At 37.1% G+C, this 112,248-nt stretch overlaps 2 protein-coding genes and 1 long non-coding RNA gene across 7 annotated transcripts; 2 read left to right on the top strand and 1 right to left on the bottom strand.

The window, feature by feature from the left end:
* Positions 1-10,490: 10,490 nt before the first annotated feature.
* On the top strand, positions 10,491-15,667 carry ptges (prostaglandin E synthase). The gene is made up of 3 exons (XM_055199581.2): positions 10,491-10,700; positions 10,985-11,067; positions 14,358-15,667. Exons 1-3 carry the CDS (start codon positions 10,593-10,595, stop codon positions 14,605-14,607), a joined length of 441 nt encoding a protein of 146 aa, XP_055055556.1. The 5' UTR covers positions 10,491-10,592; the 3' UTR covers positions 14,608-15,667.
* Positions 15,668-19,545: 3,878 nt separating this feature from the next.
* garnl3 (GTPase activating Rap/RanGAP domain like 3) lies at positions 19,546-103,543 on the bottom strand. Of its 5 annotated transcripts, none has more exons than XM_055199582.2 (31): positions 102,955-103,541; positions 81,174-81,243; positions 59,815-59,889; positions 56,758-56,857; positions 50,373-50,491; positions 49,992-50,056; positions 49,811-49,874; positions 48,793-48,819; positions 47,039-47,114; positions 46,829-46,927; positions 46,271-46,374; positions 42,922-43,030; positions 42,699-42,744; positions 42,515-42,621; positions 40,822-40,937; positions 39,262-39,384; positions 38,983-39,057; positions 38,790-38,904; positions 38,582-38,608; positions 36,829-36,933; positions 36,027-36,143; positions 33,925-34,100; positions 33,596-33,754; positions 32,083-32,149; positions 31,884-31,991; positions 31,615-31,733; positions 30,705-30,840; positions 30,341-30,400; positions 24,210-24,428; positions 21,623-21,740; positions 19,546-21,538 (listed from the first exon to the last, which is right to left on the bottom strand). In XM_055199582.2, the coding sequence occupies exons 1-31, from the start codon at positions 103,053-103,055 to the stop codon at positions 21,388-21,390; spliced, it is 3,153 nt and encodes a 1,050-aa protein (XP_055055557.2). In that variant the 5' UTR covers positions 103,056-103,541; the 3' UTR covers positions 19,546-21,387. The 5 variants fall into 5 exon arrangements, with proteins under 5 accessions (XP_055055557.2, XP_055055561.2, XP_055055558.2 ...); XM_055199586.2 differs by lacking the exon at positions 102,955-103,541 and adding an exon at positions 89,754-90,139; XM_055199583.2 differs by lacking the exon at positions 102,955-103,541 and adding an exon at positions 87,369-87,682.
* On the top strand, positions 97,988-111,416 carry LOC129440308 (uncharacterized). Its single transcript, XR_008643072.2, has 4 exons — positions 97,988-98,363; positions 98,456-98,530; positions 98,953-99,041; positions 108,943-111,416. It is a non-coding gene; the product is annotated as an uncharacterized lncRNA (long non-coding RNA).
* The last annotated feature ends 832 nt before the right edge of the window (positions 111,417-112,248 follow it).

Genomic DNA, 112,248 nt, shown 5'->3' with positions numbered 1-112,248 from the left:
TGTGAATGTGTTAGCATTTAGCCTAGCCCCATTCATTCCTATGGTACCAAACAGGGAAGCCACCAAACACTTCCGTGTTTTCCTTATTTAAAGACTGTTACATGAGGAGTTATACCAGTAAGTATGGTGCCACAAAATAAAACTTTTTTTTGGTACCATAGGAATGAATGGGGCTAGGCTAAATGCTAACACATTCACAACACGCTGTACAGTCCACGCATTGAAGAAAGATAGGTATGTATTAATTCGTCTAGGTTGAGGTAATACCATAGTTTAATATGGCAAAAGAGTAGACTATTCCTTTAAGATTGTTGTGTAACAAGAAGAATACTGACTTTCACGTGTTATTGCGCAAGTTCAAATTCATGCATAAAAATGATTCCACTTTAAAGTAACAGGACAGGATGTGATGTCATAGATGGCTTTGCCTTTCAATGCTGCTAGGAAAGGGTTTTTTAAACCTTCTTTTTTTGTTTACCCCATTCAACTGACATTCAAATGATTTTTTACCATAACCATGTTATTAGAACCCATTTATTTGATTTGGATGTTTAAAGTTCAAGAAATGTTTTGTCGTCATTAAGATTATGTTCTGTTTCAAAATATTATGAAATCCTCTGTTTTAAAATGTATAACTCCAGGCTGTGTCACAACCAAAGGAAGTGAATCTTCCCTGAATATCCCGTGCTTGGTGCAACAGCTGGTTGCGTAAGCTATTTGAGATCATCAGTATTAAAAGGTCTTTAAATCATTTCCTCAGAATGGTACAAACATGTACCAGCTTCTTCAAATGTTTGGTGTGACTCCAAACTAAAGTCTGCATCATATTAAATGTTGCAGTGTTTGAATAATGTCGCATTTAATAATTACACACACTGTAAAAATTATTTGTTGGTTTTAACTTAAAAAAGTAAGTATTTTAATTTAACTTAAAATATTAGTTGACTCAAAAAATTGTGTTAAATTTTGTGTCAACTAATATTTTTAAGTTGAATTAATTTTTATTTTAAGGCAACCAGGTAACTTACTTTTTTAAGTTAAACCAACTTTTTTACAGTTATACAATTCCACAACCGATAGTACTAAAATTTGGAAGGGAACGTGCAATGAGGTAGATCAGATGTGTTTGAAATGCTAATAGGATAGCGTTAAAATGTGTCTGTTTTTGAACAATGTTTGTATATAAATTGTGTACATTTTTATTTATGAATGTTTTTCTTTAATGTAAGTTAATTCTGCTGAATTGTGTATATGATAACATGGCTACGTTTGAACACGAAGAAACTTGTTACATTTTTGGTTGCAGGAACTTTCCAAGGTAACTTGTGATGTCTTTTAAACTTAAGTGATTTCAATGAGATGTGTATGAATTGACAAATAGAAATAAAGTCTGTTCTTTATCACTGTCAGCTTCCTTTCACTTATTAAAATTCATATAAAATTTGTGAAAACAACTGTATGCCTACGATACGAAATGTTTGTCATTTTTACAGAAACAAAATGTAAAAATGCTACAGGAAAAAATGTTAATTGGCTAACTCTAAAAAAATCTTTATATGTGTTTATATGTTAAAAATTGTAATCGATTTAACAAAACATTACATTTAATTTTACGAAATAAAGTAAAATGTACAGTTTTTGAAAGTAAAAGGTATATAAAATTATAGGGAAAAACAATATTTTTGTGTCACAGAAAATTCCTGTAATTTATTGTGCCCTTTATTTTACTGTATTTTTCCCCCAAAAAATGTTTTTTTTTTTAGTTTTTTACGGATTTTTTCTTTAAAAGTATGAATTACAGTGTATGAATTACCATATATTTTATGGTGAAAATCTCTATAATATATTTTACTGGATTATACATGTACTTTTACGGTAAAATATTGCTAAAATTATGTTTTTTTAAGTAAAAAATTATTTACAGTAAAAACCAGTGAAATGACGGTCATATAATTAGAATACTATCAAAAAGTTGATTTATTTCACTACGTCCATTAAAAAAGTGAAACTTGTATATTATATTCATTCATAACACACAGACTGATATATTTCAAATGTTTATTTCTTTTAATTTTGAACTAAGGAAAATCCCAAATTTAGTATCTCAGAAAATTATAATATTACTTAAATGGGACATTCCATGAAAATCAGACTTTTTCCATGTTTAAGTGCTTCTACCAACCCAGAAAACATGAAAAATAGCAACCCTGTAACTTTGTTTTGGTAAGGCTCTCTCTGAAAGCATGTGAATATATAGGTCATTCGGATTTCGCTCCCCCCATGAAGTAGTAAGGGGATCTTCTTATAATGATACCACCCCTTCAACTGCGCTATCCTACCATGACACGGCCTCACGAGTGCGAGAGACAGAGAGAAAGAATGACTGACAGCACGACGCGTTTGTATTCCCTCAAACACAAACAGGAGCCTACAATCTTATAACTTGTAATTTTAATGGTCTTTCTAAAGGTTGAAGATGAGGATTACCGTTACCTTAGTGCAAGAGAGAGAGCGAGTGAGGGAATGAACGAACGAGAGAGAGAGAGAGATCAACGCGACGGTTCACTTTCATCAATACAAGTATGTTGTTTAATATGTTTTTTTGAGGTTTATATGAATGAACACGAGGATTAATGCACTGTCTGCACGAGACAAAGTGAGAGAACAACGCGTATTCACTATCATACACAATAAGCATAAATATGTTGTTTAATGTTTCTCTGAAGTTTCAAATGAATCCGAGGAGTCACAAGACAAAGAGTGAGAGACTGACAGAAACGCAAATGTGTTCAATCATTCCACATGTCATTTGATCTGTTTCTCTAAAGTTTAAGCATTAAACATGTTTTATTACAGATCATTTAAATGTGCTTGTGTGGTTTGGTCAAAAAGTAAACTTCTGAGTGTTTGTGGACGTGTATTTTACTGTAACATGCTGAAAATCATTGTGTCTGTTTAAAACACTGGCAGCATGAGACCTAAAAGTCTTTATTTTTATTCCACAATGTTCCCCATCTGCTGATAAACATGTATTTAGTATGCATAAAACAGATGATTGACTTTTTAAACTTGTTCAAATATATAATGCTGAACATTGCTTACTAACTTCTTTCATAAGAGAATCTACCTTTTGATGCTCTGTCTGTCTTGTCTACAGCAGGAGCGCTTGAGACTCCGCCCACCTGAGCAGCTCATTTGGATTTAAAGGGATACACACAAAAACGGTGCATTTTTGCTCAGACCCATAATGTGCCTATTTTAACATGCCACAATAAATTACTTATATGGTATTTTGAGCTAAAACTTCACATGTGTACTCTGGGGACATCAAAGATTTATTTAAAATGTCTTGTGGAATGTCCCCTTTAAGACCAATACAAAGAAATCTGGGCTGAAAAGTATGAACATGAAAGTATGCACTCAATACTTAGTTGGGCCTCCTTTTGCTTGAATTACTGCAGCAATGCGGCGTGGCATGGAGTCGATCAGTCTGTGGCACTGCTCAGGTGTTATGAGAACCCAGGTTGCTCTGATAGTAGCCTTCACCTCTTCTGTATTGTTGGGTCTGGCATATCGCATCTTCCTCTTCTTAGATTTTTCCCATAGATTTTCTAATCTAAACACAGTGGACCAACATCAGCAGATTAAATGGCACCCCAAACCATCACTGACTGTGGAAACTTTACACCGGACCTTAAGCAACGTGGATTGTGTGCCTCTCCTCTCTTCCTCCAGACTCTGGACTCTGATTTCCAAAGAAAATGCAACATTTACTTTAATCAGAGAACATAACTTTGGACCACTCAGCAGCAGTCCAGTCCTTTTTGTCTTTAAGATGCTTCTGGCGCTGTCTGTTGTTCAAGAGTGGCTTGACACAAGGAATGTGACAGCTGAAACCCAGATCTTGTATATGTCTGTGCATAGAGGTTTTTGGAGCACTGACAATTACTGTGATGGGAATTACACTCTAGCTTAATCCTGTCATGAACTTCAGATTTTTTTGCGTAATGTCCCTGCATGTTAACACTTCAAAGAAATTTATTTTGGAAATAGTTTTAATACTTTTTGACCATCACTCAGTTAGACTTTATAAAATTGTAGAATTGAAAATCTACCACTTAATTTACTTAATTTTTTTTTAATATTTTACATTTTTTTAAACACACCAGTACCTTAAATTAATTTGCTATTCTTGTTTAAAATAAGAAAAAACAAGCTTTGTGTTTACTGTATAACAAACATCACTGTTTTTGTAGCTCAGTTGTTGGTGCAGTGCCAAGGTTATGGGTTTCATTCCCAGGAAGCACCAACTAACCAAACATATACCAAATGCATAAATGTAATTATATATATATACTACAAAAAATATTTTTAGTCATTAACAGATGATACAAACTATATCTTTAAAATTGCATAGATCCATATAGTTCTCCAAACCCTGAGTCCTGTTTTGGGTTTGGCTTAGAAACAGTTCCTCAACATCAGCATCATGCTCCCAGCGCCCCTTTATCTCATTGATTTTAATCACCACTCCCCACATACCCCAGCCCCCCACCTCTTCATCCTCTCTTTGTCCTCAGGCAGCCCCTAGACTTTTGCGTTAACCAACTGTGCAGTATAAAGGAAATCATCTGAGAGGGCAGGTGATGTCATTTGAAGTCTTTACTCCAGGCTGATGAACAGTGAGCGCAGGAGGAGGACATGAGGACGCAGAGAAAGCAGCACTGCGGGGAGCCCAGCTGAGCATCTTGTTTCGTATTCCTGCGCAGAAAGGATTGTAATTTTCCATAGTACCCTTCCAGAGTGAGTCGTCATTCCTCTTTTTCTTCAATTGCTGCATCTGGTTTTCATTATATGATCTTTTTTTTTCACATAGACAATAACATCTTTTTGGCTTGGTCCACTGTATCTAAACATTAGCATGAGCATGTGCGGTACTAGCTAGAAAACAGAAACATCTGTCAGCTGTTGTGTTAAATAGAATAGATTAACTTTACGTCTAAATGATGGGTTTATTGTGATCCAAGATCATGTGCTCTGTTTAGAGCACAATGCAATTGGTTTATAAAACATATGTACCTTTTAAATGTAATAAAATAAAATGCCATATTTATGGCAGAAAAGAGGATTAACATAACACTTCTTTACAAAAACAGTGTTTCACTGAATGTTGACATATACCTTTAAAGACAAATGGTCAAAAAATGTCTCTTGCTGTTAATGGGATGTTACCTTTTAAAATGGATATGTATAGTTACAGTATACATTTGGTAACAATAAGTACCTTTAAGGTACTAATATGCACTCTTTGGTACCAATATGTGCCTCTGAGATACTAATATATGCACTGTTTATGTCCAAAAGTGTACTTTATGAAAGGGTACCGCCCCAGTGAAAGCTAGGGACCATTTTTCTGTGTATATTATGGAATTTGATTACCAATTATTTATAGTCTCAGAGGTACTCAAAATAAAATATGTTATTGGTAGCAAAACGCAGGTGAAACTTGCTCATATTTGGTGTTTGCGACCACAGCTTTTTTCAGAATTGATAGAAATATGCAAAATTGAATTTGCTTGTATTGGTACTTTTTGCTCTGTCCTATGGGACATCTGTCTAGGGACTGCAGGTGGAAATTAGCATTTCTTTGCTATAACCTGGCACATGACATCTCTTCTTTTTTTAGATTAATGTTCCCTGTGCATCGTCCCTGATTAAGTATGTAAAAAATAAATGCATTCATCTATAGCCTTGTTTTATTATCAATTGCTAATTTGAAGATTTAATGGTGACGTTAACCTTCAAACATGAGAAACATTTTTCTAACTTTAGAGGTAATTTTGAGTATCACCATGTACTATTTGCCTTTATAAGAATGACTGCTGTCAGTAATTTACGATACAGTGACAGCTAGCCAGAGGCAATATTAATAAAACATTTGTTGTTTACCAGGGTCACATCATGTCTGACAGTAATGACCTCATGCCTATGAAATGAATTTTTAATGGGGCTTGTTATTAACACCTCAGTGCGTTTAGAGAGCTTATTTGTTGCAATCAACCCATCAGAGCTTGAAGCTTCTCAAACTACTACTTTACAGTGAATGCTACTGTTAAAATATTTATTTAGGTGTGTAAATAATATAGAAAACATAATGCATCAATCACACTGTGTAATTTAATAATAACAGAATATGTCATAAAGATAACTCATAATACAGGTATAACGTGAAATTAACGATTGTACAATCGAAATCATGTGCCACCACAGGAATTAGCTTTAAGGCTTCTTGCTTTCATCTTGAAAGTGTATTGCCAAAATTTTAAGACTAAAAGATGTCGCCTAAATTGTAGTTTTTGCTTTACACTCAAAAATAAAGGTGCTTAAAAGGTTCTTGCACAACGATGTCATAGAAGAACCATTTTTGGTTTCTTAAAGAACTCAGTCAAAGAGCCAATTTTTTTCTAATATTTTTATAATCTAAACTTTCTTTTTTTCATTTCAAAGACCCTTTTTAAGCAGAAAGGTTCTTTAGATGTTAAAGTTTTTTTTAGAAGCATTCAGACAAAAAATCTTCTTGGTATACCACCAACAATACATTAAAGCAATAGTGCTTTAAATCCTTTAAACTTCAAACTTAACTTGCCAGCATTGCTAACGATAATCTTTAATATCGATGATAATCTGTGAAAGGACACAAAGGTGAGTGTTTTGGATATGAATCTTTCAACATACAATTTTAGTTTAGTAAATAGTAAGGTGCAAATTATATTTAAGGATTTGAGGTTTATAAGAATGAATACAGTGCACTGTAAAAAAATGCAGCTTCACTTTTTTTTTGACTTGATTAGTTGACATAACTTATAAAAGCTTTTGAAATTTAGTTAAAATAAATTATCCTAATTTGTTAAGTTAACCTATATAACTGTCACTGTCTCGTTTGGCATTACATATTTAAAACAATCATAGTCTAAACCTACGCCAATCATGACGCACTATATATTGTTGGAAAGGTCTGTGAATGCAATTTTGTTAAATGTCAGTCACCGCAAAGGAATACATATGAATGATTATATATTATAACACTAATACCGTATAAACTTGAAATAATTTTGACAAACTATTGTTGGAAAGCTCTGGGAATGTAGTTTTCATATTTTAATGCCATTTGATGATAGAAATTTAGTAGTAACAGTAATTTTGTTAATTGTCACTGACCCTGTCGGAGTACATATGAATTTGTATATATTTATAATTCTAATATTCTTCAAATAAATCGACGAATCTTCAAAATTCTTGACAAACTATGAACTGTTGGAAAGCTCTAGGAATGTAGTTTTCATATTTTAAAACCTTTTTGCATTAAAAACAATGCAGAGACAGTAATTTATTAATTTGTTACAAGATAATGCAGTTAAACGTTGACACCTAGTGGTCTTCGTTGGTAAAACCACTAAAAGTGTGACAGAAACCCCATTTTTTGTGATTTTAACTTGAAATTGTGTTTTGGGAGTAAAACATTTACATTTTTATATACATTTGATTAAAGAGTATATACTTTATTGCATTATTTATTTTATTTCAAATACATTTTAACTGGTATAACTATTTTTATTTAATATTCACAACTTCAAACACTTCAGTGAAAACCGTTAAAGTGTCTTCTTTAAAACAAGACCAAGAATTTTCTTAATCAAAGAATGCCAGAGTTATAGTAATTTGAAGGTGCATATCACATTTTCACCCCCCACACACTTAAAAGGATTAAAGTAACACACAAATTTATGTTGATTTAATATCATTTTTAAAGTGTGTTTATGTTTCTTTCCCCAGTGAGGACAAGCGATTTCATCGAGTGATGCTTATGGACCATTGACACCTTTAATGACTTAGATCGAAGCCACGCCCAGGATGACATCTCTTCCGATATATTTGTGTGTGGCATGAAGGGACCTGAGGGCTTTGTTAGTTTCAGTATGTGTGGCCAAAAACTAAGTAAAAACGGGGGTGTGGTAGATCATTTTTAGAAACGTCCTTCTCTGGTTACTTTTTTGAATGGTGTTGTGTTTCTAACTAACTCTGTGAGACTCTATGTTATCTTCAAGACCAATCTGCAAGAGGATACTCAATCCTCTTCTTCAGAGAGCACTAAAAACCGAGTAAATATTTACGCTACGCTCCAGTCAGCTATGAATTGTGACCTCGTAACCTTTGAACTTTCAGTAATTCTGTGGCTACCCTCATTCTAAAGCTGAGCTGTTTGCGGTGTGCGACGCACGCTACAACTCTTTGACTAGGTCTTATCGTCTTTTGGTGTCAATGCACCGCTCTTCCATATTGCAGCTTTCTTTCCTTTCAGTTTTCCTCTCTGCTCCACCTTGTAATTGTCACTACCTCCAGGCGAGGGTTTGAACAAAACATTCCAAGAAAAGACAGACTTGAGACAGTTGCTTTCTCACGCTCGCTTCTCTGTATTTTCCATATAGCTCCTCTCACAGACACGCACATCCTTTTGCATTAGGCTTAATAATTTTTTGTTACTGTAAATGGAAAATCTCCAATTTGTGCAATTAAGTGGTGAATGTTTCAAATGGAAAAACCTGTTTGAATGAGTTAACGGATGCCTTTTATGATCTTTTGTCTAGTTTTCATGAGTTATGTCTAGTTTGTCTTTGATTCAAGTGTGATCTGAATGAAACGTGTTATGTTTGTTTAGTCATTTCTGTGGTGGCCATTTAGAGCATGCCTGTCTGAATAAGAACAATTATTCCACATTATAATACACAGCAATGGGTTGTGCCATTTGTACACAGTTAATTGATATGTGGAGTTTGTCGGGGACACACAGAGGCCAGACATCAATGGACATGTCTAGTTTGCCTGAGGTGTCTCAGCAGGACTACCATAGACTTTCAGGCCTGCATTATACTTCGTCATTCTCTGATGCTGAAGACTGCTGCGATGACATCACAAGCACAAGTTCTTCATCTTCAGACTATCTAGGAATGGACTGCTGATACCTGATTGCTATGAGCATTTTGGAGGTTACTGACACATTTGTGCCAAATATTTCCATTATTTGGTCCAAATTGGATGAAAGGTGCTTACTAACAATTTGTGCAGTATGCCCAATTTAAAGGTGCAGTGTGTAAATTTGAGCAGCATCTAGTGGTGAGGTTGCAAATTGCAACCAATGGCTCAGTCCACTGATCACCCCTCGCTTTTGAAACCCATAGAGAAGCTACAACGTAGTAAAAAAAGTTTGTCCGTTAAGGGATCTGTAGAAACATGGCGCAAAAATGGCGACTTCCAATAGATCAATAGATTCTTCTAAAAATTACACACTGCACCTTTAAACTATAAATATTTTACACACAATGCATATTATTACATTATACTATATTACGTTAAAACATCAGTGTAACTGAGGTTTCCTGAAAGGAACAAAAAATTTCATAATGAACTAAAAATGATGAATGATAAAATGATGTGTCAAAGTGCTCTGATAGCATTCTGCTAATAAATTAACTATTCAATGGTTTTCACACTTGATGAAATAGTGTTACTGAAGCCATGGAGTCAAATCTCACGGGTTAATATAACTAATGTATGTTAATTTTGCATTAATAAGGTCATTACAGGTGGAGTACATAAATGTTTGTGTGTGTTTGCTGTGAATTGAGTTCTGCTCCGTATTTTATACATTTCAGATAATTAGTTTGAATATTATTAACATTCGTACATCCTATTTGCCAAAAAGAATTTCTGTCATAAAAGCACTAATTTATTTGAATGATCACTGTTACACAGCTAAGTTATTCAGAGAGATAAACCAAACAAATAAATCAAACATTGTGACAATGTAAATAACTCTGTTTGTGTTGAGTTTTGTGTGTAGACAAAAAGGTGCCAGAAGTCAATGTTGTTTAGAGTACAACAGCCAACAGAAACCTTATTGGGCCTCTCAACTTTATAAAGTGGATTCATAACTGTTCTGCACAGATGTATGAAAAGTCGTTGAGGTTTATTGTTTTTTTTTTGATGTCCCGTACATAATCAAACATCTATTTTGTAAAAAGAATACTATTTTAGAAACTATTTGACTATTTTGTCATCTGTCCCGCCTTGCATTCTTCAAATTCCATGCCTGCAGGCGAAGACATTCTCAACTGCATACATAAAGATAATATAGACAGCAATGTAATGCAAATTGATTCAATTTTCTGTAGAAATGTACACTGGACAAAAAATATAAAAAGATTTTATTTCATTTTCCAAACTTTCCACTATTTAGCCTACACAGTTTATTGTATTTGCATTTAAACGGTTTGCAATGGAAATTCTGTCATAGATGTTTTGGTCTTAAAATGAATGTTTTGAAGAACGTGCGCTGTATCCTCAGATGGTTTTCATCATCACATGGGAAGAGAACGGAAGTGAAAATCAGTGAAAGTTGCTTGCCAGGTATGCTTCACAATAGGCTGGGCTTAACAGGCTGGGGTTTTGCATATAGGCTATCATATAAACTGAACCTCCAGTTGAGGGAGACCATCTCGAAAATACACTCGCGGAGTCCGTTACAGTGAGACGAGATGCTCGAAAGCGAAGTGTCCATGTGCTTTATCTTCTACAGCACGCTTTTAATCTTAAAAATGTTTATAATTGCCATCATCACTGGACAAGTAAGACTTCGGAAAAAAGTAAGTAATGGAAGTTTTTATCGGGGTTTCCTACTATTGCACGACGCGGGAAGTCACATAACGATAAGTCGCTCACATTACAATTCAAGATAATCTCGTTGATTATTATCGAAACGGTCTAGTCTGGTCTTGTTTAGTTTAGTCTAAATCTAAAGTGATGTTTCTGTTTAACAGTGTCATCTTCATATCACTGTCATGGTAATGCATGTCTGTAATAGTTTATAGTCTTCTAAAGAGCTGTAAGAGCTGTTAAACATATATATGTATGTTATGTATGTGTACAGGCATTCGCTAATCCTGAGGACGCTGTTAGACACGGGGGTGTGCAGTATTGCCGCACTGATCCATACGTGGAGCGCTGTTTGAGGTAAATTAAGTTTTATGTAGTCTTGACCTGTATTCATTTTTATGTATTTTTACGCTAATGGTACGCTACTAATTCCAGTTAATGGGTCAGGTTTGGGTGCTTTATTTGCTCAACAAAGTAACACGAATCAATTTCAATTTGTAATAAAATCACAGCAGCATTGTCCATGTTATTTATATAATGGTAAAATTAATTAATCTCTAATATTGCGTTTTATTTAAATGAAAAAGTTTTTATTGTTTTATTCTGTTCATACTCGTTTACTCAGTTAAGATTGTTTTTCTTGTGAAACATATCATGTGTCTGTTTGGGGTGTTTAGTTTGGCTCTCCCTGGCCCCATTTTGATGGAAAAAACTGTTCAGGATGTCTAGCGGATTGAAAGCTTTTAGTCACAGACACTGAGACTGTGTAAAATGTTCACATGTCGAAGAGGAAGCATTGTGTTTAAACTATGATAAACGGTTTGTTTTTAAAAGATGGCAAACAGCTTTATTCTCTGTGTTGCCCATTTTTATTACTTACAGTCAGAGGTTATGTTTAAACTATTTGACCCTGTGTTCACCATGCCTGTACTGTTTCCACAATAGACTCTTTTCAGTGCCTTATTTGTGCGTATAATTTGTTATATACTAAAACAATCTGGTTATATTTGGCTGCCTGTTAGGAAACAATAATCATTTAAAGCTGTGCAAGTATTGTTTCTGGCAAAAATCTTATTTTCTGGAAGTGGAGCATGGAAGATATTCACTGATGTGCATCTTGAGGACTTGTTATGGGTGGTGCAGCCTGATCTCACGAGAATTCGTACATATTTTATGAGTTGGCTAATCCGTATGAATTCATACAAAGATAAACGTAACAAACAATAACTAGCTAATAATTCAAAAAAGAAACCCAGTCCCTAACCCCGCCCCTAACGCCAACATCAGAGGGGTCAATCGTAAAAAAATCTACTAATGTGGTAGTATGAATTAATATGAATTAGTCACCTCGTAAAATACGTACGAGTTGCGTGTTGGATATAATTTCATACTGGATATTGTTATGAGAAGACCATTTTTTGTCCTCTTATTGCAAAGCATGTATAAAGTTGCCTAATTCCAGCAATCCCTTAACTTACAACCAATTTGTAAATTGGTAATAGTATATGCCATTGCACAAACATAATTCTTTGAGAAAACATGTAGACTGTTACTGTAAAAAGTTGGATCAACCTAAAAAAATTACTTCAGTTCACTGTAAAAAGATTCAGTAGAAATTACAGTATTACTGGCAGCTGGTTGCCAGTAACTTACTGTAAATTTAAATTTATGTTATTTACTGGCATCAGTGTGCTCAAAGTTAAATGAACATTAAACTCTAACAAGTCTTTATCTTTACAGAATAAAACAAAAATAACAACCTCAAGCAACGCATTCTGGAAAACAAAATCTGAAGGAAAAAAGCTGAAAAAGGTTGATGAGGATTTTTGGTTCCCAGAATGCTTTGCATGAGGCTGTTTTTTGTGGTTTTATTCTGTAAAGATAAAGACTTGCTAATTTTTAATTTTTTATGTTCTTTGAACAAAGTTTTGCAGGTAATTAACATAAATTTGGATCTGCAGTGAGTTGCTGGCCGCCAGCTGCCAGTGATACTGTAATTTCTACGGAATCTTTTTACAGTGTTGGTTACAATAAATCAATTAAAGTATTTGACCCAACAATTTACAGTGTATAAAGATTTTTTTTTAAATTCTAAGACTTGCTAAGACAAGCAGTAGATAAAAAAGCCACGTGTAGTTGTGATTTTATAAAGAATGCCAAAGGAAAAATGAATGCCTGGAAAAAGTAAGAAGGTGAAAGTTGTTCCCACTATTGAAAGTGAATTCCAACAGGGAATGTCTCACATCAAAAAAATCCTTGGTGTGGCAAAGAGACAAAGAAGAAGTGTAATGCAGGATTTCACAACAACGACTGAGCGTTGATACGTAACTGCTATAATACAGGAAGATGATCAATAATGCGATATGAATGTCAGCATATTTTTTTAGGAAGTACTTCTTACAACATACTTCATTTTTTTAAAAGGGACATTTCACAAGACTTTTTTAAGATGTCAAATAAATCTTTGGTGTGCCCAAAGTATGTACTGTATGTAAAGTTTTAGCTCAAAATATTGCCCCTTTGTAGGTGTGGCATTTTTGGGTGTGTCCTTTTAAATGCGAATGAGTTGATCTCTGTACTAAATGGCAGTGCTGTGGTTGGATAGTGCAGATTAAGGGGCGATATTATCCCCTTCTGACTTCACAAGGAGAGATACATTTCAATGACCTATTTTTTACATGCTTGCAGAGAATAATTTACCAAAACTAAGGTACTTGGTTGTTCTTTATTACCTTTTCTAGGTTTATAGGAGCACTGGGGACACAATTATAGCATTTAAACATGGAAAAATCTGATTTTCATGATATGTCTCCTTTCAAATGTATTGTAGCCTACTAAAGGACTTTGACACCACGTGTGTTCTTTGCATTTGCGTGTGTGAGTCAGAGTAAAGCTATGCGCAAGAGATTTTGCGATGTTGGCACTGTTCACTGTCCAGGCATGCTGCCATTATACTGAGCCAGACAGTTTACAGCTGAAGTCCTGATCAAAGCCAGATGTTGTATGTACATTCCTTGGGGTCATCTGACAAGTAGTTTTCAATGCAGTATGAATTTCTCCCATTTTGGAACATTGATAATCTCTGAAAATCAACTCAATGCAGTTTTTGCCGAATAAGATCATGTAGAAATAGTTTAAGTAGAGACTCAGAGAATGTGTGAATGTGGAGGGATGTGGTTAAAACTTGAGAAAGCTTACTTATCAAGCTATAATTAAACAAGCATAGTCATGCTAAGCTCTATTACATCATTTTATGTCTTCGTATTACAAATGCTGTTAACATTATGCCCCCAAATTCATAAATTCCCTTTCATATACATTTCAAACATTGTGGAAGTTCATCTACATGCGTTTTTTTACACTGTAAAAAGTTGAATCAGCTTAAAAATGACTTCCCCTAAAAATGGGTAACACTTATACATTTAACTTTTTCAACATCATTTTTTTTTCATTTTCACAAGTTGAAATTTTTTTATGTGTTACCAAAAAAGTTTTTTTTTTAAGTTGACCAAACCCTTCAGTTTCTACAGTGTAGAAAAATAGCTTTTATCTGCTGTCATCTACTTACAAAATTATTGCTTTTGTAAAATGAGGTCTCTTCCAGTTCTTCTAACTTTGCATTATTTTGTTTGTTTGTTTGTTTTCAGGGCACATCGCAATGACATGGAGAACATTTTCCCCTTTTTGTTTCTAGGGGCTGTCTATTCCCTGACCGGCCCCTCGTATACAGTGGCACGAATTCACTTCTTGGTTTTCTTCCTGGGTCGAGTTGTTCACACTGTGGCGTACCTGTTGGCACTTAAAGCGCCGACACGTTCATTCGCCTATGTCATCGCTCAGGTGCCTTGCGTTTCCATGGCGATACAGACACTTATGGCTGTAGCCTCATTTGCATAACATTGTCCAATATGAAGTTCTGTGATTGGTCAAGACTTCTCATCCTTTACAACTGTGATGCAGGATGCTGCTTTGGTGATTTGCATCCCTTTCTACAACAGTTTTAGGAACTTACAGTCTATTTTAAGGTGACTTATGCCAATTAATGACTTCAAGAATTCATTGTTCAGATTAGAAATGGACACCATTTCAAGGATCTTCTCTAAATGGAAAATGTTGCCATCCAAATGAAGGTTATTTAATGTCATCTTACTACAGTATGTTTAAACAATGAGGTTTGCATGTACTCTATATATGTATATATATTTTATATAACAGGCATCATTGTCCTTTTTCGGACATACCCACAGTCAACAGAGTAGCAAGTGATCATCTTTTTTCGATTTTCTACTGCAAAGTTTACATAAGCAATAACTGTTTAGATTAGCTCATAATCAACATGAGGGTTTTACAATGACTTTCTAAACTTTTTGGTATCACGTGAGCCAGTGGCATATCTAGTCTTTCTAGTATGTAGATGCAAGTGAGTGTTAATCTTCAGAGTTAATTATAGCCTATATCACATTAAACAGAAACATTTCTTGACAAATCTATTTATTTTATCCTGGAAATAATATCACACAGTATCCCAATGCTTTTTGGGCTGTGGGTGTGCAGCAGTAACAAACCTAATTTGAACTTCATTATAGATGAGAAAATCTGCAAAGCCCAGGCTTTTCAAAGTTATTGTAGCGTTAAAATAATGCTGCTGAATAGACAGTGCTCTTCCGCTTTGTCTGCCAGGCTCTGGGTTTATGGCATTTCAAATGCACCCTCCGATTTGCAGTGGGGTGCATACAGAACAGAACATTGAGCCTGTGCCATAGACATGAACTAGTGTTTCTTATTATAGATTTTTTAGATTGAGCAAAGCTATGGAATTTTTTTTACACATTTTTATAATTGTATGTTATTAGTAAGATATAACTTATTTTTCTTTTATAGTATTGTATTTTTTGTGTAGTGATGTTAAAGGAGATGGTCAAATCATGTTTTTTATATTAAATGAATATTAAACTTTTTTGGTTACGTGCTGGTCTAAAAACAAGATGTGGTAAAGAAAGAGAAAGAGGGAGAGAAAGTAAATAGGATAGGATGGATGTGTGTTGCTGCCGAATAGGCAATTATAACATGACAGATTCATTGTCACCTCCCTGTGCAAAAAGGAAATTGAAGAGAATGGCAGGAACGAATTAAAGACAGGTGAAATAACAGTGTGTGTACGAGAGAGAGAGGGAGAGAGAGAGAGAGATAGAATGTTATCAAAAGTTGATATAAACCAGACCTCCAATACTCACAGATACCACAAACTACAGTTATTTGCTTTTGCTTTTGAGTTCATTTTTAAGTTAAATATGTGAAATGGTGTAGAAATGATTTCATAAGAAACTGAATGGAAGTGTGGAGGTTTAAGTATGCAATTGACATTCTCATCTGAAACATGTCCTTGCATGTCAGTTTCCCTTACAGTAAGCGTAAATGTGTGTTAAGTCAACACACTAAGAATGTGAAGCTATAAAAACCTTCAACAAAAACTGGTGAAACAGAGAATGGCAAAAAAGGACAAAAATAAAGCTCTGAGCTTTATTGAAAGAGTGACCTGTGCAGTAAACAAATTTTTCAGGCTTTCATATTGTGACAAAACATTTCCATTGTTATTGCTTCTTCAAGTTAACAATCTTGAGCTTTAATAAGAAAGCACTTTAATAAAGTGCTTTGACTCTACTCACATGTGAGTAAAAGTTTTTGCATGTTACTACAGGCTGACTAAACAAGATTACATTTTGGGAGTTTAAGATGAGGTTTGTTTAACCTGGTCATCGCTACAAAGAACTTACCACAGATTGACAAACACTACCACCTATAGGTCATTGTAACGCAAAACGTGATTGTCGATTTAGAAGTCTAAACATTTATAAGGGTCATAGCATATTTACATTGTCAGTTCCTTTAGACCCATTTGAAACCCCAATAAAAAGCTGTGCTTTCTGTCACGCCCATCATACCAAAACTTTAAAATCAGATCTCTTGTTCAAAAACAATTTCATGTGTGGTGTCATATTGGGGAAACTTTGTTAACAATATTGATTGGATAAAGGTATGGACGCTGCCCCTTAAATATTCAATAACTAACAAGGTGAGGGAAGTATTATTTAAATTGTTACATAGGTTTTATCCAGCCAAAATATACTTAAAAATATTTAAAATCTCTTTTTGTGGTGCCCCCAAATGAAACAGCTTTTCATATTTTTTGTGAATGTGATTATAAGCAATTATTTTGGATTAATTTCTGTAAATATATTAACAATAACCTACTGGTGAATTTGTTATTTAAAGATGTATTGTTGGGTTTTTATATCACAAACAAAACAAGGAAAAAATGAATATTATATAATTAATCTTTTGTTGTTACTTGCTAAGTCTCACATTCATTGCAAAAAATTCTCACATCAAAAACTCTTGTTTATTATTTTTGAAAAGGAAATTTGACTATACATCAAAGATCATTCATCTTCCAAAAATACTAAAGCTATTCAGACATTAAATCTGTGCTCCATCCATCCTGTTTTTGTTAAAAATCCCTGTGTACTCTTTACTTTATTTTCCTTTTCTCTATTTTTTCTCATTCTTGTAATAGTTGTAATTACAAATTGTGTAGCTTTGTACATTTCCATGTAACAGACTGTATTTTGAAACCCTGGCAATACAAAAACGGTCATAGCATATTTAAAGAGATATTTAGAGTAAACGTAAACTACATGCATATCTTCAACCAAGCGGAAAAACTAAATTATAATGAATACAGATGAAATGACAGAATGAAAGATTTAATATGGGATCACACAAAAAATCTATTCTCTCATCATTTATTCACCCTCATGTTGTTCTAAACCTTTATGAGTTTCTTTATTCTGTTGAATTAAAAAAAGATATTACAATAAATGAAGGTAACCACACAGTTGATGACATCCTTTGACTTCCATAGTAGGACCAAAAATAAAATACTATGGAAGTCAAAGAGGCCGTCGATTACCTTGAATTATCAAAATATCTTCTTTTCAACAAAATAAAAAACTCATGCAGTGTAGAACAACATGAGGGTGAGTAAATGATGACACTATTTTCATTTTGGGGTGATCTATCCCTTAAAGCAAACCCAGAAAATAATAGAAATAATAAAATTAGAGGTATATAGGCCATTAGTGCCATTGTTAATGTCTGATAAAAATGTCTTATACTTTTCTTGCACCATTTATATAAAATGTAGGCCTAAGGTATTTAAAGGGACACTTCACCTATTTGCATTAAGCTTTGTATAGTTAGAACCCCATGTTTTTGAATGGTCATGCATCATTTTCTCAGTTGCCGCTAAGACAGGAGAAATACGGATTTTAGTGTTGCACTTCCTTCTTTCAATGATGTAAAATCATCATTTTGCATCATTGAAAGAAGGAAGTCCAATATCTATGTTGAGGGAGTGAGACTACAAACACCCCTTTTCTCGGTCAAATAGGCCCCAAATTCTAAATGTATGTTAAATTTCGACTACAAATATGACGCACTTTCAGTAAAGATTAATGTTTCTACGGGTGAAAGATTAAAGATTCATGTTTCTATAGATGTGATCTACATTGTAAAAAATGACTATGTGCCTAAGTAAATTTAACAGAAATAAATTCTATTTTAAAAAACCTCAAAATTTGAATAAAAATATCACAAAAATGTGAATAATTTAAGTAATTCTAAATGAGCATTATTGAGTAAATTTAACTTAATTTTATCATTTAAAATCCACTTAAATTTGTAAGAAGGTAATTAACTTAATAATTTTGTGTTGAAACTACTTCAATGGTTTAGTAAATATAACTAACTAGGCAGTGGACGTGTACTTCACAGCATGCTTTCCATGGGACTGCATTTGGAGAATTTTTTTTTAATTAAACGCTATTTTATGTGTTTTTACAGTGAAAAAAATTATTCATTGAATTTAATAATTTTTTTTAAGGCAAGTGGTTGCAATCAATTTATTTAAGCTTCATTTAAACAAAAAAGTAAAGTAAAGTAAAATAAAATATAAAACTTTTTTAAATGTAGCAGCTTAAAACGTTTAAATGTAGCTTAAATAAATTGCAACCACTTACCTTAAAAAATTTTATTAAATTCAATGAATCCTTTTTTTCAGTGTAACTAAAAAGAAAAACTTGTTAGTGTTTAATGTTCATTTATCTTTGAGATTTAGAAGAGTTTCTGTTTTGAGTTTTGTGGATACATCATTCAGAAGAGTGGTACTTGTAGACAATAGGTGACACGATGAAAACCATGATGTGTGCTAATTCACTCAATGAGCAATAACTGTGCTAATGCCAGTACTGAGACCAGTCTCTTCTTACTTGCTCAACATAATGTGGTATGTAATAATAAATAAAGAAAATAATAAAAGTTACATGATTAAATCAAGAAGATTCCACTAAAGAAGTAACCCTTTAAAATACTTTAAAAAGTTTTGATAATAATATTATACATAATATTTTTAATTAAACATCACATATTTTACAGTGTAACTTAATTTTACTTAGTAATCTTAAGTAATTCTACTGGTTTTTTATTGTTAATGAAAATGAGCTTTTCTAAGTGCATTTTACTTAATATCACAAGTGTAAAATTTACTTGGAAAAACCTGAGTGCAAAAACTTACAAAAGAAATTTTGCAAAAAAATTGTTCTTATTATTTTTATCAGTGTAGACGTCATGGCAGGTAAAGTGGAAACAGATCAACACCGGGAGACCACACATAACAAGTAAATATACTAATTTATAAAAATGATTCAAAAAGTCCAAATCTATCATGATCTTAATAACTAAGCATTCTTGAAATCCTGTAAAGCACAGACTACAGGGTGAAATTTCATAAATATTTATTTCATATCAATGAACAATATTAACTACAGCAGAGATCTACAGCACTCGTTCAAATATCATAGCAATAATAATAATTTCTGAGGCCACATCTGAAACACAAACATTTACAAGTAGTACTTGGCATTAAAAACAATGGCAATACAGTATTTTAAGACACTTGGTGTTTTTTTATTCGTTTTTCTTTAATTCTGATATCACAGAGATTCTGCAACAGTCTAAACAGTTAATATTGATATAGATACAAAACCAAGGTGAAAACAGTAAGGAGAGTAAACAGAGGAAAGGGCAAGACGTCAGCAAAACAAACAAAAACTAAAATCCGTCAGTCTAGCCAACTCACCCTTTTCCTTTAAGCAAATAAATAATATTTAAAATTTTCATTTACAAAAATATTTCCACGTTTTCTATTTGTACTCCAGACTGCTACTAGTGTTGAGTGGTTCACTTTAAGATGGAGGTTAAAGGTTAAAGTAAAAGAAGGTACAAGTGGGCAGGGCATGCATTCAGCTAAGCGGTTTATTCACATCTAATACTTATCCTCACACTCCTTCGCTGTTCCTGAGGCTCTTGCGTATGTCCTGGTGTCATGCTTTTGCTGACATCCTTTAAACGTCTCTTAGTTTGAACTGTAAACAGTAGAATCGATTTTCTCGTTCCCTTATTAACCCAGAATCAAAGACTAAGTAATCTAAGTGACCCTGGCTTGAATTCCTGTATGTTGCTTTCAATTTGTACCAAATCCATGAGAAGAGTAAAGGTAATACATCCTAATTCTAAAATATTCCTACATAAAATCCCTTTCAACTTGTTTTGGGATTGACTGGAGGCATGCAGGTGATCCAGAGCCCTTTTCAAGAAGCAACAGCACTTTAAAAATACATTTAACTGTACGGTTGGTTGTTAATACTATGAACCTAAATATGGGTGTTGTTCATACCATCAGCATAGTGATCCGCAGTAAACCACTATGTAAAAAATGTAGTAATCCCAAACTGTAATCCGGAATGGTTTGTTCTCTGCCTCGTGAGAAACACAATTCAAAGTCTGATAAAAAGTGTTAGCGGTTGAAGGGTGCAATAAAGAATGGCACTTGTGGGAGACTCCTGTCCTTTCTGCTAAAAAAATTTGCATGTCAGGGTTTAAAAGCATGAGGTGAGGGTGGAGACGGGTTTGACTGTAATATTGATATATACAAGTATGTTTTATTTGTCTTGTCCATAATACAATAGCTAGAAAGGTATATATATATATATATATATCCGTGTTTACATCTGTATGTTCATGTGTGCATCTGATCTGAGATGCACATAGAGGTTTTTTACAACTTTAAAATAATCACACAATGTACAAATCACAAACATTTAAAAACACAAAAATAACTAAAATATGCTTATACGTTTTGTAGGTGTGTCAACCTTACATTCCGGTCTTCGTTATCATTAAAAATTCATTATCGTATTTTATGTTCTTATGGCTTTAAGTTTGCTTCCATATTCTGTGAAACTAAATCAATTATCCACTAATTCGGATTTTGGGGTATTCTTCTGAAATTTTCATTTTGTTTTCTAGCTGTATTTCTGTCTCACTTGTAGAGTAAACACAAAGTCACACACATTCACATACTGTATGCATACATCCGCTATAAGGAGTATATTCTGACCTCACACTGTAAACTCCAAGTATAAAGCACACTGCATACTGCAGATGAGCGGGCAGACTGAGGAAAAACGCAAACTTTAACGTGACAATGATAAAACGGGGATAAGAACGGAGGATGTGTAAGGTGGGAGGTGCACTGTGATCCACAGACTGTGATTGTCATTACTTGAGGTCCAAAATATCCTCCTCAAAAGAAGTGGAGAGGGTAAAAGGGCTGGCCGTGGGTGGGCTGTCATCTCGTGGCTCCATCTCAGAGCCAGATAAGCACAGTCGGTGGATATCAGCTTCTCCATCTACAGACTCCATTCCCACTCTAATGAAAATATCTTACAGTCAGTAAAAACGACGGGTTTGCTCGAGTCTAACATGCAGAAAGAACCTGCATTCACACACTTACTGCTCAGTAATAATGGCTCCCGCCATTCTCGGTTGATCTTCCTCCTTGGTTTTCTTGCTTATTCTTCTCTGTTTCACAGAGTTACTGTCTGACTTGTTGCTTGGTTCCTCAGTCAAACCTACAACAGGTACAAGGTACAAAACATTGCACATCACCACACATCAGAATTCTTAAAGGTCCACTGTGTAGATTTAAGTGGCATCTAGTGGTAAGATGGTGAATCGCAAACAACGGTTCAGTCCACAGCTTACCTCTCCATTTCAAAATGCATAGCGAAGCTACAGTAGTCGCCATAGGACAAACATCATTTGTTTAGTTTAAGATGATGTAGTGCCAAAATACACCACTTTATACACCACTGATAATATAAATATGTACAGCGGGGAAAATAAGTATTTGACACATCAGCACTCCCATCAGCAAGGGGATTCCCAAGTGGGCCACCGACACAAAACCTCCAACAGATGCAGCCACCAAGCCAAATATCGAATCCATACAAAGAAACCAGAACACCCAAGCACACAAGCCGAGTCAGAACAAATAAAGTGAAATGACACAGGGAATAAGCACTAAACACATGCAAAATGGCATAGAAAGCCAGAAGATCACCTGAAATCGGTCAGTATTGAGAGAGAAACCCTGCCCCCTATCAGTACTAATTGATATCAGCTGCTTTAACCCCAATTGATGACCTATAAAGGCTTCTCATTACCCAGAAGGCACACAGGAAAGACTTCATGATGGGTAAAAGCAAAGAACTCTCATCAGATCTTCGTAATCTTATCGTTGAAGAACATTTTGATGGGAATGGTTATAGGTGCATTTCCAGAATGCTGAATGTTCCTGTGAGCACTGTGGGGGCCATTATCTGGAAATGGAAAGAACATCACTTCACAATAAACCAGCCACGATCTGCTGCTTCACGTAAGATCCCTGTCGAAGGAGTCCAAAGAATAATCAGGAGATACAAGGACCACTCCGGCAGAACTTCAGGAAGACCTTGCATCAGCAGGTACTGTTTTTTCAAAGAAAGCTATAAGCAGTGCACTGAACCGCAATAGCATCCATGCACGCTCACCACGCAAGACTCAATTGCTGAACAAAAAGCATGTTGAGGCTCGGTTAAAGTTTGCGAAAGAGCATTTGGAGAAGCCTGTGGATTATTGGGAGACAATAGTATGGTCAGATGAAAGCAAAATTGAACTTTTTGGCAGTCATTCTACACACCATGTTTGGAGAAGAAATGGCACTGCCCACCACCCCAAGAACACCATACCAACAGTTAAGTTTGGGGGTGGAAGCATCATGGTTTGGGGCTGCTTTTCAGCAAGGGGTACTGGCAGACTTCATATTATTGAAGGCAGGATGAATGGAGAAATGTACTGGGACATTCTGGATAAAAATCTGCTGCCATCTACTAGAAAGTTGAAAAAAGGATGAACACTTCAACAGGACAATGATCCCAAACACAAGGCCAAGGAAACAATAAAGTGGTCAGTCAATCACCTGAGGTAAATCCCATAGAAAATGGAGAGAACTGAAGATCAAAGTTCATAAAAGAGACCCAAGGAACCTTCAAGATTTAAAGACCATTTGTGTGGAAGAATGGGCCAAATTCACTCCTGAGCAATACAGACGACTGGTCTCTCTATACAAGAGGCGTCTAAAAGCTGTAATCACCAACAAAGGTTTTTCTACAAAGTATTAAATGAAGTGTGTTCAATACTTATTCCCTGTGTCACTTCAATATATTTATTATGACTCAACTTGTACACCTAAATGCCCTGATTTCCCTGTATGAATTCAACACCTGGCCCGATGGCCGAATCTGGTGGAAATTTTGTGTCAATAGCCCACTTAAAAATCCCATTACTGATAAAGATGCTGATGTGTCAAATAGCCTACTTATTTCCCCCGCTGTATATTATATTACATTTCTGTCAAGAGATCCTTATAAAAGTTACACAATGCACCTTTAAAATCACTGGTAAACAGGAAAAGTATGATATTTGAAGTAATTTACCCAAATTTGGTCATTTTTATCATTTGTATGTTTTTTGTGTCAAGTATTCTTTGAAGATGACATTAAAGGCACAAGCAAGTGAAATCTGAGGATAACACAGACGTGGCACCATTGAAATGCGACTTCATAAAGAAAGACATTGGACACTATTAAAATTGCTAATTTCTCTTGATTCACACATTGTTGGAAACATTTGTGATAGTGTAGGTACACAAGTAACCAAAATATATAACTATTGTGCCCTTAAAGAAGCACCTGCAGGTGGTGCCATACAGCTTCTTTTAGTCTGTCAGGAGGACAGTCTAGTGTATATGTGTGAGCATGACGTGAAGCAGTCTCTGGATCTAGAAGCAAGATTAACTACATATTACAGTACAAATACATTTTAACTGGCTAGTCCATAGGATTTAGTTTAACTTATTTGTAACAAACAGACGTGTTTCTTCACTAAACTTTACTGTAAGATCTGAAAGGTTATTGACAACAGGAAATATATGCATCACTCGCATGCACATGTACATAATAATGCACTAGCTTTCAGTGTGGGTACAAAAACAGACTCACCCAGCAGTTCTTTCCGTGTGCGGCTGGCGATTTCTTTGATCTCCATGCGTGACAGTGAGAGGGAAGGTGTGGTTGAGATGGTTGAGGCAGGGGCTATCACGCTGGGGGCCGGTGCCGTGACTACTTTATTCACCAAAGGAGACTTGAGTGGTCTCTCTATGCTCCTCCCGACCAGGTTACTTAATGGGATCTTATAGATGTGTTTAGAGGGAGCTTCACCTTGAAGAGAGAAAGGGATGATTGGAAAAGATGTAGAAAAGACTAAAAAATGAGATATTAGATCAAGCTATGTAAATGCAAAAGCACACCTCAACTTAGATGAATCAATACATACCCATTCCCTTTCAATTCGTGCACTTAATCTTTGTACAGTGTATCATGAATGTGTTAGCATTTAGCCTAGCCTTATTAATTCCTTAGGATCCAAACAGGGATGAATTTACAAGCTACAAAACACTTCCATGTTTTCCCTATTTAAAGACTGTTACATGAGTAGTTACACGAATAGTATGGTGGCACTAAAACATGGTTATTTTTTATGCGGATACTATATTGTATGGCGGAAGAGCACTTAGTTTGCAGCACTTCGACCTCTGGCGCGATAACATCATCACTCCCCCTCTTACTGAGATTGAGGGAGAGGTGTGAATTCACATGAGTGATGATGTTACCACCGTTTATTTTGTGCCACCATACTTAGTCAAGTAACTACTCATGTAAAAGTCCCCAAATAGGAAAACATTGAAGTGTCTGGTGGCTTCCAAATTCATCCCTGTTTGGATCCCAAGGAATGAATGGGGCTAGGCTAAATGCTAACGCATTCACAACGCGCTGCGCAAAAATGAAGTGCACGAACCGAGAAAAGATAGGTATGTATTAATTTGTCTAAGCTGAGGTAAGAACATAGTAAAATATTGAAAAACGGTGGTGTTTTCCTTTAAAGTGAGGGCTCGATACTCAATCTCGAATCAGGCTGGAATCACTGTTTTTAAACTTTTGAATTTATTTGTGACCAAACTCAGATCTAATGACTCCAGTCTTGATCCCAAACTCTTGTCATTGGTTGAGCCAGTGTTGGGGCGTTGTGCCAGTAAGGACGCTCTGACAAACACAGAGCCACAATACTTGAACAAAACTCATGGCTGAGAGCAGTGGCGGCTCGTGACTGCTCATCTGAGGGGCGCTAATTCAAAATAAGTGTCATGTGTGTTGCTTGCGTTTTCAAAATATGTGTTTGTGGCATCATGTAAACCATGTGCAAACCACATGTTTTGTCAAAATAAGTGCCTGCTGCACACGCGTCAAAACAGTTTATGATGAAAAGAGCGTCTCTTTTATAATAAACCCTTTAGATGCATCTGCAGCAGGCACTTATTTTGATAAGACACGTGATGCACACAGGATCTCTCGATGACTACATACATGTTGTGACGAACTTCGTATTGAGTGCCCTCGAAAATAGAAGTCACTGGCCGCCACTGGCTGAGAGTGTGCTAGCAAATTTATCATAAGCGCTATATATTCAGCTTCAAAGCAATTTTGACTGAAGAGACAAAAATTTGACTCTTGAGAAAACAATGATATAGACAACTAGAATGATCAGTATCTAATATATCCATGTTTCTCAGATTCTAAGGTAACCACATGAAAAAGACAGGTGACACTGCTGGCTGTAAATGTTAAAGAATAAGCCACCCATTATGTGAAAATCCCTTAATGTTTGGACTTAATATTGCGTACTATCAGAATTTTTTTTATCTCTTACATGAGCGCACCTCTGTCTCAATAAAACAAAACAAACAAACAAACAAACAACAACATCAACAACAATAAACCCTACAAAAAGGACTTCATAATCAGGTTATTTTCTTGACTTCAACAAGAAAGAAATGTTAATAATGTGCAAGCCATGTTAGTGCTTATAGACATGCAGTGTATTATAGTGATAGCGTGCAAAGACGAGGACTGGGTATTTACATTTTGACTTTAAGGTTTATAACTTATATCTTTGTTTGACTTCAAGACACAACAATTCCCAATGTGTGTGCATGCTGAAGAAAGAATGTATCACTTTAAAAAAAAGATTTGTTTCAACTTTAAAAAGTAAGTGTTCATAATGCCTTAAAATTTTGAGTTAATTCCATAAACTGTTAAAAAAATATGGACGTAGTACCCGTGACGTCACCCATAGGTTTGTGATTATCTTTTTTGAAGCCAATTGTAGGCGGTGCCTGCCGTCACCATCTTGGCCGCGCATCACCGTGCATCACTCGCAGATATCCGAAAATGAGTAAAGACGCGGGACGTAAGTGAAGCTGAGGTGGCTGATTGCTGAAACCACGCCCGCCTAGCTCGACTCTAGTGACAGCAGTGGCTCTTCAACCATCGCTCAAGTGGCCACGCCCTTAATTATGCAGAAATTTAAGCCTTAATATAATTAAAACGGATGAGTTACAATAAAATTCACCCCACTCACAGTTGTCATGAAGGGCAAAATTAGCTATATAGACCAAGGCTGCATTCCCCGAAACTACCTTAACGCTACTTCGTTCTTAAGTTGTACCTTAAGCTGTACCTTATCGCTAATACGTGTTTTCCGAAACGTTCTTAGTTACGTATCACTTCTGTAAGTCATACGTTCGTAAGGTTGGTCTGGAGCACTCTTAGCTATACCTTATCCCACATGACTCCACTAGGGGCCATCACTTTCATAAAAGCTTACATTGCAGTCTATATAACTAAATGTTTGTAAAAAAAAACACTCCGTGTTTAATTAGGCAAATATTTTTATATTTAAAGAATAAAACATCCACATAATTAGACATCATAACATTGATGGTTGTTAGATTTTTTATTATGTTTTCCAATGGGACATCAACTGCGAACTTTTAAATGCTACAGGATTAAGAAACTGTTTAAAAAATATATTTTGGGTGATGGAGTTGGTGAAACTGGCAGCTATACAACGAATCCTACGATTTCATTTGTGCATTTCATATCCGTTAAATCTTAGTCTACCGGCAAGTATTTTAGCTGCATAAATAAATCGGGTAAAATAAAAAATAAAAAACTAATTAGGATTGTTAATGTTAATTCGACTTTGCATCAAAGTTTTTTAATGTTTTATAACTTTGAGGCAACTGCATGCCATATTCTTTATAAACATTCAAAACAAACTGCACACTTGCTTATAGTCTCCTAAGGTCAACACAATTTCCACATTTCAGCAATTCAAAGCTAAAATCTAAAGTAATCATAATATATATTTATTTATTATATAATATACTGTATATATGAAGAGTTTGGTTCCAAAACGCAATAAATCCATTTTGACAAATTTTGGTAAAAACGTGTTTTCTATACCAAGAAAGTGACAAGATGAAAACAACTATTTTCTGTTACAAACTTTCACACAGCATCTTTAGGTTATAAAAACATAAAAAATTAAAATCCATAAGTTGATTTTCAAAGATTTATTATAAAAACTGATTATTTTTTCCACAAAATGCAATAAATCCATGACAAGTTTTTATTCAAAATGCTATAAATCTATTGAATCAATAGCCTATATAAATGTGCATTCATCTTTGCCATGTTATATTCATTTAGTTGACTAGTTGTACACACTAATTAAAAATATAAACATTAATGTTATTCATCAAAACACTTACTTTGTCATATTAAGAACCCTGTCATTGCGGTTACTTGACGTCTTCGCTTAACGTCTTTCACAGCGATCAGCTGTAAAATGTTTTTGGTCCTGCTCGATTTTCGTTGACTTCGAGTAAAATTATGGAAAGTTTTTCATAAGATCCTCTGGGGTCAATGTGTTAGCATGAGAAGCTTGATGCTGTCGGGAGAACAATCACCCGTCTCCCGAGTGCCTCTCAGGGAAATTATTAGATGTTGATGGCTTACGTTTCTTTCCCATCACAGAAAACCATCACAGGTTTATCAATGCAATTAAAGTATTATTTTGTTTTGTTTGTTGATCACGAAGTACAAAGTAGATGAGGAAAACTAGGACTCCATGTACTCAGCGCGCCGCCATGTTTGTTTACATTGCGTGAATGGTGCGCTGTGGGATTTATTGCGTTCTGTAAAAAAGGGGGAGTGGCGTTTATCGCATTTTGGGAAAAAAGGGAGAAAAGATGACAGAATAACACGGCGGATATTGGATTTTGCGTAAAATTAAGAATTTACTTTTAACTACTGACCTGATATAATGCTGATTTTGGCAGTAACTCATTTTTTTCAAAAATGGCGTTTATCGTGTTTTTGAACCAAACTCTTCATATATATATATATATATATATATATATATATATATATATATATATATATATATATATATATATATATATATATATATATATATTATATGTTATATTTGATGTAGACAGACAGGCTCCAGAAATGCGTCCATTAAGCTTTATCCGCATTGTAACGACGCTGCTTGCGCATCCACTGTCCAAGCACAATAAACGCGTGAACTAATGAACAACAACAGTTTGTTTTTATATATTTTAAGTGTAATGCACAACCAATTACTTCCACGACCCACTTTATTCCCCTGTGCAACGCACTTATTGGGAACTCCTAATATAAATTATCCTTTCAAGTGAAGGCATAGCGGATGAATTGGAGCAGTTTAAACATGATACGTTTGGAAATAAAGTTGCGGGTTTTGCACGGGTTTGATATAAAATATAGAAGGTTGAATTTAGTTGTGTGCAATTTGAAATATTTTTTACCAGATATTCCTAATAAATTTTACTTGAACTATTTCTAAAATGTTTCTTTAATAAAGAACACCGCTATCTCATAACGCAGCGAAACCTATTACATGAAGTGAATAATTGATTGTCGAGAAATCGATATGAACCTATTCAGCACCTCCACCATGGACAGCACCCGCTAAGGTTGAACTTAAGAAGGTTTACCTTAAGCAACATCCTAAGGTATAGTTCGGAGAACACACGTAGGAAAGGTATACCTGTAGTTAAGGTGTACCTTTTGAGTCTTCGTAGCGCGCTAAGAGAGAACGTTATCGGAGAACGCACCCCAAAACACTTTTTGTACCCGACTGTAAACATATTTTTTTTCTGCTCTAAAGATGGGCATTTTAACATAAGGGTCTATGGGAATTGACTCCCTTTTGGAGCCAGCCTCTAGTGGCTAGTCCATGAATTGCAGTTTAAGTCACTTCCGTATTGGCTTCATCAGAAAGGTAAGAAGGTTGCCCCTCGGTAATTCAATTTAAAAATATTAGTTAACTAAAAAATATTTATTGTTAATTCAAGTAATATTTATAAGTTGAATTAAATCAAAAATTTTAGGCAGCACAAACACTTAAATAAAAATTGTAAAAATATTATTTTAGAAAAAGGAGCAATGAACTGCATACAGAGATTTCCAGGCCATGAAGGATGCTTCCATTTTAAGACAATTAAAAAAATATATATTTATTATAAAACCATGCGTGTGTCTGCAATATACTAAAAGTATTCCACAGACATACTTGCACCATGTGACAGAACGACACAACGTAGCAAATTTGTTATATGCAAGAGCTCAAAAAAGAAATATAAAGCACAATATTCTAGCAAAGTGAACAAGATGTTGAGATGTAACACAGGTTGACATATTATAGGAATATGTTGTTCTACTTCCCATGGTGCAAAAATGCCAGAGGACTTGCTGGTTGTTTAAAATCGCCACGATGGGGATTTTGTCACAGCCCCTTATCCTGAGGGCCTGTTTAGAAATAAGTGCTAAGCTCTGGATGGCTGTCCAAAGTGTGTATGTATGTTAGTAAAGAGGGGCACTGACAAAAGTATCCATGGTGACACGGCGATCCATAGCTCATGCTGCAGAAAATGTGTCCCGTTTCCCTAAAGCATCACTTCAGGTTCTGTTTTTCATCTTATTTACTGCCAATGGCACCATTTCTCATTTTTATCATTGCTTCTGCTGCAAAAAGGAAGGGACACATTACGTTCTCAGCACATTTTACTCAACGCTGTCTGCATGCGTCTGTTAATTAAATAAAAGACAGGTCGAGTCTCCGTGGCAACGTGCATTAGCGAGGCAGCATGGGAAATGTAGGCAATTAGAAATCCCCGCAGTACCTTCAGAGTCTTTAGACATGTAGAGGGATAGCTTGGAGCCGTAGGGGATCCGAATACAATCTGGACCAGGGATGGAAAAAAGCATTACATCAACCTGACCCACGCAAAGCTCAAAAGACAAATACACCAAAAGACAGTATACGTGGTGGATAGATACACCACTCGTACGATACATATGTATTCACTATCCTGAAACAGAATGCACTTTAAATCCTAAACATAAGTAGATTCATGTATTTTAACATCCATATTACAGGCTATCTAATCCATTCAAACTTAGGGTGCGATAAAGCATGTGTATGAAATGTGCCTCAGTCAGAAAAGGTAAAAGATGTACATTTTATTATTAAGAATACAATCCTACCATCTCCAAGTGGTGAAGGGAAGACAGGCATCTCATAGCCAGTAGGAGTTTGAGGTGAACTCTGGGAACTAGTGTCTCTGGAGCTACAGTTAGATGCAGAGTTTATAGGCGCTGATGACATGAAATAGATATCAGACTACAGAGAAAAAGAAAGTGACAACAGAGTAAAAAAGTGTGAGGAGAAATTATTCAGACCAAACATACAGTTATCATATACAAACAAACATGCTAACACTTTAGTATGGGGACATATAGAGCTTGTGAATTGACGTCATTGCGACTTGTGTAGCAATGCAGGGGTTAAATTGGGATTTGTTATGTGGGGGGGGGGCTCTGTGGGGAGGGGGTTTGAGGGGTAACATCAACACTAGTGTGTTTCAGTAACATGCTGGACCTCAAAAAGGATTTAATACATTTCAGCTTTGAAGGTGTTGACCCAAAATATTTGTCGGGTGCTGCGGGCAAATCACTCCGCCCAAGTAGCAGTGCTTTGCCTTATGAGAATATAGTTCTCAGTATGTTTACGGTTAAAAGATGGTTGTGTCTTATATGATCTTGTTATTTGTACTAGTGTGTTTATACAAATAAAAGCATATAAATAGGAAAATGCTGGCATTATTTTGTCACTTATTTGGAGCAGTATGCTAGCTGGAGCCATTTACTTTAAGTCTTTGTGCTAAGCTAGGCTAGTGGTGAGTGCGTCAGACAGAGTTACAGGATGCACGGAGACGAAAAGGGTATGTATGCACTTATCTAACTCTGGGGGATACGGTGAATAAGCTAAAATCCCCAAAAGTTGGCGTGTTTCTTTAAAGGTACATCAGAAGCATTTTCACCAACTGAACTTTTTAACTAAACTGTAGATAAAGCACTATTTTGCTTTTGTCATAATATTAGCTCGAACACTTACTCTGGATGCAGTGAGTTGTAGATCTGGAACAACAGCTGTGTATACTAGATTCCCGTTAACAACTAGTCGAATCTCAATGGAGTCAAATGTGAAGGCCAGGATATAAGGGAATGCACACACTGCGGAACAGGAAATGACATCACAGCGATCCTATGAGTTATTTCTACCAATACAAACGGTTGCAAAATAAGTTTGGAAATGAAAATAGATGAACATACATCAATAAGTATGATGTAAAAATAACAAAGTGAATACATGCAGCTACTAACCGATAGCATTAGGCATTTGGTTCCAGCTAAAATGGAAGTCCAAAGAGTTTGGCTGAATCATGGGTGTGGCTCCATTAAACGGGCACACTTTCTTATAGACACAGATATCTGTTAATACAGAAGTAGAACAGCATTAGAGGATAAGAGTTTATGAAAATAAACATAATGACTGACATTCTGACAAATAATAAACACGAACTGTTGTAGCAGAAAAGAAGTCCAGCCTCTCCGTCTTCATACACATCTATGGCAGCAACAAAGTTCACCTGGAGGCAATTAAAGTGAACCAAGTCAATAATAGAAAATCATAAATCACTTAAACATGGTGTGCAATACACTTTGACAATACATAAAAATGATACAATAAAAACTTGTTTTATTTTCAGATAGTATGAATTAAGGTTTTCGATTTTATTTTAGCGTGTCTGTGCAGCCCAGTCTTACAAAATTACATACCTATAGTCACATACATTTTTGATTATTTTTCGTGATACTGTCACGAATTTCCGTGTTTTTCCGTATCACTAATTTCTGTTTACGTGTTATTGTCGCGTATTTGGTTTTGTCACGTAACTGTCCTCTTACCATTGTCGCTTCGGTTTAGGGTTAGATTTACATAAAATGACATCCTTACTAGGGCTGGGCAAAAAAAAATAGATTTTTCGATTAATCTTTTTTTACATGGTCGATTCAAAATCGATTCTCAAAGAGCAGAATCGATTTTTTTCCATATTTATTTACGCAAACATTGAACGTAAGATTAGCATTAATCTAATTACTAGTCTTCTTCACTAGATGTCACCCTAGCCTGTCATTCATTCATTCAGTGCTTAAAATGGTGGTTTCAGGTGCTTCATCGACGTTGATGCCACCTTCACATAAAAAGTCAGAGGTATGAAAGCATTTTAGATTTCGCAAGCAAGACGACAACAATAGTTCTGTGGCTTTTAAATTCTTTTTATTAAATACCCACTTGTAAACTTATGTTCACTATTCTTTTTTATTAATATAGTATTTGTTTTAAACCTATATTCATTGAGTTGAATCGAGAATCAAGTTTAAAAATCGACCCGAGAACCGGAATCGAAAATCGAATCGATAGCTTGTGAATCGAATCGATCTGTAACATCTGAATCAATACCCAGCCCTAATCCTTACCCAAACCCAACTCTAACCCTAACGCCAGACGACAATGGTTTAAAAATCAGAAAATAAAAAATAAATCAGAATTTTTTTTTATAAACCAATACTAGTGAAATCCTAACGAAAACACCAAGTCTAACCCTAAACCGAAGCGGCAATGGTTTGAAAATCAGAAAAAGCAGTTGAGTAACAAATACGTGACAATGACACGTAAACCGTTATTTGTGATACGGTCACGAAAAAATGCAGAAATTCGTGACGGTATCATGGCCGTAGCCAGGGGTTTGGAAGTTACCGAGGTCCAGGGTGGGGTGTTAAGAGTTAACAAATGCTATCCCAGGTAAAAAAAGTGCATTTAAATAAAATACACTTTTTAAGTACACTTAGTAAATGTACTATTTTCGTGCACTCATTTTGTGGCTTATATATCACATTTGTTTTTGGTACTTCTTAAAATTAAGTTAAGAACACAAAAAAAGAGTAAAAAAAAGTACGTGACTATAGATACGTAATTTCGTGAGACTGGGTAAATATATGTCTGTGTAGGCATGCAAGTGTTTATTTCTAACCCGGTTGGCGTCCACATGGTGTAATCTATAGGCGTCTCCTGTGCTCTCATTGATCAAGTCAAACTGATGTCTGTAAGCCACACATATCATATGATCATTCTCTCCTGTTGGGCCATCAACCAATGCCATGACCACCGGTGAGTCACACAGGCAAATCTCCTAAGATAAGAGACAGCACACATTTGTAACATAAACCAAAATTATAATGGTATTTCCAATGTGCTACAAATAAACGCACATACATTTAAATTACATTTAATGCATATCAAATTAAAATGCAGCTGATGTACAGACAGAATGTCCTTCAACCACTGACTTTCATCTCTTACTCGTATATATTGGAAGTCCTCCACAGGTGAGTCACTCGTCCCCGTCACTGTAGCTACAGAGCTAAGAGACTCCAACCGTGACAGTTTCCTGGTGATGAGGAGAAGCTTATTTCTTATCGCCGCAACGATTCTGAGCTCCACCCCGTGATGTGTGTTTATGGAGTAGAGATGGCAGCCTGAGGAAACATGATTTTAATGCCTTTTAATGTCTTAAAAGCATACGACATATCTCCTGTTTAGAAATTATTCGTTTTTCCCCCCAAAATCTATGCAATATATATTACACTCTTTAAAAAATTCTGGGTTATTTTCAACCCAGCATTGGGTCAAAAAGAGAAAAACCCAGCCACTGGGTTAGATTAACCCCAGAAAGTGTTTATATTTCCCCCAACAATGGGTTAAATTACAGCCCAACGGCCTGGGTTTGCCCCTTTATTACCCATTTTCACAGCACTTTAAGTGTTTATATTACAGTATATTACATTACATTACATTATTATGTAATAGAATGTCAGCTGTATAATAATAGTGTAGGTTTCAACTTTTCAACAAGTAGATGTTTTTATACATCTCTCTCTCTCTCTCTCTCTCTCTCTCGCACTGGGAAGTCTAATTGATTTCAGAGAATCTGTCTGTTTATACTGTTCTTTTCAATATATTAATTCAATGAAACAATTTCTGTCAGAGCTGTAGTGCAGTGTCTAGTGCATGTAAGACAAAACACTTAAGAACAATTGTGCCACAGAACATGCACACAGATAGCTCATTTTACTGTTCATTTAATTATGTAGCTTCATGATATTATTCTGAGATCCTTTATAATTTGGGCCAGATACCGATTTTTATTTTGCATAAATGCTGTGATAGTTATACAATAATATAGCTAGTGCCGCCTTAAACAATTACATTGCATATAGCTTTGTTTTGTTTGTTCAGTAGTGTATTTATTAAAATATAAAAAGTTAACTTGATGACTGTCAAGCTTTAATACAAGAAGCTTCCCCAACAATTATATTTTGTGCCTAAAATGCCTAAAAAGTCCCATGTACCAGACTACAAGTCTCTCCAGGGTATAATTCAGTCAAAAATTTGTTTAAAGAGGAAAAACCATATACAGCGAGGAAAATAGCTGTAATCACCAACAAAGGCTAATAAAGTGTGTTCAATACTTATTCCCTGTGTCATTTCAGTTTATTTATTATGACTCAACTTGTATACTTAAATGTTCTGATTTCTTTGTATGAATTCAATATTTGACTTGATGGCTACATCTGGTGGAAATTTTGTGTCAAAAGCTCACTTAGAAATCCCCTTACTGATAAAAATGCTGATGTGTCAAATACTTATTTTCCCCGCTGTATAAGTCGCACTGGACTATATGTTGCGTTTATTTAGAAAATTATTTCACAAAATCCAAGCCGAAGAACAAACATTTAATCTGGAAAGGCAAGTTATTTAACTAAACAATATGGCACACAGAACAGCAGGCTGAATAGGTGTCCGTACACATGTTAATGTAACATTACCATTTATTCAGCGAACACAATTGCATATCGAACATACCTAAGAATCTGAATAGGCTAAATGAACATGACAAGCCAAATCAAGTTCAAAAAGGTCCCAAAGTCATTCCGCATCACTAAATCCATTGAATTACATAAATACAGGAGCAGCATAGAGCGGACTCTCGCGGCTGTAGACGGTTATGGTTTCTCTTGGTTTATATAAATTAATTTTGACATATAAGTCACACCCGACTATAAGTCGTAGGACCAGCCAAACTATGAAAAAAGTGTGACTTATAGTCCGGAAAATACGATACACAAAATAATGCTCTATGGGTCAGTTTCCCAGACAAGGTTTAGATTAATCCAAGACTAGGCCTTAGTTATAATAGAACATTTAAATAGTTTTTACAAACATAACTTAGAAAAGCAATACTGGGGTGCATCTTGAGACAATTTTTTAAGATATGTCAGTGCAAGGTGTTTTTATTTTAGACAGCTCAAATATGCATTTTAGTCAGGGACTAGACTTAAGCCTTGTCTGAGAAACCAAACCACCCCTTAATGTGTGTGGGTGATGACCGAAGTCTCTCCTACCTTTGGTTTTCTCAAGCTTGTTTTCTCGACTGTCGCATTTGGTGCGGACAAGCTGTCGCTCCTCTATCCCTCGTTTCAGCGTGCTTAGTCTATAAACATATAGACGAGCGTCTTTCCCTGCAACAGAAAATTGAATTGAAATCACTCAAATAAAACTAAATAATACAAACACTGTTGAACTCCAATGCTTAATCTGAAGTCAAACTATTTTAAGACTCAAGCACACACTTGTGCATTTCTGGAATAAACAAAATGTTCAGAAGAGTGTGGCTACTTTTATGCTGTTTAGTCGATGGCACAAATAAGAGCTTTCATTATTGCTACAATACCCTGTTGGACGATAATAGCCAGGCAACACATAAATAAACTCATCTCATCAGACTGAAAGGCATCTTTCCTAATACAACATGTTTGGTTTTGAAAAGCTTGTCATCGTGAATGAAAGTTGCTTGGTGACGGTGCTGATAACAAATTCATTATTTTCCGTCTGCAGGAGGAATGTTTTCAATCATCAGCAAGAGTCTGGTTTACAGCGTCTTGGACTAATGATCAGAATAGAAAATGATGGCAGACACTGAAATACATGAATCTATGCTCTGTGCTTCTCTTCATAATGAGCTGTGAGTCTGAACAACACAATGCAAAAGTGCCTGAGTCAGTGTTTCTATTATGTGCTGTTCCTGGCCATCTAAAGATGCTGGTTAGACTGAAAGCCCAGAGTTTCCTTTAATACCTCACTTTTGTCTCATTTTACCACCGCTTTACACTGTTTCTCTTTCAAATTCATATAAATATGTCTTACCCTTATCTGCTCTTGCAATGAGAAGGTCCTGAGGTTCAAGCACATGCATTTGTTTGACAGTCAGGGTTTTGTCAAATACTTGCACTGGAGGCAGGGTTGGTGAATCTAGACCAGCATGCAGAGCAACAGATTAGCATATGGTTAACTAAGAACTGATTTCACCCCAGTTACATTTTTTTTTTTTTTTTTAATAGTTCACCCTTTGGAAAGTGACATTATTTAGTGCTTGTTTTGTGACTTTCTTTCTTTTGTGGAATGAAAAAATAAAAACGAAAGAAAATTTTTGTCAGACAACATAATCTACAGAGGTGTACAGTACTCAAGTAATTTTTACTTTACTCAAGTGAAGTTTTTTATTATACCTTTAAATACATTCTAAAAATAATATAGTATACATAAAATGTACTATAATAGTAATATATCATGTATACTTTTATATAAACATTTACTTTTAATTAAAGGAAAACACCACAGTTTTTTATATTTAATATTTGTAATACTTACTCGTGTAACTACTCATGTAACAGTCTTTAAATAGGGAAACATTGAAGTGTTTGGTGGCTTCTAAATTCATCCCTGTTTGGATCCTTAGGAATGAAGGGGGCTAGGCTAAATGCTAACACATTCACGACATGCTGTACAAACATTATGTGCACGCATTGAAAAAAGATAGGGATGTATTAATTTGTCTAAATTGATGTAAGAACATAATGAAATATTGAAAAAATTGTGGTGTTTTCCTTTAAGTACTACATTTTTTGTTACTTATTAATATTAAAAGATATTTAATGCGATATGTAGTGTAAAAAAAGTAGAATATTATGCTTCAAAATGTATTGAAGTAAACAAAAAACATCCTGATGAAATACAGATACTTGAAAAATATACTTTTATAAAGTAAAAATACTTGAGTACTTTAAACCTCTGATAATCTAATTGGGTTAACATGAATATACAGCGGGGAAAATAAGTATTTGACAAATCAGCATTTTTATCAGTACAGGGATTTCTAAGACACAAAATTTTCCACTAGATGTAGCCATCAAGCCAAATATTGAATTCATACAAAGAAATCAGAACATTTAAGTATACAAGTTGAGTCATAATAAATAAAGTGAAATGGCACAGGGAATAAGCATTGAACACAATTTATTTAATACTTTGTAGAAAAGCCTTTGTTGGTGATGGCAGCTTCTAGACACCTCTTGTATGGAGAGACCAGTCGTCTGCATTCCTCAGGAGTGATTCTGGCCCATTCTTCCACACAAATGCCTCCTGGGTAATGAGAAGCCTTTTTAGGCCATCAATTAGGACTAAAGCAGCTGATATCAATTAGTACTGATAGGAGGGAGAGTTTCTCTCTCAATACTGACAGATTTCAGGTGATCTCCTGGCTTTCTATCCCATTTTGCACCTTGTTCTCTTCATGTGTTCAATACTTATTCCCTGTGTCATTTCACTTTATTTATTATGACTCAACTTGTATACTTAAATGTTCTGATTTCTTTGTATGAATTCAATATTTGGCTTGATGGCTACATCCGGTGGAAATCTTGTGTCAAAAGCCCACTTAGAAATCCCCTTACTGACAAAAATGCTGATATGTGTCAAACACCAACCTTCCCCACTGTACACATAAAAATATAAAAAATGGAGTTGTACATATGAATTAATATAGAAGGCATAAACTATATAAAACATGACAAAATATATACAATACATTTATATAGTCTAGTAGTTTTAGACAATATACCTGCATTAGAGAACAGTGGATCTGAGGCTAAAAGGTGAACACATATCAGCAAGGTTAGTTTCTTAGAACATCTATAATGCAGCACATAGTACATTACATTAAATCCTGATCTTACACTGTTAAACATTTTGCATGGATTTACATTTAAACAAAACACATGTGTTCAGTGGCCATTAACCATTATTATGATCAATGTAGCTTAACTCACCCTCCAGCAGCATAACCCCTGCTGACTCGGTGGCGACCAATAAGGACTGTCCCCATGAATCTCCACAGACTATGTCATATGGAAAGCTACTGCAGAAAGACTGCGACTCCCATGGCTGTGGAAAACACCCCAACACACAGTTATTAACGAACAGGTGATGGCACCTATTTCTCTTTTCTCTATTCCTCCTTACCTCTTTCCTACAAAGGCCGGTAGTGACTAGACTGGTGGGCGCATCACCTCTAACTATAGTTTTCAGCTTCAGTGCCTGAAGATATCATTTGGTGTGTATAAATAGCATTAATAATGATGTGTAAACATGTTTATAACATAAACAAACACACACACATATATATATATATATATATATATATATATATATATATATATATATATATATATATATATAATTTTATTTATATATATATATATATATATATATTATTTTGTTTTTTAATGTAGTACATTCTACCTGTCCAACCCGGACAAACTCGGCCTGACGTGCTTCCTCTTTCTTACGGGCAGATTTGGGAGACTCAGGCAGTACATCGCTGAAGGAGCGTCGGTTCAGCATGTTCTGTGGAGAGAAGGGAACCTGCAGGAGCAGTACAGATAAAGAAGGGTCAAAAAGACTGACCCATAAACAACTATAAAGAACGTCCTATTCAGATGTTACACAATAAAGCAAAAGGCTATGCACACAATCTCTACCATGAAAGGTTTTATTCTAAAGTAATGCTAGCAATGCAAGACGTTCTTGCAATTATTTGATTTCTGTTTCTAATGCATTGTGCCCGCAGTGAAATTTCTTGTCCTGAATAATAGCGTATTAAACATCAAAGACAGAATAAAGAAGAAAATACAACACTGGATAATCATGGCATGTTTTTCATGAAAAAGCTATTTTTTTGTTTCATGAATCCTAAGGAAGCAGTAGTCGAAGTGCTGCAAAAAAGATAGGTATAAGTTACGGTAAGAACATAGTAAAATACTGAAAAATGGTGGTGTTTCCTTTAAGAGTTATATAAAACTGACTGTAGTGGGCTAAATTCAAAAGTAGATACCTTTGTAAACAGGTCACTTCACTATTGTACTAAATGAATATACTAACCGGTAAATGGCAATGTACTGTGGTTAGAACCCATTTACCTGCCTTTCAGCAAAGGTTTCTGGGAGAATGTTACATCATCTAATTAAAATTCATAAGCAAAGCTGATATGGTTTCTAAAGTCCCCACTCTCTCCACTTAACCACACATGTTTGATTGTTTCTGTATTCCTGTTCTGCAGTAATAGAGATTAGAAACAGCAATAGACAACAATATAAGGCAGTAAGCATTTCCAGGGAGGGCTTCAAGAGAATGAAGGTGCACTTGAAAGCTGTGGTTAGTGAAGAGTGGTAAGTAAGATCAGAAGGCAGTACTGGCACTTTGAGAAGGAACAGGCTAAAACATCTGATATGGCAGGGAAAGGAAGTGATGTAATAGCTTCAGGCACACTATATATTTAATTGCACTGAAAGACAGATTGCAGGGTCTGTGCTGGAAAGAACAGCCCAATCTCACAAAATTACGTACCTTTAGTAACGTAATTTTTGATTCTTTTTTGTGGCATGTCACGAATTTCCGCATTTTTGTGATCGTATCACAAATTTCCGTTTTGTCCTTTTTTCTTACAATTTTCGCTTCGGTTAAGGGTTTTTGTACATAAAATTACATCCTTAACCAAACCCAACTCTCACCCTATATAAACTCTCACCAAATATAAAAAAATAAATCAGAAAAATTTTAAAGTGACATCCAAATGCAAACACCAAATCTAAGCCTAAACCGAAGCGAAAATGGTTTGAAAATAGGAAAAAGCATTGGAGTAACCAATACGTGACAATGACACATAAACAGAAATTCGTGATACGATCACAAAAAAATGCGAAAAATTCGTGACAGTATCATGAAAAAGAATAAAAAAATTATGTGACTATAGGTACATCATTTTGTGAGACTGGGTAGGAAAGAAATAGTGTGATTTTATACCTTGTGCATGTCAGGCATAAGGTCCTGGTACAAGGACCTGATCAGCATGTCCAGCGTACGCTGACGTTTCTGAGCAAAGGTGGGGGTCTCGAGAGTGGCTTTTTCTCCATTTATTACTAAGGAAGAATGATAAAGATGGCACAATGAAGTGTAACAGAATTTGAAACAGCATGTCATATTTGTGTTTCATGACAACATCTGTTTTATTTAGTTTATGAGCCAAAACAAATCATTAAAGTAATCTGACAGGTGCAAAGACTAAAAACATTTATTTTGTTTTACAAAATACATTTAATTGGCTCTTTTTTTAAGTGGTTGTTTGTTTTTGCCCTTAATTTTAATTAAATAGAATAGTAATATTATAGCTATACTTTTTATGACCTAATTTTGAATAAGTAATTAAATAATATATGTGAATCATTCTGTGAAAACCTAACGTTATTATTTTGTGATTTTCTGTTTTCTACATAAAATCATCCTGCTTAATGTAAAGAAAATAGAAAATACAGTGAAAATATAACCTTGATATCTTTAATACTGACTGTGTTATGTAGCTTTCACATAGGACGTGGTGTGCGCTGCTCTGTGAAACCCATTAATTTCAATGGCTTGCGCTGCGCAAGGGTGTTTTGTTTTTGGGTTGAGCAAAGCGCAAAATAGTTTAACGTCTGCGCTGCACTCTGTGACGATTACCGCGGCCAATAGAAACGGGACATCCAAACAAAATGGACGAAAAGCTTATACTCGGAATTCCCGGAGCTCCTACAGAGACATTGGAAGGAAAGCCATGTCATGGAAACACGTAGCAATCATAGACCGTAAAAAAATATGGACGTAGTGTCCGTGACGTCACCCATTGGTTTGTGAAGATCGCTTTTGAAGCTTAAAGTAGGCGTTGCCTGCCGGCGCCATCTTGGCCGCGCGTCCCCGCGAATTACTCGCGGAAAACCGAAAATGGGTAAAAAGGCGGGACATGGGTGAAGCTGAGGTGAAACCACGCCTGCCTAGCGCGAGTCTAGTGACAGCAGTGGCTGTTCAACCGACACTCAAGCGGCCACGCCCTTAATTATGCAGACGTTTATGGCTTAATATAATCTAAACGGGTGAGTTACAAAAAAATTCACCCCCCTCACAGTTGTCATGAAGGGCAAAATTAGCTATATAGGCCAAAAACACTTTTTGTACCAGGCTGTAAACATATTATTTTCTACTGTAAAGTTGGCCATTTTTAACATGGGAGTCTATGGGAATTGACTCCCTTTTGAAGCCAGCCTCAAGCGGCCAGTCGATGAATTGCAGTTTAAGTCACTTCCGTGTTGGCTTCATTAGAGAGATCGGAAGGTTGCCCAAGTTGGCATGTTAGGTGTGTTTTAAGTCAAGCAGTTCGTTGAAGGTAGGCAGCTTAAAGTTATGTGAAAAGGAGCAGCGCACACCGCTTCCTATGTGAAAGCCGCATTAGGCAATATTAAAGATTAAAATCATGGTAAACATTATTGAAATCAAACTTTGATGCTTATACTCTCATAATTAGATTATGAGACTTAAGCCTGGATTTCACAGGAAAGGTCACAAACAATTATTGATAAGCTACAATATTGGTGTTTAATGTAAAAAAAAATACATTTATTTTCGATAAAGGACTGTTAAAATGCTGATACACTGGTGAGTGTTACTGGATGACTGGTATACTAACATTTAACTAGTAAAAAGTCCCTGAACTCCTGATGGTCTGTGAACAATGGAGGAGAGGGGAGAGGTGGTCCAAACAGTGGCACGCTCTCCTCTGAGAAAATCTTTAACCTGTAACATAAATCATTTTTGTGTAGATACAATACAATCAATGATAAAAAACACATATAAAATACATAAATTCACACCTGTAACTATCATTCTGACTATTATATCGAACTAAGGCAAAAATATCTGTGAGGTGAGTAAAGGAATTCATTCATAAATAAAATATTCAAAACTACTAATGATGATTACACACCATTTAAAACCTCGGTAAACTACAAACAACAAAAACAATTCACACAAATTAATACCTCGTATCGCTGCCATTTAGTGAGTCATTTCAATGGTTCAGCATTTAAAGGATACGAGTGAAATGGGATCGAATCATAGAGGGCTTGAAAGACGGCGAGGCGTCATCCCCCTCTTGAAACACAATAGTCACGATGTCATTTCCGATGTGTCTCTTTCTCTCTACCTGTGTGGAGAGAAATAAATGACATTTATAAAAGCTGTAATCATACATTCATGAAGCGCAATTCCAAAAAGTTGCTGTAGTCACAAGAAGCTATTATATCAATTTTTGTCTCCCAGAAATGAACATAATAAGGATGAACAAAATTAATTTTAAAAAAGAGGATGTGCCCGGGTCTATCTTAGTGTTTCTCAGCATTAGTGAATATTTGGTATACGACCTTTGACACTTCAAGTCTGTAACTGAGCTTGTTAATGAGTCTGGACTATTATAGTCAAAAAGTACTTTTATCTTTAAAGCACACACACACATAAAACAACCTCCTAAACTCAATAACTACATGACTGCTTTTCATCCTCTCACATATACCAGATCTCTTTCTCTCTCTCTCACAAACACACACACACATTCAGACACAAACGCATGCACAGACACACAAACAGACATGCTCGTGGCCGCGAGGTGTGACAGGAATGAGTATTTACTTATTGCAGTAACAAATTGATTTCTACTGAGAGTTCGGTTATGATTCTCCGCCACGTCCTCCCCCCTTCACACCAGAAGATCCTTCCAAAGCACATATGCTGCTCTCACAACACATAACAATATCAACAGCCTTTTGTGATTGAATTCTAAATATTTCTTAAGGTTTAATAAAAATGAAATATTTTATTATTTGTGACCCTGTCAGTGAAATCCCGGCTATAGTCTTATAATGTATTCAGATTAGGAACATCAAAGATTGATTTCACGCATTGATTTCAATCTTTGACATGGCCTTGCTCAGTCAGTATGAAATATATTAAGATATTTTTACAGAATGTTCTTTGTATTACATTATATATGAAATTTTTCTTTAGAAAACTGTAATTTTCATATATTTAAAAAAGACTTTAGTTGGGTTATTACAGAGTCACCTTTGTAAACTCCCATATGCTGTTATTTGTTTGTGAAGCACATATGGAGAATATCTGAAGAATTTTCACATGTCTTGTCTGTTCATTTTAACTGTGTTTGTCAAGCCTGTTACAGTACAGTACCCAACACTAGGAAAGTAGCCCATGCAAAATGTCTTTTGAAGGAATATTATATTTTGTGTAAGGAACATGGCAAAGTGGGTGCTGTTTTTATAAACCATCTTGCTATTTTCCTTCTGCAAATCTGAACTGGTGTAATGCTTTCAATAACAACAAGTCAGTTATTGACATCAAATCTAGTGTGACACGTCGATGCAAATGTTTTTAATCTAAGCACGGATGCAAATGACATTTCAGAGAGTGGACCGATAAGTTAATAATGACTCTGTACCACACACAACGCTATAGTATTGCATGAAATATAGTGCATGAACCATATGGACTGCATTTATGCCACCTTTTTAGGGTTTGCCAGCTGTGACTACATCACTATAAACTGTCTTTGTATGAAATGCGAGTAAACAGTTTCAAGAACGTAGTTGGGAATGACATGAGGGTCAGTGATCACGAAAATGTCCTATTTGTGTAGCCTATCCACCTTATTTTCAAAGTGATGTGATGTATTTCCCTTCTTTGTGCGTTTCAATAGCCGGCCGGTAGAAAACAGTGTCGTGGGAGCATGCATAAAACAAGATTTAAACAGTTATGGTAAATATTTACTACACCTGCCATGTATGAACCAGTGGGAGGATGAAATTAAGAAGTGGTCTGATATATCATATGAAGATATATTCAGTCATTTTATGTTGTTGCTTGGGGGTCACTTTTAAAAGCATCTCATTCAACACATTGTAAGTTATTTAAACAAACCATAATCATAATAAACATATTAAACTATTACATGTATTCAGTATTGTTTTCGTTTTATTTTTACATTGCTTCTTACGCACTAGATGGAGACATGATCTTTTGAAATTATTTGCTTATTTTAAAATTATTTGCTTTTTCATTTAAAACATAACAAAAGTACAAGCAAACATATTACAAACTATTATAAGCATTAACTAAGCAGATTATGTCGTATATATTCTGTACTGTAATCACATTTTTGTAATACTATATTGTAGCAAAATAAATAAACCAGCTAAATCAGCATAATATTAGTTGTTTTTAAACAATTATTGTATTTATTGTTAATTGGCAGTTTCTATGAAAGGTTTTACTGGATAGATGTGTGGATACAGATCATGGGTGCATGTGCGTCACATACACATTCAGCTCTTGGGCATGGATTATGGTTAAAATAAATGTTTTGTAGAGATTTACTGCGTTTTTGCCAGCTATTATGGCAACCCATAACTGCACAAATTATGTCAGTCTTCCTGGATTTCATAATAAACATTAAAAAGCCAGTCAAAACGGCATACTCGTGTCCCTCGCAATACCCACATGTACCATTAGTTTTGATTGCACACCGGAAGTCTTACACAAAATAAGAAGGATACACTTCCTTTAAATAGGAAAAGGGATAGAGTGTTTTCTTATTAAAAATATCCCCTGTGAATGATACTCAATAATCGAAATGGTTAGCTTGTGTGAATGTTTGGTTGGCAAGAGGCTTTTTTAGTGAATACAAGCTTTCCTGCTCTTTTCATGAGCAGCTCAGCATTGCTAAAGGTGATATTGACATGAAGGGTTGAAGTGGCTCTCGGCAGTAGAGTGCCAAGACCCTGAACTGACACAAATACTTTGAAAATCCTGGTATTTTGTGGACGCTTCTGTAAGCACTCTAGAGAATAAGAGCTCTACTTGTGCACAATCAGACATTTGAGCTGACAGAGAGAAAGAGAAACCGAATAAGTGAGAGAAAGAAAGGTATTACTGTATGATAAAATCTAGAAACGAGACAGACATGATGGGGAGACAGACATAAAAGAGAAAGACGGACAGTGAGGTGATTGACATCTGATGTAATCAGGATATAGAGCTGAGGGGTAGAGAGAGAGCGAGAGGGACAAAGAGAGAGAGATGACCGCTGCGATGTCTAGGGCTTTTGAATGTTAAATATAGCTGTTTCCCCTCACCACCTACTGAGACCCAGACTTGCTTCTTTCTACCTTAACAGTATCTCTATCTCACTTTGCCCTTTTTGGACTATTCATTCGCTCTCTTGACTTTTAATTGCTAAATTTGACTCTTGGATGAGACTCAAGTGAAAGTCCCAATTTGCTCTCGCTTTAATCCCAGCAGAAACAAATGAAATGTTAATGAGATCTCATTTGGGATTTTCTTTTCAGTGGGTCTGTGGATCAGGCTGCCAACTCACCTGTTGCTTGTTCTCTTTAGAATAAGGTAGCATGGTGGAAACATGGAACATGAGCTCGTGACCCTGATAGACTGTGTAGATGGAGTTTATTCCTGTAGTGTCATCTAGAGAGAGAGAGAGAGAGATAAATAGAGAAAAAAGAGAGAAAACCTAACATAAGTCTTTTAGTTATTTAATGAAACAGTGTGTACATTTCAAGAGGATCTATTGACAAAAATGCTATATAATATACATAACTAGATTTTCAGTGGTAAATAAAGACCATACATAATGAACTGTTATGTTTTTATTACCTTAAAATAGCCATTTCTATCTAAATACACTGCTGGTCCCCTTACATGGAAGCCGCCATTTTGCGCCGCCATGTTTCTACAGTAGCCCTAAACTGACAAACTGCTTGTTTCGTCACTATGTTGTCTTATACGATGACATGTTTGTCCTTTGGTAACTACCGTAGCTTCTCTATGTGGTTGGTTGCAATTAGCAAATTCACCACTAGATGCCGCTAAAATCTAAACATAGCACCTTTAAAAACGTGTGTGTGTGAATTTGTCGTACTTTTAGTGTCCAGTCCTCCTCGATACCCTGCCCAGCCCTGCAGACAGATCGTGTCACCAAGAAGATTCAAAAATTTCTCAAAAGTCTCACTTCCTGTTTCTGTAAAAATGGTACAAAAAATGAAATCAACATAAACAAGACCAACGATGTATACAAAGGCACCGTATGCTGTTACTGTAAGATGAGCATTACGAGTGCTTCTGCACTCACCATTACTGAACATTTCATCATCTGTCAACTGTCCGTCTTTGGCATAAAGAACACCAAATTTAAAGTTTACACTGCCCTGTAAACAAACAAACAAACAAACACACACATACTCAGAAAATCAACTCACATTTAGCATCTAGGGGGGAATTCACTACAATGAATTGTGTCCACTGATAGGACAGTTCAGTAAAGCTGTTATGTAAATTGACAGTCAGGTGTATAGCCAAAAAACTACAGATGAATGGACTTGCATGGCACAATTCCCCATCTTGCATCTTGAGTGCTTGGTCTGAGCTCTAGGTTGCAATGAAAGCAGCCACTGCCGTGATCTGTCACACCTCAGTTTTGCTGGGATCATACAAATGATTTTACAATGATATTGTGCAATGATATTGCGCAGCAGCCGAAAATAGCCCCCTTAGTAACTTTCAATGGCAGGGGACTATTTTCGGGCACTGCGTAATATCATTGCGCCTCCTGCAGCCATGTTACAGCAGCAAAGTCCTTGATTATTACGCCAGAATGAGAGTATGGTTCCTAGCCATATCGGCCTAGAAAATCGCAACTTTTAATAATTTTATTTTTTTAAATAAAATATTTTTAGCGCGATGCTAATGGTCTAATCAGATTCAATATATTATGCTAAGCTATGCTAAAAGTGCTAGCGCCAGACCCGCAGATCAGCTGAATGGATTCCAAAAAGGTAAAAATTAAATGTTTAACTCTAGCAGAGCTGGAAAATGAGCATATTTTCAAAAAAGTGGAGTGTCCCTTTAAATGAAAGGATGCTGGACTACATGTGTTTGTTTATGCTTGGTTTTAACAGTAACCTTATCAAATGATGTAATGCTTTGCATGCCTACTAGAAAACGACTTTATTGCTATGTATGCAAACATTGCTGACTTTGTGAATATACTGTACATACGGTATATAATAAACTTTGTAAAGTGAGGCACATTTGCGCTTAAAAATTACGACGACTTTGTTAAAATACTAGTGCAGCTATGGAAAGGTTTAACTGGACTGCGAGTGGTTAGTGAATAAGAGTCAGATCAGGTTTTGTGCTTAAACACCACACACTGAAGTCGCACACTGAAGTTTTGTAGAACCCATTCTCACCAAAAAGCACACAAATGACACGCAGTGCGATTATTGTGCAATAGATACGCCAAATTCCACTTTTGCGTGCATATCATACGCCAGTCCTTTCCATTCACTTATATGGCGAATTGTTTCGTGTCGTTTTATTTATTGTTTTCTCATTTGTTTTCTGTTTTTTTTCCCATTGTCGCTTGAGTTTAGGGTTAGAACAACTTTTTGTTATATAAAAATGACATCCTAACCCAAACCCCATCTCTAACCCCAACTCCAAGTGACCATGGCTTAAATATAGACAAAAGCATAGAGAAACCTGTATATTAAATAACCTGCTTAAACAAATCTGAAATCTAACCCTAAACCCAAGCGACAATGGGTAAAAAAACTGAAAACAAATGAAAAAACAATAAAATGACACGAAACGATGTGCCATATAAGTGAACGGGAAGGACTGGCGTATCATATGCGCGCGGGAGCGGAGTTTGGCGTATCTGTTGCACGATAATCACACTGTGTGTCATTTGTACGCATCTTGATGAGAATGGGTAGGTTTTGTAAATCCCCCTACATTCTTTTTAAAACCACACAGTATTTTATCTCTATGATAAACATTACATAATATTTTTTTTTATAACAAAACAGACTCAGTACACACCTCTTGTTCCTCCAACACCAGTAAGTCCTGACAACAATACAAAGGAATTTAGGTCAAAATCTCATTTATATCTCATTACAATACAACCGTAAATCAGTTCCCAAATAGATTACATTTCCAAACATCGATTCAGAGCACAGTGGTGTATGTTGCACCGGGTTTACAGACAGTACAGCATGTACATGCACTTAAATACATGCATGCAATGCACTTTGATTCGTAGCATGCATTTTCACAAAAGCAAAGTTATTTGAAGCACAAGCAGTCCTGTGCAGACATACAGCACTGTGCAAAAGTCTTAGGCCACCATCACCAGCTTTGCTGTTTTAGCAAAGTTTTAATGTCCATCCATATTTCTTTTTCTTTTTTAAGATACAAACAGAAAATACAGGAAATATGTACATATAATTAAAAATAAAACAATTTTCAGAACTAAATGTCTCTTGGCACGAAACACATCTTGAGCTTTTTTGAGGAGACTGAAGTCCTGAAGTCATTCGATTAGAATTAGAAATTAGGATTTAATTTCATTTAGATTTAAGAGATCCTGCAGCTGCCTGCTATTGCTCAAGTGGAAGACGAGTTTATACCCTAAATACTTGACACTTCAGCTTATACTTTTATACAGTTTTTAATACTACATACACATTTCCTATATTTTCTGGTTGTATCCTAATAAAGACACTGAGAAATAATTATATATGATCATTATACAATTGCAAAACAACTAATGTAGCATGGTGGCCTAAGACTTTTGCACAGTACTGTATATACAACAGAAGAAAATGTGTCCCTATAGCCCAATAGGTGGAGCATTGCATTATCAGCACCAAAGTCACGTGTTCGATCCCAGGGAACACACATACTGATAAAAATGTATGCACTGTAAGATGCTTTGGATAGAAGTGTCTGCCAGATGCATAAATTTAAATATAAAAACAAAACAGCAGAAAGAGATAAAAGTTCACAGAGCAAAATACATGCAAGATTTGATTGACAGGTTTGTGTAGACGGGCACCTTCTGAATCTCTGGGTTAAGGATCTCCCTAGGGCCCTTCTCAAACCGATCCACATTCATGGCACTTGGGGAAGGGTTGAGAGAAGCAAGTTACTGTGATGAATTGTGAAATGAATGCATTTTATTCTATTCATTTCTCTCCAATCAAATCTCCAATCTTTTTGCAGACAGACAGACTTACCTTAATATAGATTTGACTGATAGTGTTTTCGTTGGACTGTATGGAAGGCTTATTTTTAGAGTACCCTGCAGGTAAGGACACATTTGAAATTAGACAATAAGCGCATATATGAACGGATGACATAAAGGCTGTCGCCGGAGGCGTTAAAATGGGTTGTTTAATAACTGAGACCTTGTTACTCATAGGAAAGTTCATGACATATTAATATTGTCAGTGCTTGGGGGTGTTTTGTTAGCTTTAACACACTGGTCTCTCAGACAATAGATCTAAACAGCTTAGAGGCACTTCAGGAGGACGTCAATCTGTCATATGAGTCACAGCTGGGAACATACGCCAAAACTGACGCACACACTTGCTGTTACCTGTATCTGTCTGACTCACCGTCTTGCGCCAGAGGATGGCTCGGTACTGTGGGATCCTCTGGTTGTTCTGGTCTGACAGAACCACAGAGAGGAAGAAAGGGTTCTTCTCTGCATCTGTTCCTACGTAGTTCTGATGGACTAGAAGAAGAACATAAACAGCATTAGTATAGACATACTGTACAGACTGAAAGGTACAGAAATAAAAGGTAGAAAGTGTCATTCATTAGATTAACAATTTAAAACAATGATTTTTTTGCATGTGTATCATGATATAAGGTGCTATTCAATTCTATTACTAATTTGTTTATGTATACTATACCTACTATGATACAATAACATGTAACCTATGGAAAATTGTGGCTCTTTTATAATATTGCCCTAACATGTCAAACTTCAGGTTTGAATTTTAGTCATTTTTGTCAGACTGTTTTATTCAACGAAACATTTTTTATCAGTTTTCAGTTCTCTAGGAATCAAACCCACAATGTTTAAGCTGCTAGCACAAAGCTCTACCAGGTGAGCTGCAGGAACACAGCATGATATGTGAAAACCCAGCTAAAGTAATTTTTTGTGATTTACTGTTTTGTACATGAATTATCCTACATAATGTAAAGAACATTCTGTAAAAATACAGTACAACTTTGATATATTTAAAGAGCACCTGTTATGCAAACTCCACCTTTGGACATAAATGTGTGTTGGCATTGGCTAAACCCTACAATGAAAAAAAGTTGCCCACTCCTTATTTTTTAATCCCCATTAAACCAAAGCGGTCATATTTGATTCTCTTGTTAATGTGATGTCACACTAATAAAGCCCACAGCCACTGACTGAGGCTTTGTCCACACGAAGTCGGTGCATTCCCTATCAAATCATTTTTTTCCTTGTTCAAAAAAAATAATCCGTAAACACAGCGTCATCTCAAGAAATAACTGCGCACACACGAAACCACCTGAAAGCGGTGTAGTATATATGCCGGACCAGTATGGGGCGCTGTAATTCTGCCACAGATATACACTATACACGGAGAAGAAGACTTTGAGCATGCGCATAACCAACGTATGGTGTTGTCCGTTATCGCTTGTTGCTCACCACAATTGCATAGAAGCAATAGATTTTGAAGTAATAAAGCTAGTAGGCTTAGTAGCTTCTGTAGCACGAACACAATCATGTAGTCCACCATAATTGTTGTTGCTGTTACGTGTGATGCTGCCGACACGTGATGTTATGACGTTTTCGCTTCACAAAATATACGGATTGGCTGTACACACGAAACCGCAAGGGTGTCGATTTCAGATTTATCCACTTTAGGACCCGGTTTCAAAAAATAGCGGTTTCAGTCTCCCAAAACGCCGGATCCGTGTGGATGAAACGCCAATACGATAAAAAATGTATACGTATACAGTGATACACGTCTCCGTGAATGTCCTGCATTAGCATAGGTTCTGCCCTCAGCAAGTTGTATGCTGTTTGCCATATCTCAATAGTGAGATACTATTGCCTGAGATTGTATTCAGGATCAGATCTATTTTAACTCAAAGCGCTCATTGTCACTTTTGGTAAGGTAGTGAGGAGCAGTAGCTCATTGCATTTAAAGGTTTTGCTCCCACCCAAAAAAGGGGCACTTTTATTATACTACATATACAGCGGGGAAAATAAGTATTTGACACATTAGCATTTTTATCAGTAAGGGGTTTTCTAAGTGGGCTATTGACACAAAATTTCCACCAGATATAGCCATCAAGTCAAATATGTAATTCATACAAAGAAATCAGAACATTTAAGTATACAAGTTGAGTCATAATAAATAAAGTGAAATGACACAGGGAATAAGTATTAATCACACACTTTATTTAATACTTTGTAGAAAAGCCTTTGTTGATGATTACAGCTTCGAGACACCTCTTGTATGGGGAATACAGTCATCTGCATTGCTCAGGAGTGATTTTGGCCCATTCTTCCAAACAAAATGGTCTTTAAATCTTGAAGGTTCATTGGGCCTCTTTTATGAACTTTGATCTTCAGTTCTCTCCATAGATTTTCTATGGGATTTAGGTCAGGTGATTGACTGGGACATTCAAGCAACTTGAATTTCTTTCTTTGAAACCACTTCATTGTTTCATTGGCCTTGTGTTTGTCTACCGTCTTTTCATTTTTAGCTTTCTAGTAGGCTTGCCGCGATAGTCGGTGAAACGGTGATAACCGGTGCTTCAGCCTCTCAGCGGTTATATCACTTGCCCACCGCGACACCGTCTTTCACCGTCGTTTTGATATTTTCGTGTAATTAAATCATTTAGTTTCGTTAGAGAGAGCAAACACTTACAACTGTATGTGTCTGTTGTCTGAATTCAGCGGGGCTGAACGCGCGTCACGTCACAGAGCAGCCGCAGGTGTCAGATTTCATTTATTTCTGAGTTTGCAAGGCGAGCTGACTGACCAGATGATGACAGAAGCCACGTGCTTTGCTCGTTTTTGTTATAATATACATATATGATGTTTAATATAAGCAAGATCGTTTTGTTGTTGTGTTTTTCATCAAGAAAAATATTAAACCCATCATTCAAGGAGCGCTTTTATGGAGAAGTAGCCGGTTGCTCTGCTTGGGACTGGCGGGTTCTGTAAGGAATTACCTGCGCACATTGACTCAAGCACTTAAGTAAACCAGGTGTTGCACTCACATTGCACGCAAATTCATATGCGATTTAACGCAGCTTACGCAAGCGATGCATTTAAACAGTTGCGTAATTCAAAAGTGAAAGTAAAATGTGCACGTCTGCATGCGCATTTATAAGCCCCTCCCACTCGGTGATACCGGGATCACCGAGTTTGTGACGCGCTGATTAACCGGTGGGAAAATTACGTCACCGCGGCAACTCTACTTTCTAGTAGATGGCAGCAGATTTTTATCCAGAATTTCTCCATTCATCCTGTCTTCAATAATATGAAGTCTGCCTGTACCCCTTGCTGAAAAGCAGCCCCAAACCATAATGCTTCCACCCCCAAACTTAACTGTTGGTATGGTGTTCTTGGGGTGGTGGGCAGTGCCATTTCTTCTCCAAACATGGTGTACAGTAGAATGACTGCCAAGTTCAATTTTGCTTTCATCTGACCATACTATAGTCTCCCAATAATCCACAGCCTTCTTTGTATGAATTCAATATTTGACTTGATGGCTACATCTGGAGGAAATTTTGTGTCAATAGCCCACTTAGAAACCCCCTTACTGATAAAAATGCTGATGTGTCAAATACTTATTTTCCCAGCTGTATATAATGCAATAAAATAAATTTTATTTGGGGTATTTTGAGCTGAAACTTCACAGACACATCCTGGGCACACCTGAGACTTAAATTACATCTTGTAATACTGATTTAGTAGGGTCATGTCAAACTGTGAGCTCCTACAGTATCTCATAATTACATCATCAGACTTTAGCCTGGATTTCACAGGCAGGGTCACATTTTGTTATTGCTATCCCAAGTGACACTCTATATTATTTTTATGTGTTATTTCCTTTTCTAAATGCTGTACCTTCTACCTTCTGTTTGCTCCTTGCACAATGATGCTGATAGATGCTTCACCAGAGCATTGTGGCCATTTAAATGTCTCCATTAGAACGCTCCTCAGAGACGTGACCGTGAAGAGGCCTGTTTGTTTAGCTTTAATGCTGGAGCATCAAAATAAAAGAGAGAGAGAGAGAGGAAGGAGGAGATGGAAGCCTGCTGTTTCAGAAGAATATTTTGGACTGAGACAGTCCCAGGTTTACAGACAGATGATAAATGAAAAGAGGCTGAAATCCAATTAGAAGACAAGATCTGGTTTGTCTCTGCATCTCCACCCATCCTCTGCACTGTAGCATTTTCTCTTTCTTTTTTGCTCTCATTCAATCTCTCTCTCATTGAATGGAAGAAATTTGTTGTGATTTAAATCAATTACAGAGACATTATGCAGCATCTGCCTTCAGAAGATGTGTGGCAGTAACAGTGCAGTGTGTGTGTTTGTTTGTTTGTTTTGTATTTATGTGTGAGGAGAGGAAGATAAAGGTAGACAAGTGGAAAAAAAGAAAGTGCTGAAGTACACATGTGTGATAGTGAAAGAAAATAATTTTACAGTGCATTTTACTTATTGCTAAAAAAATATAGCATCTTTTAATACTTATATGTTGTTTGTAATTTACTAAACAAAATGCCTACTTTAAACAAGGCCAAATTAGTCTTCACCTTTTGAAAATTATTTTGCACATTAGTTTTTATTTTGTGTATTTTTTATTAATTGTATTAATTTTTGTGTGTATGGATGCTTTATGTGTCCCAGTCTTTAAAGGGACACTCCATTTTTAAAAAACAAAATATACTCATTTTCCAGCTCCGCTAGAGTTAAACATTTGATTTTTACCGTTTTGAAATCCACTCAGCTGATCTCCGGGTTTGCCGATACCACTTTTAGCATAGTTTAGCATAATCCATTGAATTCGATTAGTCCATTAGCATCGCGCTCAAAAACAACCAAAAAGTTTTGATATTTTTCCCGAAAATAGTCTCCTGCTATTGAAAGTGACCAAGGGGACTTTTTTTCGGGCGGTGCGTAATATCACTACGCCTCCTGCAGCCATGTTACAGCAACAAAATCCTTAATTACTATGCCAGAATGTATACAGTATAGTTCCTAGTCATATCGGCATAGAAAATCGCAACTTTAAATTTTTTGTCGGTCTTAGTACACGATGTAACTAAAGTAGAGTCCAGTTGGAAAAATACTGAAACTCTTTGGTCATTTTTGAGCGTGATGCTAATGGTCTAATCAGATTCAATGGATTATGCTAAGCTATGCTAAAAGTGGTACTGCCAGACCCGGAGATCAGCTAAATGGTTTCCAAAATGGTAAAAATCAAATGTTTACCTCTAGGGGAGCTGGAAAATAAGCTTATTTTCAAAGAGTGGAGTGTCCCTTTAAACAAAGGCAAATTTTCATCACTAGAGGAAAAATAATAATGTTATGTGAATGTTCAATCTTATTGTTACTGATACGTTGTCATATTAATTTGCATTTTCCTTTACTGTGAATGCATGCAAAATTTCTAATGAAATAGCAAAGTCCATTTGCAATTGCATTTTCAAGGTTTTATGAGTTATGATCCTGCCATACTGAAATAGCCATTCTCCCATTTGCTGTTTCTCTTTCTCAGCATCTTACCCAATGACAAAATGCAAATAGAATTCCGATCTCTGCGCTTGCATTTCCGATGCCTAAAATCAGTCTTTGGAATTGGAAATTTATACATAGTGTCACCTTAGTTCACCTTCTTGCAGGTGAAAAATGAAGGTATCATAATAATACCCATATCACATATTATACATTTCTACGGAAATGGTTTGAAAATTGAAGATGAATACATGCAAAACACAGTAACACAGTTTTTGTTTATATTAAGTAGAACATGAATAAATTTACACTCAGCTTGTAGTAAACCAAGATCGATTCAGGGATTGAGTGAATAGTTACAACTGTTTAAATCACAATGAGTCAGAGACTGATTCATGTGACTTGTTGATAATTCATTAATAAGAACTTATAACACCTTGCACTGCATTTATAACTTGTGCTCGATTTCAGTTGCTATGCACACAACTTCAAAACATCTAAATATTTTTGTTTGTTCACATCAGAGCACTTCCCCTATATTTCTGGTTAGGAAAGTATCCAGGGATGATGGAAAACATAGATGAACATGAGAGTGAACTGTAGCCGTTTCTCAATACCAAGTACGCCAAACTCGGAATTGTGTCCTTCGTAGTTCAAACTTGCAAGTTCAGACTCGGAAGAACGAACTCCTGATGCGAAATGCATTCTGGGAAACTTCGCTGTCATAAGTCCACACAAGTCTCCTCTAAGGCATCCTCGATAAAATGGGCGGATCAAGAACACATCCGGGGATTTTATGTGAACTTGGGCTTGATGCGAACTTTGAATTGGAACAGTACTTGGGCCGCGACTGATGACGTTTCACAAGTCCACAAGAACGCAAGTACAGACAAGAACGCATATTGAGAAACGGCTTGTGTTTCTATACATGCCTCCACTCATGCTGATCAGGTGGACATACTGATTACTGATTGCTAGTCACAATTACATGATGACTTGTTAGATTACTTGAACATTTTCCTCCCAAACTTCATCATTTCTCAAAGAAGAGCACATTTTAGTTCTTCATTATTATGTGTTGAGTATATAAAAAAAATATAATGCAACTCATGCTGCAGCCAACAAAACTAATGATTGGATGTGCTATCCGACACAGGGCAAATTTTCACCTCCACGGGTCATTCGTGAGAATGTGAATGTGCCTATGCAGGAGAATTTGAACATTTTAAGCATCTGAGCTTATGTGTGAAGTTTAACCTTACCTTTTCCCAGGAAGTACTTGAAGTACCATCTGGTGTGGTACTCTGGGTTCTCCAGATGAACGTCAGTCCTCCTCCATGTTCCAGGTGTGTAGTCCGAGGTCTGCAGTAAAATGTCCACCAAGAACTTAACACCGCAAGGTCTTTATATAACACATAACTTTAAATACAAATTTGCAAATGCCACGAATGCTCCATATGAAGGTTTCTGAGAGGTTTTGTTGCAGGGTTACATACATGCCTCTGTCCTATAGTCACCCAATAATCAATCCCATCACGTCCCGGCAAAAATTCAATAATATTCTTCTTAAGCTGGCAAATTGTAAACATCCCAAGGAAATCAATAGCACCTAAACAACAGCCTCCCATATGCTCCGGGACACTTAATCTCTATGGCGACAGCACACCCTAAATCATTAACAACCAATCAGAGGGCGGTTTTGGTGGGGTAAAACACTGGGGGTTGTCATAGCTACAGTCTGCTGATAGAGATGAAAGGACAAGTGGATGGAGGGAGAAACAGAGAGAGGGAGGAAACGAGGGAGGAAAGTAGGAGAACATTGGGCACTGACTGAATCACTTGGCTTTGATTGTTGTTTCTGCTGATGCATGCGTTTCAATGAACACCTCCAGACATGCTTACGAAAATACAAAAAAGGCAGTTTTAGTTGGTTATTCACTGTCAGAAGCTGAATAAATTTGCTCTCTCTCTCTTTTTCGTCTTCCTGCAACTTCTTTCATTTGTGTTCCACTTTCTTTCCTTTCTTGTTCTATTCGCATGCATTAGAATACATTTTATGACCCCGTGCCTGCACCACTGCTGCAATGACTTCAACCCAAACCCAAACTGTGTTACGCATTTGAAACCTTGCTGAAGCTCTCTTTTGACACAAGCCTAGCAAGTACATTTCATAGTACATTGGAAGAGTTTGGTTCCAAAATGCGATAAATGCCATTAAAAACAAAAAAAGAGTTACCGCCAAAATCAGTATTGTATCAGGTCAGTATTAAAAAGTAAATTCTTAATTTAATACACAAAATGCAATATCCGCCATGTTATTCTGTCACCCTTTCTCCCTTTCTTTCAGAAAACGCAATAAACGGCAGTCCTCCTTCTCTGCAGAATTCAATAATTCTGTTCAACAAATCCCAGCGCATCATTCCACGCATTGTAAACAACAATCATGGCCGCGCTTTGAATACACACAGAATCCTAGTTTTCCTCATCTACTTTGTACTTCGTGATCAACAAACAAACAAAAACAAAATAATAGTTTGATGGTATTGATAAACCTTTGGTGGTTTTCTGTGACGGGAAAGAAACGTAAGACATCAAAATCGAATAATTTACGTGAGAGGCACTCGGGAGATGGAAAAATGCCGGCTGTTGCTTGTTTTCCCGACAGCATCAAGCTTCTGTCATGCTAACACATTGACCCCAGGGCATCTTACGAAAAATCCATTATTTTACTCTAAGTCAACAAAAATCGAGCAGGACCAAAACATTTTACAGCTGATCGCTGTCAAAAAAGTTTAGCGACAACATCCCAAGTATAACAGCAGCAATGACAGTGTTCTTAAAGGAACAGTCTATCCTTTTTCCATATTAAACTATGTTATTACCTTAAAGGAATATTCCATTTTCTTAAAAGAAAAATCCAGATAATTTACTCACCACCATGTCATCCAAAATGCTGTTTCTTTGTTCAGTCGAGAAGAAACTATGTTTTCCGAGGAAAACATTGCAGGATTTTTCTCATTTTAATGGACTTTAATAGAGCCCAACATTTAATAATTAACTCAACACTTAAAAATTTTTTTAACGGAGTTTCAAATGACCACAAACGATCCCAAACGAGGCACAAGGGTCCCATCCAGCGAAACGACCGTCACCCTTGAAAACAAAAACAAAAAATATCCACTTTTAAACCACAACTTCTCGTCTAGATCCGGTCCAGCGCGACGTAACGTAAATGCGTAGTTACGTAGGGAGGTCACGTGTTACATATATAAAACGCACATTTGCGGACCATTGTAAACAATAAACTCACACAAAGACATTAATTAGTATTATTTGACATACAACAACGTAGGAACGGTCCTCTTTCAACACATTTGTAAACACTGGTGCGGAGTTTCGCGTTCGTCCTCTGTGACCTCTTGACTTCATGACGTATTGAATGGAGTCACGCTGGCGCATCACGACCGGATCTAGACGAGAAGTTGTGGTTTAAAAGTGGATATTTTTTTGTCAAAAATGACAATCGTTTCGCTAGATAAGACCCTTATGCCTCGTTTGGGATCGTTTATAGTCCTTTGAAACTCCGTTGAAAAAAACTGTTAAGTGTTAAGTATTAAATGTTGGGCTCATTAAAGTCCATTAAAATGAGAAAAATCCTGCAGTGTTTTCCTCAAAAAACATAATTTCTTCTCGACTGAACAAAGAAAGACATCAACATTTTGGATGACATGGTGGTGAGTAAATTATCTGGATTTTTCTTTTAAGAAAATGGAATATTCCTTTAACTAAGAAGAGTTGATACATACCTCTATCATCTTAGTGCGTGCACGTAAGTGCTGTGGTGCGCGGCGACACTTTGATAGCTTAGCCCCATTCATGTGTATACCACTAGTCAACTAAATGAATATAACATGGCAAAGATTATATTGATTTAATAAATTTATAGCATTTTGAAAAAATGTCATGGATTTATTGCATTTTGTGGAAAAAATTATCAGTTTTTATAATACATCTTTGAAAATCAAATCATGGATTTGAATTTTTTACGTTTTTATAACCTAAAACTATGATTATGTGAAAGTTTGTAACAGAAAATAGTGGTTTTCATCTTGTCACTTTCTTGGTATAGAAAACTCGTTTTTTATAGAAATTAGTCAAAATGGATTTATTGCGTTTTGGAACCAAACTCTTCATTTGCAATACTATCTATTGCAATCCACAATGTTCATACTCATGGCACATGTCACACAAAACGTGTTTTACCATACTTAACATTTTTTAAATGTGTCTCGTATGCAGGTATGCAGATGATATCTCACCTCATCTACTGAACCATTTTCCACCCTGAATCTTCCAGCTCTCTGTATGGCCCCATCTGCATCACTGGAAATGAGCTAAGAAGAAGCACAGATACACCATGTGACATCTCGGCATAATCAGAATGAAATATTATAGTACAGCAAATATAAACAAACTATGCGGTTCATAAACCAATGTGTTAGAGAACATACAGATACACACAGAGGATTTTGTTTATGGCAAAAGGCATTTACATGAAATCACAGACATGCAAGTCCTGTGTGACGGCCTGCTAGCCCAAGTAGCACTGATCACTTGATCTGACACATGAATGTCTAGTTACCACGTAATAAAAGAGAAGCTGTCTTAGTGAAGTCTGTGTGTGTGGGGGGACACTCACTTGCACCTGACATGATGTAATCTCGTCTTTGCAGTAAAACTGCAACATCCCCCCAGACTGAACATCGCTGGTTGCTAAGCAACAGAACACAGAGCCTCTCCCATTTCCTTTTTCTTTAGTCACCTTGTTTTCCTCCTCACATTTTTCTACCACGTTTTCCACCTGTTGGTCTTTCTCTTTCTATCTTTTTTTCTTTCTCAGTCTCTCTTTCTTCCTGTTTCTCTGTCTCTGCCAGACCAAACTGCTAAAAACAGACTGCAGCTGCACTGCAGCTAGAGAAACTACATATGTGTGTGAGATTATGATACAGTAGTTGCATGTGTGTGTGGCAGATGGTATGCCTTGATCTTGGAAAGCCAGAAGTCCAGACAGAACATTTAAGAAACTTCCTTTCACAATATTAAGCACTTTGAAAAGCTGTAATACAAGATCATGCACCTATCTGAGCAGACACCAGTGGCAGAGGTTCGAATAGAGGTTGTGATTATATCAATGTGGTCCAATTATGTTAAAATAAATGTTAACCAATGTTTTATATTTTATTATTAGTTTATCTTTGGAAGGTCACAGTAAAAAGTAAAAAAGCAGTAAAAAGATCCCTTTACATAACCAAATCACTCACTTAGCTGTCCTTCAAAGGCAGGCCAAAGTTGCCATTTATGCAAATGTGATATTGTCACATTGGTATTCCATTAAAATAATGATAGGGATACAAACAAGGCACTTGATAGTTTAGGGAAAGTATTTTCTGTTAGAATAGCACCCAATTTGCTTTGGCAACCTTTGCAGACTTTGTTTAATAAACAGCCATAAATAAAAGGTAAAATTAAAATTCAGAACAGGTGCTCTTTAGGGGTTTTAAGGAAGCATTTCTTATTGTTTTAATAAGTACTGGGGGTTTAAAACCCTTGAGACCTGACATTTCCCAATAGCACATGCCTGTGATACAGCATTCCTTCTAATGGATTCACACACTCACACAAATCCCATCATCCTACTTGAAGCGAAGAGACACAATGTGTAAATACATGCACGTAAAATACACAGTGCAGTGTTTTTATGACATTCTGTAATGCTAGATTCACTGAAGGTGTAAGAGTTTGGTTCCAAAATGCGATAAACGCCATTTTTGAAAAAAATGAGTACTGCCAAAATCAGTATTATATCAGGTCAGTAGTTAAAAGTAAATTCTTAATTTTACGCAAAATCCAATATCCGCCATGTTATTCTGTCATCTTTTCTCCCTGTTTTCCCAAAATGCGATAAACGCCACTCATCCTTTTTTACAGAATGCAATAAATCCATTCCTGAAATTACAGCCCACCAGTCACGCAATGTAAACAAACAATGGCGGATCGCTGAGTACACGGAGTCCTATAGTTTTCATCATCTACTTTGTACTTCGTGATCAACAAACAAAACAAAATAATACTTTAATTGTATTGATAAACTGTGATGGCACTCGGGTGCTTGTTCTCCCGACAGCATCAAGCTTCTCATGCTAACACATTGACCCCAGAGGATCTTAAGAAAAACTTTACATTATTTTACTCAAAGTCAACGAAAATCGAGCAGGACCAAAACATTTTACAGCTGATCGCTGTGAAAAATGTAAAGAGACGACGTCAAGTATAACTGCAGCAATATAACAAAGTAAGTGTTTTGGTTAATGCCATTAATGTTTATTTTTTAATCATTGTATACCACTAGTCAACTAAATAAATATAAAATGGTAAAGATGAATGCACATTTATACATTGATTTAATAGATTTATAGCATTTTGAAATAAAAAACTGTCATGGGTTTATTGCATTTTGTGGAAAAAAGAATCAGTTTTTATAATAAATCTTTGAAAATCAAGTTATGGATTTGAATTTTTTATGTTTTTATAACCTAAAGATGCTGTGTGAAAGTTTGTAACAGAAAATAGTGGTTTTCATCGTCACTTTCTTGGTATAGAAAACATTTCAAAATGGATTTATTGCATTTTGGAACCAAACTCTTCAAATATATATAGAGAGAAATATATAGAGAGAGACAGAAAGAGAATCAATGGCATTGCGACTAGAGATTTAAAGTAGAGAGAAGGAGAGAGAGAGAGAGAGAGAGAGAGAGAGAGAGAGAGAGAGAGAGAGAGAGAGAGAGAGAGAGAGAGAGAGAGAGAGAGAGAGAGAGAGAGAGAGAGAGAGAGAGAGAGAGAGAGAGAGAAAAGGACATGTAGGGGGAAATAAATGGAGAAAGCAAAGCATGTGAAACTAAAAAAACAAAACAAAAGGAAACATTTCCATAATCTAAATCAGCCTACACTGCGGAAGAGTGCTTTGGATGAATTGTAAAACACAGAACAGTTTTAGTACAATGGAGCCATGACACAAAAGCCAAAAATTACCATGAAAATAAAATAAGAGGCTTTTTGGAGAGGAAAAGAAGAGAAAGGAAATTAATCACTGCAACAAAGCTTTACTTTACTATGATCATTTAAAGCCCCCACAAAATTCCTTAAAATCTCAGTTCACATGATGTGTGCTATATGGTACAGTACCTCCTTGTGACAACAAACAGACACAAATACAGGCGCACATACAGCTAAATGCCAGAGGAGCTGCTTCGAATGCCCTTTTGATGGGCATTTATTTAAAAGGTCAAAGGGCACAAGGGGTGACATCAACTATGTGACATTTTGAATATAAAAATGTCACATATATTTTCACAAATATAATAAAACTTTACAAATCGACATATGAGGGTATTACAGGTGCACAGAAAAAAGTTTGATTTCTTCGTTTTTTCCTTTTTTGCCTCGTTTGCCTTCGCCAACTGGATATACAGGTACTGTGTGTTCTGAATGGTCTTTCTCTGCCATACTTTTGCTCTTCCTAGAGTGCCTCGTGCACGTTCAAATCAATTGGTTGTGCGCATGTGTGGACAGATCCCATAGCAACAGGGGTGGTGCAATGGTCGCGAGAGAGAGTGATAGTCGTGCAAGGCAATCATTTGTTTCGTCCCGAATGGAAAAAATGAGCTGTGTTTAAAACAGTGGTGAGAGGTCTACAGACACTCGAGTTTTATACTCTCTTTTCAGAGTACTTACATTTTACTTATGTATTGGTATATAAAGACAGTTTAAACAAATTTGTAAAAAAGTTTTTTAGATAATTCCTGCCTATCCTGCCTTTTAAATGAACACTTTCAAGATAGTAAAATGTTTAACATTAGGCCAGCGTTTGTCTTTGAATCACAATAGTGTTATAATAACACTAGAAGGGATTCTAAATTCCACACTGTTTAGAGTTAGGTTTAACTATTTAGGTATCCTACTAGTTTAACAACACAGTACAGTTTAAAATATTTAACACAACGCCAGAGTTTCTTTGACTCAAAAAAGTGTTAAAGGTTTAAAGATTAGATGTAAAATAAGTATTTCGTGTCCCCAGAGTGCATATATAAAGTTTAAGCCCAAAATACCACACAGATAAAATTGTCACTTTGTAGGTGTGAGGAAAAATGTGTTGTTTTTGGGTGTGTCCTTTAAAATACACATGAGCTGAAAAAATGCAAACACTGATCACAATGATTGTGACTTTAAAGGGACATTCCACTTTTTTTTAAAAATATGCTCATTTTCCAGCTCCCCTAGAGTTAAAAATTTGATTCTTACCGTTTTGGAATCCATTCAGCTGATCTCCGGATCTGGCGATACCACTTTTAGCACAGCTTAGCATAATCCATTGAATCTGATTAAACCAAAAGCATCGCGCTTAAAATTAACCAAAGAGACTTGACGCTTCTGTAGTTACGTTGTGTACTAAAGCCGACGGAAAATTAAAAGTTGCAATTTTCTAGGCAGTTATGGTTACGAACTATACTATACAGCCGAGTTATAATTTCAACAAACCACTATCATTGCAATCAGTGTTTGCATTTCATCAGCTCATTTGCATTTTAAAGGACACACCAAAAAACTGTACATTTTTGCTTGCACCTACAAAGTGGGAATTTTAACAATTTTTATAATAAATGATCTGTGGGGTATTTGAGCTAAAACTTATACCCCAGAGTATGCACTCCTTATTAGTGAAACAATCAATATTAACACTGCTGAACCGATGAACATTTATATGCATAAAGAGGAAGAAAAGATAAAGAGAAACTGACATAGAAGAAATGTCGATCTAATAATATTCAACAAAACAGATTATTTCCATATAAGGCACACACAGAACATACTGTACTGTAAAAATGTCCTAATCATATTCACTTGATGTATGTACAGTAGTGGGGGTAAGGGGGTGGTGATCTTATCAGGTTTTCAAAATGTGAGAGACCACAGACAAGAAGATAAATATATCAACAATTTAACAGTTTTGTTTCTTTAGTATGTGGACTGACGCTTTGTGATCATGACAGCACTTCAAACACAAACAGTTCCCTTCCCTTTGACTGAGTACACAGGAAATCTCACAAAGTCTCTCGCCGTCAAACATGACTTAACAGTAAATAAAAAAGGCGAATGATGGGCATAAAGAAACTTTGTGGAGTGCTTTTTAGACGATTTCCATTTCAATGCCTAGTGTGGCATGACTCTGTTTCTTTTGTCTTCATCAGCTCGCATTCTGATTGTTGATCACTTCATGCCATGTGTAAATCTACAGCGTGTATTTGTCCTCATGGTTCCCCCCACACAACAGGGTTTCTGATTGTAAATATTCAACATGTTGAATATTTATGATTTGCGAATGGAGCGGATCTGACAAGCTTCTGAGAAGAGTCAATCACTCTTAACACATCACAGGAAAATAGGATAAAATAATCAGTACAACCATATCAGGACTTTTCCTAGGAATGTTTTGAGGGGAAAAATCGACCGAAATTTGACCCAATTGTATTCCTTTAAAGGCAGGGCCGGATTAACCATACGGGCAACTGGGCAATTGCCCAGGGGCCCATGACCTCCAAAGGGCCCAGGGCAGCAAGGGCACGAGCAAAATACGGTATCTGGTAATCTCCCGCTCGCCGCTTTATATTAAACAAACTGTCAACATGGGCTTTTGCGCTGCAAAGAGAGACGCTCCGCTTATTACTTTGAACGTGAGTTGAGAGCGGTTGAGTCTCATGCGGACTGACCAATGAAGAGAGGGCCTCAGGTTAAGACCCTCTCCTCATTGGTCAGTCCGCATGAGGTGGGTCAAAGGTTCGCCGAGCATTACGTGACGCAAGGCATTGGTACAACAGAAAAAAAACGAGACACGGAGAAGCTAAGTGGGAGCGCGAAGCGGAAATTAACAAAGGAAAAGGACATAAGAAACGCAGAAAATGTAAAATATAAACAGTGGTGTAGTCTATGTGGGGAGCAGAGAACCCACAGGCGAGTGACAGCAAAGTAGTGCGAGAGCGATTCCAGTTATCACATGGAGAAATCTGCTTTGAATCTCTCTCGCGGTACTTTGACATCATCAAGAGGTCTGCTTAGCGCCAAATGAAGTCGAACCTGCAGTGTAGCTGTTCACGCGACACTGTAAACAAACCAACCATGTGGAAAAGTGAACGAGTGAAGCAGTGCACAACATAAAATCCGGAGAGTTAACAACGCACATGTGAGTAAACAACATTTAAATCATCAATCCAGTTTATTACTTTTTCTGGAGGTAAGGCTCCAATAAAATAAAATAAGCCGGTGTTTATGTCCTGATGGTTTTTAGCTGCCTTCCGAATGTTTGCTTGTGCTTCACATTGTTAAACTTACTTTCTCTGTGTTCATTTATACATACGTTCAAGATGTAGCCTATATGATCTTAAACTTCTGTGAGGAAATTCATGTCTGCGTTGATGTTCAGTTCAGACTTGCAAATTAAAGATCATTTTCTTCACTTTGGTTTGGGTGTCTAATATTAGGCTATATGATGGTCTTGTAATAATAATTAAGTAAAAGCCTTTTTTCATTTTTAGACAATGCTTCTATATGCAAAAAAATAAGCTTTTTATATAAATGACTATGCAAATTAGAGTTAATCCATGGTCATCTTAAATGTGTATTAATTAAAAAGTTCTGTTAAGTCAGATTCCGTCAACGACGAGGACAACTCAGCTAAGTTAGCCAGAACTTTTCTACACCGCCAGCTTATGTTTACAGCCCGGAGATTATACAGATGCTGATGTATTTTGTTTTCATAGCATCATATGTGAGTGAATGTCTTTGATAGGGGACATAGTAGTGTATTTGTATGAGCATTTAAATATTTGTAAATCAAAATACACCTGATGACAGTTAGAATTTGAAGTATTGAGTATATGTAGTGTATAATACAGTAATATATTCTGTATATGACCATATTATGGTGATCCTGGGGTCGTGATGATGGGGCCCTTGAATATTGTTGCCCAGGGTATAACAAAGTGTTAATCTGGCCCTGTTTAAAGGTGCCATTGAATGTAAAACTGTATTCACCTACAGGCATAGATGAATAAATAGAGTTCTATACATGGTAATGACATCAAACATGATTGTTTCCTCCTTGTTTCCTACAATGCTAAAAATAAAATTGTGACTGCTGAGTTAGTGCTTTATGCTAGTTAATGCTATACGCTACAGTTTAGGGTGAATTTCTACCATTGATGTTACAGTTACGTTTAGCAGGTCCATACTGAAAAAAAAAACACCAATTTCCAATCTCTGAACAATTGGTTATTCCACAAAATCTGTATTTTCGTCTGATACAGGCTTAAACATATAAGGTCTGTTTACTTATTGTGAGCTACTGACATAGCCTCATGAGCCTTGCTGTAAAACAACCAATCAGAGCAGAGCTAATATAGTCTGGGTTTTCCCATGCTGCCAAATTTATTCACGCTGCAAGTCTAGCATGGAAACTATGGACCTTTTTTGCCCCTAAAAAATAGGGAACCAATCACAGAATGGGGAGGGGGCAGCAAGACGATGACGACGTCTATGCAACACACCAAAGCAGTTTGTTATTTGTTATAACACATAAGACGCAAAGTTACTTTTCAATGCAGCCTTCTAAGTAGTTTCTAAGTAGCTTTGAATGCAAGTTTATTTAAAAAAGAGCAACTTTTGGCTTTAAACAACTTCATATCCAAGAAGGATGTTTGGATATGGCAAGACATGATAACCACAGAGTTTTATAGGACCAACCTGCTAGGCATCGTCGTCCACGAAGTACAATTAACTTATAAATGGTAAGTGGTATTTATTAATATCATATTGTCATTATGCCTGTACTGTGGTTGTAAAATGTGTTGCTTTTCAATACAATATACAGCTACCGGTTTAGTTGCATAGCTTTCAGCTGTGTGCACTCGTATCCGATAAAAGTCATTTACTTTTGAATTGATGTCGCTCTACATACGTCATCTGGTATAATCGAAACGATTGGATATGAGCTACGTACAGACGCATTTGATAGACATTCGTAGCGCCCAATAAACGGCTCTGGGCATTCGTAAACCACGCCTCAAATACGAGAAAATGAGCATATGGTTCCCAGACCACGTCTCATTCTATATGAGACTGATCTGGTGTTAGCCAGACTAGAGCTAATCGGCAATAATAGACCATTTTATTCTAAAGAAAAATCCCAGGGTTGTAAATGGACTAGTAAAACTGTCTCTGGGTCATTTTTGCACTTGAAGCTGCCATTGGCAAGTCTGGAGGTTTGAGCTGATTTTAAATGTGTTTACCATTTTCATGCCCCTCCCCACTACCACCGAGGAACCTCCTTTCGAGCTCGTCCTTGTCAGTGCGTGTGCACCAGTATTATTGTAAAAACATACTTAGCAAGAACACTTAGATTACTTACAAAACACTCAGAAATACAATTAATGGTTGATAAAGCACAATTACCTGTCAAGAAGAAATGTGGCAAACTCTGCATCCAGCTTGAACCTTTTAAAATCTCTTAGATTCCTCCACATTTCAAATGCCGGTCTGATATTAATCCTAGTTTTATTACACATTCTCTTTCTATCTTTGTTTCCTTCTTTTTATTGGTTGTTTTCCTAGCTCTGGTTGTTAACCAAGGAATCGGAAGTTTGTTAGTGAATGTTCTCTCCGCCATCACGCTGCGTTCAATCCAACACACCGGTATGAACTTCAGGTGGATGCATGTAATATTGTAATGCGCGCGAGGGGTAGGGATGCACCGATACCACTTTTTCCATCTCCGATCCGATTCCGATACTCAAATTCTGAGTATCGGCTGATACCGATACCTGCCGATCCGATACTTCTGTATTTTTCTTAAACAATTTAAATTACACACACACACGCACACAAAATGTTAAATGTGTATAGTGCTTTCTGCTAAATCTAGTATTTAGGAGAAAATAAAATAAGCATGTTTAATCAAATAAGTATGCTAAATATATTTTCCTTAATTGCGCAAAAAGTCACAGTAAAAAAGCTTTAGTATCCAGATGGTTATTTTGGGAATTATGCACTTAACCGGACCTTTTATGCACATTCCGGGTGGAGAATTGATGCGCCTAAATCATAGTGAGTGCGTCTGAATCATACTGTGCTTCCTGGGCGCAGCATTAATGCACTAGAACATCCTTACATGGGAATCCTCGCTCCGCAATGGAAAGTTAACTTTATAACTATTAAAACACAAAGAGTTTAGATGCATTGTGTGCTCAGCACATACTGAATTGCATCCATCCAACAGCATACGGAGACTTTATAAAATCAGATCTTTAATAAAGCCTACAGTTATATGCAGTGTGTGTGTGTGCGTGTGTTAAATGACGCGTTTCTTCAGTCCGCTTCACCAGTGGATTAACTCAGTTTGCAAGTAAGTTACAGTGTTTCTGTGAACATTAATATCTTTTAGGGATGCACCGAATCCAGGATTCGGATTCGGCGGAATACTGGGCTTTTTGACGGGGTTCGGCCGAATCCTAGATTTTTTTTCCACCGAACCGAACCCTAGGCTTGCGCTACGCTGGTCGACGCCACGCGGCCGTTGATTACACACATCGGGTGCTGACGTGGAGATGAGCTTTTTCTTTCGGTGAGCCTTAGAGGCTGGACACACCAAAACTTTTAAACACGGCTGAAAACGCCTTGAGGACGCCAAATGCCAGCTGTTTTTCAGCCGAGCGCTTGGTCGCAGTGATGCTTCAGCTGTGAGCCGGTTGGTTGCTGTGGTAATGTCCCGCCCCTCCTCCACTATAATTGGACGGCCGTGTGAAGACTGTGACATTGACGAGCGGAACTTCTAACTCAAAGTATATAGTTTTCAGCGCGGAGCTGCTTGCTTATTGGAAAAACGAGCGTGTCGCAACGCATCGCTTTTCTTATGCATAGGCTTATGGTAATTGTCAAAATAGTTTTCCAACTTGTCACCCTGGCATAATGTACAGTTAAAATTAAATAAAATGAAAAATACACTGCTGTGGACGTTGTTTACTTCATTAATGTGCTTTACTGTGTTAATGGAATAAGGATGCGAGTAGGATTCGGTATTCGGTTTCGGTGGATTTGGGATTCGGCCGAACCTAAAAAATCTGGATTCGGTGCATCCCTAATATCTTTAAATGTGCGTTTGTTCCTTCACATGAAGCTATTGAGTGTAAGATTACTTTGATTATAGTGCATAAAAACGTTTATGGTGCTTTTATAATACTTTGTCGTTTTTTTAATGCTTGTCAGTGACAACCATGGGTAACGCGCAGTATCGGAATTGGATCGGTCCTGTTAGTCCGATATCCGATCCAGCAAAAAATGCTGGATCGGCCTCGATCCCGATCCAGAATATCGAATCGGTGCATCCCTAGCGAGGGGGAGGGAGGATCTTTGGCACGTGCAGGAACTGTGATTGACATGCAGATTTTACCCAGCCCTGCGATGATTGGACCAAATGAACTGGGAGCGGTGGATTTTTGCAAAACAAATAACAGCCTCTAGATGGAGCTAGAAGCGCTGATTTTTTTCTTAAACAATCTAATTTATGTTGTTCTGTCGGACATAGTGTCGGATTCAGTGAACATGATCAAAATATCTTGCCGACCGCAGCTTTAATAAAGTCACATACCTTCTATGTGGATATCAGAGAACAATTTAACATATTGTATCAATGCATTCTCTGGCACCTTTAACTAAGCATAATTACACAGCGTTGAGCGGTTTGTACTTTCTGTCTTTTTCTCAGTTTTTTTTGTCATAATTGTGCAGTCCTTTCAAAAATATCCATATGTATAAATAGTATTGAATTTTTGGGGTTCAAAAGAAATTTTCTAACGATTGTTACAACAAACCCTCTGTCTGTTACAATTAACCCCACTAATGCAAAGTTTGCACTTTCAGTATAATTTTATGAGAACGGCAGTTTTTAGAAACAAACTTTGATGATTTACAGCAAAGATAAATGTGCTGCTTTGTAAAATACAAATAATCTAATGCTAGGTTTTTTGAATGATTGAACCAAAACCAAAAAGCGTTGAGTTGTGCCCCATCTTATTAATAAGCCTTCTCACCAAATCCAAACACAGAATCACATACAAACATTTGAGTCTTTAACAATTGAAACATTAATAGAGTAAGCTATTTAGTTCAATATGACATAAGGTCCTGTATCTTTAAAAGGTCTTATGAAACTGACTCAACCACGACATTGGATACGGTGTGAGTGAGTCACACACAATGCTTGATATGATAGAGCGGCAGGCAGCAAGTTTCAATGAGTCCAACATGCTAATTTTACACACCGCAGTCTCTCTGCAGCCAACCCTTCCTCTGCTCAGCATATGCGTGTGGGGTGGCTTATTACAACATGAAGGCATTGGGGTTTGGTCAGAATGAAATGTTTATAATAAGAGCAATAATTCAGAGATGGTAGACACATGCTGTGTTTTATGCGTACAGTATGTGTCATCGCACAGCATTACTTGGAATCTGAGAACAGCCAGAGGGATGCCCTCACAACAACACGCTGTGTTTAATTCTCCTCTCAGCTTTATCTGTCATGATATCTGCATCCATATCTGCCGTAACATTCTGTGGCCTCTGGTTCAACTGATAAGCAAGACATTTGAATAAAACTACATACATTTCCACAAGAAAGAATGTGTGTGTCAAACTCTATATTCGTTACATATACATTTCATATTTTGCTCAAATAGAACTTTGGTATGTACACATCTGTGAAATCTAAAAATTAACATATGGCACAATGTATCAGATCTATGTTGATCAGCGTAGATTGCATCTGAACAACAGTTACGTTTACATTAGGCCATCATGCAGTAAGGGGGGAGCATAAGGGAAGCTTTAAACGCAAACACCACACATAAACACACATTACATTCTTGTGGACTACCGTACAGGCATATACACACTTTGCACTTAGAGGTCATAAATGCACCTACAGTATAAGAGGATTTCAAGAGCTAATGCATTTACAGTAGCAGGCTGAAACTTATGGATAGCCAGCCAAGCATATAATGTGCTATAGCAGTTACATCTGCAAAACATGGCCACACATTTTTAGGGCATTTTGTTCTCAGATTGCAGCTTATAGTCACAGAACTCATTCTTTAATGACATACATTAATTCACTGCCTGTCTGTGTTAGTAATTTGTATGCATGGCGGTCAACCTTGTGTGTGCTTGCACAGTATAATTAGTTTGATGAAGGCGGTCAATTCTGATATTTTCCCCTGATGTCTATTACACTGTTATGCAAAGCGCACACATGTAGGTGTAAATGTAAAATTATGCAACCACTGACATGAAAACTGTATTTGAATCAATTAGCCGTATAATTTAAAAATGAATATAACAAAATAACAACTTTAGACAAACACACACACACGCACGCACACACACACACATTGAAATAATGAACATAATTAAGCATAGCAGTAATATGATAAAAGCGGAAAGCCTTGTACAGAATGCACATTTTTACACACTGTAAAAATGAACAGTCAATTTGGTATAAAGTAAGAAAGGAAACAAACACTAAGAAAGATAAAAAAAATAAAAGCAAATTAGGGACAAACATAGGCAGGCACTATTAAATAGTACTGTATGTTATGTGGCTTGTGTGCTACAAACTGAAAATGTCTTATTTTAAAATTAAAGTAGACATTGTCCGAATCCCAGTCTGTCTGCCTGCCTGCAGTGTTTTCCCTTACGGTTTCCCCATCATCGCCCTATGAACTCTGACTCCCAGGATCCCTCACTCTCCTGCACCTGCTCCTAGTCTTTAATTATCCTTACCTGGCAGCCATTTCCCTTGTCAGCTCCACTATTTAAGTTCCCCTGTTTTGCCCAATCCTTTGTCTAGTTTACATTATTGTTATGATGTTTTGTGTTTGATGTTCCTCGTCTGTATGTTTATTTAGTTCCAAGAGCTCCTACTCTACCCTTAACTCTAGCCAGAGCTACTGTAGAGATAGTTGTGTCGGCAGTGATGGCACTGGCCTTAGGGTGCTTCTGGACCACCTTAGCTTTCCCAATTAGATGCATGCTCACACTCCAAGTCTCTGTGAGATGCAAAGCGCCCTTTGTCTCTCCTGAACTCAGCACAGCGCCCGCTTGCTGTCCTGATCGCTGCTTAGCACCCGCTGGCTCTCCTAAACTTAGCCCAGCACCCCCTGTCAAATTTCAATTCAATTTAATTGACTTTATTGGCAAGATTGTGTAACTCCTGCACTCAGCCCAGATCCCCCACTCTACCCTGAAGTCCACCCTGATTGTCCTCTTCAGCTCCACTATTTAAGTTCCCTGTTTTTCCCAGTCCTTTGTCCGGTCTACATTATTGTTTTGATGTTTAGTGTTTGATGTTTATTTAGTTCCTTGTTCATTAAAGTTAGTGTTTATTGAAATTCCCTCATCTCCGTTGTCCTTCCCAACACGCATCGTTACAGTCATAAGCACTCTTATGCAAAATGGCTAACAGTATTAATACTATTATGGCAATAAATGTTTACATTTTTAAAATACAAAATTTGTGTGGCATGTAGTGCCTTCAGAAAGTATTCAAAGCATATCAGAGCAAAAACCAAGCCATGAGGTCAAAGGAACTGCCTTCCAAGGTTCCAGAAGTGGCATTCCCAAAAAGGCTGTAATTGCTGGTAAAGTGCTTCAACTACAGTTAAAGCTCAGTACTACAATACTTATGTAAATGTGATATTTCATTTTCTTCTTTTTTAGGAAATTTACAAATTTCTAAAATTCTGTTTTTATTTTGTCGTTATGGAGAACTACTGTAAGTGCAAATTAATGAGAAAAAATATTTAAATGATTGTTGTATCAGGCGGCAACATAACAAAATTGAAAAAAGTGAAGGGGTTCTGAATACGTTCTGAGTGCACTGTTTATCACCATGATTTAAAGGTGCAATGTGGGACTTTTAGAAGGATGTCTTGACAGAAATATAATAAACATAACTATATAATCAGCACTGTATAAAAACCTTACAAAACGAATTGTACTGTTTTATCGTTTTTTCTATAAACCTTGCAGGTCTCCTTACATGGAAGTGGCCGCCACGTTTCTACAGTAGCCCTAAATGGACAAACTGTTCTAGAGAATAAGTTTTGTCCCTACATTGTCTAAGATGGTGACACATTTGTCCTGTGGCAGCTACCGTAGCTTCTCTTTGCTTTTCGAAATTGAAATTGGTTGCAATTGAAAATAAGGGACATATCCCGAACTCTAACCTACACCCCCACCCCCGTACCATTTTTGATGGCTTTCGCATTTGCAAGAGACTTGTTAGGTTGCACATAGGGCTGAAACGATTCATTGAGTTACTCGATTAACTCGATTAAAAAATTCCTTGAGGCAAAAATTCTGCCTCGAAGCCTCGTTAAATTCCTATGACGTGCACTACACGCCCCGAGAACTGATTCACACGGACCGTCGTTCAATGTTCAGGAAGCACATCATAGCGCGTGGTACATTTTGAATTTAGTTGGCGCGATGGCGGAGAGCGAATATGTCCATAAACGCCAGAGAGAGAACGTCTAAAGTTTGGGATCATTACATTCAGCATCTGAACCGAAAACATCCACTGCTGTTTCACCAAGCGTCGATGAAACAAGGTCCGCTGATTTTAATCCCATTCTGAATTTGTAGCGATGTCGTTATGCGGTTTGACTAGATATGATGTTTAGCTTTGATGTTTTCGTATTCACGTTCAATTGCAGTAGAGTATAGCTTAAAAAAGAACCCCTTCACACACACGCATGCACTTTACAGGTATGTGTACCAAAAAACGGCACCACAGTGCAATTATATATGGGCAACTTGTAATCTGACATATTTTGTTCAATAATAATAATCTCTGTCTTATTGGAGTTTAGCATAAGGAAGTTATTCTCTCTCACGCGAGTCAGACCGATTGCGCAATGCATCACATATGCTTAAACGTTTATGTAGCCACGCAACAATAATTTCAGCTGCATGCATTCCCTGTACACAGCGGGACGTGATGTTGTGATTTTTCGAACGGATTCTTAACCTAAAATGCACCGCAATGCAAGTGATGCAAACCAAATGCAGCGTTCTATTGAAAAGTAATGTATGTATTTCTGCCATACCAAAATGCAATGAAGCAACTGAACGTCTGACTGGGGTGTCACTCTTCCTCACGCACAGAACGCGTGCACACACATACAAACACAGGTGCACATGCGCGCACACACACAGGTTGTTACCATAGCAAATAGGCTCACCCCAGAAATGCTATATTATATGTTAGTAGCCTAACGTTAATGGTAAATGCTGCAGGTGTAGAAATGTACATAAACCAGATATTTACTTTGATGTCAGGGCTAGATTACAGCATGAAACCTGTTGTGCATATTAATAAATTAAAGTGCTTAATTGTTGGTACTGGCACTTATAAACACTAAATGGGTAAAAATTGAAATAAATAGGCTTATTTTTTGGAGCCAAATACCTCTGTTTTTTTTTTAGAAATAAAAGCCAAATGCTTGAACATTTTACAGCCACGTCATTTTACAGCCACGTGCTAGATTAATCGATTACAAAAAGAATCGATAGCTGCAGCCCTAGTTGCACACGCTGCATTTCTTAACACCTTATGAGTTAAGAAGTAAATCAGCAGTGTTTCCCAACACGCAGAGTTATAAAAAACCACAACACACGCATTAAGCGCGCACATCCAAATGTGTTACTTTGTGTAACCATGTATGCATGGAGTGTGCGGAGGTGCGCACGGTGGTTGTAGCTTTGCGCGCAGCTCATCATCCTCTGGTCATTCCTCCACCCTCCCTTGGGAAACTTCAAATACGGCCTGTGGGATGTTTTATAGAAATATTAAAAATACGAGAGAAATATGAGAAATTATTTAAACGGGATGATGGCAGGATAGCATGATAAAATACGGGAAATCCCGGAAAAAACGGGAGGGCTGACAGCTATGGTCCCCATCACTATACTGGTGTGAGCACCCCCTGCTGGTGCAGAAGCCCTAAATCAGTAGTGGGGAACCCTGGGTCCTGGAGGGCCACTGTCCTGCAAAGTTTAGCTTCAACCCTAATCAAAAACACCTAAATGTCATTTCCAAATCATACTAAAGCCTTTAATTAGGATTTTTAGGTGTGTTTTATTAGGGTTGGATAGTGAGTGCTGCACAATTAATCGCATCGCAAACGCAATCGCGCAGTCAGCCTGTGCGATTATATGAAAGCAAAATGTTGCATTTATTTTAAATAAATAAATGTGTGGACTTGTTAACTCAAACTTTCTGATAACAGTTTGATGATTTTCCTTGCCGTTTAAAAAAAAGAAAGAAAAACGAACAAAAAAGGCAGTGCACGTGTGGCATGCACGTGTGTGGTGTGTGTCATCACTTATACCAGAGCGAAGATGGATGCAGAGGAGGTTGACAGTGATCTGGTAACTAAAAAAAACCTCTATGTCTGTTGTATGGCGGAATTTTGGATTTAGGATTACTGACACTGAGCAGTTGCTACATCACGTGGCAATACGAAAAATTTCTAGTTTTACAAATACACATTTTAGCTAAATTGTGTGTGGATTTTCCTTAAAACCCATCAAGTTGACTCATGATACCATTTAGTATAATCGCAATTGCACATCGGAATATTAGCATCAATAACCGCAATGGGAAAAATTACCCAAATCGTGCAGCCCTAGGGTTGGAGCTAAACTTTGCAGGACAATGGCCCTCCAGGACCAGGAATGCCCACCCCATGTCCTAGGAAGTCTCCCATCCAAGTACTGAACAGGCTCAAACCCACTTAGCTTCAAAGGGCAACCAGTCTTGGGCTACAGGGTGATATGGCTGCTGGCTAGTTGATCAATGCACCTCCAATCACATTAATAATCATAAAATCATTATCGATACAAGAAGTTCCTAGCAAAATACATATCATAACTAGGGCCGGGACTTTAACGCGTTAATTAAGATTAATTAATTACACAAAAAATAACGCGTTAAACATTTTTAACGCATTTTAATCGCACTTATTTTTGCACCACGGAACATTTCTCATTGGATGAGTTTCGGCTGACCGATTATACTAGAGCACCAACTAGCATTCATGACTTCAGACAACAACAAACCACAGTGAACATGAACGGAGAAGCTGATGAGATCGCTTTGGTTGGTCCCGTGGATGGGAATTTTTTAAAATAAAAAACGAACGGATGGAAGCGTCGATAAGAGCATTTTTGTGTGTAAGCTATGCAAAAAGGAATTCACATATCACCGCAGCACATCGAGCCTCAAGTATCATCTCAATGCAAAACATATAGCAGCTAGCGTGGACATTAGCCCGACTCCAAGTACAACGACTTGGTTGAACAAAAATAAACAATAGTTTGTTGCTTAAGCTTATGTATTCAGTCATTATTCATGGTATACTAAAAATCCACGTGAAAAAATAACTTCTCAATGTTCTCAGGTCAAATATTTATATGTGATTAAAATGTGATTAATTTCGATTAATTAATTACAAAGCCTCTAATTAATTCGATTAATTTTTTTAATCGAGTCCCGGCCCTAATCATAACATCATTATTATAGTGACTAACCACACAGCTTTTGATTTAATTAAGACAAAAGCAAATGTCTCTCTCTCAGGCATGAAGAACACAAACTCATGCATTTTTACACAAATATTTTCATCTTCTGAGCATGACAATGTATGTGGTTTTGTGACAGGGTCCTATCTGACAATGGGTCAATCCACAAACCTCCTGCGCGTTTCACACAGGAAGTAGCATCTAGTGTGGGTTTGTGCCACTTCCTTTATGTTCGAACTATCTGGGAGACACAGACGCCACTTAAAGAAACACACAAAAACACATTAATCCACATGTGTTTGACCACCAGTAATAAAAATAATGCAGTAACCTAATGAACCAATTGCAAAGTTCACGATGAAGTGAGAAATTAAGCTCTACATTAAAAGAGAAGCATTCAGCTGCATCTTAAATGCACCACATGAAAGGAAAATGATGTCTCATTTATAACAACAAACCGGACCACAAACATATTTCATTAGTAATCAACAGCAACACTCAGTGGCGGCCTTCACAGCAATGCACAATAAGCCCTGTTCCAGATGCCACCCTAAGCCCTTAGTAACATAATGTTGCATAACCTGTCGGTAGCACTATGCTGTGGATCCTGCATTAGCGTGGGCAAAAGAGTGGCAAAAGAGCATTGAGGGTGCACAGTGGCCACAAAGGGGACTCATGACCACCCTTCAGAATCATGAAAGGACTTCCTGCAATGATGAAGTGGGACTTCCTATATCATTAAGAATGTCACAACACAAAGACGGACCACAAGTTATCTGACAAGAGATTCGGACAACCCAGCAGTTTCAGAATAAAGTGAGGGGGGCCTTTCAAGTACCCACAGTAACAACAGCTCTGTGCCTACTTCTATCCCAAAGCTACTGTTGTTGGTCTGAAACTGCTGTGATGTATTTCTATTGGAGCTTTGCAGGTAGATATTGTTGTTTAAGAAAGGAAAAGCAATATAAACTGTGGGAGTACGATAGCAAAATAAGAAGTATATAAGCAGTAAGGTACCATATGAGAGGCTGTGCTGTATTGTGTTTTTTTTTTCTAAAAAAAGCAATAAGGTACTCGAGACTAAAGCTGTATCGTAAATAAGTCATGGCTAGGGTTGCAAGCACTGCGCTTTGTGTCATGCCTAACAATGCCCTTCACCCATGACCTATTCATAATACAGTACTAACCATTAAAATCTTATTGGCTTTTATAAAATGGTTACCACACATTACAAATATAAAATTCAAAAAAGTGTATTAATTTAACTTTCAACCCAATATCACGCAAATACGTGACTATTTCAAGTATGGACCAACGTGAAAATGTCACGTTTTGCCGGTTTTGAACGTGAGCATGTCACGTTTTCTGTTTGTGTCACTTTCACGTTTTGGTTACTCAACTTTTTTGTCCTAATTTCTTACCATTGTCGCTTCGGTTTAGGGTTAGATTTACATAAAATGACATCCTTACTAGAGCCCGACCGATTTATCGTTTTGCAGATTTAATCGGCCGATATGAGCATGTCGCAGATATATCTGTATCGGCGTATAAGCCGCAGATATGAAGCCGATATGAACGTTCCTTACAGAACACAATTAATGCTTTTGAAAGATGTACGTACTTGTTTGTCCAGCAGAGTGCGCCCTATTGGTTGCTAATGGCGACTCAGGTCACTCACTGTAGTGACATCAGCCAATCCCCCACCCCCTTCACTTCAGTCAGTCAGTCTTTCAGTTCAGGTGGCGGGCGCGGCAGTCACACGGTTTCTTCAATACATTTTACACCTGGTATTAAGATGCGCTTTGGTCGATTGGATTATAAGCGGACGAGAGAGACACATTCCTGTTTACATTTGGTGGTTTTAATCAGTCTTTTTTGTCCACTTGCGAGTTGTTTCAAACGCAAGCGGAAGAAATGACGCGAGGCGGAGAAAGGACGCGCTTAAACTGACGCGCAGTCTGTGGGAGTACAGCTGCTTTTGCTGTTACATGCTCATTTCAAAGCAATTGATTAAATAAGCTCGCGCAACTTTACACCCTTTCTTAAATAAAAGAGGCGGAGAGCAGACGCTTTAGTTTTATAAAAGTTTAAAGTCCCGGCAGAACACTGTGGGTTCGTGTTATAAAAAAGTTGTGCAGTACATTAAACATTAGCCTACATCAGTATGTTGTCAGTAATTCAAGCGTTGTCGTCTTAACGGTAAGTTTTTAATTAATTTGTGAAGTCCATAACTTACTCTAAAGCTAAGCCCAATATAACAATGACTTTATAAGTTTCCATTTTTTAAAATAAGCCCAATATAACATTATTCTCGTTAAAACTGACAATGGTTTAAGTTATATGTATTTTGTTTTGTTTGTGTTTTAATGTTATTTATATTAAGTCAAATTTAGTGTTTTGTGCACTTATATCTGACTCATTTTGGATAATAAAGTTTATTGTTAACTTGTAAAACACACCTGCCTATATTACATGTCTTTGTCACGTCATTTTAAGTGTTTGATCACCACATTTGTGGTGTGATCATAGAGTGATCATTGCAAAAAGTATTTATATATAGTATATTTTGTTAATGTATATAGTGTATTCTATGTACAGTACTGTAGTAGTATAATATACTGTACTATAATATGCACATAATGAATATCGGCCGATATATCGTTATCGGTCTTTTTTAACTCTCTAATATCTGTATCGGCATCGGCCCCAAAAAATGCATATCGGTCGGGCTCTAATCCTTACCTAAACAAACTCTAACCCCAACGTCAGGCGACAATTGGTTAAAGTTTAGAAAATATAAAAGAATAAGTCTTGTATCTTTTTTTTTATAAACCAATACTTAAAGTGACAAATACTTAAAGTGACATATAACACAAGCACCAAATCTAACCCTAAACCGAAGCGACAATGGTAAGAAATTTCTTCTTGTGTGTGGTGTCTCCCCGGAACAAACGAACACGCAGCCTGTGGACTGTGACGTGTAGCCAATCAGAAAGCAAGGTGACGCGGCAGCGAGGAAGTACCGGGAAACGAAATCAAAACATACGGCGGCATGGCGCAGCAGAAAGTACGGTGGATGTCGGAGATGGAGGACCAACTCGTCGACCTGTGGCAACACTGTGAATGTTTGTACAACGTTTCGTGTAAAGAATATCATAACCGAAATGACAAGGAGAAGAATTGGGCAAAAATTGCTGCTGCACTTGAGATACGAGGTAATGTTTATCTACACTACCCATCGCTAGCATGACGATAACGTAAACGATTGTTTACTCTGAAATCACGTTTGATCTCGAGAGATTTTGCGAGATTTCCTGTCTGACCTGGGAATGCTCGAAAGTCAAATCGGTTCGTGTGAGATTTGTTGATTTTGCCACGTGGCTGTGCACCACTCACTGTACGACGAAAACTGTTAGACCCATGATGTTTTATCGCCGTGTGTGGGGTCTCTCAGGTTTGGAAAATCGGCAGACGATTTTAAATTCGTCCCGTCTGAACCAGCCTTAAGGTTAATTAATTTGATATACCATTGAATAGTTCAATCTACATCAATGTGTCAAATTTTCTTAAATAAATTAATATTTTCCGGGTTCCATATTTATTTTAATAAGTCAGTCTGTGTCCCGCTGACAGGCGCGGTGGGTGCTTGCAGCAGGTGACACAAATTATGGGTCCTCCAAAGGCTAGACTGTCTCATTTCAGTTCTCTTCACAGACTTCTGAGGCTGCCACCTTCAAAGACTCAGTGCTTGCCTTTTGAGGTCGCGTCCTTAGAAGGTTGCAGCCCTTGAATTGGGACAGGGACACAGCTACATAATGGACCCTTTTTACACTTCCGTGGTCATAACTGTAAATAAAACACAGCTACTGACCAGAATCAAGGACTGGATCTAACCCGTTTATATCAATGGATAAAAAGAAAACAATGTCCTCACCAGTTCAACTGATCCATAGTGTTTTCTGCTAAACTCTCCTCTTCTGCATCCAAGATCCTCTGAAGCTGAGCTGAAACAAAGAGCATATAACCATTTATATTGATTTCCTAAAGGTTACCTTCCCATAATAATTCATGTGATGGAAACTTTGAACTCTGCAGAAAAGAATTTGCTCAGAGCTTCTCACAGCTCAAAGACATGATAAATGTGGTTTACATGTGATGTGGATGATGTGGAAACTAACAGAGCATGCACATAAATGCTAAACATTTAGAAACTGTTAAAGGGCACCTATTATGCAAACGCCAATTTTACAAGATGTTTGGACATGAATGTGTTTTGGCAGTGTGTAAACACAACCACTCTACAATGAAATAAATCCACCCACTCCTTCTTTTTAGTTCCCATTGAACCAAAGCAGTCTCATTAGACTCGTTAGTTCTTATTCTCTTGTTAAAGTGACATCACACTGATAAAGTCCCACCCATGGCCACTGACTGTACCTGTTCAAAAAGTACACTTTTGTACCCATACATATTGGTAAATTTGAAGTACATACTGGTACTTTAAATTTACTTATCTGTACCAAAATCCACATATATTATGACCTTGGTACCATCGCAGTGACAACTTTGAGAATGTCTCTCCCTCTTTTACAACCTACTTCTGACAACTAATATAGCAAATAGCAAATCATATTAATGGCTGTAATGTAAACTCAGGATCACTGGTTATTTGAAATAAATGAAAAGATGTTCTGCTGAAACATCCTGTTTAAAAACGGAAATATGTAAACATGAACAAAAATACCAGAAACCAGTGTTTCTAAAACTAGAAGCTCCACACACCACTGACATTGAGAGTTTACAATCTATATTTGTCCAAGCTGTCAACACGACAGATCTTGTCACAGATGTCATTTTCAATGTTGTTGCATGGTGTGTCCTGCTATGTGAACAAGGCCCAATTCTTGAGGCACAGGGTTGGCCACAGATGTTGCACATAAACTGTCTGGGTGTTATTGTTGGGATGTGAAGCTTGTGACATCTTAATTGCAGCTGTAATCCAGCATGACTATTAAAAAAACGACGTACAAGAAGACCATAAAGGCAAAAAGTGTTTCATTTCATAATCAAATAAACTTGCAAACACAATGAATGTTTTCAAAAAGAAAATTCAGGAGAATGTATTTAACATGCATTCTATAAAATGCTGGTTTCTTTCAAGCGATAGTTGGGTCAAATCTGGACAAATATGGGAAAATGAATTAGAGGAGTGGCCTAATGATTTACTGAAACATGGACTGGAGGAAAGCTGCTCTGCTTAATTCAGAAACATTTAGCTGAGAACATAACAGCCTTATGTCAACAATAAAACGTTGTAATGTTGAATAGATCATTTAAAAGATGCCATTCAGTTATGTTGGTAAACATCATAGGATGTTTGCAGCAAATTTTGTATGACACAAACACATTACAAATATTGGCAAATATTATCAAGACATACTGTTTTGACAATAGTGGTGGTGCACCCGCAGACGGCTGTGTTTGTGATTATGATAATGATGACTGCAGCAGCATGGCTTCATTATGTGGGCATTATTCACTAATGGCACTGCAAAACCAAATATGATCAATTTGTTCACAGTAATCACTTCGGTTATGAATTTGTTATAAAAATTTACTGCTAATGATCTTCCAAAGATTTCAGGTTTACAAATAAGCAATGCTAGATTCTTTTGACATTTTTACACTACACATCCCTATAGTCACGTAATTTTGTGAGTGTTTTTCGTGACACTGACATGTTTTTTTGCCTTTTTGCGTGTCACGTATCTGTTTACGTGTCACTGCCACGTATTTGTTACTCAACTGTTTTGTCCTATTTTCAAACCATTGACGCTTCGTTTTAGGGTTAGATTTGGTGTTTACGTTAGGATCACATTAAAGCAACACTATGTAGTTTTTTTACCTTTAAATAATGTCTCTAAAATTATTTCAGTGATAGAACAACTTTTAACTGGACAAATTGTACTGTTGCTGCAACCTGAGCAGCCTCCTAGCTGCTACAAGCACACTCTGAAAGTGGCGGTGGAGGATAGGAAACATAGCCCCGCCCCTCCCCCTGACTGCAGAAGAGTGTCTGATACCAGGCACTGTTGCGCTTTTCAACCACATGGGGGAGCTGTAAGTCATTTTTACATGGAAACTACATAGTGTTGCTTTAAGGATTGGTTTATACTTTTTTCATAATTTATTTTTTATATTTTATGATTTTTAAACAATTGTCGCCTGGCACTAGGGTTAGAGTTGGGTTTGGGTAAGGATGTCATTTTATGTAACTCTATCCCTAAACCGAAGGGACAATTGTCACGGTTAATCCGTGTCATTTCTTGTCTCTGTTCCGATTGTTATCACCTGGACATTTATTGATTAATTACCTGCCTCATCACACCTGTTTGTCATTTAGTCTGTGTATATATACCTCTGTCTTCTGTTTGCTCACTGCTGGATCATTGTCATTGATACCCTGTCTGTTCCTGTGTTAATGTTCCTGTGTTCCTGCCTTCACCATGTCTGCCCTCGTGTTTTTATTATTAAATGTTATTTATTTTGAACCTTGCGTTTGCGTCCTGTCCTTACAACCCTTCTATGTGGCATTGAACAGAATGATCGTGACAGAATGATCCAGCCAAACTGGACGCAGCAGGTTCACGGAGGGCGGCTAGCTCCCCCAGGAGTTTCGTCGAGGGGGAGTAGTGACATCGGGGTTCATTCCCCATCAGCCCCGATGTCTCTTGGGGACCACCGTGAGCGATCGCTCGCTCCTGCGGGAGGAGGATCGGCCCAGGCGGTCCCCCAACGGTTGAGTCGTCGTCGACGGTCCCTCGGAGGACCACCATCCTGCTCGCAGGGAGATCCGGACCACGCCCGATCATTTCCCCGGGGTGGCTACCGAGGGTCTCCGTTTCCGCGAGGGGATGGGAGATGATTTCCGGGGGCATCTGATCGTCGACGATTCCCAGGAGGGGGGTAATTCGTCTGCCTCGGTTCTCGGAGCGATCGCTCCAGTTCTCCTGGCGCAGTCCGGCCAACCGTCCTGTTGGTCTCTTCCCGGCGGCTGCCGGCTTCGCCAGGGTCCCCAAGCCCTCCATCCCTCCCTTGGACTCTCGCTACCAGACTTTGTTTTTGTTGTGTTTTATGTGAGTGTCTGGTAGCCACTCGTAGAGGGGAGGGTAATGTCACGGTTAATCCGTGTCATGTCTTGTCTCTGTTCCGATTGTTATCACCTGGACATTCATTGATTAATTACCTGCCTCATCACACCTGTTTGTCATTTAGTCTGTGTATATATACCTCTGTCTTCTGTTTGCTCACTGCTGGATCATTGTCATTGATACCCTGTCTGTTCCTGTGTTAATGTTCCCGTGTTCCTGCCTTCACCATGTCTGCCCTCGTGTTTTTATTATTAAATGTTATTTATTTTGAACCTTGCGTTTGCGTCCTGTCCTTACAACCCTTCTGTGTCGTGACAACAATGGTATGAAAATACACTGTTAGACTTAACTGTAATTTCTACAGTTACTTACCACAAAATGGCCAGTAAAATACCATCATTTTCTTTTCCAGTTCATTACTGTAATATTCATTGCATTATGGGTATTAACATTTAATTTACAGTGATTTACTGTGTGTTTTGAATTTGCAGTAGACTGCTGTAAAACAACAGCAGTAGTGCTACTTTAGTTGAATAAAACAGTGTTATAAAAGCATATAAAATGGAAAAATAAAATATATCTATGAAATGAAATACATTTTATTTGTTATGCTTTTAGCAGTGAAGCAAATTTAAAAATGTGAATTGTTTTTCAGCAGTGTAAATAATTTATTGATAATTGTAGATAGAAACAAGAAAGGGATTATGGATAAATGCTTGACCTCTTTGGCACTGTGGTAGTTTTATGGATGTACAACACGGGCGACCTGGGTTCGATTCCCCTTCAATTTTTTAAAAACTAGGTTACAGTAAGGGTATTATACAGTCAAATGGAACTGCTGTAAAGGCATCATACTATAAAAAACATGTACAGTTATGGTACTGTAATGGGGCAGTTACAGTACCGCATATATACAATAAGGGCAAAACAGTTGAGTAACCAAAACTTGTCAGTGTCACAGAAAAGACTCACAAAATTACGTGACTATAGGTACGTAATTTCCTGATACTGGGTTGGATCACTTGCCTAGACACAAGCAAAAACTACTAAACTAAAGTTCGCCAAAAATCTGACACTGCAATTATTAAAGAGCAAAATATTCTTTGGAGCTCCAACTTTTTCCATTATGTCACAACAGTGCTGTATTAAAAAAAACCAATAGCATTATTCATACGTATTTAGACGATTAATCCAACATTAAGTGTATCAAGCAAGAGATCCAGAATTTTCCTCTGAGAATAAGTGCGAAAAAGAGTATTAACAGATGGTATCAGTGATAACACATAAGAATATGGTATGAGAAAGTGAGAGAGGGAATAAAGGACTAAGAAATACCTTTTTTAACATTTACAAGGATTTAAACTGCAGATTGTACACTTGCAGGGACTAGACTGAATTACAGATAAATAAATGTTTGCAGATCACCAAAGACTTTCTGGTACTTTTAAAGGACAGTGCACATAATTCAGTAGGTGTCTTTAAGGCATACTTTCACTTTATTAATGTTATTACATATTGTAAATTATAAGTTAACTCGAAATTATAGAAATAAATATAACTATGGGAATTGTGTTGTAACTAAAGAAAATTCCAACTAAATAAAACTGTTATATTTAAGCATCCCTTACGAAAATTAACCATGGTTTTACTACAGTTAAGACCAAAAAAACATGGTTACTGAAGTAAAACCATGGTTACCACAAAATAACCATGGTTTTGACAACCATGGTTTTCAAAAACCATAGTTAAACCATGGTTGGTGTAGTAAAACCATGGTTTTGCTCAAAGTAATCAATTGACCAAAAAACCATGGTTACTACACTTTTACTACAATAAAACCATGGTTAATTTTTGTAAGGGATCTTTAAGGATACCTCCCTTTGTCAAGAATTTGTAAGGAATGCTGGTCTTTGGCTGCTTTTTCTTCATTATACAGTCAAAGTCATGCATTTTAAAACATTTAAAAATAATTGTATAAATACGTTGTCCAATTATTTTCAAATATTTAGGCATACCCCTTCAGATGAAAGATAAACATTTAGATGGCCCTAAACTTTTAAATGCTAGTGCATAAATGTTGTTTTGGTAATCATTAAAATAAAAACTGCACACTGCAGAAGTGAAAATGAAACAACATGAATGCCTATGCGATTTTCTTGCATTAGTTGTACCGCATCAACAGGTTGATGTGCCATTGTGTGGTCTCATTCATTATCGTGGGGTGTAAATAAACGCAAAGCGACACAGTGCGTCCCCTCAGATCCGCTGCAGTGTAAATAAGAAAAGCACCTGCTATGCGTCTGCTTCACTGTCAGATTTCTTTAACATGACATAACATCGTTACATCATAAACTGACAATCAACGCCGACTCAATATGTAGGTCATTTAACTTTCTTTGTTATTTTAATCTATATTTACGCTAAGTGTAGTCGTGTGTGTCCAGTCTACGGTGAACCTAGAGCTGCATGAATAATTTACCGATTTTCCGTTTGTTCCGCAGACTATTGTATAGTACAAAAGTCAACAACATCTTGTGTCTCAGCATGATAAAACATAATACAAACAAACTATAGCAAACATGATGAATTTTATCTACATACTCGAGCTGCAAATGCGTGCAACAAAACGTCAGTACAAATATGAATACAGGCAGCATCACATACTCTGAAGCTTTTAAACGAGACAATAACACGTAAGAAACATGTAAATAAAAACATTTCTGGACCAATAAATGCCTTAATTGTCAGTACAAGCGATCTATTGACCTAACCTGTGACTATTGATCTCTTGGGAGGATGCAGCTTGTTGCACATTTGAAAGGGATGTGATGCGACCCGTTATTAAATTGCTGCAATGACTGTTACATCTCACATTTCAGCACCTGATCTAAATGTTTTAGGCATGCATAATATACATAAACACTAACTACCTGCACTGCAATTTCATGTATTTATCCAAGTATTGTATGAGGATTTACCGTTGGTTGAAAGTCAACAGTTTGTTGGTGGCAGACTCTGCACAGCTCATGACCTCACGCGATGTTATACGATTCAGTCCCGCAGTTCTCCGCTTTCCTATTCTTGTCTTTCACAGGGAGGATTAATAACCACCATCGTCTCTATATGTGTGCATGTTGCTGTTTCGCTTCATTGGTTTCTGGGTATCAGTCAATGCAGCCTCAATACACCTGATGGACGCGGTGGCGAGTTTCTTATGGACACACCTCGAGCAGAACTCAACATTTGAGAAGCAGATTCTTGCGGACTCGGAGTCCCCTCACGGCCGCGCGCGCTGCTCGTGACAGTATAGGCTTGTTAACCGCATTGCCTCATTGACATTCTCTCTCTCTCTCTCTCTCTCTCTCTTTGTGTGTGTGTGTTTGTGTAGGCTATGTATCTGAGTAAAAAGCAGCAGGTCAGACAGTTTTAGGATAGAAATAATATAATAAAAAATTCAAAGCGTATAACTTGTTCCTGCTCTTTTTCATACACACTTCAGTGGAATATTCCTTTAATTTGCCTTTGTGGACCCAATGCAGCACTCCATTTTTCAATTAGCCAAATTTCCTCCCATGTCTGTTAGTTCTGCTGTCAACATACATTTTCAGGCATTTACACAGCTGCCTATGAAGCGTCGTGTAACTCTACCCAACATCACCATGCTGTTGAGACAGCTTCTCATTACAAAGCTTACTTACAATAGAAAGAATCAAGCTTGCATGCCTTTTAATAAAGTCACAACTGGTGACTGTGACTTACAGCTGATTCGTCATCGCAAAGTTTTAATAGCTCTGTATGCAAACACCTTACGTTATGAGGTTAGTCCATGCAAATCACAGAATGGCGGCATATTTTCCATTGGGTTGTATTGCATAGAGTAAAGCACATACAGTATGCGTTGATGTGTACAGCATGTGTGCATGTTTGTTTCAAGGACACTGCACACATATAGATTGAAAGCAACGACTATAGTGACAAACATCACGACACGTGTGTGTGTGTGTGTGTGTGTGTGTGTGTGTTTGTGTGTCTTTCTAGACAATGTTTTTGCCCTTATGATCTCACAACCTTCACTCTTCTATCCACCGCCCCATGTCTACCCATAATCTTTCTTTCTAGCACAGGAGTGGGGGGCTTGATGAGGTCATTTTTTAGACAATAATCTATTCTTCTCATTTAATCTTTCTCTCTTGACTGAGGCTCCCTGATGATGTCACACACTCAGGCACATCTACATGGCTGCTCTGCTCATTATGGTCCTGCACCTGCAGACCTATAACTCTTTAAGTGCTAGAGAGTTTGCCTGAGAGAGAAAGAGAGATTACGAGACTCCTGAGTATATTAAGGAATATGAGAATCCTGGGATAAGAATGGGCAAAAATTGAATTTCCTACTGTTTCTTGCTCTACCTCTTTATGGGCAGATCATTGCGTCATTGACAAACCACAGATTCATGCATGCATAAATTCAAACACAATAGCGATACGAGCAGCATATATCTAGTCCATCCCTGATGACATCACAAAGAGTAATGGAATGATGTCATCTGAACCCATAAAGCATTTCAGGTAAAACAGCCCATATGAATTCAAAACCTGGCGTCAGTCTGGTCTTTAAATGGAAATAAACAATTAAAAAAAATAATTATACAAAATAATTCAAGCAGGACATGCATGCAGTGTTTGTTTCAGCTAATTGTGTGTGTGTCTACAAGCTTTTATGTGTGTGTAACCTAAACTCTTTTGTCTCGAGGCTTGTGGGTATTATGGCACCAAATGAAATGTGCGGTTGAGCACTTCGTTGTCAACGTAAGAGTTCAAATTACAGATGCAGTAATCACACACACAAACGTTACAAAAACACACAAGCACACACCCACTGAAGCGATACAGAAAACAGTTAGAAGCCATAATCACATTTTCCAACTTTTCTGAGTAGCACTCAAAATAACAATGCATTAAAAACACATGTGATCTTTAAAAGTGCAGCATTTCTGTTTATCACCAAACTCTAACTATTAGTGCAGACTTTAAACCATAAACCAATCTTGGCCGCGCATCACTCGCGGATAACCAAAAATGGGTAAACGGTCAACTGCTGTTGTAAAAACGCAATATCGCAAAATGGTTGAGACAGGTAAAGAGCTTGGAGGCAGAAATTTTGGGTATAAGTGTTATCCATGCAAATTGTCGAACAAACATTTACGCCTAGATCTGTTTAGTTTTCTTGAAACTAAATACGCTAAATTATTAATGTGTAACTAGAGAAAAGTATTAGATTAATCATGATTTAAAATGTAATCGATCAATAATTTGCATTCAAATAGAATGTGTACCTGTATTTGCATTAACCATAAACCTTACCTACTGGTGTTCTGGTGCTTTAAACAGATCATGGTAACTCTCTACCTCAGCAATGACTGCAAGGATTGCAGGAAAAATGTAAAAAAAAGATAAAGATCCACTTTATAAAGGTAAAAGCATTATTAAAGTCCTTGATGTCCATCAGCAGGATACATGCATGACGATTTCCCCATTGCTTCGTCCGTAATCCATGTAGTAATCCAATAGTATTTTTCCCAGTGACCAACAGCGGCTGAATTCCGCTATGATTCCGTTATTTGTTGGAATATTTGTGTTGTTTGCACAACTGCGTGCCTGTGTACCTGAGAACGAAATATGTGCTAACGGAAAAGCCTGTAATGCCACACCACTGATCCTCTCACACGCACACACCTTAGGATAGCAAAGATCGAGTGGGCCTAAAATCGCATGAACATATTGTGTGTTTGCTTGCCAAGTACAGACCTAAGCACAGCAAGATCTTTTCCCACATAGATCAGCCTTGATGTAAAAGCACCCTTGCTGACATAAACATATAACAGTTTACAATACCAACAAAAACACATTACTCTATCGCCTGAGTGTTCAAAACAACTGTAGAATTTATTACTCTAAAAAATAAAGGTGCTTGAATGTTTCTTCACAATAAACAACATGCGTTCATGTATGCTATAGACATTTTGCAAATTCTAGTCTATAAATCTTTGGATTTATTTTTTTTTGGAGAAATTCTTTCCTTTTCTTGACAATATTTATAACAATCATTTAAACATCAATTCATGGGAGCGTATACAGACCTCTTTATGCCTGATTGGTTTGATTACTTGCTTTGGGATAAACTACAAAGAATGCCCACAACCATGGGGGTGGGTCCAAAACATTTACTGGAGTTTTCTTGTATCCTGGTGACTTTTAATTAAACAATTGCTTTTATAGCCTAAAAGCTTTGTTTACTGTGTTGTTTTGTGGTCATGCAGCAGGTGAAAGTAATAAAAAGAAGAATCGTAGTTACATTTATATGGACTCTAAAACAGCCAAGTGGAATGGATTTGAGAAAGCAGCAGTGTGAAAGTCAAGGCTGCAGCTAAAACACGGAACGGAGTTTAATTTATCAAGGCATTCCTCTAGTGGAAAGGATTTGAATTATGGAGCTCTGACAAGTGAACAGACATATGCAATAAATTAGAGGAAAAAGTAAGTGGGTCCAATATCGTTGGTCTTAAAAATTGGGTCTTGTCCCACCCACATAAAATGGTTCTGACGCCCATGCCCACAACAAATGTCTGTACCTTCAAACTTCTAAACAAAATAATTTGAAAAGTCTGTGATGCCTTCGATGTCATAGTCGTTTAGCTATGAAAGACGCCATGGGAGCGCGCTTTGGAAGCACCTTGACTTGCACTTAACATGCGTTTTAGAAGTGACATGTGAACGGCCATGCGGCCCACGAGATGTTGTAATATATATTGAAAAATCGGAAATGTGTTTAGAAACCATATTATGTTATTGAAAAAAAGTTAAATATACTGATATTGAATTATTGCCCATACAGCCCTAGCAACAAGAATGCATAATCATGCAAGTTTTTCAGTTCTCACTGCAAATACTGGCAGTCAGCCATACTAAATGTATTCTGTGTGTGAAAGTGCGTGATAATTTGGGGGCTACCAAGATAAATAACGTATTCAGCTTGTCATGGGACTTTAACATGACCTTAATATATTTTTTTATTTGTTAGGCTACTGATATGACTACTGATATGTGTAAACCTCTTTAATTGAGAGAGAAATTAAAATGCAACTAGAAATTAAAACCTGTAACCTTCACTGTTAACACCAAGGCTTATTAGATATTGGTTTTGCTAAAAGTATCAAGTGAGGTTACAAAATAGCACCATATAAGGCCTTTACAATGTCCAGTGACATGGGAGAAACAAAAGAATAATAAAATGTAAAGAGGATAAGAAAAGAGCAACAGACAAATCAAATCACAGCCGTGACACTAACATATACACAGATATGCACATGCACACACACAGGTGAAATCCTTTGACCATGATAAAGAGTGAGGTCATTTCGCATGATGTGCATCTGACAGGGTGACATTTCAAAAACCCAGACTGTGAACCGCTGATATTTTAGAGAGGTTAGGGCTATACTCCCCTCTGGGAAAGATAAAATACCAAAGCAAATCTTTTTTAACAAAGTAAACAAAAATATGGGTATGAATGTTGTGATTAACCAATAATAATCTCATAATATTTAGCTTTGGCTATTCATTTATACTTTATACTTTTAATACATGACATTAGAATTCTTAGAATTCATGACATTTAAATTCCTGTATTCTTGAACAAATGTACATAATTGTTTACATTTTAGTCTGAAGTTGCTTTCATCCTTAATTTTCATGAAAGCAAGCAAAACTGTATGGAGTAGATAAGCTGTCTGTTTGGTGTGCTTTCCCATTTTCTCTTTCTCTCTCCCCACACTTCATTGGATCAGAACAAAGATCTCTGTCTATGATTAAAGGGAAAGCTACTTTAGACTTCCTGTGTGCTGAAAAACCTGCGTAAAGGATGAATACTGTTTCTCTTGTTCTTTTGGTATTTTTTTGTCTTTTTAATCCTCTTTAAACCTTCTTATAGCTGAATCCATTGGCAGTGTGTTTGGTGATTCATGTTGTTTACTGTTTTCGTCTTAAAGTGTTTTTTGTAGTTTTGTAAAAAGAAAGGGTTAATCCAAGATAGGGTTGTAACACCATTAGGATTGTTATTTGCATGAATATTGTATTGCTGCCAAGGTATACAACAGTACATGGTACTAAGCAGATAGTACAGTAAGTAAAGCCTAATGGTTAGTAAAGTCTGCATCGTCAGCTTATAAATCCTTAATTGAAACAGAGTTTCATCTAAAACGCCAGTATGTTTCATATTTTTAACCACTCTGTCCTCTGCTGGTTACTAGTGTATATTGCAGAACCAAATACCTCTACTATTTGACCAGGATCAGCAAATGTCCTTTTATTAGAGGTAAATCCTTGTAAATGTGTCTAATGTTAGGGCAAAAATTACAGATTTAATGGCAGTAATCTTTGAGTTATGCATACAAATGATATACAAATAAAAATAGCTATTGTACTGTATATGAAAAAGAAGCAACTCAATATCCTACTTGAAACATGTATAGTTACTCCCAATTGCTCTCATTTTTGCAAATAGACGCTTTTTTGCCTAACTTTTTTTGAATAATGGTTTAGGAGCTTTTACTCGTTAAAATGCACATTGTGAAATATTATTGAGCAAAGATCTATGCTCTGTTTGCATGTTACATCCCAGACCATCCCAGATGTATACATATCCGTCTTCAGCTAAACACAAACAAATGATTTTATATTTAAAAGGGTATTATGTTAATAACTTAGTAAATATACTGTAGGTTAAAATATGAGGAGCTCTGATGCAAAAGCCTCCAAACGCCACCTCTGTCAAATGAGATAAATGGATGCACTCGGCACGTATTATACGTTTATCAAATACTTTCGCTTAAAGGGGCCATGGCATGAAAATCGGACTTTTTCCAAGTTTAAGTGCTATGATTGGGTCCCCAGTGCTTCTATCAACCTAGAAAATGTGAAAAAGATCAACCCAGTAACTTAGTTTTGGTAAACCATTCTCTACAAGCACATGAAAAAATAGGTTGTTGAAATTTGGCTCTCCTTATGATGTCATAAGTAGAGCCCGACCGATTTATCGTTTTGCAGATTTAATCGGCCGATATGAGCATGTCGCAGATATATCTGTATCGGCGTATTAGCCGCAGATATGAAGCCGATATGAACGTTCCTTACAGAACACATTAAATGCTTTTGAAAGATGTAAGTACTTGTTTGTCCAGCAGAGTGCGCCCTATTGGTTGCTAATGGCGACTCAGGTCACTCACTGTAGTGACATCAGCCAATCCCCCACCCCCTTCACTTCAGTCAGTCAGTCTTTCAGTTCAGGTGGCGGGCGCGGCAGTCACACGGTTTCTTCAATACATTTTACACCTGGTATTAAGACGCGCTTTGGTCGATTGGATTATAAGCGGACGAGAGAGACACATTCCTGTTTACATTTGGTGGTTTTAATCAGTCTTTTTTGTCCACTTGCGAGTTGTTTCAAACGCAAGCGGAAGAAATGACGCGAGGCGGAGAAAGGACGCGCTTAAACTGACGCGCAGTCTGTGGGAGTACAGCTGCTTTTGCTGTTACATGCTCATTTCAAAGCAATTGATTAAATAAGCTCGCGCAACTTTACACCCTTTCTTAAATAAAAGAGGCGGAGAGCAGACGCTTTAGTTTTATAAAAGTTTAAAGTCCCGGCAGAACACTGTGGGTTCGTGTTATAAAAAAGTTGTGCAGTACATTAAACATTAGCCTACATCAGTATGTTGTCAGTAATTCAAGCGTTGTCGTCTTAACGGTAAGTTTTTAATTAATTTGTGAAGTCCATAACTTACTCTAAAGCTAAGCCCAATATAACAATGACTTTATAAGTTTCCATTTTTTAAAATAAGCCCAATATAACATTATTCTCGTTAAAACTGACAATGGTTTAAGTTATATGTATTTTGTTTTGTTTGTGTTTTAAAGTTATTTATAATAAGTCAAATTTACTGTTTTGTGCACTTATATCAGAATCATTTTGGATAATAAAGTTTATTGTTAACTTGTAAAACACACCTGCCTATATTACATGTCTTTGTCACGTCATTTTAAGTGTTTGATCACCACATTTGTGGTGTGATCATAGAGTGATCATTGCAAAAAGTATTTATATATAGTATATTCTGTTAATGTATATAGTGTATTCTATGTACAGTACTGTAGTAGTATAATATACTGTAGTATATGTGTACTGTACTATAATATGCACATAATGAATATCGGCCGATATATCGTTATCGGTCTTTTTTAACTCTCTAATATCTGTATCGGCATCGGCCCCAAAAAATGCATATCGGTCGGGCTCTAGTCATAAGGAGCTCTTATTATAATAATACCACCTTTTAATCTGCACTATCCAATCACAGCACTGCCATTTAGTGCAGAGAAAAGCACAATTGAGTTTTAATTGCAACAAACCACCATTGTGATCAGTGTTTGAATTTCCTCAGCTCATTTGCATTTTAAAGGACACACCCAAAACGGCAAATTTTTGCACACACCTACAAAGTGGTAATTTTAACATGCTATAATAAATTATTTATATGGTATTTTGAGCTAAAACTTCACATATGTGCTCTGGGGACACCAAAGATTTATTTGACATCTTAAAAAAGTCTTGTGTCATGGGCCCTTTAAAATCCGCTTAATCCTGGCCTCGGGTCATTCAGAAATACCGCTTTATCGTTCAAATCCATTGAGTGTCTAGTAAAAAATGCTCATTAAAATGCACATAAAGAGTTTTGCATCTCTTAATACTGTATGTCTTCTGAAATAGCAACAATCTTGTCTTGTGACAAGTTGTTATATGTGTGTTCCTTACAAGAGCACACAAGAGCAAGTCAAGATGTTTCCATTACCTTTTAAATTGCAAATTGTGAATTACATGCGCCCAAAGGACACATGTCTATTCCGCAAAACAACCCCTTAAATACAGTATATCGGAAGAAAGTGAGGTGGTTTTCAGGCAATTTAAAAAAGGAACATATTCCAAAACTGAAATGGTAATGGCGCAATATGTTTTTGTCGCATAACGTTTAATGGAAATGCCATCATGCTGTAATATTAATTAGCGTCCTTTCGAAAACATTGTTACATTTTTATGCAAATATTTAATGGAAACCAGCTTAGTTAGCCACTATATTTTAATTTGTGTTGCTACAGATACACCCTGCTAAAAAAACGATAGAAACCATCAAAGAAATTCTATTGGTTTTAATGGAGATTTTATTGGTTGTAATGGAAACTGTAATGGTCTCTGTGGGTCTCCACTGGTATGTGTTGGGTTCTATTGGTGGGGGCATGAAATCCTACTGGAAAATGTCCCAAAACACCCTACAAAAAGGAATTTTGTAGTGGTTTAAATTGTAAAAGCTAATGGTTCCTAATGGTGTTTTAATGGAAACCATTACATTTTCTGTGATAGTTTTTATTGTTTTTTTTAGCAGGGCACAAAGATATACTGACTTTTAAAGAGCACCTATGGTTGATTCACACTTTAAAATTTCATTTGGTGTGTAAGTGTGTATACGTACATGTTAACAATATGCAAAAGGTACATACCCCAAAGTAAATGATGACTCCAGTTATCGTCTCCAACATAGATCTATTTTCTTGGACCTCAACAAACACACAAATTATCAACCCAATATCACGAAATTACGTGACTATTTCACGTATGGACCAACGTGAAAATGTCACGTTTTGCCGCGTTTGAGTCACGTATCGGTTACTCAACTTTTTTGTCCTAATTTCTTACCATCGTCGCTTCGGTTTAGGGTTAGATTTACATAAAATTACATCCTTACCTAAACAAACTCTAACCTCAACGTCAGGCGAAAATATAAAAGAATAAGTCTTGTATCTTTTTTTTTTATTAACCAATACTTAAAGTGACAAATACTTAAAGTGACATATAACGCAAGCACCAAATCTAACCCTAAACTGAAGCGACAATGGTTTGAAAATAGGACAAAAAAGTTTAGTAACCAATACTTGACAGTGACACAAACAGAAAAGCGTGACCTGCTCATGTTCAAACGCTGCAAAACGTGACATTTTCACGTTGGTCCATACGTGAAATAGTCACGAAATTCCGTGATATAGGGTTGGAATTATAGGCAACAGTTTACTTCCTGGGATTAGTGATGTAGACAAGACTGATATTATCATAATTCCTCCTGCTTCAGATCTTTCAAACATGGTAAGAAGCTTCACATTTCTGGCTGACGTCAGAGGTATTCAAACCAATCACAACGTTCAGATAAGCTGGCCAATCAGGGACACAGAGCTTCTCAAATCTGTGCGTTTCAGGAAGAGCGTGTATTCTGGAGCTACAAAAATGTACGGTATGTGGAAAATAATGTGTTTTTTAACAATAAACCACGCGAACACATTGTATTATACCAAATACACAAAATAACGTTGTTTTTTAGCAACGAAATACGTGACTTGACTTTAATATAAAACTGACTTTTAATATAACATTATTTGTTTGAGTTTGAAAGAAAGGAAGTCTTAGGGGCCAGTCACACCAAAAGCGCTTTAAACGCTTGCAAACGCTAGGCGCGACTCACTGCCTTTTTTAAAAAAAGAGCAGTGCGACACGGCTTTTCATATTGCTAAGCAAGCACCGAGTCAGCTGTCTGGTCAATCAAATATTGAAGCGTGAGTGCTCTTTTGCTGTTAACTGTCATATTAGCAGAAACTTTAAAAAGAGGGCGTTTGCTCTGACCTTGTTTGAGGGTGAGAGGTGCACAAACACGCAGGAGAGAGTGAGCGAGTGGTGTCCGGTTCTTCAAAGCAACTGTAAACTTCCCTCACCTCAACGTAAGGCCCGCCTCTCCCCTCATTCGATTGGACAATGGAAAGACGCGAATGACGTCGGGTGCTTCTCCGCTCTCAGCGCTCCTTCAAAAACGCGTGCGCGGCAGACGGCAAAAAACCGCAAGGCGCTCGGCGCACCTAAACAGCGCGCAAACGCGCCTTGCTCATCATTCAAAAAAGGCGCCTGCAACTGCCATAAACGCTTTTGGTGTGACTGGCCCCTTATACTGTACATCTGGGATTGAATGAAGATGTGAGACAATATGAGAGAACTTTTATATTTGTGTCCATTGTAAGGAAACAGCAACACAAAGTACAATAATGCACATGCATCAACATATCAGAATTTTTATACTGTATATAAATAAAAGAAATGGCCAATAACTGCACATATCTCACTTCTGCAAACAATATCTCCTTTCCACCAATGCAAAGAAAAGAAATAAATCTACTGTACGTACAGTATAAAACCATATCAATAAAGGCCATACATACAACTTTTACTTCCATAACCTTTAAACCAGTGGATGCTGTTCTCACTTGTAATCCCTCATTTGATAAAAAAAGGTTGTAATCTTATGGAAAAACTGTATAATAACCGATTCAAAGTTCACTCCCCCATAACACAAATCCATATTTACACTACACACCCAGCGTGAATGGCCTTGTGGTTGAGAGCAAACCGCTAGGATTTCAAACAGTGCTCTGTGGGCCAAAGTCTAAACTCAGAAATAGTCCATCCATCTTACGTTGGGCACGTTTTCCAGAGCTGCTATAACAGGAAGAGAGTCTTTTCTACTGACTCTTCCTGAAGCGAAAAACGCTAATGTGTAGGTATGCGTCTAAACCTTAAATGGAAGCAGATGTGGGCGCGGAATGAAAGTTTACATAGGGCTGTAATCAGAGCGGGACTCTTTCTTTTATTCCTCTGCTTGATTTCCTTCTATTTTTCTCAGCAAATGAGGAGGCTGCACAAGCGTCACACGAGCGGCACAGCTGAGAGTGATTAGCGTTAGCTGTAGTACTGGTATTATCAGATTGGTACGGCTGCTCAGAGGACCAAAAATGATACATGAGATGAGAGAGGGAGAGAGATAGAGAGTAAGTGAGTGAGTGAGAGAGAGACAGAGATTTGAAAAAGAACAGGAACTGTTTAAAATCGGTTCATTATTCTCTCTAATGATCTCTTGCAGTTGCTCTTCAAACTGAGGTTCATCAATTGAAATAGAGATTCTTGCTCAGGTTACCGGATGATCCAGCATCAGAAGGTCAAAGTTTGTGTTCAGCTGCTCAGTACGTTCACACTTTTCATGCACATGCCTCCTAAAGTGTCATCTCCACCCTAACACTTTAAACATTGCTGTGAACTTCCTCTTGTTTCATTCTCTCTTGATTCAATCTTGACTCCTGTCTCTATGCAAATCATTAAAAATAATTATGTTCTTCATAACACAATATTAACATAACTCAGTGTTAGACCTTAAATAATATTGCATTGTGCTTGTAAACTAGTGCTGTGGCCCAAAACTCAAGGCGTACATTCTGTTAAGAATCTATTATGTCAGCAATCTGTTTACTGGACTCACGTGTTATTGTTACCATGCTGTTACTGTGTCTTTAACATTCAAATAACATTACTTTGAACTATTCCCAGCTTTTCTTTCTTTCTTTCTCTCTTTCCATCCAACAGCTTTTACAGTGATCCTACTATTTTCCAGGAGAATGTGGGCAGTCCACCATTAGTGGAGCTCTTTCATGGCAGCGATACAAATGAAGCAGGTAATGTGAAACCGACCGTCAAATCCATAAGAAACACATTTGAACTGTAGCTGCTCTCTTCCTTTTGTGGAAGAAAAGAAATGGTTGTAAGCTTAGGTTTTTAGTTTCTACGACCACATTAATTACTGTAGTTTCTGTTTTTGTATTATGTTAGTTTTCTGATGTGGTGTTTGGTTTAGTTTCACTCTTAAATATACAGTATCTTACTTTTTTTGACTACGGTACAGGTAAGGGTCAGAAAACACACACTATTCTAATATAATAATTTTGAAGGATATAGAAGAAAACTAACAGAGATTTGAAGGAGCTGAGACTTGAATGATTTATGATGTCGAGGAATTAAAGTCCTATTAGAGGTGTTTTAAAACCGATTCCTGACAGAGAACAAGGCAATGCAAGAACAGCGATAAGAAGAGGCTAAATAGATGGGCCATGAAAGAGAAAAGACCTTAAAAGTGTAGAAGAGAACAAGACAAGACGATAAAAAACAGCAAATGAGCATGAGAGAAATATAGCTTTCACAGACGTCAAACATATCACTGAAATATTGGATGACAAGACAGCAGTGTTTTCACTGCACACATTTAAAGGACAAGCACAGTATTTTACACTTAAAGCCCTGTTTTCAGATTGTTTATGATGAAATAGAACGGTTTTGACTGAAATTTGGACATATGATGCTGGCCCAAGAATTTTCGGGTGTTTGTTGTTATTACCCCCTACCTCTACAATGGCTGCATTGGTGCACAGGAACAATCCTTCCTAAAATGCATTAAACTTTCGTTTACAAAGACGTGAAACTCACAGAGTGGTCAGGGGTGTTCACTGATATGCTCACACAAAAATTGCTGCAAAAGATGCTTTCCAACAGGTTTTATCGTAGTTTTGTCCAACTCCATTGACTTGTATTAGATGTGCTGTGAGGTACGGTATTACTCCACGCCGGGAACGTTGTTTGTATTCTTGCAATTGGCAAAGGCAGATTATCGCCACCAACTGGGCTGGAGTGTCTATTATTCAAGCTCTCAGTGGAAGAATGTACGGGTGTGAGGCGTTTGGAAAACAGGTCCACAAGGTTACAACAAATAGTAAAACACCTGTTGGAGAGCGTCTTTTGCGGCGATTTTTGTGTGAGCATTTCAGTGAACACCCCTGACCACTCGGTGAGTTTCACGTCTTTGTAAACCAGTTTAATGCATTTTAGGAAGGATTGTTCCAGTGTACCTATGCAGCCATTTTAGAGGGAGTTGGTGATACAACAGAAACCAAAAATTCTCGGGCCAGCATCATATGTCCAAATTTCAGTCAAAACTGTTCTATATCATCATAAACAATCTGAAAACAGGGCTTTAAGTGTAAAATACAAAACTTGTCCTTTAAACCATACCTTCTATGTGATCAAACATTTTGTGCGCATATTTTTGTGTGCTCTATGGGTTCATGTAAAGCAGTGTCCTCGAATACCCCCTTCCAGAAAGTTTTAGATGTCTCCTACAACTAATCAGTCTTCTTCCAGAATGGATAAAATGGCTGTTTCTCAATTCTAAGAACGCAAAGAACGGACTTGCATTCTCATGAAGACTGGTCTTGCCAGGCGACCTTGGAAGAACGAACTCAGAAGGTGGCGAGAACACAGGACGCATTTGTGAGAATTGAGATCTGTGCAACTTCCTGTTGGTCACCTGACCTCCCCAGATTTCTGCACGCAAGTCTGCACTCGATGCATCCTCGATATCAGAAACACATCCGGGTATTTCATGCGTCCTCTGTAGTTGCGTTCTTGAGAATTGGAATTGAACTTCGACGGTTAATGATGGCGTAGAGTGAGAACACAGGGACCCAAGATCGCTGAAGAACGCATATTGAGAAACAGCCCATGTCTCCCTAGTCTCACGTAGCCAGACCTTCAATACTGAAGGTCTGGTGTTTTTTGCTGCTTTTTCTGGACAAATCCCGCCCACGAGCTGTTTGACCGACATGTCAAACAACCAATCACAGTTTGTTTTGTCTAGCGTCACGTTTCAGACTCCCCACAATAACGAGCCGGCTGGCAACAAGTCAGTAATTGAAATAACCAGCCAACAGTATAGCATCTATACAACATTACTCATTATAGAACAACGTTGTGCACTTCATCAACAGCCACACCAATGAGACGCTTCCGTTAAACATCTGTTTGAAGCATATCTCTCCACTTTTTAACACATACAAGCAATTCAGGAGAACCGAACTTTTTGACTCCACTAACTGCCTCAAGCTAAACTCTTGGATGTCTAGAGAGTCTATGCCGCGAACTTTGCATATTTTTGAGAATCCAATGTTTAGCTGATCATGATAACTGCTCATTATTATCCACGTGAACATGACTGATTCTCTTTCTCAATGGAACGTCAGAGCTTTGTTTTCCAGGGACCGAAACTAATTGCGACACTCGCGTCTCCTGGAAATCAACCAATCAAAGACGACTTTGACATTCTCACAGGGTTTCGAAAATGTTCAAAAAACATCAGACGTTTAGCCAACAGTCTGTGGGCCTGACGTCTGAGGCTGAGACTAATGCCTCCCTAACAAGCTGTTGAGTAAAATCAGGTGCGTTAGATAAGGAGACATCTATAACTTGCTGGAAGGGGGTACTCGAGGACCAGGATTGGGAAACACTGATGTAAAGCCTTATTATTTACTTCACTGCCACTTCATAAAAATGTAACTGAGGAATAAAGGAAACGCAGCATCTTCTTGGCTGAACAACATCATTAGGGTTCCCGCATCATCAAAGCACAATATGTCTATCTGCTGAAGCCATTTGTTGCCTATTTGGGAATCAAGTAATTCGTGGTTTGTGCAGCATGAGAAGGGATTTGTGTAACTTTATACGATTTTGGTAACATTCCATGAAATCTATTAGAACCTTTAAGAGTTTACTGTAAAGTCAAATTTTACAATTTAATTCAGACCTGCACATATTTATAGACCCTATTACACTACTTTGGCTTCACATCATAAAAATATACAAAGCATAGATAAATCATAACTCAGTTTGAATAAATTGCAGTGCAGAAATGCAATAAATTTTAAATTATGATGCTTTTATAAAAGTACAGCTTTCTCAGCATGACACCGTAATCTAATTTGTATGCATTCTACATGATGGTCCCAAGACAGTCGATATAGGCCAGTGTGGGGTGTGACCTGCGCATCTCTCTCTCTCTCTCTCTCTCTCTCTCTCTCTCTCTCTCTCTCTCTCTCTCTCTCTCTCTCTCTCTCTCTCTCTCCCACATTGCATGTTTCTTGCTCCACGTCTGGCACATAGACATTCTGTCTCACTTCTTCCTGGAGTGTCTGGCATTAACGTAGTAGCGTTTATGAAAAACCTTTACTATGCTTTGGTGACCCTGTTATCACAACAATAACCCACAGAAATCCACTAAAACACCCATACCCTTTTAAAAGCAAGAACAACGGGTCGATACATCATGCACGAGATGCAGCAAACGATTTCTTCCATGTGTTTCTTTGGAAAGTGCATGCATAAGCCTTTTATAAAGGAACTATTATCAAATATATGAGTGCATCCCCTTAAACAGAATCGCAGCAGCACGCACTTATCAAGGCAGGGGAATCCCGGTGGTAAAGTGGGTTATAGCCGTCAGGACTCCGGAGGCTGATGGCTCTGCGCTTAATGGACCATGACTCAAACAGAAATATCCCCAGTGACAGCCTTTAGTATATCCATATCAAATCCCCCTCTGGCTCATCCAAAAACACTCTGCTAGAGTAAAATGCATCGATATGAACACGTCACATCTGGACCACTGTGATCATTTACAACCCAGCCATCCGGTAACCGGATGATGCGGTGTTCTCCAAATGCCCACTCCCCACAATAACACCCCTTCCCCTCATATCAACTCACCTCGTTATTTCAAAACTGCAGCCTTTCCTGAGTAACAGTGCTCTCTTTCGCATGATCCCCGCTTTCTCTCGACCCAAGTACATGTTAATATCCGAATTCATTGTGGTGGGATAGCAGGGCACACTTAAATCACCGGGTCCGAGTCTGAGGCAGCGCCACCGCTGATGATGCTGCGGCTCCGGACCGCGTCTGGCGAATGGTGAGACGTGAGAGAGAGCGCACAAAGAGAGAGAAGGGAATAAGCTAGTGGGTCCTCCTCCACGGGAAAAACAAAAAGTGAAGCACACACTTTCTCCAGCCAAAGACGAAATGATTTAAGTGGATAAAATGTCGGGAAAAGACTTCTCCAACTCCATCCAATCCGGCTGCGTTGGACTGAAAGTGCACAGACGCGCTGAAAGTCGTCGATATAATCTCCGGGTCGATCCTCCCGTTACCCTTTCTTAAGGGATGTATACCGGATCCGTACAAAACAGTAATACACGGATCCAGCTATGTCGAGTCTGCGCGGTCCTAATGTCTACCCAGAAGAGTAGACTTGGGCGGCGACTCAAAAATAAACCTCGCGCGGCTAATTTCTATGCGATTTAAAACGATTAGCTCAAGCATTGCGCTAGAAACGCAAAGGTCATGGGTTCGACCCCAGGGAACACGCATTCACTGCAAGTCGCCGAGGTTAAAAGCGTCTGCCAAATGCATAATCCTAAATCCTAAATAATTAAATAGACGCTGTTTCCTTTATTTTTCTTTTATTCATTCTTCATTCACATCAGCCATAGACATTGTGTTGATATAAAGATTAAACATAAAAATATTACAGGTTGAGTATTTGATCACACCTACACCCAAAGCATATTCTTTTAGGTTCCTAAATGGTTCTTTGTCAGGCTGTATATGATTCCATAAAGACATTTAACATCCATTGAGCCTTGGCTTTCTGTTGCACAAAGCTTTGTAGTGGAAAAGGGTTCTAAAGACTATAAAAAGGTATGAACATTTGTTTAATTATTAATCATATTCTTTGGGGAACCAAAAATAATACGACGTCACTGCAAAGAACCCTTTCATGCAGTACCTTTATTTTTAAAATGTTTTTAAAAACTATCAATAAAACTGTCTTGTACATTATTCACAGAGGTAATTTTAATAAGGCCTTACGTCTATTTTATTTGTGTATTTGCCTTCTGCCTCCTGAAATCAACCAAAGTATGAAAGTCCAAACATCTAAACATTGGATGTTTAGGTAAAGAGGCAGAAAAACCTCCAGAGGAGCCAGTTGGGGGAGCCCATCATCCTCTGGCCAACACACACATTACATAAATATATGCCAAATAGTTACATGTCCGATACTAGTGGCCTAACGTGTTGAATTACTTATTGAAATGTTAAATGAATTGACATTTAAACATTTGAAAACACCATTCTTTTTCCAATATGAAAATATGGGTTCCCATTTGCTAACATTAGTAAATGCATTAGCTAACATGAACTAACAATGGGCAATATTGTTTTTAGCATTTATTAATCTTTGTTAATGTCAGTAAATGCCACTAAATGTTGCTATAAGTTCATTGTGCATTAACTATGGTAACAGTTACAAGTTTGATTTTAAAAATGTGTTAGTAAATGCTAAAATTAACACTACTAACATAAAAAATAAGTACTAGTATTGCTCATCATTAGTTCATGCTAATACATTAACAAATGCAACTTTATTGTAAAGTGCAACCAAAACATGTTTGTTGATGCTGCGGTGCGCGGTATCAATAAACTGTAGCTTTAGCTTATATGTATTTTTTTGCAAGTGAATGATGTATTTAATTTTTTAATTAAAAATTTCCAGTTAGTAATATGTCTTTGATCCAGCAACACACATAACCTGCACATCATTTGTTTTGAAAGATTCTCTCTCTCTCTCTCTCTCTCTCTCTCTCTCTCTTTCTCTCTCTTTGTATGTTATACTGTAATTCTTTGAGTGTTCCTGGAAGAGTTGTCATGAACTGACTCATGTTTATAGTGGCAACAAGAATATTTAACTTTGAAGATCATTTTAAGTGTCTTTGTATGCATCTCTTTAACTTTCCTACATAAATCTGCCTGCCAGTACATACATACTACTATATATATTTATCAGTGCTCGGTAAACATCACAAAGGGACATGGGATTACATAAATAAAGTGCAGGGTAATTATTGAGTCATGTGACCCATCAATCACAAATGTTAAAGAAAGTCCTTCAAAGTATAATTACTGCAATACTTGAATATAAATGCTGTTATTAATCAAAAAATGAATTATAATTCATGTAATTGTTCAACTTAGTTTTTTGGTTCTGTACTATATAAGTACTTGAATGCCTTAGCAATATTGTAATGAGTACAGTCAAGTCAACAAAGCTTTGTTGATTTTGACTCTCACTAGACGGAGTGATATAAACAGAAACGCAGTGAGCGAGAGAGAAAAGAGAGGGGAAAATTTTAAACAAGCCAGCTGTCCTTGATCTACTTGGCATAGTGGCCTCAGTACACTAATGGAAAAGGCATTTGATCAAATAGAAACGTCTAAAAGTGCTTAAAGACAAAGTCAGCAACAAACAAACTGAATTACTGAGAAATGTACCAAAACGGTTTTATTTATATATTTTGCATTAAGAAGCGAGTGTCCAGTTATGCCATGTGAGGACATGTTGCTGTCCAGATGGTAATACTGTGTACATTAAACTCATCGAAGGAGAACGTGTGGATGAGAATGTGTGTCTGCTTGTGGAACTTGGCTGAGTAGATGGCATGTTTCTCTAAGGCAACAGGATTGATTGTGTGTGAAATGTGAACCACACTGTCAGACAAAATGGTCAAAATATGTACCCAGCTGTCACATGGGGCGGTACCCCAAAAAACAGCTTGCACCTAAAAAGGTTATTTGTACCTCAGATGTACATATTGGTACCAAAGAGAGCTTATTAGTATCTCAAAGGTTCTTCACGAGTTCACACTTACAAAAAAGTTGGATAGATTAAATTAGTAAACATATTTGGCGTGCTGTCTGGGGAGAGGGCTCTGAGTTCGGAAATAAGCCCGAACACAGAGTACCCCCATATATATATATATGAAGAGTTTGGTTCCAAAACGCAATAAATCCATTTTGACAAATTTCGGTAAAAACGTTTTCTATACCAAGAAAGTGACATGATGAAAACCACAATTTTCTGTTACAAACTTTCACATAGCATCTTTAGGTTATAAAAACATAAAAATTAAAATCCATAACTTGATTTTCAAAGATTTATTATAAAAAATAATTATTTTTTCCACAAAATGCAATAAATCCATGACAGTTTTTTATTTAAAAATGCTAGAAATCTATTCAATCAAATGTGCATTCATCTTTACTATTTTATATTCATTTAGTTGAACAGTTGTACACACTGATTAAAAAAAAACAAACATTAATGGCATTAATAAAAACACTTACTTTGTCATATTAAGAACACTGTCATTGCTGCGGTTATACTTGACGTCGTCGCTTAGCATTTTTCACAGTGATCAGCTGTAAAATGTTTTGGTGCTGCTCGATTTTCGTTGACTTTGAGTAAAATAATGGAAAGTTTTTCCGAAGATCCCCTGGGTTTATACAATACAAATTGTATATTTTATTCCCCTTACCTACCCCATTCCCTAACCCCAACCATCACAGAAACCCTTCTACTACTTCACCTTTCAAGATACATCATTTTGTTATATTTATAAGCTTATTTCCTCATGGGGACATCAAAATGTCCCCACGAGGTCACAAAAACACTAGTATTTCTATCTGTGTGGGGACAATTGGTCACCACAACGTGATAAGTAACAGGCACACACACACACTCACACACACACACACACACACACACACACACACACACACACACACACACACACACACACACACACACACACACATATAAAATCACAATTTTTATGAAGTAATATCATAAAAAAATAATCTGAATTTCATTTATTATTCCGGCATTACTATGATATCAGTGCAGCTTTTTAAAATATGGTGGGGTTGCCAACAAATTAAAAATCACAGTATTTGACAGAGGGTTACCCAGGTTACGTCAGTGGGTGATTTCTGTATGTCTGATCAGCTGATAATAATTGTGACTCTGATTAATTGAAGAGCACATTAATGGAAATGTTGCTCTAAAATCTTAATCAGCTGTAATGGTTGCACCTGCACCAGACTGCATGTGAGGAGATGACAGGCTGTGTGTCTCAATCAGCTCCCTTGTTCAGTAGTCAGGGTACTGATCAGGGAGTCGGCCATTTTAAGGGCTGTCTCAATCGCAAAATCCGTTCAGTGCACTGGAACGTTCGTTCCCTAAAATTTCCCACAATGCAACGCAAAAACCAGTGAGCATCGATGGTCCCTATGTTCCCTTACCGGAAATCACGTGACAGAAAAATAAGTGCACATTGTCCCAATGTCAAGTGAGCTAGGGTCCTTACCAGTGCCCGAACCTGTGTACACGATATACTGATTCACGACCTCGGGAGCTAGGGAACTAATTGAGACACAGGGAGGGAGGGAACAGACCTAGAAGAAAGCGTTTTATAGAAACCCTACCGACCTCATTCATGATACTCACAAATTTCTGCGTAAATCATTTTTAAACCAATTATCATTGAATTGAAAGTAATAATCTACTTAAGAATGGTTTAGCAAACTATTTATATAGAAATTAAGGCTTGTGTCATGCAAGAAGGCCTATGTTTTTTTCCAGTGGATTGTTTTGATAATTATCTGACAATTTTTTCTTTTTTTGAGGCTGAATGAGTCATGTAGGTCCAGCTGGAATGTGAAGTTGTGCTAAGCTCTCTGAATGTGGACATAATACTGTCAGAAAAAATTGTTGGTGTGTTAGAGGTTTTCTGTTAAATGGATTACACACACACACACACACACACACACACACACACACACACACACACACACACACACACACACACACGCACCTCCTAAACTAAAATTTTCACTGGCATGGCGTGCGCATGTTTTGATGTGCCACCCAGGGTGCATTTCTGCTTAGTCTTAAATTTAATCCCTGAACCAAAACACACACACAAGCATACATGCATGCAAACAGAATATGTGCACACAGGGTACATTGTGTCCCTGGGGCATCTGGAGGAAAGATGAGAGCTACTAAGAGATTAATTAGACTCACTTCAATAAGTCATTGAGATTCGTGCACACACTCTCATTCCCTATTTTCTCCCTCCCACTCTCCTCTTCACCTCCTACCCACTCCTGGCAATATCATTTGCATCAGTTTCATCTTACCAGAACTTTATGTTTCCACCCCTTCCTTCACTTCTAAAGTGATCACTTTAAGCATGTTGCCTCAGCAACTGTACACGCTTTTGCCAACATTGACCCATGCAGCTGGTCGACGTGGGCCCTAATCCGCAGTTTTACTTTATCGTGTGATTATTGCTGGAGGAGTGTGCTGTATGAAAGTTAATGAAACAGTCGTATGAATATGAAGAGGATATGAAGGATACACTTGTGAATAAATGGGACCAGTGAACCTTGACAAACTGCAGACAAACACAGCTTTAAAGTGCAAAACTTTAATGTCAATTAACATGGGAAAAGGACAATCAATTATACATATATTGTATGTCTGAGGATGAATGGCAGAAACTGATAGATCTAGACTGAAGAAAGAACGAACAGATGGAGCTTCCATGAATGCACTGATGGAGGTTGCTGCTTCTACAAATTGTATAGCATTGAGAGAAAAAATAATGAAAGAAAAGTAGTACTAAGTAGGAAGTCCTCTTTAAAGCTGCTCATATGTAAATACATGTAATAAGCAGAGTCTAACAGAATGGAAATTATAAAAGTGTTCTACCATTTAAAAGTTTTTTTTTGCACACACCCACCATCCCTTCTCTTGGTTTATTGTTTATTACCTTGCTCTTTCTTTCTCTCACACAGACAAATACACACAAGCCATGCTGAACACGAATAAACTCATTGCTTGGGAGCTCTTGGCGAAAGTGCTGATAAATCAATCCCATTTGCATCTTTCAAAATGCAGGAAAAGAAGAGGATATGCTGTACATCAAGTATTATCAAAGCTAGTTCTAATAAAGACATGAGAAGATGTTGTGTGTATCCATTTGGGATCATTAGTGTGTAATGTGGTGTCTCATCTGCAATTGGCAACTAGGGGTAATTTTTTAATTCTGTAATATGGTTGTGTATCATGGTTGTGTACTATAGATGGTTTCAGCAGTAACAACATAAACAAGTCATCACGTAACTTCCGGTAAACTCTGTGAAGAATAAATAACAACAGAGTCATTTTAAAGTAGTTTATTTATATAACAAGCAAATTAAACAACACATAGATTACATAGGAACCCAAAACATTTGTTATTTTCGATGAAGTATTTGTTTAAGAGCTCAGTTTCAGCAACTAGTCACCCCATTAAACAAACAGAAACCGGAAGTAAAGTTCGGATCAGATGCTTATCGCATCACTGCATGTGCGCCCGATGAAACGGTCTATAGGTGACATTAAAATAAGATGTCTTTACAATGCCTTTATGTTACTGTCCAAACTTTATTTTATTTATAAAACAAATAGAAAAAGGTGCAAAAGTTGTACCTTTTTGTCACTGGGACAGTACCTTCTAATGTTGCTTTTCCATTGCATAGTACCCCACGATTTGGGTCGGGCCAGCTTACCTTTGGGGGCTTTTCCACTGGGTGTAGTACATAGTACCCGATACTTTTTTTAGTACCACCTCGGTCGGGGTTCCAAGCGACTCAAGCTAATACCAAAATGTGATGTGAAAACACTGTAGATAACTGATTGGTCTGAGAAAATCTTCACTTCCAGCGTCATCGCTATCATGTAAAAGATTAGCTTTACCTTCATGCTAGCTTGCCCTGTCTCCAGCAAACATATTGTCATCTGTGCTCTGCTATAAGTTCCCAAACTCCCTTTTAGCAATGAAAAACATCCACAGGTTGAGAATCAAGAGCACCATACAATTTTTTTCCAGACTTGCAGTTTGTGGTGACACATTCGCGCCCCGCACGTCCGCACATATTCTTATATGCAACTTAAAGGATGCTCACCCGAACGCGTTGACTGATGCCACAGGTGTTTGTACAGAAACTGTCATGTAAGACAGAGGTAGTGATAAACGTGATGTTTAAACATCTATTTCTGGTAGCCAATTTTAATTTTTTTGGCGACTGAGAAATAAATGAATGTATGGGAATGTACAAGGACGCTCTCACTTGTATGATGTCACAGCAGTAGGCAGCGCAAATATAATGACACGCCTATAATCCCTCCCACTCCAAAGTGTTATTAAACTCAATGGAAAAGCTAACCAAGCCAAATGGAGGTGAGCTGACGCGACCTGACCCAAACCAAACCGTGGGGTACTATGCAATGGAAAAGTGCCATTAGGTACCTTTAAGTTACCAGCGTGTTACCTTAGAGGTACCAATATTTGCCAGCGTGCAGCAATATGTACCAATCTTTTTGAAAAGCTAACACCCCAGTGACAACCTTTGTACCTTCATGTACCTTTATTTCTGAGAGTGTATTGTCTCAAACCTTGATAATGTATAAAATGATATATGAACTAAGACAATCTAAACAATTAAATAATAGTCATAAGTGTATACTTGTTTGCTAAGGAGACAACTTAAACTTGAACTTAAAATCAAGGCAAGTTTTCTCATTACCAAGCAAGCTTTAAATGTATCAAATTGAACAAACACTGTTTAAAAAATTATCCAGTTGTGTGTATTTGGTTAGTTATGAATTCCTTAGTAAGATCATTAAATAGGGTTAGAATTGAAAATATCTGTTCTAAAGAATGAATGAATTGAAATTAAATCCGCATGTTTCAAAATAAAATTAGAATTTTTAAGAAAACAGAGTGAATAGACAAGTAAGGGTGTTTATTTGTAAAAGTTCACAGAGCTAAAATAGTCGGAGAAACATGCAGGGTTTACCATAACTGTTGGCTATTGTTAAAAGTTAAATGTTTACATACAGCTCTGTCTTAGATGATAACCAGCTTTAAAAAAACAAGAAAAAAAAGAGAAGCTGAAAAAGAAATAAAGAAGAAAAGTGATAGTGAAAGACAGATCATGACGCATTCATGTATGCACCATCTGCTGCATTCATTTAGACAGCCGTGCTATGAGGTTAAGCTAAGGTCATATTAGACTGTCACTTGTTGACATTGATGCAATAAACACCCAAGCATATATGGTGTGTCCTCATACATCTTATGCATTGTATCAGTGTGTGTTTTTGTGTGTGACTATACGTGTGATGGAAGTTGAACTATTGTCCTGTGTGTATTGGTCTTCTAAATACTGTAGCTACTGTATAATTTTCCTCATGGGGAGGTCCCCATAGCAACATAAACACACAATAAAATGTGTATCACATTTGACTTGTCATGTAGTACTTATACTGTATATTATTTGAATACAAAACAGTGTGATACACGTCTGTGGCGAGAAACAAAACAATAAGGAAGCAATTTGATAATTTTATGTTGACTTTATTTTTCATCTAAAATTCCCATTTATGTATTTCTAATTACATCATTTGTTTAAGACATACATTATATATTGTAATATACATTATATATGCAAACATGTGGACAAGTTTTACCCTTATAAATATATTTAACAAATATGCATTCATATGAATTCAATTTGTTTACTGGAATACAGTATTAAAGATTCACATAATAAATTATGTTTCATATTGCTTGTAAAAACTTTGTTGGAAAATTAAATGCAGACTGTCTTCCCGTTTCGAAAACTGGGATTTGTTAATAATGAAATAATTAATCTGACAGATTCACACTTTCTCTTTGAGACATGATATATGCACAGACACACATATATGTGCACCACATGCAGCGCTTGCTAAATGCAGCATCATCAAACTACATTTTTAAGCATTTGAAATAGAAGAATATGCAGAATCACCTTCCCAGCATCATTCATTGTACACAAACAGCATTTAAAAAAGTTATTACCCCTCTCATCATTCGTGAGCTGGTGATTGCATTGCAGTTTGTGAACTCAAGGGGGCGTAAAGTGTCCTTTTCCATCTGTGGGTAGCAGGTAATGGGGTGATGATCATTCCCCTCTGTCTTAAAATAAATGACCTGTTAACAAACTAACACAAAATTAAGTGCCAAAGCGTTATCAAGCAGTTATCCCTGTATACTGTATAAGCAATGGCATACA

Source organism: Misgurnus anguillicaudatus, chromosome 22 (assembly GCF_027580225.2).
Source record: "Misgurnus anguillicaudatus chromosome 22, ASM2758022v2, whole genome shotgun sequence".
Classification (NCBI taxonomy): Eukaryota; Metazoa; Chordata; class Actinopteri; order Cypriniformes; family Cobitidae; genus Misgurnus; species Misgurnus anguillicaudatus.
This window is presented reverse-complemented; position numbering and strand designations above follow the sequence as displayed.

Excerpts from the sequence above, each read along its gene's own strand:
- ptges (XM_055199581.2), top strand. The coding sequence starts at position 10,593 with ATGCTCGAAAGCGAAGTGTCCATGTGCTTTATCTTCTACAGCACGCTT. Across the intron at positions 10,701-10,984 it reads AAGTAAGACTTCGGAAAAAA|GCATTCGCTAATCCTGAGGA; the intron begins GTAAGTAATGGA and ends GTATGTGTACAG. Across the intron at positions 11,068-14,357 it reads TACGTGGAGCGCTGTTTGAG|GGCACATCGCAATGACATGG; the intron begins GTAAATTAAGTT and ends GTTTGTTTTCAG.
- garnl3 (XM_055199582.2), bottom strand. The coding sequence starts at position 103,055 with ATGAATTCGGATATTAACATGTACTTGGGTCGAGAGAAAGCGGGGATC. Across the intron at positions 42,745-42,921 it reads GATTCGATCCCATTTCACTC|ATATTTTTGCCTTAGTTCGA; the intron begins GTATCCTTTAAA and ends CTCACCTCACAG. Across the intron at positions 31,734-31,883 it reads CCAAATGCCTAATGCTATCG|TGTGTGCATTCCCTTATATC; the intron begins GTTAGTAGCTGC and ends CCTGTTCCGCAG.